At 42.2% G+C, this 144,179-nt stretch overlaps 1 protein-coding gene across 2 annotated transcripts; it reads left to right on the forward strand.

The window, feature by feature from the left end:
- The first annotated feature begins 52,325 nt into the window (after window positions 1–52,325).
- On the forward strand, window positions 52,326–112,421 carry LOC147637932 (phosphatidate phosphatase PAH1-like). Of its 2 annotated transcripts, none has more exons than XM_086799774.1 (11): window positions 52,326–52,831; window positions 52,922–54,855; window positions 54,945–55,018; window positions 82,455–82,539; window positions 89,643–89,729; window positions 89,841–89,913; window positions 111,092–111,135; window positions 111,238–111,366; window positions 111,476–111,574; window positions 111,817–111,887; window positions 111,964–112,421. In XM_086799774.1, the coding sequence occupies exons 2-11, from the start codon at window positions 53,122–53,124 to the stop codon at window positions 111,998–112,000; spliced, it is 2,433 nt and encodes an 810-aa protein (XP_086655900.1). In that variant the 5' UTR covers window positions 52,326–52,831; window positions 52,922–53,121; the 3' UTR covers window positions 112,001–112,421. The 2 variants fall into 2 exon arrangements, with proteins under 2 accessions (XP_086655900.1, XP_086655901.1); XM_086799775.1 differs by having other exon boundaries at window positions 52,456–52,831; window positions 53,038–54,855.
- The last annotated feature ends 31,758 nt before the right edge of the window (window positions 112,422–144,179 follow it).

The following is a 144,179-nucleotide window of genomic DNA, read 5'->3' on the forward strand; positions in this document are numbered from 1 at the left end:
TCGAAGATCTGTGCATATTGAATTGCCTCTGCTAAGTCTTTAGGCTGTAGGGGTTCTACGTACTCAAGGTAATCATCTTTGAGCCTCTCTTAAAGCCTCGCAATGTCTGGAATGCATCGATTCCCTTTAGCTTGAGTACTATCTCCCTGTAGTTTAAGATGTACTGAGGAATTTCTTCTCCATCGAGCACTTGTCCCATAACTCCCAGCTTCTCTCTGCCTCATTAACAGGCAAAAATTCTTTTCGAAACATTGTTTCAAATTCCGTCCAAGTGGCAGGGCGAGTTGTCAAACTCATCCACCACTTGTACGCTTTGCCGGTTAATGAGAGGCTAGCCTCTACGGGCTGTATACGGCTAGGCTGCCTGTCTCGCAACACGTGCAAATCTGACCACTTCGCTAGAAACATATTGACTGAGTCCTTGTTTCTCTCCTTTTCCTCACCACCAAAACTAGGCGGCTTTAAGTCTTTCAACAACGACGAAGCTGTCGCTATGGACGGCCCCGCAGGCGCATCGACTTGTACTCCTGCAATTACTGGCGAGGCTATGCTCACCCATGCCGCAGGAGCTCAGCTACCACGAGGAGTCGGCGGAGTACTAGCCGAGGCGGCTGTCAGTGCATCTAACCGTGTGGAGATGCTCTATAGCATCGTGACTAAATCAGCCTGGACTTTACCCATAGTGTTCAATTTGGCATTAAGATATTTAAACAGTCCACTAGAGAGCTCCGTCTCTGTCAGGACATCAACAGGGTCTAATAGGTCATAGTCGTCGTTTCGTCATAATCCAAGCGGTCCTCCTCGGTCCCCTCGGCAACGTCAGTGTTCATGTCCTCTAGCTCATCGGCCAGAAAGGGGTCATCAGCCAATGCGGCCGCTGCGGGCTCGCTGGGTCCTAAGGCGGGGTCAATAGACGAGGAGGGCGCTGGGCAGATCACGCGTGATCGACGAGCACACTCCGGACCGAACAACGGTTGGGCGTGTATGGCCTGACAATTCGGTCGGGGTCAAACCCGCGACCGAGGACAAGAGACTGGAAAAACCTAGAGAAGTAGAAGGCGGTGGGGACACACTACGCCTAGTAAACATCTTTAATTCTTGCAAAAAAAAATAATGCGAGAACTCAAAAATTACTAAAAAAAACGATAATAAAATGAGCAGTGGTGGAGAGAAAATAGTCACCCTTTACGGTCGCCTGTCGATTTGTGTTGCGTTGCGAGCCTCTACAAGGACACTTTCGGGATGCTCCGATCCACGAGAAAAATGCCTGCAACTCATAACAAAATTAAAATGATCGAGAGGTGCCTTGCCGGGATTATTTCTTGCGGGGATTATCCTTCCTCCCCAGCCGAGAGAGAGCGTTTGTTTGAATTTTTTCATTTTTAATTTTATTAAAATTGAATAATAAAAATATATAAAAAAAGAAATGGTTTTTTTTCTTTTTTTTTTCTTCTTGCTGTCGCTGGTGCCTGCAGCGCTGGTGGTTGGCCGGTCGTGGCTGGCCGTTGTGGCTGCTTTGGCCGCCGTTGGCTCTGGCTGGCCACCGTTGGCTGGCCGACGCCGCCACCTGGCTAGCCGCTCATGGCTGGCCACCGCCGCCGCCTGGCTGGCTTGGCTGGCTGGCCTAGCTGGCTACGCAGGCCAGGTCGCATAGGCAAAGGCGCATATCGCAAATGCTCTTCAACTCCAGCCATTTCTAGCTTCTTCGACAACGGCGCTCACAACGGGGTAAACTCTTCGACGGCTCACGCAATGCTCTTCGACGGCGCAAAGGTCAGCAAAATAGTCACCCCCCCTCTACACACGTGGGTTTCGGGTGGCGCCCAGGGTGTTTTCGCCTCACACAGCAGCTCTTCGCTGACAATTTCAATGCAGTGGTCTTCGCCGTCCCACCCCCACGCACAGTCACTATGAAAAGGCAATAAATATGTTTGGCTACTAAAGTAGAAGAAGTCTCTACCTCAGAACCAAAAAGAAAAATGCCACTAATGACTCCAAAGAGGGAAAGATAAGCCAACTTATCCAAGCCAAAGTTGATGGGTACTAAAAGTAATGCTAATAGAGTAAGGAGGACTAGTAAATGAAAGAATGCACAAGTCAATCCTCCCAACAAAGAAAGAGGGACAACTAAAAGACACAAGCATTGGTGTGTGGAAAAGAAAAGTACAAGTGCTACCAATACCACCAACATGCAGAAATAATCTAGGAGGGTCTTGATAAACCAAATAGCCACCAAAGATAAGTAACATCACACTGACAAGGGTAAGTGCAAAGTTAAGGAGGAACTAACTATAGTTCCCATCAAATCCAACAACTAGTTTCATCCACTTGTTAGAAAAGGAGATGTGCAACTCAAGGAGGGAACTCAAGAATCTCCAATAGAATTATCTTTCTACAACCAGACAAAGAAGAGGATACTACAAGACTAGAGGGTGAAGGAAATCAAAGCTTAGAAAACTTCAGGGGAGGAAAATGACTAAGTTAAGTTTTTCCACCCATAAGTGGAAAAATACATAGGCCAAAGCTATCACAAGGACAAGGGAATCAATACATGGAGTCATGGAGATAAGATAATACAAAGTATTTGTGGCGTGAAAAACCAATAGATACTCCTCTCTCGTAAGTATCGTGAGTTTTTCATGCCTAGAAATATTATTTCCCCCATAAGCAACGGACATGAATCCCATAAGATATTAGGATCCCAAGACACATAAAATAACTTCAAAAGATGGAAACTCAAAAGATTTTTGACATGAAAAACCTGAATATACTCATGACCATGAGTATCTTGAGTTTTCGTGCACAAAAATGTTGGTCCAAAGGTAAAAGAAATCATGCACACTATTTCAAGTTGACCTTGGAATTCAAAAGCTAAGCTCAGAGTGAAAAAAATAAATAAACAATTTTTTGATGTGAAAAACTAGTAGGTATCCACGACCGTGAGTATCTTGAGTTTTTCACAGCCAAAAACATGCATCAAAAGGATTATTTGAGGTAATAAGGTGATTTTAGAGGGTGTGGGAAAGCTTTGCACATCCGGTCAAAGGAAAAATGTAATGAAAATCTTCTGGCTTGAAAATATCACTTTTGACAATCGTGAAAAACCTAGGTTTTCATAGTTCACGATCGTGAAAAACATTTTTCATGCATGAAAAGGATTGGCCACTAACCAATTGACACATGGCACCCACCCCAATTTATGAGCTAGATGCCTATATTTGTCACTCATTGCTAGTATTTAAAACTACATGCCCTTCTTTTTTAGCCCATGTTTTTCAAATTGCTCTTTGTTTTTACCTCTTGCAACTCCTCACTTCACCATTTCTTGTGCTTCTTCTTGCTTGACATTGATTCTCCAAATCGGTCTTTGCCCACTTCAAAGGTAGGGATTTTCTTTATGTCATGTGTCAAGTTTTGAAAACTGTGGATGATGTCCTTTTTCTCTCAATTTTCTATGTCCTCTGCCATCAAAAATCTATGTTATTTGCTTTCACATAGCTATCTGTCCACAATTTCTCCTCCCATGCCATCATGCCATGCTCTTATGTATTAAAGAAGAAACCCTAATAGAGTCAAACCATCTGTACATACACTTTAACCCTGAAAAACTGAATTTTATAATTTTGAACACACCCGAGTTCTACTCTGCACACCCATACTTAACTAGGATCATATGTGTGAAAAAGGGCTACAACATGAATAACCAGTCTAGTTTTTCACGCCAAATTGGTTTTTCATGCCAAATCAACCATTTAATATGACACAAAAAATGCCCTAAATGGACCATTAGTAGCCCCTAGAGCATATTCATGATTTTATATTGAGTTCAATATCTCTAATATTCATGTCAATTGACCCATCAAAAGGACTATCAAGAAAAGCCTTCTATCACCTCTAACAAATCTTACTAACTTCATCTTTCACTAACTTTTGTTAGTCATGTATTTCATGTGTGAAAAACTAGCTTGGTTTTCACGGCCAATGAATTTCTAACATTGCATGTGTTCTTAACTTCATCCCTCCATAGACATGACCAGTAACATACACCAAATCTTATTATTCTTGGCCTTCTTTTTTGCATGAATATCTCTTCATATATATGACCATGAAAAATTAGGCTAGTTTTGCACAACAAAATTATGCATAATTAACATGATTTCTACTAATTCCTATTTTCAAAGCTAATTAAAAACAAGAATTATGCATAACTAGCATGATTTCTACTAATTCTTGTTTTCAAAGCTAATTGAAAACATGAATTATGTATAACTAACATGATTTCTACTAATTCTAATTTTCAAAGCTAATTGATTCAACTTAAAACATTCTAAAAAATGGCTAACATTAATATTTTTAGGCGCGAATATCTTTGATACCCAAAACTAGATTGATTTTTCATGTCACCAAAAGTTTTCATAAATGGGTCCCATACACTCATATACCTATGAACTATCCTGACAAGGTTTTACTAAAATGGCTAACCATTTTATAGGCATGAACATCTTTCGATACTAGATTGGTCATGCCACCTATCCAAATCCAGTCTAGAATAGCCCAGAGTTTCTAAAAAGGTACACTACCATCTACTCATAACATTAACATAATAACTTTTAAAAAAAACACAAGGCATACAAGGCCCTACCATTTAGTGTTGACATAATTGGTTTCTAATGCTATAGAATGGGTCCTCCTACAAAGGAGTACGAGGATTTTGACTACAAGATAGCTCGCCCCCTACAAAGGAGTACCAAGATTTGGATTATACATCATCAAACCCAGAAGCTTCTACAGGTACTAGTGCTACCCCTATAAAGAGGAAAGGCAAGAAGAAGGTCTCCCAAGCTCATAAGTTAACCCATCTTGGCCCTTACTTATGGATTGTGATCAAGACCATAAGCAACACACGTAGATGCCCATGCCTAAGGGAAAAGTCTCTTTCTAGTACCACTGTTCAAAATGCCTACTTTTCTTATAGACAATAGCATTAAATGAGAAGTTAAAGGCTATTAGGTTGGACCAATACGTAGGGATGTTACCAAAAATCATCAATGCCCCACTCTACCAAATTCATCAAGTCATGAAAAGAGGACAAAGATTGGGGAGGTAACTATGCCAGATGGCAACATAAGGAGGGTGATGATTCAGGAGGATGACATCTACGAGGCAATGCAGCTACCCCTAGTAGCTACCCACACCCACCTCACCTAGTAGAAACAAAGGATCTACCATTCAACACCATGATGAAGGAGAAAGTATTCAATAACAATGGAGTAGAGTATACAAATGTCAAGGAAAAAGTCGATGAGTTGAGTGGTTATGCAGTGTCCATGATTATGTAGATCAAGCTAGTGTTGGACAAGTATAATAGAATTGACCTCCACAAACTCCAAAAGATTCATATGAACTTGAAAGATGATTGGGCATATTACTTGCATAATGAGCTTTATACTTATCTACCCCATCATTCAGAACAAAGTACTAAGGTGTTAACCCACATCACATGTACACCACTCTCTTTCACCATTTGGTCCCTTCACCAATCTTGACCAGTGTTTTTCACACACTAAGCGGAACCAAGGTGTGAACAGGGATCTTCCATAGAGTAAAGCTGGAGCATCTGGCAAAGTTTGGCCTGAAAGATGGCTATGCAACATCAGCACCATGGGCTTTGGTGCTGTGTTTATATCCTAGCACTGGATAGATAGCTGGGCAAGAGCTGTGCTGATGCTTTGTGGAAAATCCAGTGCCTTATGCACCCATACCTTGGTTTATTGTAAATGTTTCTCTCAATAAAGAAGTTCTTATGGGGGGATGACTGTTCTTGCTCAATGTTGTGTTTTTATATTGTAAGACTACAATGACCAATAGTTTTATGGAGCAGTAGACAGGGACTTATGGATTCACAAATTTTATCCTCAAAATTTAGAGTTGGTTTTATGTGCCCGAGTTCAGCACTCCTTCCATATGGATTATAAATCAAGCTAACAAGCAAGCTATGTGTGGAGCTATCTCTCAAGATATCTTATGCGTACGTTGATGCGATATTTCTTTTGGCTTCATCACAAACTTGGGAAAGAAAAGATGTGTACTTTGAATTTTACCAAGTTGATGCTTTTTGATGTATTTGGAATTTTGTACATGTTGAACTCCCTTGCTGACGCAAGGTGGAGAGTGTTTCTCATGTCTATCTTGAGATGTGTTTCAAGAAAGTTATTTTTCTGCAAGGCGTTTTGCTTGGAAACTGTTTTGATTCTGGAAAAGGCTTCTCTATAGTTTTGATGAATAGTCTATGGTTTTGGTCTTGTGTATTAGAGGCTTCCAGCAGTATGGGATGCTAGAATTATCGCCTACACAAGGATCTCATATGGGGAGTATTCTAGTGGTATGGGTCACTAGAATATGTCCCATATGCGGTTATAGAACTATGAATTATTTATTAGTAACATGGACTAGTTGATTCTAGACTATGAGTATACTATGGTTGTAGTGGATTTTTGAAATTTATAGATATCTCATGGATCGAGGATTTTTCTATGGATTTCTATTATTGGCCAAAATGCCTATAAAACTATTGGCGGCCGAGATTCCTGTAAAACTATATGTAGCAGATGTGTTTATGGAGCACCATGATATTTATGTATGTGACTCATTCTTATCTTATGTTATACTACACTCATGGAAGAGTTGATGAATGGTGACTCTGTCCAGTGAGAGGAGTTGGTGACTCCATCTAGTGAGAGGGGTTAGTGACTCTAATCTCTCACTACCTGAACTCATGGTCATGGGATCATGGAAGAGTGGTTACTCTGTCCAGTGAGTATTTCTTTCATGAAATCATGGAAGGGTTCACGACCCTGGTGAGTGATTTCGGGTTGGTGACCCTGTGAACTCATGCAAGAGTTGGTGACTCTAGTGAGCTCATATCGGACTCATGGAGGAAGGGTTGGTGACCCTGGGGCAAGAGTGAAGCCTCGTGGAAGGGATTCGCGACCCTAATGAATTTCAAGTTGGTGACCCAGTGAACTCATGCAAGAGTTGTGACTCTAGTGAGCTCAAATCGGACTCATGGTGGGAAGGGTTGGGGGTGACCCTGGTGAGTGAAGCCTCGTGGAAGGGGAAACCTTGGCAAGCATGTATGGTTTCATGGAAGGGTTGTTGCCCTAGTGAACCATTTGGCTTGGGCATGCATATGGATCATGGGGGTGGTGCCCTTATGCAGTCCCATGGCATGGCAAGATGTTTTGTGGCTATGTATTTTGCTTACTTTTCTTTTGTAGTTACTTAAAGCTACTTTATGAGTTTATGGATATTTTGGGACACAATTGGCTCTTGTGCCTATGTCTAGTTATTATCCAGCTTATGGATCTATGGATATTTGAGACATAGTTGGCTCTTATGCTTGTGTTTGATTATTATCAGAGTTGTTGACTCCGGAGATGAATACAGTTTGTTTCTTAATACGGTTGGCTCTTGTGGCTGTGTCTGACTTCGGATTGTGGATCTGGATTTATGGCTAAAACATTATGGATTAGTAGTGAATCTACTATTCTTTAAGGATATCTCAATGGTATCAGGTTTATGCAGTTGCGAACAATAGCTTTATAAGACGGAGGGGATGTCATCATTTGGTCCCTTCACCAGTCTTGAGCAGTGTTTCATAAACTGACCGAAACCAAGGTGTGAACGGAGATTTTCCATAAAAAAGCTGGAGAATTTGTTGCTGGAAAATTTTGGCCTTAAAGATGGCTATGCAGCATGAGCACCATGGAAAAGTGTGACTTATAGTGTTTAAAAGTTGGTGTTTTCACACATCATTAATGAAGGGCTAGACATATTATTATTTTGGGCATCTATAAATAGGTGGACAAAAGGAGCCACTATTTGAACTTGGCCCAACAAGCCAAGAAAAAGCTTAAAGTTGATATTTTGGGCTCAAACTTGGAGTACAGGCCACCAAGAAAAAGCATAAAGTTGATACTTTTGGGCAAGTTCACCTAATAGAATTTAGAAATAAAGGGAGGATCTCCCTTTGATGAAAATGGAAAAACCAAGGTGTGTTGATATATGTGATAGCCCATTGTGCATGTTGGTTAAGTGCCATACTCTATGCAGGATGGCAAAATAAAGTACCTTTTAGATGTACTTCATTTTCCTAATATTACAAAAAAAGGTGGTTTCTATTGGATAAATCGTTAAGGAGGGTTTGCAAAACAAGTGAGGTTCAATCCTCAAGGATGCTTTGTGGAAGACTTTAAAAATTAGTGCTACTTGGTTGCAAATTGGTTGCAAAGGATAACAAAAACGGGAGGATGTTTATTTTGGATACTAACATGCCTAAGCCGAAGGCCATGTTTGCGCATTACACAGGTGCCATCACAATTATTGACATATGGCATATGCATATTGGTGATGTGAATATACATTGGTTGAAGTCTATACAAGCCTAAAATATTATTGCAGGTTTGCCAAAGCTTAAGGTTGATGGTCTGCACAAAGTATATGAAGAATGCCAGCTTGTGGTGGTAAGTAGAAAAAAATAGGCTTTTTCTCATGAAAAGCACGTCAATGCAAGGCCATTGGAAGTTATACATTTTGATGTACAGGGACAAACCAAGACTACAACAATTACAGGTTGGAGGTACTATATTACATTCATTGATGATCACACTAAGAAAGTGTGGGTTTACTGCATGAAGGAGAAAAGTGAGGTGTTGTTGACTTTCTGATATTAAAATCCTTGGTTGAGAAGGAAGAAGGTATATGCATATCATATACCTAAGATTGGATGGTAGGGGAGAATATTTCTCCAATAAGTTTTGTGATTTCTTGAGAAAGTAGGAAACCAAAAGGCAATTTACATGTTGGTACACTCTGCAACAGAATGCACATTATAGAAGTAGCTCATGCCTTAATGTTTGAAAAGAATATGCCAGATTATTTTTGGACTAAAGTAGTAGTACTTGTTATTTATGAATAGCACCCCCACTACAAACGTTCAGTGGCATTCTATCTACAACAAATGTTTGACATTACTCACTTCCCGTTTACAAATTTGATGGCATCACCAAACAATGTTGGCATTCTATCCACAAAAATTTGACTGGTGTGAGTGGAATTCTATCTACAACAAATGTTTTACATTTCTCACTTCCCTTTTACAAATTTGATGACATCACCAAACAATGTTGGCCACCATAATCCTACTTGGAGAACCTTTGCCAAGTAGTTACCTTGCTGACAAAACAAGTCAACCAAGCAAGACATAAATGTGAAATCCTCTCCAAGCCACCATGCCACTCCTCTCCAGTAGGCTCTTTAGCCCCCCTGGTGATGCCTCTGGAAAATGGTGGTAAGCCACAACTGACTCCAAAGGTCACATATGTAGAGCCTCAAATAGTGGTTAACTCTCCAAGCAAAACATAGGAGGCACCATCCCTCGTCTATGTACCACAAAGAGTATCAAGGAAGCATCTATAAATTAAACCCAAAAAATGGTAAAATTGAAGATAATGCTACAAGTTTGCATTCAACAAAGATATCCAATCAATAGTGAGAAGAGATATCCAATCAATAGTTGTAACACTACCTCTGTCGTCTGAAAGCCCCCACTCTCATTGTAACCAAAGGGAGAGTGATGCATGGCAATTAATCCATTGCCAGATCTCTAGATATGATATACGGTAGTCCTGATCCACCTAACCGATAGTTGAGAGATGAAACCATGAGGAACACCTTCAAAAGGGAGGTCCAAAAACACAAAATTTGTTGCCCAAGTCACATACCTCCCCTTCCTAGCATACTCTTAACCCTGTGCTCGAAACCTCAACATATGCTCATGAATCTTTGTGTATGTTGTATTTTTCATCCCACCTGAAAAATTGAATAGCAATGTAGTCTCCAATAATAGTAAAACAATAGAAAGACACTTAGGCTTGTCTCACCAAGACAAACATCCCCAAGTGCATAGTCTAGCTAATACACAAAATTGGTTGTTCTCTTTGTAAATACCTTCCCACTATTGCCAACACTCCCTCCATTATCATAGTAATCCACAAGAAAAATATTCCAAATAAGAAATGTAGAAAAATAGGTCAAACACGCTATGAAAGAGTCAGAGATGGTGCTTACTATATGTAGGAATGTGGTATCCTCTAACACTTTGGCGTCATCGTCATCAGATGACTCTCTCTATCTGTGCTACTCTCCACATTGGCCACCACCACCTTAGAACCACAAAGATTGAGTCCATAGACACATAAAAAGTTCATTAAATAACAAATGCACAAGAGACAAGTGAGCTTTCATACCTCTCCCTCATGTAGCCTTTGCCCTCTCAACTACCTTAGGTTGGGCTCACATAACTTACGCATAAGGCTCCTTCTCTCTCTCCAATACTTGCTGACCCTTCTCTAGATCTATCCACCATGGATAGTTTCCTAATTCCCACTTTAATAATTCTTGCATAGGTGGAGGAAACATACTAGTAGTGACCTTGTTGGAAATTACTAACCACTGCTTTTCTCTTATTGGAATAGTGTGTATTTGACCCTTTTCTCTAAAAATGAACAAAATACTTGCATATATATATATATATATATATATATATATATATATATATATATATATATATTTAAGGCACACCCATTGCACCAATTTTTAATAATGAATATAGCTAACCAAGAAGACGATAAGATTCTATGCTTCACGTTCCAAAACAAATATCCACACAAGTTGTTACCTATAGACCACTCTCTTTGAGATACCATCATCTGAGTCAAGTAAAGCTTCTTAAAGAGACTTCACATCATCCCTATTTCCTTTTCTCAACCTTAACCTCTTCATAGTAGTTATAATGAGAAATCTTTTGAGACCACAACACCACCAGGAACATCTACAAAATCTTTAAGCACATGTTGTGCTCTATGAAGTATTTTTTCTAACATTACTTCTCTTCGAAGCCAACTACAAAACCAAAACATAGTTGTATAGTGTGTAGGAGGAGACATGTACATATGTCCAAGTTCTTACGTCCCAGCACGACAATGGCTAGGTTAGTCCAGAGTTGCTTAGGGAAGCGAATCCAGTTAGGGTTGAGAGACTTGAATTCACCGGTGATCTGAACTTTCACATTCACACCCTTCCCTGAGCTTCTAATCCCAGCTGAAGGCATCAACGAGATCTTTCTATTTCTTTTACCTACATACTCTAGGTTTCTACTGAACCTCTGAATTATTTCTTGACTTGTGCCTACCCGCCGTTTTGATATATTAAGGAAGGCATAAGCAAGAGATTTATAATAGGTTACCTAATGGACAACCAAAATGCAAAAGAAGACTATATTATTGTCTATAAGTATGGTCCCCCATTAGCAAGGTTATTGAACATGGATTTTGTGGCCTTATTGGCTTCTAGTAAAGATAACCAAACCACTACATTTTTTGACTCAATGGTTTAACTTCTTCAAATTAGCATTATCAGTAGCTATTTGCTCCCCATTTGAGTGCTCATACTTTTGACTACCAATCATCACCAAATTTTGGGTCAATAATAATGCTAAGAATCTACATCAAAACAACAAGATCATATACACATATAGAGATAAATAAGTATCCATACTACTAAGTTAGTAACCTCAACACATAATATACCATGCTATGAGAACAAAAGAATTCTAATTTCTTAATCAAGAAATACTATGAATTGAGTAAAAAGGTAGAGAATACATCTCTTTTACTTTACCATGTATATACCAAGTGAGCCCCAAACATTAGTAAAGATGAGAAGCATGCAATTGCTAGTAGAATGCAATGAAGAGAAAAAACTTACATTGTAGACTAGCTTTCCAAGGTATCTCTGTGTAAGAGGGTACCATGGCTCACTCCCTTTAGTGTAATTCTTTCTTATTTGTGCTATTAACTTTCTATATTTTTCACGTAGATCCTTCAAGTAATCCTCGTGGTTGTTGGCAGCAGTAGTACTATTTGCACAATTTACAAACTAATCTTGCAATGTGGTGCCAACCAAAGCATGTGTATTCAAGCTGGAAACAAAAACTAAAATTCTTATAAAAGAGGAGTGACATTAATCTTTGTGAGTAGAAATCTAACATGTTATGCTTGAGTGTAAGGTTTCTAGAAAAAAATTGCCAAAGTCTCCTTTGTTTTTTTAAACAAAATTTGAAAATTTTCTCATCCATTCATAGACATAATTTATATGGTCATCATAATTATAAACAACATCATCACCATTAACACTAATTCTTGAGAGTAGTAATTTAACATTTTATGCTTAAGTTTAAGTTTTCTCCATTTGGATAAAATTTATATGAAAAGAGCATCAATATGGATCCTTTGACAATCAATTTGAAAACCCTATCATCAAGATCATTATCATTATGATCATTGCCAATATCATAATCATTATCATCCTAGTTCCATAGACTTTCAAGAAGCACACTTAAGTCAGTGCATCTGGAGGGATTCCCTTAGCATTGTGACCACCATGTTGGTTGTGATAGTCATATGTTGTCAAAAAAATGGGCCAAGGGAGGCTGCACCACCACAAGATGGAAGGATGAGGTGTTTGGCAGCTGTACTTCAAGTTCCTAATGTAACAAAGACTTTGGCTTTTTTTTTGGGTAGATGGTTCAGAAGGATTTGCAGGTACAATTTAACCATAAGAGCTACTATGTGGAGGACTTTAACAACAAATGTTGTGAGTTAGTTACATAGGGACCATTCATACATGACCTTCCACATAAGAACTTAGGGGAATCATAAACCACAATATATATATAAATATGTATGTGTGTGTGTGTGTGTGTGTGTGTGTGTGTGTGTGTGTGTGTGTGTGTGTGTGTGTGTGTATACATATAGAGAGAGAGAGAGAAAGATATATTAAGCGTCTACTAAAGACCCAATGGGCCTATGAGACCAAAGTGGTACAATAATGTCCATGGCATATCTCATGTGAAAAGATGCAGGTGAGAAGAGAGCTTGAGCTCTTGCAAGCACACACACACTCACAAAACCCTAAAAGAGAACACACAAGGTGAGAGGGTGAAAATCTTCTTCTTCTTCACACAACACTCAACACACCATATAGAAACATGAATCCACTGGTAGATCTTCTATCTGAGATACTACCAGCCCAATCAGCATCCGTGTACCCATGTACACATATCTCCGTGTACCCATGTACACATATCTCTGTCCCAGTCTCATAGAATAGTCCACAATGCAAAGTAGACTTCATATACCTCAGTATGCGTCTCACTGCATCCAAATGCGATTTTCGTGGAACCTGCATAAACTGACTCACCAACCCAACAACATAGCTCAAATCTGGTCTGGTGATCGTCATGTAGATCCAACTGCCTACTATGCGCTTGTACATAGTAGGATCCTCCAAGATCTCTCCTGAATCTACACTCAACTTGCCATTCTGATCCAATGGCACAGAAATAGGCTTACAGCCTGTCATACCATACTTGGACAACATGTCCAAGCCATACTGCCTCTGCAGTAATCCAATACCATGTGGTGACTTAATCACCTCAATGCCCAAGAAATACCTGAGCTCCCCCAAATCCTTCATCTCAAACTTCTGTCTAAGCAAGATCTTTACATCAAAGATCTCTACATCATGGTCCCCCGTAATGATCAAGTCATCTACATAGATGACAACAAGCACAACCCCTCTATCACCATGTCTCATACAATGAGAAATCTACATTGGCTACATGAAAGCCAATAGTGACAAGATATTCAGAAATCTTGTCAGACCATGCTCTTGGTGCTTGCTTTAAGCCATACAAGGCTTTCTTCAACCTGCAAACATGCTCGAGGTGACCCACATCCTCATAACCAGGTGGCTGCAACATATACACCTCTTCTTGCAAATCCCCATGCAAGAATGCATTCTTTACATCCATCTGATGTAAAGACCATTGCTTTGACATAGCCACTGCTATCACAACTCTCACCGGTGCCATCTTGGCAACTGGGCTGAAAGTTTCCTCATAATCAATCCCATATGTCTGCACATATCCTTTGGCTACCAATCTAGCCTTGTACCTGTTTATGCTTCCATCACTGTTATGTTTAACTTTGTACACCCACTTGCATCCAATGGCTTTCTTGCCTTTAGGCAATTGCACTAAATCCCAAGTTTCATTTCCATATAGTGCATCCATCTCCTCATCCATAGCTTTCTCCCAGCACACATTTCTAATAGCCTCATCAATGCATGTGGGCTCTACAACCTGCACAACCTTTGCCATATATGCATAGTGATGTGCCACATAACCATCATATGTAAATCTCTGCACAGGGTTCTTCACTCTCCCTGATCTTCGCAGCTTTTCATTCATGGCTTCCATAGCCTTCTTTACACCAGGTGTTCTCATAGCTGGGATCCCAAGCTCCTCATCAAGGCTCATATCTGAGCCACTAGACTCTCCATCAACATGAGAATGCCCTGGAGAAATGTCAGGCATACCAAGGGGCTCAACCACTTTCTCTTTTCCTTTACGTGATGTAGTAATCATATTTGCAGGACTGGTATTATGATGCAGCCTGCCACTCCATGGTCTATCAACAGACCCACTAGATGAGGACTCTCCTGGTCCACTCAAAGACTGTGATTGCTGACCTGCATTCTGTGCAACCACACTTCCACTCACATCAGCCCCAACAGCTGCTTTTTCAGCAGCATACCAGCTGCTCATCTCATCAAAGACAACATCCCTGCTTACCCTCAACTCACGTGTAGCAAGGTTATAACACCTGTATCCCTTTTGCTCAAGGGAGTATCCAATAAACACACATTTTTCAGCTTTTGGATCCAACTTAGTTCTCAGCTCATCTGGCACATGCACATATGCAATGCATCCAAATACTTTCAGATGAGACAAATCTGGTTTTCTACCAGTAAACCTCTCCTCTGGAGTTACATCATGTATGGCTGCAGTTGGAGTCCTGTTCATGATGTATACTACTGTAGAAACAGCCTCAGCCCAATAGCAATGCGGCATATTTTTCTCTTCCATCAATGCTCGCGCAATCTCAGCAATGTGCCTGTTTTTCCGCTCAGCAACTCCATTTTGTTACGGAGTGTATCTGCATGTAAACTGTCTCCGAATACCATTCTTCTTCAAAAATTCAGAGAACTCATTGGAGAAGTATTCTCCCCCTCCATCTGACCTAGGCACTTGACATATTTCCTTGTTTGCTTTTCAACCAAAACTCTGAAATTCCAGTCTTTAAACTCTTTCACATCTGCAGCAGTCGGATTTATGTCTGGTATCTCCGGTGCCTCTTCATGCTCACCTTCTATGTAGTCCCAATAGCCTTTTCCCATCAGGAAATTCGTCAACCTGAACCTCCAAGCATGGAAGTTATTCTTATCAAGCTTCTCAGTCACAATCTGGGTTATCTCATCATTTGACATCTTGCCAAACACACAATTTTACCAGAACCTACACTCTGGTTTTTCTGCACAAACTGCTGTATTTTCTGCACAGCGGTACTGTAGTACTCTCAAATGTCACAACCAGTGACTTCAATGTGCATACATACACCCAATGGCAACTGTAGACCTCTTTGCAGCACCCACAGTGTCTGCACAGTCAATCTGTCTTCCTGCAGTTCTTAAAATAGAGTTGTGCAGAGAATCGATGACTTACCCGCAGTGCTCGAAATCGCCTGCTTTCTGAAAAACGGATGTCCACACGCGCCCGAAACGCGTTTTCGGCCCAGAAAACCTTGTCCGATAGGACTCCGATAGGACATTATAGTTGCCCTATAGCTTTACTCCCGCGAAGAAAGCTCCTCAATCAGAGATCGTTTTGCCGGTGCCTCCAGTAGAGCTCCCGACAAGGGTGTAGTCACCAACACAAATAGGGAAGAGTAGTTGAAGCACTTACCCTCGTACCGCTTCCTGTGGTTCTCTTGCTTGTAGCTCAGCCCTTAGCACGGACCAGGCTCTGATACCATGAAAAGATGCAGGGGGGAAGAGAGCTTGAGCTCTTGAAGCACACACACACACTCACAAAACCCTAATAGAGAACACACAAGGTGAGAAGCTGAAATCTTATTCTTCTCTACTCAATACTCAACACACCATATACAAGATAAGAGTACACATAATATGAAAGGTATTCAACCAATACATACACGGGTTCTCTATAATGTGAACCCGACTAAATGAGCTGGCGCTATAACTATGCCAGTCTCTTAACCTTTTAGCCATCTCTACCTCACTTGAGTAGCATGGATTGAGACAAGTGTTGTGCCTTAGAGGGACATACGGAGCATGGTGGATTGCATCACTGCTAAGTGTGAAGACCATTGTTTGGATACATGGATTCAAGCGGCTCCATAGACCCCAATAAGAATGCCCATTTAATTGGGCAAGATGGAGGATTCCCCGATGGGTCTCATTTATAAACAAGAGGTTGGGGCTTGGGGCTCTCAGTGGAATGGGGCACCCCAAGGCATGAATGGGCTAGATAAGGCATTGAGGTAGGAAGCTTTTTGTCAATGGCATGACAAGTGATCTTTATGAGCATGTGTACACAATGTACCTTGCTTGCTGTTGTTGAGTTCTTACAAGATCTCTGGAGCTTAATGTAAAGGCTTTGGCCTACTTGATCAATTGGCCAGAAAGAATCTTAGTGTGAGGATGTTGAGGGACACCCAGTCGAGGCCTTTGGTGAGTGAGGAAGGTAAGCACACTAGCCGGTGGTACCCATTTTGGGATGACCAAGTCGTCAAATTTAAACCCATTGGAATTAAGGCTCTCGTTTGTTTATTAGGTGTCAACCTCAATCATGGTTCCCTTCCCAATGTGGAACTTCAATGCATGGACTAGAGTTGTAGGGCTCTATGCATGAGATCCTTGGTGGAGCAGGATTCAGAGTGACCTAGATACGTCAACCTCCCACCAACAATGAATTGTTTGTATTGTGGTAGGACTCAATGTAATGGGAGGGTAAGAGGGAGATTTGGGCAGCATGGAGATAGGTTGGGCAGCATGGAGATAGGTTGAGGAAGGCCGTGAGGTTGACGTTGTCAAGGAAAGGGGCTACTTTGGGTAGCATGGAGATAGGTTGAGGAAGGCCGCGAGGTTGACGTTGTCAAGGAAAGGGGCTACTTTAGGTAATTAGAATATGGTGTGGCATTCAATCGATAGGTGACCCCAAAAAGATTGCTGAGAGGGGTTTTAACATGGGCTTGGGAGTAGGAAACCTTGGATGGTGTGCGAAGCATTTCTAGGTCAAGGGAGCGAGTTGTCCTAAATGGAAAGAGACAACTCGATGAATAGATCTAGGAGATATAGAGGCTTCTTTATGGGCTCGCCGCCCGCAAACGAAGGGGTGATAATAACTTTTTTTATTAATTAATTAATCAATCAATCAATTAATTAACTAATTATAATTTTTTTATTTTTTATTTTTATATTAAATTAGTGATATATACATATATGTGTGTGTGTTGCTTGTTTAAAACGTATATAATATCCATATATGAATAGACAAAACTATTCCATGAAGCCATACCATCTTAATTTAAAGAAATTTTATACATGAAACAAGTTCAACTATGAGTCATGTACAATCTAGGGTCAATGATGACAAGTTGCATCTAGTGGAAATAAAATTAAAAGAGCAAGGGAAGCTTGTTTGAAATTAAGCATGCAAGAGAAGAGAAGGTAGGTCATGTTACCTGCATCCATACAAATAGACAAAAGAATTTTTTTAGCATAAATGCATATTACAGATGTCACCCTATCTATGCAAGTTAAAAACAAAAAAGCCTAACCAAGCTAAATTATGAAAGTCCAAGTAGCACTTAACACTGCACGTATTGATACATCAAGTTGTTATGTGTTTATCCAACAATCACCATTAAATTTATTTATGTTCATTAATATCTTACAAATCTTATGAATTTTTTATGAGCCATGTTGTGTCTTTTTCAATCTTGAAATCTTGCTTCAAACATAGAAGGAGGACCTGAACATAACCAGATAAAATAGGTGAAAGGGGAGTGTACTTCCTCTCATTAAGAGTAGACCAAGTGAGCTAAAGATAGCAAAGTATTCATTGCTATGTAACTAGCAAACCAGCATACGATTTTTAAGAAACAACACCCCTAGAGCTAAAACCTGTAGGTTTCAATAAGATGTTACTATTTGAAACAGACTCTCAAAACTCAGTAAGACTATAAAAATCTCAATAAGACTATAAAAACACTTATGAGTGAAGATCTAGAGTATATTAAGTCAGATAGCATCAGCTGAGAGTCATTTGTGTCTGACAGGGTCGAGTGAGTGTCAAAACCGTCACTTGAGGGTGTGAAAGAATAGAGTCGGTCTTTTTGGGTTGAGAGGAATCTATTTTGGGTTGAGAGGAATCTATTTTGGGTCTATTTTAATAGTCTAAAGTCAGTCTAAGTCAGTAAAACAGTTTGTGTGCTGAAGGATATCTAACAATAGAGTCAGCTAGAAGATAGTTGATGTTGGTTTAGGGGTTATAAGAGTGAATCTTTGTGAGATTCAAGGTTTTGGAAGGTTTTTAAGCCTTAGAGGATACATAAGTAGAAAGATATAAGTAATCAAATGAACCAGATATAAGTAATCAAATGAACCAAATATAGGACTCATAGCTAAAGGTCAACTAAAGTGAGGTAAGAGACTATAGTGTTTTATCTTTCTAGGATCTGAAGTGTTTGAAGCTATGTGAGTGTCAAAGAACACAAAGGTAAGAAGATCTGAATTAGCTGAGTCAACAAAATCAGTTTAGTCTGCAGACCTGAGTCAAATAAGAGTCAATATAGAGGACAACTGACATATTCAGTAGGGTCCTAGAGCTAGAGATTTGAGGATTGAAGATTGTTGGTTCTTGAGGAAAATCTGAGTGTTTGGAGGACAAGAATCTAACAGAGGTCAGCAGCAGTTGTAAAGCCTAGGCTTTACCTTGGTACTTCTTAGATACTTTTGAACATTTGTCTTTTTACCTAAGATTTCAGGAGATGTCATTTTGGGCTTTATTTTGAGATGTAATCTTTTGGATCATGCATTATGCAAAGCAAGTAACTGAAACCTTGGTGTTCACGTTGATGTTCTCTGTGTTTCTGTGTTTTTGTGTTTTTCCTACGATTTCAAAATTCTATCCCTGTAATGTTATAATGTTGGGTTCTGTGTTATGTGATGGAGATAGGTAGTCTCTTTTTGAAATGATGATGATGATGTGTGGGGAGTGTTTAAAGCCTATTCTCTGTAATTTCATATTTCTGGTGTAGTATTTGTTTGGGGCTTTGTTTAGCCTTAACACTTTTGGCGATCCTGTTGTTTCGCATGCCCAATTGCTTTATTTATGGCAAAGATGCAGGGCTGTGAAGAGTTCTTCCTTTGTTGAGGAGAAGATGGACAGATGGATTCAAGAATTTGGGAATTGGATGATGAAAGACAAGGAATTTGAGGCCTATGTAGAGAGATGTATATGTGGGGTCTTAACGCAGCCACAGTTCATATCAACCAGTTTTAGGTAGTTTTGGATAGTTGTAACTTGTTTTGAAACTTTTAGACAAATCAATCTATTTTCAAGCAGTTTTAGGCAGTTTCAGGCAAATCAACTTATTCTAGGCAGTTTCAAGAAAAATGGACAGTTTCAAGAAAAACAGGTAGTTTCTGTAAAAATGAGCAGTTTCAAGTAAGACAAGCAATTTTAAGCAAATTAGAATATGAAAAGTCAATTAGATCAAGAAAAGTAGATCAAATCAGGTTTTGATTAGAGATGATTGAAGAGGACTCAATTTAAGGTGTTGGAAATCATCTCATACCTCTATCTTTTCACTAATTAGAGATCAGATAATTGCTTACTCATCTCTAATATGCATAATCTGTTTTGTACATTTTTGTAGAATCAAAATCTCTCTAAATGACTTGTTTGGGCAACCTAGTGTCAGATTTGTTGTGGATCTTGGTATAGCACCAAGCTCTCTATCTCAAAGATGCACTTGGCCTTGCATTAGCATGGTGTGTCTTTGCAGGGGCCTATTCTTTTCATTTAGCTTGATTTCTGAAAATGGAAAAAAAGAAGAAGAAGAAGAAGTGCTCAATTTGTTTGAAACATGATCACTACACAAATGAGTGTCCCTACATGTGTGAGGAGTGTTGCATGGGGGATAAATGCAAGTACTATTGCATGGTTGATCGGTGTGAGGAGTTGCATGGTTGATCTATGTGAGGAGTTGCATAAAATTGTGAAGAGGTTGCATAGTGCATCATCTCATAGCAAGATGGAGAGAGCTAGGGAGAAGTTAGAGAAGTTTGAGGATTTTCTTGAGGAGGCATATGAGTGGCATGATGATCATGAGGGGAAGGGACATAATTCTTGTTCTAGTAAGAAGAGGATTTCCATGTTGCAAAAAGCATGTGAGAGATTGAGTGAGAAGTATGAAGATGAGTTTCAGGAGGAGAGTGACGATGATGATGAATGGAGTGTACCTAATTGGATGCCGGTGATTGAGGTTAAGGAGGTGAGAGAGGAGGAGAGCCATAAGAGCCAAAAACCATCCGCAAGTACCCCTAATCCAACATCAGAGCTACCTTTGGTCACCCATAAAAATAGGAAAAGTAATCAGAGAGATCAAGGAGTGGAAGAGGGTGAAGGCAAGAAGAGCCAAGAAGAGCCAAGAAGAAGCCCCAAAAACCCCTAGATTAAACTCAGATGTAGATTTTGCAGATCATCCATTGATCAAAATAATGGTCTTTGCAAGATATAGAAATATTTGCTTTTCCAATGATGCATTAAAGCATGAACCAAAACCTCATGATGTTCTTGATGTTGAGCATGATGATGTGGTTGTGCATAATAAGTATGTTTGTGAGGAGGAGGATGTGATTGAGGAGTTTTTGATTGCTCTTGAAGAGAAAAATGATGTTTTTGCACATGAAGTTTGCATGTTTTATGATGATAAGATGCATGAGGGTAAGGTAAATGTCCATCCCCATGTGGTGAAAGAGAAACCAAAATGTCTTCAACACTCAAAAACCATCCAAGAAGATGGAGAACCAAATTTTACAATTTTAGGAAAAATTATATCAAAGCTTCTCATACATTCAAAAGCAGGCCAACTAGATCAAGAAATAATCAAATTCAACAAAGAAGAAAACAAAGTCAATGAAGAAATAGTGAAAACTAGAAAGGAATCAGTAAACGACTGTCCCAACACCCAAATTAGCCATAAGACGTCTAAGCCACACACACTCAACTGTAGTAAAAGCTACCTTGTACTCAGCTTCATAGCTGAAAGTCGCCACTATAGGCTACGTCTTGCTGAGCCATGATATATATGAATCACCAAGGCAAAATCAAAACCCACTAGTGGACACTCGTGTGTCATAACATCCAACCCAATCTGAATCACTAAAAGCATGCAGTTGTGACTCACCCCCTTTTGGATAAAACAATCCAAAATACTGAGTGCCCTGTAGATAGCGAAAAACCCACTTAATAGCCTACCAATGCTTCATGCCTGGGCTATGCATAAATCTACTCAACTGTGAGACTACATACTGTATATCTAGCCTCATGTTGCATACATAAAGAAGGGATCCAACAGCCTGCTGATACAAACTAGCATCAAAAGAGTCTTCTGTATCTTGAAGACTAAGTCGAGTACCTGCCTCCATAGGTGTAGCCACAGGTTTACAGTCTTCAAGATTAAACCTCTTCAATAGATTCTGTATATATTTAGGCTGCAGCATAACAATGCCATCATTGTGCTGCATAAACTGAATCCCCAAATAGTAATGCAACGGCTCCAAATCTGATATCTCAAACGATGATTGTAAATTAGCGTTAAATACTAAAATCTGATCTATATCGGGTCCTATGAGTAGCATGTCATCAATGTATAGAACGATGACCAAAAATATATCCTTACTCCTCTTCACATAGAGGGTACTCTCTGTTGGACTATTGTAAAAATCATTTGCAACCAAGTATGTATGAATCTTCTCATACCATGCTCTAGGAGCCTGCTTAAGGCCATAAAGAGCCTTTTTCAACTTGCATACTTTAGACTCTCCTCCTTTCACAACAAACCCAGGAGGCTGCAATACATACACCTCCTCATGTAAATCACCATTTAAGAATGCAGTCTTAATGTCCAACTGATGTACATTCCACCCATGATGTACTACCAAAGCAATGAGACACCTAATGGTAGTCATACGAGATGTGGGTGCAAAGGTCTCATCATAATCAATGTCCTTTTGCTGGGGGCATACTCCTTTTCAACAAGTCTGGCCTTGTAGCGATCAATGCTACCATCTACTTTGCGTTTTAACTTGTAAACCCACTTAGTACCAATGGCCTTCTTGCCATGAGGTAGATCTGTCAAATACCAAGTGTCATTCTTGAGTATAGAGTTATACTCATCCTGCAAAGCATGCATCCAACGATCATCATCTTGTGCTTCCTCAAAGGAAACATGTTCCTCCTCATTACATAAAGTAGAAATGAGAACACGATCCACATGAGAATAATCTACATGATGAGAACCTGCACGAATTCTGCTAGGTAAAGGAGCTGCCATCTTACTATCCCTCAATGTCTGCACAAGCCATTTTGGCATACACCTAGATTCTTCTATGGCTGCTCTCTCCTCATCCACTACATCATCAATAATTGCCTCATCAAAAGGCTGATTTGCAGGCTAATTTTGCACCTACAAAGGCTGAATTTCAGCACTTGGTTGAGCATTCAATTGCTCTACATATGGCTGCCCTCCATTAAACACAAAGGTAGGAGCGAATTAAACATGTCCTATAAGCATACATTCTGCTGTTTTTTGCATGAAAGCATGGGATGAACTGAGTTTTCGACAAAAACAACATCTCTACTTACCAAAATCCACTTTGAAGCTAGATGGTAGAGTCTATATCCCTCTTGTTTTATAAACTGTATCCCACAAATATACATTTAACTGCCTTATCCTATCAAGCTTATTGTGTTGTTGCTCAGGCATGCAAATGAGCCACAGAAGGCTTCCTACCATGCCAAGCTTCATAAGGAGTTTTAGACTACAAGGCCTTGGTAGGGCATTTGTTAACAACACATAGTTTGCGCACGTAGTTGCCTCTAACCGAAAACCATGAGGTAAATCTTGGTCTTTCACCATACATCGTGCCATCTCCATGAGAGACCTGTTCTTCTTCTCAGCCACACCATTTTGTTGAGGTGTGTATGGCATTGTACATTGATGCCTTATGCCTTTTCCAACCATATATGCATGAAATTCCTTAGACATATACTCCCCCCCTTAATCTGAACAAAGGGTGCCAACTTTACATTCACATGCATTTTCAGCCATGGATACGAAGTGCGTAAAGCACATAAAAACCTCTAACTTCTGCTTTAATGGATACACCCAGCTATATTTGGAGTAATCATCATAAAAGTGTTAAAGCAGAGATATCCCCCAATAGATGGTGTCCTCATAGGACCACATACATCACTATGTATAAGCTGTAATTTCTTAACAGCTCTCACAGATCCATCCTTTGGAAATGATGCTCGATGCATTTTACCAAGAATACACCCCTCACATACATGTTTAGTAGGGGTCTCAATAATACACATGGATGCTTTTATTGTGGTAAGCCTGGACATGTGCATGCAGATTGTTATAAGAAGCAGGCTGACATGCAAAATGAAAAATTGCAGCAAAACAACTATGCATCCTCGAGCAGAAACAATGAGGATAATGAAAGGTTTTTTGTTATGCAGCATGTTCGTAAATGCCATGTCTGAAAATGTTGAAGCAGCATATAAAGATGATGTATGGTACATTGATTCAGGTGCTTTGAACCACATGACAAGTCATGGGGAGTGGTTCAAGGAGATGAAAAACCTTGAAAGACCAGGTTTTATGGAAACAGGGGATGACACTGCTCATCCAATTTCCCATGTTGGAGATGTGCCATTGTTTATATGTAGGATGGCAAAGTGAAGTACCTTGCAGATGTACTTCATGTTCCGAACATAACAAAGAATCTGATTTCAGTTAGCCAAATGATTGAGCAGGGTTTGCAGGTTTGGTTTAACCCTGATGGTTGTTATGTTGAAGACTTTAAAGAATGGTGTAGGTTGGTTGCAAAAGGCAACAAAGTGGGCAGAATGTTTACATTGAATGTAAACATGCCTGAAATGAGTGCTGTGATGTTTGCAAATGGTTCAAGAATTGTTGCAGACACAGACATTTGGGATAAAAGAATTGGACATGTGAATGTGCAAAGAATGAAACTATGCAGACTAAAGGAATTGTGACAGGGCTGCCAAAGTTTAAAGTTGAAGGTATGCAGAAAATATGTGAAGCATGCCAATTTGGAAAGCAAACAAAGTATGTATTTCCATGTGAAAGAAATGTGAGCACAAATGCACTAGATGTTGTGCATTCAGATGTATGGGGTCCTACGAAGACCATGTCTATGGGAGGCTGCAGGTATTATGTGACATTTATTGATGACCACACAAGGAAAGTGTGGGTATACTTCATGAAGGAGAAGAGTGAGGTGTTCACTCATTTTCAGAATTTCAGAGTTATGTTTGAAAAGAAAACAGGAAAATATGTAAAGTGCCTAAGGTCAGATGGAGGGGGAGAGTACTTCTCCAATGAGTTCTCTGATTTTTTGAAGAAGAATGGTATTCAGAGACAGTTTACATGTAGATACACTCCGCAGCAAAATGGAGTTGGTGAGCGAAAAAATAGGCACATTATTGAGATTGCACGAGCATTGATGGGAGATAAGAATATGCCGCATAGCTATAGGGTTAAGGCTATTTCTACAACAGTTTACATCATGAACAGGACTCCAACTGCAGCCATACATGATGTAACTCCAGAGAAAAGGTTTAGTGGGGCAGAAAACCTAATTTGTCTCATCTGAAAGTCTTTGGTGGATGCATTGCATATGTGCATGTGCCAGATGAGCTGAGAACTAAGCTGGGAGCTAACATGGCCAACTTACATCCATGCTGACCTTGGGTACTATATATAGACTAGTTTGGTAGCCTTAGTTTATCCTTGTTTGCGGGCTTCTAGTTCTTATCATCTTCCCAAAAATCTTTGTTTTTTGACCTGTTTGGAGGTGTCCTTTGTGCATGTTCCCTCTCTTTGGCTGCTTTGTGTACCATCTATGCCTTCCCTTTCAAGACCCTCCTCCCTCTGTACAGCATCCTCCGACTCTTGTCCTTCATTCTCCTCCTCATAAGTGGTCCCATGGTCGCTATCATCATTATAAAGCCTGACGTCAATGTCTCCCTCCACTGGTCTCTCCAGAGGTCCCATTCCATGGGTTGCAACATAGGTAGTCTTAACATAATTGGCTCCTTCTTCATCTCTTTCTAAAGTCACGTTTCCAGCCTCTTCAAAAAGACCCCTTCAAGCTAGAGCCGAGGTTGCAGGTCTCTCCTCACCTATGGTTCCACGATTTTTGACCTGCACAATAGATTTACGTTTTTTACATCTTGGAAGAAGTTGAGATTCTCCCTGCATTTCACACACACTTGAAGATTGGTAGCAGAGATTGCAGAGTGGATATCTAGAGGATTTGTTGTCAATATTGTTTCCAGATGCAAGTCTCATTTTCGACAAATAGTATACTTGCACAATGGTTTCGTGTTCAAGATAATAACATTGTGCATTCATTCATAAATGGATAAAATAAACACAACAAATATCACCTCACTAACACTCGAGGCCACCAGTCATTGCCAACTACTATTTTTTTTAGAAAAATAACATCCCTTGATGCACAAATTTAATATCAGCCACCTCCCCAAATGAATGAAGTCAGACGACCACTCCGTTGTTCAATCCTACTGAGCAACGGATCATCTACATATCTTCCATCATTTTTCAAAACAATAGATCTCATAGAGTGCAAGGGGATTTCAATCAGCTACATTGTGTGCATCTAAATGTAAGTATCGAGCTCAAAAATTGTCTTCTTTACTATGCATGCTAGAAGTTGATTTTTTAATTCCTATTTCTGGTGGGTTTTTCACCAATCTAGATCTCTTGATTTTTTGGTGGGTTTTTTCTACTAGATTTTATGGCCAACGAAAAGCCAAAATTGCCAACCCACATGCCAATCTAGATCACCTCACAGACAGTCAGCATCTTTCTTTCATGCTCAGCGTGAAAGAAAGACGTCAACCTTTTTTTCTACTCACAGGCCGTTGGCATCTTTCCTTTCACACTAAGTGTGAAAGAAAGATGCCAACCTTTATTTCTCCTCACAGGCTGGTCGACATCTTTCTTTCACGCTCAGCATGAAAGAGAGATGTTGCTGAGCGTGAAAGAAAGATGTTGCTGAGCATGAAAGAAAGATGTCGACCTCTATTTCTCCAACAAGAAGGCCAACTTTGGAGATGCCAGAGGCTGCCACCAGCAATTTGGGGACGTCAAAGGCTGCCACCAGTGATTTGGGGTAGACATCTTTCTTTCACGCTCAGCGTGAAAAAAATTTACCTCCCGAATCAACCCCTCCCAATAATTTTCAGAGGCTTGTCTACTAATATTTATGTTTTTCAGAGATGTATTCTTCCTACATAACTAGAACTTACTGTATGATTAAAAACCCAAAATTTTCACCGAATTCTCAGGAGCCAAAAATTTGTGTTAGCAAACTTTCCACAGAATTTGAGAGATGTACCTTTTGTTTGCATGGTTGCTTGTGGAATGGAGACCACTTCCCTATGGGGGACTTCATGGTTAAGCACGCGTTCAAGAATCCCTAATTCAGCAGAGGTTGCCCTAAAAAGAAAAAGTCACGTTCAAAAATCAGAAACCACGATAATACACCTAATATATCAATAAAGGAGGTAAAAAAGTAGATGTGGAAAATTCCTAAACAGGAAAAATGGAAAAAATAAGTCGGCGCTTTAAAATATAAGTTGACTCTTGATTTTCAGTGGAGAGGCAATGTGATAACCGCGATTCACACAACAAAAAACCTGATTTGTCTCATCTGAAAGTCTTTGGATGCATTGCATATGTGCATGTGTCAGATGAGCTGAGAACTAAGTTGGATCCAAAAGCTGAAAAATGTGTGTTTATTGGATATTCCCTTGAGCAAAAGGGATATAGGTGTTATAACCCTGCTACACGTGAGTTGAGGGTAAGCAGGGATGTTGTTTTTGATGAGATGAGCAGCTGGTATGCTATTGAAAAAGAAGCTGTTGGGGTTGATGTGAGTGGAAATGTGGTTGCACAGAATGTAAGTCTGCAATCACAGTCTTTGAGTGGACCAGGAGAGTCCTCATCTAGTGGTTCAATTGATACACATGGAATGGCAGGCTGCATCATAATACCAGTCCTGCAAATGTGATTAGTACATCACATAAAGGCAAAGAGAAAGTGGTTGAGCCCCTTAGTATGCGTAACAATTTTGCAGGGCATTCTCATGTTGATGGAGTGTCTAGTGGCTCAGAGATGAGCCTTGATGAGGATCTTGTGATACCAGCTATAAGAACACCTGGTGTAAAGAAGGCTATGGAAGCCATGAATGCAAAGCTGTGAAGATCTGGGAGAGTGAAGAATCCTGTATAGAGGTTTACCTATGATGGTTATGTGGAGAAAGCTATGGATGAGGAGATGGATGCACTATATGGAAATGAAACTTGGGATTTAGTGCAATTGCCTAAAGGCAAGAAAGCCATTGGATGCAAGTGGGTGTACAAAGTAAAACATAACAGTGATGGAAGCATAAGCAGGTACAAGGCAAGATTGGTAGCCAAAGGATATACGCAGACATATAGCATTGATTATGAGGAAACTTTCAGCCAAGTTGCCAAGATGGCAACAGTGAGAGTTGTGATAGCAGTGGCTGCGTCAAAGCAATGGTCTTTACATCAGATGGATGTTAAGAATGCATTCTTGCATGGGGATTTGCAAGAAGAGGTGTATATGTTGCAGCCACCTGGTTATGAGGATGTGAGTCACCCCGAGCATGTTTGCAGGTGCCACCTGGTTATGAGGATGTGGGTCACCCCGAGCATGTTTGTAGGTTGAAGAAGGCCTTGTATGGCTTAAAACAAGCATCAAGAGCATGATCTGACAAGATTTCTGAATATCTTGACACTATTGGCTTTCATGTAGCCAATGCAGATTTCTCGCTGTATGTGAGACACACTAATAAAAGGGTTGTGCTTGTTGTCATCTATGTAGATGACCTGATCATTATGGGGGACCATGATGCAGAGATATTTGATGTAAAGATCTTGCTTAGACAGAAGTTTGAGATGAAGGATCTGGGGGAGCTCAGATACTTCTTGGGCATTGAGGTGATTAGGTCACCACACATGCGGTTCGACGATTTGAGTAGATAGGCCGGTGCGTGGGGAGTATGGCTAGATGTGGCTAGAAGGCTTTGGGCTAATGTTATAGCAAGAGGGAGATCAAGCCCCTCCACCAGCTGGGGGTACAAAGGCTATTGAAAAAAGAGCTAAAAACTTCATTATTTTCTAATCCTAATTAATTAAGTGATTAGCAAGATAATGAGCTCATAAATTTGATGGATTCTAAACTAGGCTCTGATACCATGTTAAATTTTCAGCAATGTGATGAGCTATGGTTGATCAAATGCAAGAATCAACATGATTAACAAAGAGATTAGACGATGATTAAGATGCAATTACTGAGCAATTATTGAGCAATTAACTGATAGCTTAATGTAGGCATGAATAATCAAAAACCAGCAAACTCTCATTAGGCCAATGCCTCAATTTATAGAGTTTACATCCAAGCATCTACTCCCCTGATCTCTCCTTGATTCACTCCACCTCTTTTGCTTGATTCTCTCCATCTCTTCCCAGAATATCTCCACACATCCTAAATCTTCTCATGCTACCCTTTATTCTCTCCCAGTAGATACCTCTCACCTTTTCATAGCTTCTCACTCGTTTATAGTTTCTCTTTTACAACCTCTTGCTAAGGTCTTGTTCCCGCACACACCCTATTTGAAAGATCCCTGCCCCCCTCCGCGCAACCAATTTCGGTGGTGCTAGTAGCGGAAGTAGCACTTCTTGCACATGGTAGAGCCTCTCACTCGGGGCCTCGCCCACGGATGTCCGGACAAGAGACTAATCCCTCGGTTCTTTCGAAACCAAACCCTAAAAAACTTCCCCACCCAGAAAGCACAGGCGATTCCTCCAGGATATTTTTATTCTAACATAGTCAAGAGCCTTAATTAAGCAAACTCATCCGACCGAACCAGTAAGTCACATGGTCAAATCAAGGAAGAAACTTGCACTTGGATCATAGAGACCAACGCTTTTTTTCTCATCGAGAGGCACAGCCGTTGATTCTTTTCAATAGAACAAGGACTGTCCGGGATTTACTTCTTCTATCGTACCATAATGGAATTGAGTCTCATTTTAGGGATCCATCAGTCCAGCCTAACCCCATCCACAGTCCCATGGGTTAGCAACCACTGTAGTGATAGAATCCATTTAGGAATTTGGTTATGTTTTGTCCCGGGTACCAGGGAAAAGAGTTACCAGCCCCCTAGCTGGCGCTTCATGCAAACTTCAAGATAGTCACACCACTTACATACCCAATATGAAATTTCCTGTTTCACAGATTCAGTTACTTTAAAACAATCTTTTAATGAAACCATAGTATCACTAATCATAATCCTCCAAAATATCCGATTGAATTCTCATTTCTAATCATCCCTTCTTCGGTTACGTATGGCATCATTGGCAACCAAAACGCTCACCACCTGTCCACTCAGGGGCCTTTTCAATAGTTCCTAGCTCATGGTACCCGAAAATATATTCACTTATAAAAATCTAGATGGACTCTCCATTGAAGATCAGCAAGATCAACCAACAGATCCATATAAAAGAGCCATAGACTCATCCGTTGGAGGACCAGCAAGGACAATCAACCAGATTCATGCTCGAGTTCAGAAAACAACTCTTACTCCTTGTTCCAATATCTTCCTCGACACACGCGTGGGTATCTTTGGCGACCCAGAGCCCGAGCACCATATGGTCAACACCCTCTAGGATCCTTCGCAGGTCACTTAGTGCTTCACTCATAGGCCGCTTCCTTGGTCCCTCATCCACCATACCGGAAGCTCACCATTTAAATCAAACTGAGGCTGGTCAAGACTTCGGCCGACCGTGCTATGCGAGACGTCCTCCGTTGACTCTCTGTCAGCTATTGCAACTTTATCACTTAGGTCTCCAGACCTCATTCACAAGACGGTCAAAAATGCTTCCCCAGCATTCTTGACATAAAATAGTCATTTAAAAACAGGTCATAATTACAGTTTCTATAACGAACTCTCGTCTTTCCACATTGTTCCACATCAATCCACATTACTTAATCCAAGTCCAATCATATGTATTCCCATCGTCCTTCATCCAATCACATCTTTCCACATTTATACTCATCACATCTCATCCACTTGCATCTACCCATATCCACATCTCATCACATCACATTCATTCACATCTCATCCATTCATATCTACCCCAATCCACATCACATCCATTTCGCCTCACATCTCATTCATTCACATCTATCTCGATTCACATCTATCCCAATTCACATCCCATCACATCTCATCCATTCACATCACATCTCATTCATTAGCAGGCTGATGAGGGTGGGTAGGGAGGTCGTGGAAGAAGAACTGGGGGTGGGTGAAGGAAATGAGCCCTTGGAAGAAGAAGAGAGGAAGAAAGGAGATGCTGGAGAATGGAAGCTTGGTGAGGATATAACCGTATGTGTTGCAAGAGAGAGGCGCGTCCAAAAAAATGTCATGCTATAGTGGAGGTTGAGCTGGACACTCCTGTAGTGGAGGTCGAGGAGCTGGAAGGGGTTCTGTGGGGGGATGTTGAGGAGGGGAAGCTCCATTATAGTTTCCATGAGGGGATCCACCTTCCTCTCTATGGCACTAGAGGACGAGGTAGATGGTGTCGGTGGAGGGCCGAGGCTATGTTGCTCTTGCCTTTGTGGTGCATCTAATTGGGCCTCCTTCTCAAGAAGTGTCTCCTCTGAGATTTCTTGGTATCATTGGAAATCGAGTTGTGTCTTGTTGAGTGCCTCTTCCACAATAGTAGCTCGATGCTGGGAATCTCTGGCAGCTTGGGCTAAGGAGAGCTCGTTGGGGGCCCTTTGTGCGGCTTCATGTGCTTGCTGGAGCTGTGAGATGGTGGAGATGGTGTCTTGGATCAGCTGTTGTTCCTTCTCATCAACCACTGTCTAGAGATGGAGGTTGTTGAGGTTAGTGGTCTACAAATCTTTTGCGTTCTGCCTCTCTTGAGCTTTTGCAGCAACATTTCCCGTTGTGCCATGGCTTCAACCTCTTGTTGGCGATAAATACAGTCTGACATTTGGGTGATGAGCTCACGGGCCATATGAGAGAAGCCTAGGGCAAAGTTTGGGGGCTGCCCCATGTGCCATATGTACACTCTCTACATTGGCCTCACTGGATCTGAAGCTACCTATTCTTTCCCAGCAAAGGGTCTCTAGCATGTTGAAACGAGAAGAGTGAGGAGAGGAGGCGCTCGCATCTGTGTAGTAAGGAGGCAAATTTGTTGAGGTTTCTAGGGGCAGGGTTTCATAAAGATTCTGGTCTAAGAAATCCTATTTCTGCCTCTCCTCCTCACATCAATAGACCCTTGCATCTTGATTCCTCAGCCTCCTTTTCCTTTGGGGTAGGGCCTTGGTTGGGGGTGGTGGGGAGATGGGTTCTTTGCCCCCGGGTTTTGGTTGATGGCACTTTGCGGGTGGTGGTTGTGGAGATTATGGGGGTGGAGACGTAGAAATGGGGACCGCATATGACCCACTGAGTTGGATGGTCCTGAGAAGCTCCTCCCACCCGTCGGCAGCATGGTAGAGCACTTTGGTTATTAGGAGTGTGGTTGTTGTGAGCTTTCCTTGAGGGTTTGAGCAGACTACATGTAATTCCTTGTGTAGATATTTGGCCCAATTCACAGGCGTCCCTTGGTGTAGTTAAGGTAGACATGTTGCAGTGACTTAACCTGTCAGTCCATCTTGTGGTCAAAAGAAATTGAAGTTCCCTTGCTAGCATCACCAAATCCTCCTTGGTGATATTAGCCCATTCTACTCCATCTTTTGTTGTGGTTTCTCTGTAAGTGCCTTTGGTCAACTTTGGGGCGTTGGTTAGCCGCACATAAGGTTGGTCAAGTCAGGGGAGCTTGAGGGCGTCTTTGATGAGGTCTATGCTTAATTGCATTGTCTACCTCTACTCCCCCTCATTGTCAAGCACCTCTCCTGTTTGCTGGTTGGCATCATAGGTCTCTCTAAAATATGAGAAATTATAAAGGTCTGGCCTGTTAAGAAATAGGGTTGGCAACTCAGGCACCATATCATGCCTTTAAGGGCGTAACAAACTGCCATAATTCAGATGGCCAAATTATGCATGCCAAATTCTACATCACTCATAGCACAAGTCTTAGAGACTGAGCAAGCATCATGCTGTAACTTCTTAAATACATCCATCTTGTATAGGCCATGAAACAAGGTACCTAAGGCAATGATATAATAACCATCATTTCTATCTTGAACCGTACATGTGTCATCCACAAATTTCACTGTCAAGCCTGATAAGGCTAAGGCTGAAACTGACAGCAAGTTCTTCTTAATGCCTGGCACATATAAAACTTTAGAAAGAGTAAATGCGCCCCCATTTGCAACAGTGAGAGCGTAACTCTACCAAATCCTTTGACAGGATATGAGGAACCATTTTCACATGTGACGGTTCTTGCACTTGGGACAGATTCTAGAGATGAGAACAAATTTTTTTGTGAAGTAATGTGCTTACTAGCACCACTGTCAAAGTACCAAGCATCCGATTCTGCCCACTGACATGCATACATCATGAACAGAAGGATTATAACTGCAATGTATTGTCCATGCCCAATCATCTTAAGCAAAACTTACAAATTCCTTCTTCTCTGCACTTGGTGCAGATGCATCAGCCACCATAGCCATGCCCGATTCTTTCTTTTTCTCCTTCTCTAGGCTTTTCTTGCACTCATTTATGTAGTGCCCTAGTTTCCTGCAATAGTGATACTTGCCCTTCTTTTTAGGCTTATCACCTTCTTTCTCTACATCCTTACTTGAGGATTTTGATTTTGGCATATAGCCACCATTCGAAAAAGCTTTACCTTTGCCTTTCTGATTGGCAATAAAAGCTTTGTCACCAACTTGCATAACAAATTTGTTTTGCCTTGACTGCTCTTCTTGCAAGAGTACTGAAACCAGCTCATCAAATGTAAGGGCATTTGGATTTCCCTTCATCATAAGTCTAAGGGTAGAGGCAAAACTCTGATAAGAATCCGGCAATGCATTGAGAACTGTGGGCACCAATGTACTATGAGGATATATCTCATCTATACTAGTAAGCTGCTCCTTAAAATCGTTAATCTTGGTCAAGAAGCTGTCCATTAAGTCTCCCTCATTCATGTGCTCAGACTCCAACTGTTTGTGCAGATATGCAACACGTGCTTCATTGAACACCTGGTATAATGCAACAAGTGCATCCCATGCCTATTTTGAAGTCTTATATTACTGAATGTGAGGAATAATGCTTCCCTTCACAGAAAGTGCAAGAAATGCATGTGCGTGTGCATCTCTTCCATCCCATCTCGTTTGAGCAGCAGTGGGACGTACTGGTGGTGCATGTAGAGGAGCCACATCTATATCAGATTCTACTTCAAATGTACCTGCAGCACCTAGTTCCACTGGTAGTTGTGAAACAAGACGAGTTTCATTATTACCACTAAAACCACATTCCAAAGGCCTTTAGCAACTAGTATATGCCTCATCATATAGGACCACAATGGGTAGTTAGTCTCATCAAGTTTGTCCTCGGCCGACATGTTAAATACATCACTACTGCCAGCCATGACTTTCTACCAAATGCAAAATCTTTCAACACACTGCAAGTACTCCTTCACTATTCACTGAATGCAACCTTGGATGGCTGAACTGACTGAATCACCTGCAAAGTGTATGAAAAATAACACAGAGTGGAAAATAGAGTGTTACTGTGAAAGTATGATGGTCGATGTTGTTGAAGACACTATAGATGCTGCTGCACACCAAATCTTTGCCGCTACACAGCCCAAACACCCAAAACCAAGCAGAACCAATCCGAAATGACACCTCTCCAGAATGTCTGCAAAAACCTTGCGGTGCCAAAACGTGCCCGAATTGCATCGCGGACCCCAAAAATGTTGTATACTTTGTAAACAACACACTACAGTATATATCTTCTTCTCCTAAGAGGGTATCTCAATCGGAGATAGAAAAACAGGGTCGTGTGAGAGGGAGGGAGGCAGACTACTAGATCAAGTGTCAAGGAAGCTAGCTCTAATATTAATTGTTGGAATTAGGGTTAGGGTTGCAACAATGTACACACACAAGATAGAGAAGCTTTAGAGCACACAAACTCACTAGATTAGAATGAACAAATGTGTGCTAGATACAAAAGATAAGTACACAGCCCAAAATGAGTAAATAAGAGGGTGTACATACACACGGGGAAAAAACCTCCTAGTGAGGGAAAAAGTGCCTCGGCGGTCCTAAGTGTGTTCACACCATCACTATCATATAATGCTACATGGACTGTATCAGTAGAGATTCAGAGGATAGTTGTAAATCTGTTGTGTGCCCTGGACTAGGCAACTCATAACCATCTGTAGTGTATGAGCAGATGTAGTCTAAACATAGTGTATCTTTAGTATGAGCAGATGTAGTCTAAACATAGTGATGATCATGTCCAGAATGAACCCATGTTCATAACCATGTGTATTCATAGTTCAAAGCAACACTCTTTCATTTTTCTCAAATACTTACCATGTAGAACAATTAAAACAAAGCTTTGATCCAGCAATATTTTAGAGCTAAAACATAATGATGCCCATGAATATATTTCCATAGATTAGTTTAGTTACTTGCAAAATCCCACCTTATTCAGGTATGAAAAAATAATGTTTTTCTTAAGTACTTGTGTACTTAGGCAGAAGGACCCCTTGCAGAGGCAAGGGTGAGAGACATCATGTAATGCTCAATAAGAAGGTAGACAGGCTAAGTGAGTTAAAGAACCCACCTCCATCCTAATATATGAGTCATGACTGAGGCAGACCAGAGGAGTCTTCCATCTTCATCATATAGCAACACGTGTCATAAAAACGTTACTGCCCACCACCATCCCTTGTAAGATTATAATGAACAATTGTGTACAGAGGCACAGCAGAGTCGCAAAAACCCATAGGTAGCAAGTGCCACAAAAATGTAACTATCCACCACCATCCCTTGTAGCGTTATGATGAACATTTGTGTACAGAGGCGCTATAGAGTCACAAAACAACCCATAGGTCCAATGTGAAAGAGTTGCAGAAGTAAATAACCCTAGTAAAGTAGGCTATCATGCAATTTGTGCACAAATGGAGTAAGTGTGTGTGTGTTTGTGTGTGTGTATACATACATACATATACATACATACATACATACATACATATATATATATGTGTGTGTGTGTGTGTGTGTGTGTGTGTGAACAAAAAATGACATCAAATCTGCTTGTTTCTTAGTGTCAAAATGCACGAGAAAATATGTAAAATCTACGCCCACAATGTGAAATAATCAAATTCCTTTTAGGTGCATCAACAATTGGATGTATTGGAAGGTGTTTGCACATCAAATCTTGAAGGCTTTCGTCTATTGGTTGGTGGGACTCAAAGGTTATCTCAGTTTCAGCATTCTATCATCAAGTGCATTAATTCTTAGCATTAAGGGTTCAATTCTAACATTAGGGAGTTGCTATTACATGCCATATCATTGGTTTGCAAAACCCCTTTGATTTACATCCTCCAAAAAAACACACTAGTTTTCTACCTATCTTTTAAGGGGAAGATTTATGCTAATCATCATGAAGGCTTACTTTTAAGCATTAAACCTTTGTTGTGAGGGTTTAGACACTACCACTAAAGCTAATCTCACTTAGTAAAACCTATCCACATATGAAAAATGACATCTCAAGGGATCACCAACTCCCTCCAAGAAGAAGAAAAGAACCTTAATAAAAGAGGTGAAGATCAAGCTCAAGCTTTCAGCTCCAATAAAGGACCTTCAAAAGTTAAAATTTCTAAGCTGATTCTCAAAGCAAGTAATAATCTTCATGATTAAATAATAAGAAAATCACTCAAACAAGGAGTATAATCAAGACACTAATCACATGATGATTGCATTAATCAAGCTCCTAAAATGAGCCAAAGATTACAAGATTTTATAGCTCTCAAGGAGCCCTCATCCATAAGATACTTCACCCTTGTGCCATCCATATATCATTAAATTCCCGCACTCCATGTGCCTCCTTGTGCTTTCCATCATATGCTACCTTTTGACCATTGAGTTTACCTTTTATAAGTAACCATACAAATCAACCTTTGAGTTAGGACCCTTAGTCTTTCTTCCTTTTTAATGTGTATGCTCTCCCCTTGCTCTATTCATGTTGTATCCTCACACATTGCTATTTCAACACTCCCCTTAATGTGATGTGGGTCTATCACCTAAAATGCTGCACTGGACCTGCACTCCTAGTCATATGCTAGAGTGGTCCATCTCACCTTACACGGTGATTATACATTGGACCTACACTCCTAGTCATATACTAGAGAGTGGTCCATCTAAGCTTACACTGTGGGCTATAATGTTAGCTTTGACTTGACACTTTACACACGAGAGGATAGGGTTACAACCAGGGGTGAGAAGCCATGCCTCTCATGCTCTTGAATTCCTTAAGCAGCCTTTCATTTCTGGGTTTATTGGATTATTCTTTGCTTTAGACTTTTAGGCGTTGAGCTTGGTCTTCTTATTTGCACAAATGACTGAGTGGCTATGTTCCTAAACTTTCTTTAGAGCTCTTTCTTTGCTCTCACATACTCATTCCATGCATGCTCATTTGGTCGTGGAATTACAACACTTTTCGACTCATAGTTGATTCTTTGCCTACTCATATTGGCGACATTTACAAAGGTTATAATTTTTCTGTGAAATATTTGTTGATCATGTTTTTGTTATCAATCAAGTAGTGGATGCCCAAATTTTTACCAATGAGATTTGATGATGATGTGCATCCCTTCAATGGAGAAATAGCCAATCAAAATCACATAGTATTGTTTGTATGCAAGGCCCCTCAACACATCCCATATAACCTTTCCCTTATGAATACCCTTTTTCACTAAGAAGCTATTAGCCTTAACCCTAATATTTTGAAAAGAATAAAAAACAAACTCTTATCTTTGAGGTTTTTGAACGGCTACTCGTTATCTTCTTCCTTCTTGTAGTTTATTTGCACAGGGCCACCACACCTTGGATGAAAGCTTGAAAGTTAAAGGTGGTGATGCTTGCTATTGAAGAAGGCTCCATGCCTTGATCTGAGACCTAGGAGACCTATCCTATAGCTAGGATGACATGCATGCCTATGGTGTCCTTCTCGTTCCCTTTTGTTGAAATATACAAGTGAATAGGGTGTGTGCGAGAACAAGCCCTTAGCAAAAGGCTGTAAAGGAGAATTTGTAAATGAGAGAGAAGCTGTGAAAAGGTGAGAGGTATCTACTGGGAGAGAATAAAGGGTAGCATGAGAAGATTTAGGATGTGTGGAGATATTCTAGGAAGAGGTGGAGAGAATCAAGCAAAAGAGGTGGAGTGAATCAAGGAGAGATCAGTGGGATTAGATGCTTGGATGTAAACTCTATAAATTGAGGCATTGGCCTAATGAGAATTAATTGCTCACTTCGTCTAATCTCTTTGCTAATGATGTTGATTCTTGCATTTGATCCACCATAGCTCATCACATTGCCGCAAATTTAGCATGGTATCAGAGCCTAGCTTAGAATCCATCAAATTTATGAGCCCATTATCTTGCTAATCACTTAGTTAGTTAAGATTAATAGATCATCAAATTTTTAGTCATTTTTCAACAAGCCTCTTGTACCCACAGTTGCTGGAGGGGCTTGATCTCCCTCTAGGCTTAACAATAGGCTTCAAGCCTCTAGCCCCACCTAACCAAGACTCCCATGCATAAGCCCATCTATTCAACATGTCAAACCGTCGATGCATGCTGCAGATTTTTGCGATTTCTCAGGCACCTTCTTTCTAAAGCAAAATTGAGATCTTCTCTTCCATAGATACAATTGGTCTGATTCCTCTTGGCCCCCAGGGGTTTTCAAGGGTGCTCTGCAAGCTGGTGAAGATAATTTTTTATTTCATCAAGTCTACAGTGAGATCCAAGCTCTGCATCAAATCTGCAGGTGACTTTGGTAAAACAGAGATTAAGCATTTAATGTTTGGTCAAATCTTGTGTTTCTTGGCTTAATCCTCTACTAGAATAACTGCTATTGATGGCTTTGAAAGGAGTTGAGCTCATTTGAACTCTAAGGCCCCAGATCTCTGGCCTTCCTGCATGCTCTGTTTTCTGCACAAAACAGAGCATGTTCTGTTTTTTGCATAAAATAGAGGATTATTTTGTTAATCAATGATTAATTAGCACTAATCACTATATTTTGGTGCAATTGAGGGTTCAAATTAGCCATTGGGTATCTAATACGGATCCCTATAACTTTAGATTGCAATTCGGAGATGGTTTGATACTCCAACCATTCAGTACAGATTTGTTACCCTTTGCTTTATGTAATTTTTGGTGAATTTATGGTGAATTTATGCTGATAAATCTGTTGTAATCATCACCTAAACACAAGATTGAGTTGTAAAAGGGTAGACACTACCCTTGAATCTTGAAATTAGATCGAGGTAAGATCCCTTTCACATCATCATGAGCACGGCACAAGAGATAGCCAAATTTAATAGAGAGCAGTTTTATACATGGCAAACAAAAACCATGTATTTACTCATGAGGAAAAATCTGTGAGGGCTAGTTGAGGGAAGAGATGAATGCCCAGAGGTGAGTGGGGAAAATGAGTGGAAGAGCAAGAATGAGAAAGCATTAGGACTCATCGCACTCAGTTTAAATGATGAAATCATTCATCACATCACAGGGATACAATGCGCAAAAGATGCATGGGATGAACTCAATAAATTATTTGGCACTCAAGAAAAAAATTCAAAGTTAAATCTGTTAATGCAATTCTACAAACTTGATATGAAGGAAAGTGAACCTTTAATCACACACTTGAACAAATACAAAAGCATTAAGCAACAATTGGCAGCCATTAGCAAGAAGGTAGAATATGATGAGGCACTAGCAGTGCTTCTGAAGAGTGTGGACAAAGGTGAATATGAAAACATTGTAGCAACCTTAAAGAATGTACCTGAATTGAAGCTGCACGAGATAGAAGGAGCTCTACTAGAGCAAGAGACCAAGGTCAAAGAGAAGAAATGGCTGGACTCAACAGCTGGAGAAGAAAAAGCATTCTTCACCCGAGGAGGATTCTCTCGAGGATGAGGACGAGGAAGAGGCAGAGTAGGAGGAAGGTCCTTCACTTGATTGCCACAACTGTGGGAAGCCAGGACACATGGCAAGAGACTGCTTCAGCAAACCTTAAAGAATGTACCTGAATTGAAGCTGCACGAGATAGAAGGAGCTCTACTAGAGCAAGAGACCAAGGTCAAAGAGAAGAAATGGCTGGACTCAACAGCTGGAGAAGAAAAAGCATTCTTCACCCGAGGAGGATTCTCTCGAGGATGAGGATGAGGAAGAGGCAGAGTAGGAGCAAGGACCTTCACTTGATTGCCACAACTGTGGGAAGCCAGGACACATGGCAAGAGACTACTTCAACAAACCCAGTGGAGAAGGAACGACATCGGCAAATTTCATGGAGGCTCCTAAGGAAGTGGAGTCAGATCACTTTTCAGAGAGAGAGAGAGAGAGAGAGAGAGAGAGAAACCCCATTCTGGCAGCACATTGACTTTGGATCCTCCATCAATAAGTATTCCATACACTATATGACCTTTGAATATTACTGTGACCTCTGGGATTGCTTCATCATAGTTTTGAATTGGGTCTACTGATCCACATTGTATTGCATTTACCTGATTGCTCTGTTGGCTTGAGCTTCCACCAATTTTCCATAGGTACTATCCTTTTCAATAACTGTTATCGATAATTAGGCACTAAAAACATGAATTGATTCAATTTAATGTTGAGATTCATCTTCAACAACTCCTCCCATAGATTATATTTGGATGATTCTTCAGTTGTATGTCCCTTGCTTCCAAATTTTTGAGGTGAAATATCTACCCCTCTCTTGGCTGAGAAGTGCTCATGGATTCCACTATCTTTAATTGAGCTAACTTTTTGGTTTCCTCCTTCTAAACTTCAATAGTTTTCTTTTCTTCTTTCTTTTGAGCTTCAATAGTATGCTTTGTTGCAGATAGTTCCTTCTTTCTTGGCCAAGCACCACTATCTTTAACTTACCTAACTTTTTGGTTTCCTCCTTCCTTCTTTCTTCTACAGCTTTGTTGGCTCTTTGGCCTGATCCTGGTGCTTTCAGCACTTTATAGCCCTACACTGCACCTATGCTACTTGATCCTGATGCATTGGCACTTTCTGGCTCTACATTGCACCTTGGATCCTTTTTAGTTCTTTATATTTAATTCCTTCTATGATTGAATCGCCTTCATACTATCTGCTACCACCATCCTTGGCAAGGGAGGTTTCTGAGCATTCTAGACAATGCCCTATGCTTCCTGCACCATCTTGGCAACTTGGTCCCTAGACACGCCATTGCTTCACCCAATTTTGAGGTTTTTTCTTTGCCCTTAGTTCATCCTAATTCTCTAAATTTGCTACTAGGTCTTGCACTCTTGTGATTGCATGATAGCATGTGGAGGCTCAAACGCCTCTAGATATGGATGAATTTGCATGAGGTTGATTGCTAGAGGTTGGGCCAAATTGGATCCCTCTGGTTGTGTTTTTTAGAGTTCTTGTTGATGATGCTGCTAAATCGGACACTCCATCTTATGATGATCAATTTCTTTGCAGTAATAACATTAGAAAGGTATACTTGCCACACCACCACAAATCATCCCATAAGGACAAGCCAACGGTATTCTTGTAGTACCATGGGTTGACTAGTGCTATTTGTTGGACTGGGACTACAACCTAGGTTTGCTCTGCTTGATGCTACAAACCATGCACTCTGCCATTACACACCGGCAAGCCTCTGTAACATGAGTGGTGGTCTAACATAAAGCATAATAGGGAGTAACCTTACATTCTTTCTTGGTGTGACCTTGATTTAAACACTTTGTACACTAGACATCCGCCGATTGTAGTCTAGATCTAGCTCCCCCTGCACTTGCAGCACCTTGACGCGTAGCCCATATTGCCACTGGTCATTCTTTGATCATCTTTGGCTTTTGGCTTTTCTTCTTGTGATTCCTATGCTTGGATTCTGAATCCACTCCGCATCTGAGTCATTATCCAAAGTGTCATCCTCTTGCTCATCCTCTAACGAATCTACTTCCTACTTTTTCTACCCCTTGTTTGAATTTAAGCTTACCCCTAAACTGTGCTCTGAATCTTTGAGTAACATCCACCAGCCCTGTCTCACTAGCCCATCAAATCTACTGATGGTAAATGTTATAACAGGCTTCAACTTTTTCTCCAAACCCTAAACAAACCATTATCCCATAAGTGCCTGAACAAACCATTATCCCATAAGTGCCTTACTTGGCTGATCTACTAGGTCCACTGGACTCCATAGAGTGTGGAATTTCTTCTATTGGCAAGGTTTTTTGCTCCAAGGAGTATTGTTTCTCCAACACCCCGTGAGGATGTCTTATCCTTTTGGAATCGATGTAGAAATGCATCACACAATTCCTCATATGTTGGAAATGCATTAAGGCCATACAACGCATGTTAATTGGTTGCACCCATTAAAAGTATCACCAAATATATTACACTTCTAAGTAGTTGTAACTGTAAGCGGCATGCCATTAGCCAACCAAGTGAAATGCTATTGGGGCTAACTAGGTGTTCTTAAAAATTACCACATGTGTATCCAGATCCTTCTTCTTCTTACCATGGAACTTTTGATATTTGAGAGATACATATTGAGCCATGGAACTTTGGATACTTGAGAGATACCTATTTAGCCATGACAGGTGTAATGGTGGAGGTAATGATGCACTTGTTGTAAGACCGAGTGGGCCGGGAAAATTGCCTGAGTAGCTAAAGTCGGAGCCTTGGATGACGTGTTAAGGATAGATCCAGACCTGATCTAACAAGTAGTAGTCCAAAAATCAACAAGTTCTGAGCTGTGCTAGGAATATATATTGGTGTGTCAACTGGGTTGTAATCATCCATGTGTCACATTCCTCATCCACGGGTGCATCCTCCCATAAATTATCTAGTGTTGTGCGGTGTCGATGCTCCTAGGGTGGCAAGCATCATAATGCCGGTCTCAGTTTGATGAATGATCTAGCAATGGACAGCAGCCTAATACGAGTCATTGCCACACTACTTCGAGAAGAAGCAAGTTTTGCAGCCTAATAAGAGTCATTTCCACACTCTACTTCCAGAAGAAGCAAGTCTTGCACATTCGATTGAGCATGGACACGAAAAACTACCAGATAGCCACATAGAAGTGATAAAACTGGCGATAAAACTGACATGAATGCAAAAAATGAAGACGTTCTAAAAGATCTAGAGAGGAACATCCACAAATTGTAATCACTTTGACTTGATGATCAACTAGATGCCTCAAAAAGGTTAACAAAACAGAGACATGTAGAATAGGCAAAACATGTTCACATAAGGAGAACACATCAACCTGTAGGACGATATTTTTTAGGTGTTATATATCAAAGTTTTGACATGATGGATTCATTGTGCTCATTCCAATCATGTTGACTAAAAATCTATCTATATTGTGCCTTTATGAAGTCACATACTCAAGCTTTGAGTTTATAAGGTAATTTTACTTTAAAATCATACATCAACTTTCTACAATAGTGTTACATAACAGTGTTACATAACCCATATACAATACAATGTTGAATCATGTGTCTGGCCAATAAAGGGGCATATACAATACAATGTTGAATCATGTGTCTAGCCAATAAAGGGGCCTTAAGGTATCTTGAACCTTTTGATTATACATTATAAGAAGGTATTAAAACATTGGTCAACCTTTATTTTCTTTTTCTTCTAAGGTTTCCTACCTTCCTTGTACAACCTTCCCATATGTAAGGTTGTACCTTCCTTGTACACAACCTTCCCATATGTAAGGTTTCAAGGGATATCATTTAACTTAAGTAAATAATAATCGGAAAACTTTTATTTTTCTCCAAAAAACAAGGGTACATATAGACCCTAAGGTACAAAGAGACTATTAGAATCCATGGTGCTAGGAAGATACTTGTGCAAGGATAGAGATATAGGTTCAAGCCATAGATACGGTGGAGAGATAGTAAGAGGGAGGAGAGAGAGAGAGATATGATAGGCATAAGAGATATATGTTGCACAACTTGAATGATACTCTTATGATAAAAGAACCACCCAAATACATGCTTTTTTAGGAATCTAGCAAATTTATCTTCTAACCTGGACTTTAACACCTTTAGAGGGTGTTCACACCACTAACTAATTCCAAAATCTCAATACCCCCTCTTCGGGGTGATGGAGGTGATGCAACCTTTAATAGTCGCAATACACTAACACTAGCAAAGAAACAAGACATATTCCCCGCAACTAACTCAAAGGCTCATGAACATATCTCAGTAAGAAGGATTTGAAGGTCAAGTATTTCCTTAGGAGATAAAGACAACCTATATCATCATACCAAAACAACAAACCCACCCCCTCACTATAAGAAAGGTTGAAAAATTGCACCATAGAAAGAGTACAGGAAAAAACAAATGTCATGGGGCTTTGCCCAACCACACTCTCGAGAGCATAAAATAGCTCAATCGAGAAGCCAATCTTCCATAACCTAGCTCACAATTGTATGGGCAAGGTGTGTCACTCACCTTGTGAATACTTGTGCTTATTAGTATTCGTGTAGGAGATGATGTTGCCACGTAGCTGTACTCCAAAGCTCCACTCCATCATCGCACTCCAAAGGAAGCTGGACTCTCCTCACAGCTTATTCTCTCACATGCAAGCAGGCAAGCATACGTAAGAGCTCACATAAGCAAGCAGACAAGCATACGTAAGAGCTCACATAAGCAATAGCATAAGATAGGGATAGAGAAGAAGAGCACTATATTAGCATAAAAGAATAAGTCATGAGAGTTACATTTTAGGTTTTGTAGGTGACCTCTAGGGTTCACACTCTTGGGCGGCCAAAGTTAAGAGTCTCGTCCTCGAGCTCATTTGACCACTCTAGCTAGTGTAAACACCTATTCTAAAGCTAGCACTCTCCACCTGTTCTAAAGCTAGCAATCTCCACCTAAAATCCCGTGGTACGTCTTTAATATACAAGCGATGAGCACTATTCAAAGCATGGTCTTCTGTACATTCCGACACTTGTGGCCCAAAGGTGGTGAAAATAATGTGGTGGCCAGCACCGACGCTAGAGAGGTCTTCGGCGGCGGGGGTTAACATACCCCCCTTCTTGATGTAGATTCCGTCATCTGAATATGTCGATGAAGATGTGCGAGGCTGATGCTGGATGCATGTTGGCGTTGGAAATGTTGGAGGTCTTGGAAGGTCTGCGAGACGACAAGGCAGCATGGTACGAGTAAGGTGCTCTTGTGAAAAATAATTAAAATTTAAACATAATCCGAACACCTATTCAAGCAGTGAGGAAAGATGACTGGTCAAATTTTCTAGTTAAGGTTGGTCCAAATTCGATCTAAACTAAGATGGAGCAAAAAGCATGACTTGGGTTATGACCTTAGTCTCTACACACTGTTACTTTGGTGAAACCATCTTTAGCTATTATCTAGCCTCATAAATGAATCTGCTAAGTGATTATTACATGCGTTCATTTGATTCTTTTATTTTTATTTTTAATTTAATAAGAAGATAAAAATATAAAAGTAGGGCACTATGCTTCAGAGACCCAAGCAATGGCCTAAATACCTCATACAAGCGTATCTAAGAACCGTTAAGTACCTCTACAGTGATGTTTTTTTTTAAAGCCCTTTATTGATAGGTTTTTAGCCACAAGGTCCCATCCCATGGAGATCAAGGCTAGAATCCCAAGGCTTCATCACTTAGAGCCAAAATTCCTACCTAGATCGCACATGGCGATGGTTATGTTCTTATGTGTTTTTTTTTGGTATTTTTGGTTTGTTGTTTGTTTTTTTGTTTAAACTAGTTTCACTTTCACAATTAACCTAGAAGGCTCTATTTTAACTAAAGAGGCCACACTAAGGAAGGTGAAGTACTTGGCATATTCCTTTAGCATTCTTTAAGGTCGATCTCAGAAAGGATTGAACTAGGACTAAATCCTGAATTGTTATAGTAATAACTAGAAATGTGATAGACTAGTCACAGAACAATACAAACAAGCACTCAAACACTAAATGGAGAATCATAAAAAAGATTGAAACTAAAAACAATAGCAATAGTTGAGGATGGGTTTAGAATACACTTGGGCAAGTGGGAAAATCCGGTCCATAGTATAGTAGATAGAGAAGAAGAGAACTCTATTGAATTAGCATAAAAGAATGAGTCATGAGAGTTACATTTTAGGTTTTGTAGATGACCTCAAGGTTTACACTCTTGGGCGGCCAAGGTTAAAAGTTTGGTTCTCGGGCTCATTTGGCCACTCTAGCTAGTGTAAACACCTATTCTAAAACTAGCACCCTCCATCTAAAATTCTACGGTGTGCCTTTAATATACAAGCGACGAGCACACGCATAAAATACTCAAGCGACGAGCACACGCATAAAATATACAAAGCATATTTTCAAGTGAATTCTATACATTCCGACGCCTTTGGCCCAAAGGTGGTGAAAATGATGTGGTGGCTGGCATCAACGCCATAAAGGTATCTAGCAAGGTTTAACAAGGGTAAAGAGGGAAAGATGGAGCATAACACCCCACCCCCCTTCCCCACTGTCAGCAAGGTAAAGGGGAAAAGATAGAGCATTACAAAAAGAAACCCAAAATCCCATCATTATATTCTTATATGGTCAAAGAAATATAAGAGATAGAGCCCACATGTGAAGGTGGCACTTAGACAAAAACATTAGGAAGATGCCACATGTGAAGGTGGCACTTAGACAAAAACATTAGGAAGATGCCATGGATGAAGAGATGTTCACATTGGGTGCAAAGGAGACATGGGAGTTGGTGCCTCTGCCTAGGGACAAGAAGACAATTTGATGCAAGTGGGTACAAAATTTAAATGGATCTATGAGTAGGTACAAGAATGCAAGATTGGTAGCCAAAGGGATATACATTGACCTATATTGTGAATGCCTTATTAACTGGTTTACATTAAACATAAATAAATTAACATCATACATTCATATTTTTTTTGCATATAATTAATCGTAAATACATTAATATTATATAATTGTGTGTGTGTGTGTGTGTGTGTGTGTGTGTGTGTGTGAGAGAGAGAGAGAGAGAGAGAGAGAGAGAGAGAGAGATGTTGAAATATATGATGTACAAGTGGTAAAGGGTGAGAGAAAGAGGTCACGTAGGTGTGAACACACCCCAAATAAAGTGGGCATATGGGTGGAAAAGGGATCTAGAGTTGCCCCCCAACCCTAGCCCTTGTTGGTGGACCCTATATAAAGGGCAGGAGGCCGTACTTTTTGTAACACAATCAAGAAATTCACAAGGAGAAGGTCAAGAGTGGCTGAAATAGAAAGTAATACAAGAAGCTTTCTATACATCTTCTTGTTCTTACTCTCTCTCATATATGTTGCTCTGATACCATGTCAAAATTATGGGGAGTATGCACAACGGAAGTAATAGTTGATGGCAAGATAGAGCAACACATATGAGAGAGAGCAAGAACACAAGATGTATAGAAAGCTTCTATATTACCTTCTATTTCACCCACTCCAAAGTTGGCTTAACCTTCACCTTCAAGTGTTGTGTTACTTGTGTTACAAAAAGTGAGGCCTCTTACCCTTTATATAAGGCCCACCAAGGGCTAGTGTTGGGCCAACCCGAGATCCCTTTTCCACCCACATGCCCACTTCATTTGAGTGTGTTCACACCTTCATGACCTCTTTCTCTCACCCTTTATCACTTGTACATCATATGTTTCAACACCCCCTCTCAATGCCACCATGGGACAATGCCAAACATAGAGCAAGGTGAGCATTGGACATACAAGAACAAAATGGCCTCCTCTCAACCACAGGATAGATTATAAGGTAGGTAGCCTTTATAAATCAGGCTTTTATAAAAGTGATGAGTTATAGAGAAATGTGGTTCACTTCCAATTCTAACAAACATGCTTCACTCTTCAACTAGAAGAGCTGCTTATCATGTGAGGAACTTACAAAACTTCCTTCAACCTTAGTAACATGTTTGGTACCATCTATTCCATAGTGGCTTTATACACCACCCTTGTTTCTCATTTGCTTTGATGAAAGCATCTTCTTAAAAAAGACAATCTTCAAAGGGGATTTGGATGTACCATTCTTCATTACATTGGCTTCTTTGGTTGCATCTTTGTGCTTCTCCAATCCTTTCTCGTGGTAGATACGCTTGATGCGTACATGTCTTCTTCCAATCATGCTAACTTCCTTAGTCCATCTACCACACATAGACCAACACAAGGCTACTACCCATGTTTTAATAGCTTATGGATGTGCTTCTCAATATGCTGCGTGCTTCCACATTCCACTTCATCATGATGCAAAAATACATACACCAATGTGAACATTGATTTAGGAGAGGTCTTACCACTTGTTTATCAACACAAGGGCAATGTCTAACTCCATTACAATACAGTAGATGACTTCCATGCACATGAGTTCATCAAAAAAATTTAGGATCGGATTTCATGCTTGATGCGTTGATTTGCTTGGTTTCAGAAATCGTGCATACCTTGCACTTCCCAAGCGAGACCGGCACAAATAATTTCTTCCTCCACTTTCCTGGAGCTTGAAAGAAATGAGGAAAAAAACCTTTGAGTTCTTAGAGAAAACCAGAAAGGTTTAAAGAAAAATCTTGTAGAACGGTTTACAAGAGCACCATAAGAGGGTATTTTTAAATATCTTGTTTTTTAAAACTTTTGATAAAAAAAGCTAAGGTTTTTTAAACCTTAGAAAGTAGTGTTTTTTTTCTAAAAAAATGAAGATGATGTGTTGCTCCATGTTGCGTTGTTGCTTAGGCTAATGTTGGTATCGTTTTCCCTTGCCAAATTACCTCTTAAGTAGTAAAATATTGACCATGTACACTGTGCACAAGATGGGCATGCTGCTATGCTACAGTCATTGCTGGATAATAAGGTTCTTTGTAACCTTTCAAATGTGTTCCTTAAAATCTTTATTTCCAAGGTTTTCCTTAAACCTTTTGCTCTAAGGTTTTCTCGAGCACACAAAGGTTTTTTTCCCTCATTTCTCTCAAGCGAGGCAAGCGGAGGAAGAAATTATTTGTGTTGTTCTGATTGGGAAGTACAAGGCATACACAATTTCTGAAACCAAGCAAATTGACGCATCATGCATGAAATCCGATCCTAAATTTTTTGATAAACTCATGTGCATGGAAGTCATCTACCGTATTGTAATAGAGTTAGACACTGCCCTTGTGTTGATAAACAAGTGGTAAGACCTCTCCTAAATCAATGTTCACATTGGTGTATGTATTTATACATCATGATGAAATGGAAGGTGGAAGCAAGAAGCATATTAAGAAGCATATGCATAAGCTATTAAAACATGGGTGGCAGCCATGTGTTAGTCTATGTGGCAGCTGGACTAAGGAAGTTAGCATGATTGGAAGGAGACATGTACGCATGAAGTGTGTCTACCACCACAAGAAAGGATTGGACAAGCATGAAGATGCAACCAATGAAGCCAATGTAATGAAGAATGGTACATCCAAATCCCACTTGAAGATTGTCTTTTGCAAGAAGATGGTTTCATCAAAGCGAAGGAGCAACAAGGGTGGTGCACGAAGGGACTATGGAAGAGATGGTACCAAAGATGTTACTAAGGCTGAGGGGAATTTTGTAAGTTCCTCAAATAATAAGCAACTCTTCTAGTTGAAGGGTGAAGCATGTTTGCTAGAATTGGGAGTGAATCACATTTCTCTATAACTCATCACTTTTGTAAAAGCCTAATTTATAAAGGCTACCTGATCTATCCCATGGTTGAGAGGGGGTCATTTTGTTCTTGTATGTCTGATGCTCACCTTGCTCCATGTTTGGGATTGTCCCATGGTGGCATTGAGAGGGGGTGTTGAAATATATGATGTACAAGTGATAAAGGGTGAGAGAAAGAGGTCATGTAGGTGTGAACACACCCCAAATAAAGTGGGCATGTGGGTGGAAAAGGAATCTAGGGTTGGCCCAACCCTAGCCCTTGGTGGACCCTAGTGGACCCTATATAAAGGGCAAGAGGCCTCGCTTTTTGTAACACAATCAAGATATTCACAAGGAGAGGTCAAGCCAACTTTGGAGTGGCTGAAATAGAAAGTAATACAAGAGGCTTTCTATACATCTTCTGTTCTTACTCTCTCTCATATATGTTGTTCTATCTTGCCATCAACTATTGCTTCCGTTGTGCATACTCCCCATAATTTTGAAGAGAGAGAGAGAGAGAGAGAGAGAGAGAGAGAGAGAGAGAGAGTTAATAACTAATGAAATAGTCAATAAATCTTTGAGATGATGAAGTTAAAATATTATATAAAAAATTAATATCGTATATTTGTTGGGAAATAACTTCAAGCTATTTATTTCTTAAAACTAATGCATGATACTAAGGTTAAAGAGAAACTTGTGAGTAAACTAAGATGGGTGTGTGTGTGTGTGTGTGTGAGAGAGAGAGAGAGAGAGAGAGAGAGCGTAAGTATGCATATATGTATATAATATGTATACATGCATACCTATATACCATATTGTGTGTGTGTGTGTGTGTGTGAGAGAGAGAGAGAGAGAGAGAGAGAGAGAGAGAGAGAGTATAGCTATATATGCATGCATGTTGGTGTACATTTATGTATGCATGGATATATGCATGTATGTATGTATCTTGGAGAGACTTTTGAAAATGGCTCACCGTTTTTGAAAAGTGTTTGGCAAATTTTTTTCCCCATGATGTTATGAGAGGGACCTATGCCAACAACAAGAGGAATTCAAAGTTGAATGATTGGTGGAGAGTCTATTGCGCTCTTCAACTCACAAGGAATTGGAAGATCTCTCTCTCTCTCTCTCTCTCTCTCTCTCTCTCTCTCTCTCTCTAATGCTCTACAATGAAGATAAAGGATTTTTTAATGAGAAATTGGTGAAGAGAAGGAGAGTAGTAAATTTTCCCTAATCTTAATTTTTTGATTAGCACTAATCCTACCGTAGGTGCCTTTATTGAAAACCCTATATGCTAGAGACGATCAAAACAAATAATCAACCTCACAATTGGGTAATAATCAACCTCATAATTGGATAATAAAGACAATTGACAATTAATTTAAAAAGCTTAGCAAAACAAGCTCAAATCATATCAATCTATCGCATTAAATGCTTTATCTTGAAATGAGAGCTGAAGTACATTTATTTGCAGCTGAAAAGAACATTAGTTCACACACTCTCCTTTATGTCATCCATGACTTCATCGATCTCTATAGCTTGTCACATCTATTAAGCCATTTACATTCACCAAAATTCACCTAATAACCTTTGAATCAAGGCCACTAATATCATCACACATGGGCAACCAAATATAATCAATCGTACAACATCTATCACCACATATATTAGTAGGACCCACCACCATTCATGGTGTTACAATCTATATGCAATGTATGTATCACCATTCATGGTGTTACAATCTATATGCAAATCTATATCACCAAACTTGTCTTAATTATTTGTCAATATCATGGATGATATTTTAATTCAATCTTCTCATGAAATTGACTTGTTAAAAATAATGTTCCTAACCTTTGTTTGCATAAGGCAAAGAGTATGAAGAGAATGTTGTGGCATAAGTTTACAAAAGTCCCATCTCAACGGTTAGGAAGTTCTATGATAAAATAGTCATTTTATGACATCCTTATTTGTATAAAGGAGAAGAAAGTAAATATTTTCATGAAGTCATTTTCAAAGGGCAAGTTGAATCACAACTAGTTTATCCTGAGAGAAAGAGAAAGGAGGGAGGTTTGGGTGGGATTGATTATGGTGATTACTATCGCGTTTCTAATGATTATCGCTATTCCTTTTGACAACTTCAATCCCCCCCTTCCCTTTCTTTTCTCTTTCTCTCTCCACACACATTTCTAGCCTTTGCATGAATACTCACACACTTACATATTCATGGTATACCTATTCTAGCACACACTCCTATTAGAGCTTACTTCACACCAATTTCTCTTCTATTGGAGCTTGTAAAGTAAGCTCCATCAATAGGAGCTTACTTTATAACAAATTTTTATTTGGGAAGGCTAGTTATCCCTCCACCTCCTTCCGCCCGCTTGAGGCTCCTCTCGCCTACATCGATGCCTTCCTCTATGTGTTTTTTAAAGCGCAACAATCCCATGGCCGGGTCCCCCTAGAGAGGTAGTTGTAACTTGTGACATGTGAGAGAGGGAGACAGAGGTTGCCTCTAGACTCGTTCGAAAGAGAGACATACAGGTCACCCTCAAGCTTACTTCACAACAATCTCTCTTCCATCGAAGCTTGTAAAGTAAGCTCCAACAATAGGAGCTTACTTTATAACAACTCTCTCTCTCTCTCTCTCTCTCTCTCTCTCGTCTTGTATTGCCTTACTTCTGGCTCATATATACAATCTCTTTGTAGTTCATTCGGATGAACATTGAGAGAAGAAAAATATGTTCAAAAGTGAAAAACGTTTGAGATAAGGCAGCCTCTCAAGGGTTTATCATTGCTCACATAACCTGGTTTATAGTAATTTTCTCGGCTACTAAAGTTCAAAAATCCTAGTTGGAATTTGACGTTGTCTTTAATTTTAAGGGATGAAATTTATGTATTTTCATTTCAAATCTCGACATTTAGATGATTTCTAGTGATTTTCAAGTCTAAATCCCGGTTAGCTTAGGCTCTCTCAAGCCTAAGCATTGCCTTCAATTTTAAGGGGTAAAAAAACCATTGTTTTCGAGCACGGCATGATAAAGCCACGTGTATTACGAAACGTGCAAAACATTGGGGTACAAGATACGTGGCGAAAAACCATGGATAGGCGTGATGAGGTGGCCGGTCCACCCGTCGTGCTGATGTGCTGATGCAGCAGAGTGAAATTTCATTCCCCCTCACCCTCACCATCACCATAGCCTTCGCTTTACAAGTAAATCTGTCTCGCCATCTCGAAGCCCTTCACACATCCGACCCTCTCCATCGTCGCCATAGCGTTTTCACAAGGATATTCTTGCCGCCCTCACCTTACCCTAACCTCGTGAAGATCAGAGTGCATTTTCCTTTTGCGTCGCCATTGCTGTAGCTCGCACAAGCAAGCTCACATTCTTGTTCTACCCCAAAACTGTTGCATATCTTGTTCTTTCATTCTTTGATCCCGGCTTCCTACGCTACAACAAAGTATCTGCGCAAACCCTAGCTGGTTTCTCTGCTTGCACTGCTCGTACGGGTTTGTACGGAAATCTTGTGGACCCCGTAGCACGACGGCATCTACCACAGCATTCCATCAGCCTACAATCTGACAAGGTACGTTACTCCGGATTGCTTTTATCTACCTTTTCCCGAAATTTCTGACATGGGTGTTGATTCTATACATATGCTTGTTTGTGTTAAAAGACCGTGGGGCTGTGGGTTTACAAAGAAGGACACAACCATTAGCTGTATGCTTGAAGACAATACCGGAGCTTGTTGACTGTTTTCTTTTCCTGGGCATGTATCGTGGCCTACAATAGAAGCAGCTCCATGTGAAGCTGAGCAGCTACTATGGACAAGTCCAAGTGGTGAAAGCTTGCCAGAGGGCTTGATGTGGTGTCAAAATGTATACATTTGGGATGCTGGGCAGCTATTTTTCACAGGGTGTATATGCTGTGGCTGGGCCTTTTCAGGGTGCGGTTGACATCATTGTGGTGCAGCAAGAGGATGGCACCTTCAAAAGTTCCCCTTGGTATGTGAAGTGTGGTGATTTTCAGGGTGTCCTGAAAAGAAAGGAGAAGATTGTACACATCTCTGTTAATGGTGTTGGAGCCGACTTTTACATGCTTCTGAACAACAAGGGTGAAGCCTATTTCGAAAAGGAACTGGAGGATGCTATACTGGCTTTACCGAGTGCATCAACATCAGTGGACGACACAAAGGAAAATGGCAAAACAAAAGCAGATGATACAAAGGAAGATGGGGAAACAAAAAGCTCTGCTAGCTTGAAGAGTGTGACACTGGAAGAAAGATCTGAAGTGCAGTACATGGCTGGTGCTGACTCAGATGCAAGTATAGCGGCAAATGGTACCAATCAGGTGAGAGGTCTGCTAGGGGATTTGCCACGGGAAGGCCCATCAGCAATGTGGGAACCATCAAGCATAGTCTCTGGTGATAGCTGTGATTGTGGAGCAGCTGAGTTGTCAGATCCAAGGAGTAACTTAAATTCAATGGATGCTGCTGGCTCATTTTCTGTGGCAGCAGAAGAAAGATTAGACTTGTGGGAGGCACCCAGTATCCGCTTAGAAGTGAAAGCTTCTGTCATAAGCAGTGATGGTGTTAATTCGAGTTTGGCAGAGGCGGAGGATATTTTTCTGGATCAGTTGGTGAAAGAAGAAAGATCTGGATCACAGCAGGTTTTCAACATTGAGGCAGATGCGGAAGGTGCATGCCATGATGGAGGTAGCCCATGTTTATTAGTGGCAGATAATGGAGTTTTAAATACGGAGACTGCAGATGCATGCACTGATGGTGATAGCCTGAGTCTATTAGCAACAGATGATGCAGTGTTTTGTAACTTTAAGAGTGCGATAGCAGAAGATTGGTTTGGATTTGAGAAGGCACCAATTTCAGAATCAGGAGCGGAAGCAGCATGTGTACTCGATGACCTTGAAAACTCTGATGTGAAAGCTATGGATGAAATAATTTGGAATGATTACAAGGTTATAACAGCTGAAGAAGAAAAAGAGGTGAAGGATGCACTCAACATGGCCTCGGTTTTAGGCGTATGCATTGATGATGATAGCTGGAAATCAGGCGTGACAGATGAAAGAAATGCTCAACAGGTTGATTCATCTGTTTGGATGTCTGATGGTCTGGTGAATGAAGACACAAGTAAAGTTGTCATTGCCATTTCTGAGGATAATAGCCTTCTAGTAGAGGAAGGTAGTGGGCATACAAGCACTGATAATGTAATGCTGGACAAAGAAATAGTGTGCAAGGTGGAGGAAGGATCTGCTCCAGAAGGAAGCAAAGATGCAGAAATTCCAACTATTGCTGTAGTTCCTCCTCCATCTAGGTGGACCATGTGGCCTCTTTCATTCAGGAGGTCAAGAGCTGATAAGGCTCCCGTATCTGAAGCCACTGTTACAAAGCAAGCGTTATTGGCAGCCACAAACATAGCAATTGGAAGTCCTTTAACAGAGGAGATCCTAAGGAAGAATGGCTACTATGAGTGGCCGCAAAAACCAAAATTGCGCACCTATGTCCCAACATCAGCGCAGATTGAATCTCTAAAACTTAAGGAGGGTCCAAACAAAGTGACTTTTACTTTCCCTAGAGTTCTTGGAAAAGCACAGGTATAATTGCTTTTTTAAATCAGTTTTGTATAGTGCAGATCCAAAGCATGGGAAATTTGACTGAAAGTCTATCGTTGCTAAATGCGCAGGTGGATGCTCATATATATCTATGGAAATGGAACACTAGGATTGTGATCTCTGATGTTGATGGAACCATCACAAAGTAAGTACAACTTCACGATTAACACGAGTCTTATAATCGAGCCTTCAGCACAAGGATGATTTATATTTTTCAAAATAAGAGGGTGAATAAATTCGAAAAGACATGACATCACTAAAGTGTGCTTGGTTAGCATGCACCTACACATGGTAAGAGTTTGATTTTTTTTAAAAACATAACGAATTTGTAATTTTTAAATATTCTGCTTAAACTTGTTGTAATAGACTTGCTTTTGGGAAAATGTGTGAAAAAAATGTGTCTTGTTGATGGAAGGTACATCCTATTTCCTCTCGACAAATGAAGGGGTACCATACCACCTTTATCCACGTGTATTTTTTTTATAAAAACGTAACATCTAGTACCGAAAAAATATATAGATATATACTAATATTTTTTTTCAAGTTATTATTATCATAGTAAACAAAAGTTGGTGGACTTAGAGGTGCTAAAAAATCATTTGAGTCCCAATGAAAAGTCATTATTATCATAGTAAACAAAAGTTGGTGGACGTAGAGGTGAGTCCCAATGAAATTAAAAAAAAACATACATGTTAGCGTATGCAGTAAGCCTTGAGAAAGCTATAGAGACCTTCCAAATCTACATTTTCATAATAGAAAGATTGAGTAGTGTAATCATCAAAAAACTACATACATTGGAAAGAGAAACCTAAACTACCTTTCAATTCAATCACCTCCAATTCGGGCAAGATCAGAGATGTCAATGGGTACATATGACTAGAAGTTTATCCAACAAGACTTGCACAAATTTGCATCTGCCTAAAAAAATTAATCAAGAACTATACTAAGCGTAAATGTAAGTGCAGAGGTACGCAGCTGTTAGAATATGCAGTGGAGATGAAGACAAAATCTGAGAGAGAGAGAGAGAGAGAGAGAGAGAGAGAGAGAGGCGTGTAACTCTACTATATACACTAGGAATTGTGAAATACCGAATACAATGAGTGGGGGGCCAAGGGGCCATTTTATATGGCCCCTACAAGCAGTCGGCCTGTTGTAGAGACAGTCGACAGCCACCTGGAGGTACCCGACCAGCATCGCTCCTAGTCGGCTGCAGAAAATCCTGTCGGCCAGCAGTACCTGAGTCAGCTAGCTCTAACAGACATGTTGGATACCACACAGAGGTAGGTGGGCAGCTGACAGCCCTCCACACTACATAAAAAATAGGGAAAAATATGGAGAGTGGGGAAAAATGAGAAAACACCTAAATCGGGTGGGCACACCCACAACAGAGGCCCTTGAGGCTGGTGTAAATATACAGATAGGAGATGATTGCTAACACCCCCTCTTAGCTCCTGGACGTGGACCCAACCCCAGTGAGCTGGAGTGCCGTCGGAGCAAAGCCTGAGATAGAGACTTCGTGAAGCGGTCCACCACATTGTCCTATGTTGAATAGAACTCTAGTAAGATGTCATCAGCAATGATCTTTTCACGAACAAAATGCCTCTGGATGACCATGGGTTCCACCAGTGGAAACCCAATCTCGCCAAGTAACCTCTGCAACCTCACTACCTCGTAAGGAGCACCACAAGCAACCCGGTTCTCTGCCTCTGTCGACGACAAGGCAATAGATGACTGCCTCTTACTGCTCTATAAAACTGCTCTTGAGCCAAGGGAAAAATTGTAGCCTGATGTCAAGGTCCTCGTGTCTGGCTCTCCTCCCCAATCTGAGTCACTCCGACCGTGGAGTTTGACTCCATCCATCAATCCCCCTCCTGTGTAAAAGAGTCCAAGATCCTTCGCATGCTGCAGAAACCACAAGATACACAATCCTGCCTCCTAAAGAGTCCTTTGCAAACATGAGCTCAACAGCCTCATCAAGAAGCTCTCGTCCAATTTGGTATCGGGGTTCCACTCTAAGCATCCAAGGTCAGGTGTACAAGTCTTGTACATGGTCTTGGTCAGGTGTGCAGGTCCTGCACATGAAAGAGTTCCAGTCCATACTGAGAGTCACTCTCTGGAATGATGACAGGTGTTCCGGACATTAGGCTTGTAGCCAGATGCTAGGCATTTGAGGAAAGCTTGTAGTTGCATGTAGGTGCATAGAGTGTAGGGTGGTACTACTTGGGCCATATGGGCAGCCCATGGGCCATACCTTTGGCCCATAAGGCCCATAGCGCATAGTGGCTAGCCCTTATAGGGCATTGGCCTTGTTGGCCAGCCCTTAGGAGGCTTGGGCAGCATAGCAGCCAGCTAAGGGGCTGTAGCCCCTAGGCAGCCAGGCAGCCAGTCGGCCAGCCCTTGAGGCTTCACAGCCAGGCGGCTGCCATGGAAGGCTAGTCCAGCAGGCGACCAGCACCAGATCCAAGGCAGCCAACAGATTGGACAAAGGCGCCTTTTATTAGGCTGATAAACAAGTCATGGAGCATATTAAAACAGGCCGACTGCTGTTTTAGAACCCCACGACCAGCATCCATGAGAGGTATAAAAGCATGGGCTAATTAGTCATTAGTGGGGATGTCGTAGTATCTAGTCCATACTATGCATAATGGAGTTGATAGTTATATAGTCTCGTGGGTTGACTACCATGAACTACCATGAGTATATAACATGCATGTTCCTAAAAGGTGAATTTGGGCATGTTCTTGGATTCATCTCGGTATATATATTATTCATCTCAATATTCACAAAGTGCTGAAGGTATTCAAGGACCAGGACAGCCAAGGGAATTCCTGACACGAAGGTGAACTTGAAGGTCAGAACCAGGTCATTTTCAGGCTGCAGGTTTACAGCCAAGGAAGGTTATCACAAAGTCAGTCTTTTTCTCATCATTCAATAAAGCAAATACACCATCGTTGGTGGATTTGGGACCTAATCGGGTGTACCTTGTCTTTGATAGAGTGTGCGTAGAGCGGAAGCAAAGGGAGTACTAGAATGTGCTGAACTAAGAGTGCGAGAGAAAGAAAGAAAGAAAGAAAGATTTTATTAACGTCTTCCAAAAGACCGAACTCGGCCTATGAGACAAATCGGAGCACCTGTATGGGGTATCCTTTGTCATCCCAACAAAATGAAAAAGTACTGAACTAAAAAGCTGAATCTGGGTTTGCAATAAGTACAATGAGTGGTGAAGGTGATGGAGCTCTACTACTAGGAGAATGCAAAGCTATATGCATGGAGTATACAGTCATGATATGCAACCTAGCTAGCTCCATCCTGTACCATACTGGGGGTATAAAATGGTATACATCAGTGAAGGGGGTGTCCACAGCTCCCTGAAGAACATGCCTGGGTGTGCTCTGAAGCGAGCCAGTCGCTCCGCACCCTCTCTCTGAAACTGAGCTTTGATCTTTGTCATCTCTCTCTGGTATAGGCGTGGTGTCCGAAAGCCAGGTGTCCTCTGTCTCCTGCGGGCTCTAAGTGTCTCTGCTCTCTGGAGAGTAATTCCCTGCCGTGTAGGGGCTGGGAGGGGGATGGATCTCTGAAAAAATGTAGTAATGTGTCTGTCGCCCCCCCTCTGGAGCTGTCTGAGCCTGTAATAATGTTTCTCTGTGGCGTTTTATGTCTAGAATGAATCTCCCCAATATGCGCTGGTCTGCTGCCTCAAAGATCTGGCGTAGGGAATGTGGCTCTCTGAATAAAATGTGATCTCTCTCTCTCATGGCTGTATATGCTCTGCATCTGCATACATAATGCTCCTCACTCTCCACCTCCTCTCTACACAATCTGCATACCCTCTCCTCTCGGGAGATCCGTGCTGCTCTGCCAGTCTCAATCTCCAATCGGTGTGATGAAACTCATGTGTCAAATAGCCACCCCTTTGTCCAAGGCTCCTGAAAATGCGCTTGGTGGCACTGTCTCTCTAGCATAGCCAATGCTGCATATCCCCGTGTCAATCTAGCTCTGGCTGCTGAACCCATGGTGAAGCGTGTGGCTACTGCATAGAAGGTAACCCCTAGGTACATGTATGATGTCACCACCTCCACCTGGCGTCCTGCGAGAGTGAATGTCAGCTGACTCCTGCCTTGTCTCGATGTATGAAAGACCATAACCTTCGTTTTCCCAAGGTTCACAGTAAGACCCCTCTGTGTGCAGAAATCATCGAGTGCATGTAGATGCTGCTGTAGACCACCTGGAGACTCAGACACTAATACAATATCATCAGCATAGAGCATAATATGTACTGAGGTATCTGCTAAATCAACTCCATCTCCGCCTCCCCGTGTAATGAAGTCAGCCACCTTATCAATGTATAACCCAAATAGCGTGGGGGAAAGTGGGCATCCTTGCTTCACACCAATGGTGCTAGCAATAATCTCGGACATACCTCTTGGACATCTGACTCGCCCAAAAACCTGCTCATATAATGCATAGATGCCCCATGTCATATCTGCTGGTATGTGAAGAGACTGCAGGCGCTGAAATAGCCTCTCTTGTGGTACTGTGTCAAATGCCTTGCGGAAATCCACAAAGCAGCAATAGAGCTTTCTCTTCCTCACTCTGGCCTGATCAATCATACATCTCAAAGTGAATACATGGTCAGTGGTAGAGAAAGCTCTCTTGAAGCCTGCCTGCCTTGATGAGCGTAAACTTGCTCGCTCAGCATATAAGCTAAGCTCTTGCTCCAGCACTGTGCCATAGAGTTTGGCCAGCACGTGGCCAACCATAACCGTCCTGTAGTTGCTCGAATCGAGCATATCCCCTGATTTGTGAATCGGCACAATGGTGTGCATCGTCCACTCCGCAGGCAAACCCTCCGCTAGTGCCCTGTTAAACAGGTGTGCAAGAAAAGGAGCTAAAGAATCTACTGCATATATGAGATGCTCACCCTGCAGGCCCATATGGTCGGCGGCCCGTCCATGCTGTAGGCGGTGGATAGCTTCTTGTACCATCGAGTGGGTAAAGAAGCTAGTTGTGGTAGGTCGAGGCTCATGTGGCTGAGGTATAGGTGGTTGCTGTGGGGCGTGGTATAGGCCCTCTGCATATGTGTGCCATGTCTGTGGGTCTGCAATAGGTGTCGGTGTCCGAGGCTCTCTGAAGTGCCACCATGAGACAGGGCTATCTCTACTCATGAAGAAATGAAAGATCTCTAGCTCCTGTATCTCTGCGAAGGCCCGCCTTTTGCGGCGAGTAAGTCTCCTCATCTCTCTCCTCGACTCCTGCTCTGTGATGTCTCCCAAGGCTCTCTGTATGCGGAGCCGTGAGTATAGGGCTCTGCACTCGTCATCATACCATTTGTTCTGGGGCATAGTCCCAGGTCTCGCAGGCTCTCCTGAGTGTACACGATGTGGGAAGCTCTGTAATGCAGCCGTGTGTAGGAGTGATGCCAGCTGGGCTGTAATGGTATCCATAGGTGCCTGGGGATCCATGAGTAAGAGCCCATCCTCTACTCTGCCAGTGTATATGTCTGCCATGTCATGTGTGAAGTAGATGGTAGTGTGTGGCGTCGGTATGTGGGGGGCTGGTGATACTGGTGATCCGGCTAGTGAAAATGCCAAGTATATATGATGTGCCCCAATAGGACGGGTGGAATGGAGAATGAGGTGACAAGCTGTGGATGCCTCCAAAGACCCCATAATGTAGTCTACAAACGTGCCTCCGGTCCGTGTATGACCCCCATGTGGGAAGCTGTCAGCCCTCCTGATCTCGGCCACTATAGCATCCCGTTATAAATAACGAGACGATGCCTGGCTCCCAACTCTAGTAAGTGGTCCCCATAATGTCCTCTGTCTGGTCTAGTGTCCCTCTGATGCCCGACTAGCCCCTATCTCCTCTAGATCCCATAGGGTGGAGGATCTCCATGTCATCATAGTCATACACCTCACACTGTTTGCTCTGTGTGTGGGCATTGAAGTCGCCCGTAAGAAATACTTCCCCTAGTGTAGAATAATGCATAATCTCCTCTAACAGACAAGTGTATGGCGAGGCTCCTGTCTCCTCCTCCTGTGGCATGTCCTCTGTAATGACATAGGAGGATCTTGATGGAGAAAAGTAACATAAAGCTTGTATATAACCCTGTCCTGGGAGAGCTGTAAGCTGATCCACATGTATCTGGCCTCTGGATCCTGTGCTACCACTCTCAGTCCCCCTGTAGCTCCCGTCTGAATAGAACTGCTACTCCCCCCGACCCTCTCGAGGTACCCTGGCGTGTGGTCCTCCTGTATGCTGACTCCCACTGGAATCCCTCTACTCGAGGTAGCCCTCTCTGGGCTCCGATGTGTCTCTGTCAGAAGTATGATGTCTCTCCCCACCATAACATGCTCCAGTCGTCCAGGCTGCACCCATAGGGAACCATCACAGTTCCATACTGCCATGTGTATCTCTGTCAATGGCCTGGTTTGTGTCCCATAGGCCCCAAACCGCTAATCCATGGGCCGGCCATCAATGATGACCTGACCATCTCGATAGAAGGCCTTCTTGCCTTCTCTCCTTGCGTGTAAGACTCGTGGCATGCAAGTTCTCCTATGCTCAAGCTGCATCCTCGTGAGATCATCCACCAAGAAAACAGGAGCTCCCTCTAACCCCCTTAGTATGACCCTCTTCCTCATGAAGGTGACCCTCTCCGTCTCTCCTGCAAACTGTAGGATGAGGGCTCGCTTGCGTGTTGAGTCTTTCCCGGCTCTCCATGCTTTGGTGAAGGGGAGAGGGTGCTCTTCCTTGTAGCCAAGCTTCATGCATAGAAGCTGTCCATCCTTCTCGGGAGTGGAGTTGGGTGTCTCGGCTATACCTGTGACTCGAATGTTGAGGTGGCGGGCATGCCTCATCTTCTCCTCCTCAATGGTGGTGTGAATGATTTGGTGTTCTTCCCTTTGAGTCTCCTCCCTCACTTCTTTACGGATGTTCTTCTTCACCACCTCAACCCATCCTGACTGCTTGGCTTCGAGCTTTCCCTCCATGTCCTTTGTGATCTCCTTGGAGATCTCTTCTTTGATGGCCGTGAGAGTGTTGTCATTGATTTCCCCTTCTTCCTTCTCAGTATTCTTGATGGCTACCATTACCACTTTCAATGCACTCACCTCCTCCTTGAGTGCCGTGTTCTCTTGTTCGAGGTTCGTGACCCGTGCTTCGAGAGCCATGATGTGCCGGTGTAGTTTGTGCCGGTGTAGTTTGTTTTCCACCTCATTGAGGTTGGAATCGGATGTCTTCTTGTTCTCCTTGATTAGAGCCTTCATTGCCATCTCGAGGGCCTCGAGTTTCTCTTGGAGACTCGGGGCCATTCCTCCAGATCACTCTGCAGTCCTTCCCACAGGCAGGGAGGAGAGAGAGAGTTATGTTGTTGCCTTGGGGGCCTGAGCAAGGGTGGCTGGGGAAAGCGGGCCGGCCGGTTCTGAAGCGGTGGGCAAAATGGGCAGAAGGCGGGAAAGCGAGAGCTGTGGCGATTGAGAGCTGTGGCGCCTGAGTGGCTGCGTAGCCCACATGAGCGAAGAAGCTAGCCGCAAGACGGCCGGTTCTGAAGCGACGGGCGAAATGGCAGAAGGCGGGAAAGCGAGAGCTGTGGCGATTGAGAGCTGTGGCGCTTGAGTGGCTGCGCAGTCCACATGAGCGAAGAAGCTAGCCGCAAGAGCCTTGCACCAATCACGCAGGCGGCTTGGAATACGCACGCAGATGGGCAAGCATGCGCACACAGGCGGCACTCCAATTGGTGCAAGCAGGCGGGTGGTACGCGCACGCAGGCAGTCAGGCGGCGCTAAGGTTGCTGCAAGAAAGCGAGAGAGAGCGAGAGAGAGAGCAGGTGTGTATATGTGTGTGCATGTGAGAGAGAGAGAGAGAGAGAGAGAGAGAGAGAGAGAGAGAGAGAGAGAGAGAGAGAGAGAGAGAGAGAGAGAGAGAGAGTTATATTAACGTCCACGGGAGGCCGAATCCGACCTATGGGACAGATCAGGTACATCCATTTACATTCCACTCTGGGTATCGATGCCAAAGAGGCATAAAACTGAAAAAAAAAAAACTCAAAATGAACTCTTAAGACTCTTAAGAGTTTAAGTTACAATGGGTTCTATTGCATCTAGTTCGAAATTGAGGTTCAAAATAAAAATAGCTATATTTCATCCATGGATGGATTTGCTCTTGAGGGGGGTGGGGTACGGAATTCTTTAATGATTGCTTGTCCTCCTCTGGATATTGCCCATTTGCCATTCTTTCTTGCTTCTTTAACTTTATTCAGCTCTGTCGATTTGTTCTTGAGTTGTAGCGGGGTGAGTTCATCAGCTATCCATACCTTTGTTCCTTGGAGAGACCTTGTTTGCTTCATCACTGCTATTTTCTCATTGTTGTCCATATAGGAGACTTTTGCCTGTGTACCCTTTACTATAATAGAGATAGGGTCTCCTAAGTCCACGAAGGGGACTACTTTGCTCAGTTGTGCTGTAAGTACATCTGTATCTAATATGTAGTCTTCTCGAAGCTCTTGAGCTATGTCTGCCCTATCCCAACCTTGAGGAAGACCACCGACTCTGATTACCTTTTTGTTACTTTCCATTCGTTCCTTTTCTTTGACCGCTGATACGACTTCTTTAACAAAATCTTGTGAGTTAACTGAATTTACCTTTGAAACATGGTTTGTCGTTTCTGTTTGTAGTGTTGTAGGTATGGGTCCTTCTCGTGCTTCCTCTTGCTTCGTCTTCATGGCTTGCACTTGCACTTTCAGTTCGTTGATTTGTTCATCTTTCTTGATAGTCTCGTGTTTCAGTGCTGCTAATTCTCCCTGGAGTTTCTTCAGTTCTTGCATGAGGTAGGCTTCCCATGGTGTCGGCTTGCTCACGGGTGGAGGAATGGGCGGTAATCGTGAAGCGGTGACTGAGGCAAAAGACTTCTTACTTTCCATGTGTTGCTGCTGATAAAGGAGAGGGCTGTTGGTGGAACGAGTCCCCCCCTCAAGGGTACCCTCTCCCCTTTGGGGGAGACTCAGAGAATGCGACCTACAAGATGCTCAGCTACAGATGTAGGGGAGAGTTATGTTGCTGCCTTGGGGGCCTGAGCAAAGGTGGGTGGGGAAAGGGACGAAATGCAGGCAGAGAGAGAGAAGCGAAGAGAAAGGGTGGGGAAAGGGGGCGAAGAGAGAGAAGGCGGTGGGGAGGAGAGAATCGAAGAGAAAGGGGCGAAATGCAGGCAGAGAGAGAGAAGCGAAGAGAAAGGGTGGGAAAGGGGGCGAAGAGAGAGAAGGCGGTGGGGAGGAGAGAATCGAAGAGAAAGGGGCGAAATGCAGGCAGAGAGAGAGAAGCGAAGAGAAAGGGTGGGGAAAGGGGGCGAAGAGAGAGAAGGCGGTGGGGAGGAGAGAATCGAAGAGAAAGGGGCGAAATGCAGGTAGAGAGAGAGAAGCGAAGAGAAAGGGTGGGGAAAGGGGGCGAAGAGAGAGAAGGCGGTGGGGAGGAGAGAATCGAAGAGAAAGGGGCGAAATGCAGTGAAGCGAAGAGAAAGGGGCGAAATGCAGGCAGAGAGAGAGAAGCGAAGAGAAAGGGTGGGGAAAGGGGGCGAAGGGGGCGAAATGCAGTGAAGCGAAGAGAAGGGTGGGAATGCAGGCAGAGAGAGAGAGAGAGAGAGAGAGAGAGGAGAGAGAGAGAGAGAGAGAGAGAGAGAGAGAGAGAGAGAGGAGAGAGAGAGAGAGAGAGAGAGAGAGAGATTTTATTAACGTCTTTCAAAAGACCGAACTCGGCCTATGAGACAAATCAGTGTACGTGTGTGGGGTATCCTCTGTCATCCCAACAAAATGAAAAAGTACTGAACTAAAAAGCTGAATCTGGGTGTGCAATAAGTACAATGAGTGGGGGAGGGGATGGAGCTCTACTACTAGGAGAATGCAAAGCTATATGCATGGAGTATGTATACAATCATGATATGCAACCTAGCTAGCTCCATCCTGTACCATACTGGGGGTATAAAATGGTATACGTCCATGAAGGGGGTGTCCACAGCTCCTTGAAGAACATGCCTGGGTCTGCTCTGAAGCGAGCCAGTCGCCCCGCACCCTCTCTGTGAAACTGAGCTCTGATCTCTGTCATCTCTCTCTGGTATAGGCGTGGTGTCCGAAAGCCAGGTGTCCTCTGTCTCCTGCGGGCTCTGAGTGTCTCTGCTCTCTGGAGAGTAATTCCCTGCACTGTGGAGAGAGAGAGAGAGAGAGAGAGAGAGAGAGAGAGAGAGAGAGAGAGAGAGAGAGAGAGAGAGAGAGAGAGAGAGAGAGAGAGAGAGAGAGAGATTTTATTAACGTCTTCCAAAAGACCGAACTCGGCCTATGAGACAAATCGGAGTACCTGTATGGGGTATCCTCTGTCATCCTGACAAAATGAAAAAGTACTGAATAAAAAAGCTGAATCTGGGTGTGCAGGGGATGGAGCTCTACTACTAGGAGAATGCAAAGCTATATGCATGGAGTATACAATCATGATATGCAACCTAGCTAGCTCCATCCTGTACCATACTGGGGATATAAAATGGTATACATCAGTGAAGGGGGTGTCCACAGCTCCCTGAAGAACATGCCTGGGTGTGCTCTGAAGCGAGCCAGCCGCTCCGCACCCTCTCTGTGAAACTGAGCTCTGATCTTTGTCATCTCTCTCTGGTATAGGCGTGGTGTCCGAAAGCCAGGTGTCCTCTGTCTCCTGCGGGCTCTAAGTGTCTCTGCTCTCTGGAGAGTAATTCCCTGCCGTGTAGGGGCTGGGAGGGGTGTGGATCTCTGAAAAAATGTAGTAATCTGTGTCGCCCCCCCTCTGGAGCTGTCTGAGCCTGTAATAATGTCTCTCTGTGGCGCTGTATGTCTAGAATGTATCTCCCCAGTATGCGTTGGTCTGCTGCCTCAAAGAAATGACCTATGAGACCAAAAAAGGTTACAACAGAGAAATGAAATGACCTATGAGACCAAAAAGGTTACAACAATTGGTGGATCTGATACAATGTCTGTGTAAGAAAAGCTAAAAACAACTAAACAACTAACTGAAACTGAAGAGAGAGAGAGAGATGAAGCCAAAAGGCTGAATATACTGCATTGAATACAATCCCGAGCAAGAGACCTAGTTGTCTCATAAGTGAAGGATACAAAAGGGAGCAAGTGTGTCAACACATGAACCACACAAACTCAACTAATGAACATATGGAATGGGAGAGGCCAGCCTGCTGCCCACCTATATATAGGTAAGGGGCTGGGGTTTGGCTGACTGGAGCTGAAGACCCGACTTGGGAAAAATGCCAGAAAATAAGGGAAAAATGGGGAAAAAATAAGGTGGCCATCCCATAATCAAGGGCCATAGAAAGGGAACAAAGATGGGCTAAAATATGGGCAGCATACAGGGATGAAATGCTAACACCCCCTCTCAACATTGGATGCTGAACCAGCTCCAAGAAGCTGAAGATGAGGAGCCAAGGAAGCCTGAGACACTGACTTGGTGAACAAATCTGCTGCATTCTTTGCTGAAGGACAGTATTACAAATGCAAACCTCTAGCAAGAACCCGTTCACAAACAAAGTGATACTGGATCTCAATGTGTTTCGTGCGAGCATGAAACATAGTGTTCTTGGTGATGGGAATGCAACTTTGATTGTCACACCAAAGAAGAGTAGATCCGGTAGGGGGAACGCCAAGTTCTCCCACTAATCTCGCCAACCAATTCGCCTCACATGCAGCATAGCAAGCTGCTTGATACTCCGCCTCTTTAGAGGAAAGCGTCACAGTAGGTTGCTAAAGCATGAAGGCTTCCGCCCTGTCACATTTGTATCAGAGCATCAGGTGCAGCTACATCACCAAGCACTGCAGGTCCCACAGCTTCACACCAGAATATTTAAAGTTCCTATACCTGGGCTAGTAGTCCTGCAAGGACTAGTAAGCCACACTCACCCTACCTTCATCGCGCAAGGACCAACCTCCACCCCAAGAGCATCACACTTGCACTATAAGGTTGTTGTCATAGTTCTCAAGGGCATTGTCGTAAGGGGTGTACAAATCCACGCAAGGTAAATGCAAGCAGTTAGAAGCATCAGGAAGGCCAGGCATGCATTAGGTGAATCCTCAGTAGTTAGCCTGGAAGATAGGTCCTCAAAGGAGTACCTCAGTGGCTCCCCGGGAGCAGGAGCGGCAGCCTCAATTAGGTGCCTTGATCAACCTCAATCATCAACCATAAGTTAGTGCACTCAGGGACAAGGGTATGCATGCAAGGGGACAACATTGGAACAGATGCAGAGTCATGGAGTGGAATTGAGGCTAAAGAGGAGATTTAGTTAAGAAGAAGTATGACAAATTTGGAATCCCAGAGTAGTCAAGGGATGATGAGTCATCCAAAGTCAAAGACAGAAATAGTTGGATTCTCATCATTAAGCTTAGCAGGAGGGGATGTCATCGACAAGGCAGTGCCATGGGTAATCCCAGATCTGCATTCAGCCCTGATCCAGGCAACAATATTAGGTGCATACATGCATCATCATCAAGTTAGCATTGTGTTGGCTGCAGATTTAGATTTCAGCATATATCTTTCAATCGGCAGCAGTAGATGTGAGTCGACAACTAGCAAGGGTCGGCAATATTTATTTATTTTCCCCGAGAAAAGGATTCTTCTATTAGCTAACCAAAAAAACCAACCTCGAAGGGCTAAAAACAACCACGAAGGGCTCGATAGAAACTCACTTCCATGTACGGGGCGGGGATCAAAGAATCAAAAGATGGAGAAAGATGCACATTGAAACCGGCCTGAAGGGCGGTGAAACAAACACTCGCACATAAAACACTTCAATGCCATTGAGGACCTAGAAAAGGAAAACAAACAGGGGGAGCTAGAGTGCTCCTGCAAACAGTACACGGACACCGATTGGCCCCAAAACGCAGTGGTGCCCCTTGCGGTATTTCTTTAATTGATTATAAGAGCTTTGATTACAATAAGGCTGGAAACTCAGCCGTCACAGTAGAACCCCTGAAGCCTGCAAAGAACCTGCATCATGGTTCTTGTCCACTCGGCATCCACAAATAAGTCCAGCCATTGTTCACATCAAAACACTTCCACACATTTGAGTCTTGCATACAGAAGTCTTCTCCCACGATCAGGGCTGCCACAACCATCCATAGCCTCTCACCCTATGAACAGCATCACACCCTGACACATCCAGTGCTTCTGCATCACAACACAGACTCCCAAACTGTCTCTCAAAAGAGAACTCGTATCACAGCACAGCATACCATACAGTCGACACACCTGTACCAACCCTCTCTACCTTCCAAGGGTACTATCCATCTCTGTCATGGATTCTCTGTCCGCTGCCCAATCAGTAGCAAGGCTGTACCAAACATGTGTCCATTCCTGTACCTTCTGCCTGCATGTGACCTATCTCCTGGAGAAACCCAAAAACATGTTTCCTCGAGAAACCTACGACCTGTTTCCACATGAAACCCTTAGGCCTGTTTCCCTTTGAAACTTCTGTCCTGTTTCCATACAGAACCATTCATGGCACCATTCAACAACAGTGCCAACAACGGCATTCATCTAGTTACTTGTTCCCTCACGAAACATCTGGAAACATAGAGATGCCCATAGCTATAGGTCCCTCTGTTCCTTTCTAGCAGGAAGAAAACAATCTGCTCCATGAGCACGCAGCCATGCGAGCTTGCTTCACTCCCATGCCAAGAAACACTACCAGGTGACCTTGTACTTGCAGCCAATAATCCATGCACATAGCTGAATTTGCTACCAAACAAAAACAGCCCATAAACAGTCCTCAAACTGATCTCAAAACAGTCCCGAGCATTGCTCATGTTCATAGCCACATGAACTGCCACGAAACAGTCCATAAACCCATTCCAAAACAGTCCCGACCCAAAGCAAAGAGAAGCTGAAAGTTCCATCAGTTGAACGCCATCGACATGATGTCTATGTTCATGAAAAACCAGCCCCTCCTTTCTGCAAAAACACGGCGTCCTCCAAAAAGCACACACCTGGCTGCCTGTGTGTCTAGAGAAACCAACCTGTAAGCTGCAGCCTGACTCTTGTACAAAAGAGCATGAGTTTCAGCCCTCTGCGCCTGCAGTCCAGCCCACCTTCTGTTCTGCAACCCAACAGTCGCCAGACAGAGAGAGCACGTGTTGCTGCCAATCCAGCCCACCTCCTGTCCTGCAGCCCAACAGTCGCCAGAGAGAGAGAGAGAGCACGTGTGCTACCTGCAGCCGTACTTGCTCGCCTGTTTTTCCACCAGAGAGAGAAGCATGTATCTGCTGCCCGACTAGCCTGTCAGCCTTTCCACACATCCAGTTGCAGCCGACTCTCACAGGAGAACAATCCCCACACGTTGTACAGCCCCTGCCTGACTGCCTGCTCACACAAAAGCAAGAGAAAGAAAAGAGGCGTGTAAGGGCAGTCCTGTATGCAGCCAAACACGAGAATTTCAGCGCTGGCCGCCTGTGTACCAAATGAGCAGCCCTCCTGACTGGAAAAGCACACCCTCCTCAAAAGATAGGCGCCTCCCCCTTTTCTGCCCGCCAGCCCCTTTTTTTTCCAAAAAAGACACACGTGGCCCCAATAATAGCATAAGGGCCACGTTTTCTTTCATGAAGGGCATTAAAATATTTTTTAAAGGTTTTTAAAACCTTTTGAGTTAAAGTCTCTTTGCCCCCTTCACACTTGGGGTTGTCCACACATGGGCTTCCTTTTAACTCAAATTTGATGCCATTCACACTGTCCACCATGTCCCCGTGCACACCTGCATACTGTCCAGAGAAAAACACAGGGTCGTGACATACCCCCCTCTTGAAAAATAGCAAGCGTCCTCGATTGCACTCAATGGCACAGGAAGGCATCTTATGAGCAAAGACGCCCCATATGGCAAAAACAATGGCCCTCCAATGCATCTGGGTAATAAGACAATCATCCTGCACAATAGGCCACATTGTCACATCAAAGTGACAAACAACTCTTGCTCGTTCCTTCAGAACCTACAGCAAAAGTCTAAAACCAAGTCCCAACTGAGTTAGTGTAGTGGTCAAAGCTTGTGACTTGTAACCTCTAGGTTATGAGTTCAAGTCCCAGTAGGCTCTCTCATGTTATAAAGGGACACCTATGCTCGCTTGATGTGTTTGGTTGCTCGGGCTCTTGCCCCTTGAACACTCGAGTGACTCCTCCTCCTCGGGTGGTGGATCACCCAAGATAGGAGGATCCATACGAGACCCCTCCGCTGTTCCAACGCTTGACTCATCGCGGTGGTCATGGGGGATGCCTAATTCGTGGCTCTTGCCCGATGGTGCGTGGCCCTTGCCCGACCATGATAATTGGCTAATTGTTGGAAGGGGAAATCGGCTCCACCCACTTGAGTGGGCCCCGGGTGTGTACGAAAAAAAAAAGAGAGTCTAAACCAAATGGAAACACGTTAACTGTGTCAGCCAAAAACAAAACCATGCATCATTCTACATATGCATGACACACATGCATTCGCAAACAATATGCTCCTCAAGTTGCTCTACCTACTCTAAAGTAACAGTCTAAGGGTTGCTCGCAAGCCTTACGCCCATGGGCATCCCGCAGGACCCACGACTGATGGTCAAACCAACTCTAGGATTGCTCGCAAGACTTATGCCCTCCATAGAGTTATCCATAGTTGCAGTTATAGTTCAAGGTGCGGCCGACTGTGAACCATACCCAACTTTACCATCTCATGTGTCTAGAACACAAGATCATAGAAGTCCCATAAGAAGATGTACTGTCAGTCTCAGTACCTTCGGGTGAATACAAAGATGTCACCAAGCGACTCCTAGATGACAACTGAGCCTGTTTGTAACGAGGGAGCGGCGGTGCTACCCCCCTCTTGAGCATCAGGCAATGCTCTAGACCTATGCTTTACTGAACCTGAATGAGCCGTAACAAGAGTCGGCCCCAACTCAAAGGCATCAAGATAAAGCTGCAATACCTGAGGTGAATCTGCTAAGTCATCCTCCTCCATCCACTTCGCATCCATCAGTGATTGAACAGCTCTTGAACTTCACAGGATAGCGACGGGAAACTTTACCCTGTACCTTTCTTTCCTTATGTGCCAGTATCTGCTCGGGAATAAGAACCTCGTCAAGTTCCTCCGCTTCCGTCTGAGCCTCATCTGATACATCCTCAGGCACCCAAAACCTGCTTGCACTCCACCCAAGTGGTAAGCACAAGTCCTCGATGAAGCATAGTAGATCACCATTGCTAAACATAGAAAGAAACTGTCTTCCGAACCCATGAAGCCTCTATGAAGATACGACCGGTGACAAACTGTCGAAAGCCATAGCCTTCAACCCATGTTTTGCACCATAACACTTCAACTGCTTCTTGTTCCTGGCCGACTACTTCTTGTTCTTGGTGTCTTTTCTCCTGAGCTTCATCTTCAGCTCTTGCTCTTCACCTCATATAGGCAAAGACACACAACCCTGCACTGTCTCCTGCACTTCCTTTTCACTTTCCTCATGTTGAAGCTTTTGATGTGACAACCACGCGCTCGCCTCCTTGAGAAAGTCGACGATGTCTCGGGCAACGGAACCTTGAAACCGGCCTGAAGGGCGGTGAAACAAACACTCGCACACAAAACACTTCAACGCCATTGAGGACCTAGAAAAGGAAAACAAACAGGGGGAGCTAGAGTGCTCCTGCAAATAGTACACGGACACCGATTGGCCCCAAAACGCAGTGGCGTCCCTTGCGGTATTTCTTTAATTGATTATAAGAGCTTTGATTACAATAAGGCTGGAAACTCAGCCGTCACAGTAGAATCCCTGAAGCCTGCAAAGAACCTGCATCATGGCTTCTTGTCCACTCGGCATCCACAAATAAGTCCAGCCATTGTTCACATCAAAACACTTCCACACATTGAGTCCTACATACAGAAGTCTTCTCCCATGATCAGGGCTGCCACAACCATCCATAGCCTCTCACCCTATGAACAGCATCACACCCTGACACATCCAGTGCTTCTGCATCACAACACAGACTCCCAAACTGTCTCTCAAAAGAGAACTCGTATCACAGCACAGCATACCATACAGTCGACACACCTGTACCAACCCTCTCTACCTTCCAAGGGTACTATCCATCTCTGTCATGGATTCTCTGTCCGCTGCCCAATCAGTAGCAAGGCTGTACCAAACATGTGTCCATTCCTGTACCTTCTGCCTGCATGTGACCTATCTCCTGGAGAAACCCAAAAACATGTTTCCTCGAGAAACCTACGACCTGTTTCCACATGAAACCCTTAGGCCTGTTTCCCTTTGAAACTTCTGTCCTGTTTCCATACAGAACCATTCATGGCACCATTCAACAACAGTGCCAACAACGGCATTCATCTAGTTACCTGTTCCCTCATGAAACATCTGGAAACATAGAGATGCCCATAGCTGTAGGTCCCTCTGTTCCTTTCTAGCAGGAAGAAAACAATCTGCTCCATAAGCACGCAGCCATGCGAGCTTGCTTCACTCCCATGCCAAGAAACACTACTAGGTGACCTGCAGCCAATAATCCATGCACATAGCTGAATTTGCTACCAAACAAAAACAGCCCATAAACAGTCCTCAAACTGATCTCAAAACAGTCCCGAGCATTGCTCATGTTCATAGCCACATGAACTGCCACGAAACAGTCCATAAACCCTTTCCAAAACAGTCCCGACCCAAAGCAAAGAGAAGCTGAAAGTTCCATTAGTTGAACGCCATCGACATGATGTCTATGTTCATGAAAACCCAGCCCCTCCTTTCTGCAAAAACACGGCGTCCTCCAAAAAGCACACACCTGGCTGCCTGTGTGTCTAGAGAAACCAACCTGTAAGCTGCAGCCTGACTCTTGTACAAAAGAGCATGAGTTTCAGCCCTCTGCGCCTGCAGTCCAGCCCACCTTCTGTTCTGCAACCCAACAGTCGCCAGACAGAGAGAGCACGTGTTGCTGCCAATCCAGCCCACCTCCTGTCCTGCAGCCCAACAGTTGCCAGAGAGAGAGAGAGAGAGCACGTGTGCTACCTGCAGCCGTACTTGCTCGCCTGTTTTTCCACCAGAGAGAGAAGCATGTATCTGCTGCCCGACTAGCCTGTCAGCCTTTCCACACATCCAGTTGCAGCCGACTCTCACAGGAGAACAATCCCCACACGTTGTACAGCCCCTGCCTGACTGCCTGCTCACACAAAAGCAAGAGAAAGAAAAGAGGCGTGTAAGGGCAGTCCTGTATGCAGCCAAACACGAGAACTTCAGCGTTGGCCGCCTGTGTACCAAATGAGCAGCCCTCCTGACTGGAAAAGCACACCCTCCTCAAAAGATAGGCGCCTCCCCCTTTTCTGCCCGCCAGCCCCTTTTTTTTCCAAAAAAGACACATGTGGCCCCAATAATAGCATAAGGGCCACGTTTTCTTTCATGAAGGGCATTAAAATATTTTTTAAAGGTTTTTAAAACCTTTTGAGTTAAAGTCTCTTTGCCCCCTTCACACTTGGGGTTGTCCACACATGGGCTTCCTTTTAACTCAAATTTGATGCCATTCACACCACAGTTGCATAGAAACAGGTTCGAAACGTACGAAACGTTTCGAAACGTTTCGTCCTGGATGAAACACGTTTCATACATCATGCATATTTTTAAAACCTTAAAAAACGATTCCTTTCGTGAATCGAACGGCGCACTTTATTCACGCTTCCCAGTGGCGGCCGCTTGTGAGTTTGCCGATTTGTGTGCCATCCTACGATTCCTTCCATCGCTTGTGTCGGCCCGCTTGCTCCTTGGTGTCCTTGGGCCTTGTGGAGGTCTTCCAAAGGGGTAATGCCATGTTTTGCTTTAAGTTGGTTTTCTCTGCACAACTCACAAAGCAGCACACTTTTTTCTCTTCCATCAATATTTATGGCATATCTTCCATGGTCCACCCTTGCTCTATTGAGATTAGTTTATGTTCTGTGTGGCACTTGTTGCAGGGCCAACAATCTGCATTTATCCCCGCCTTGTAGGATGCCTTGAACAGGTGATTCTCTTTGGAACAATGTCACCTTCGAGTCTAGATATGGTGGCTCGGGATCCGGAAAGTGGAAATGCAACTTTTGTGCTGATAAGCACCATGGCAGTGTCACCAGGCTGAAGGCACATTTGTCACAAACAAAGGGTTTCGGCATTGGGCCATGTAAGCATGTGCCACAAGAAATCTATGATAGCCTCAAGGCTTGGAAGGCCATGCAACTAGGTATCTCCCTTGAGGGTATCCCCAATCTGGGAGAGCCTGAAGCACGTCAAAGTGTCTCCAAGAGGACTCGCAGTATTAGAGAGGAAGATACCAGTGGTGAGGTTGTAGGTGGTGTTGCAGGTGGTTCTAGCTCGGCACCTCGAGCCAAAAGAACTAGTCTTCCAGTGTTCAAGAAAGGACATGTACAGGCAGGGATGCAAAAGGCTGCCATGAAAGAGGCAACGAGGGAGTTGATGAAGTTGTTTATTCAATGTGGATTATCCTTCCACATTGTCAGGACTCCTCGATGGAAGAAGGCAATGAGAGCTATCTCCCGCATTGGGTGTGAGTGGGATGGCTCCTCCTACGAGACATTGTGTCACCATTTTGCCACCCGAATGGTTCACTCTTGCTTTCACACTATGTACATATTGGATTGGTGTCCATGGCTTATGGAATGTGCCTATGCATGTGATTGACACGTGTCATGCTGTATAGTTGGATATGATATTCCGCTGGGACTTGATGTTATCATGCCCGGAATATCTGGAAGACTTGGCTTTCCGCTGGAACTTGTGTCTTTGTGTACATGTCCGGAAACGCCTGGAGGACTTGGCTTTCCGTTGGGACTTGTGCCTTTGTGTACATGCTTGGAAACGCCTGGAGGATTGGCTTTCCACTGGGTCTGGTATCGCATATACTTGCCTGGAAACGCCTGGTCTTATATGGTTTCATGAACGGAAATTGCTCATGCCAATGTTGCATTGCATAGCATCTTTATGTGCTTGCCTGCAAATGAAATTGCATGCTGTTTTCATGCTTGCATGACCTATGTGTAGTTCCGGGCTAGGGGACGCCCGCCCGTGAACCGTGCGTGTGAAACTGTCTGCTGACATGGTTGTGTGGCATGTGAACAGGTGGTAAGTATTACCCAATCTAGGCTCAAATAGCCTTTAGGACTTAGCCAATATTTATAAGTGAGTGCGTTCCCACTTCATTAAAGTTTGGGTGTCCAAAAGTCACTTATAAATTATGACCGCTTCCAAGTTCACACTCACTGAAGTCCCTAGGCGGACAAGACTCAATGTCCAGGACCTGATCCTTCCTTTTTACTCATAAATGGGCATCTCCCCATGTCCCTTCACCTGATTGGACCCCAATTCACTTACTTATTAAGAGAAAATTCGTGTTTTCTTTTCATGAGGATTTTTGGAGGCTGAAAACTCTGTTTTTCCACCATCTCTCTCTATTTCCAAGCTCTCCATAGCCATACCCAACTTGCTAGGGTGTTTTCCAAGCTTCCAAGAGCGTTTTCAAGTGCTAATCACTCTCCTACTCACTCCCAATGACTGAAATTCAGCAAAACAGCTCTCATTTTTGCTGTAATTTCTGGTCTTTTTGTTGAAAACCCTAATTTCAGCCTTCCTTTCTCAAGTTGAACCATAGGGGAAGCTTTCCCAGGGTTCCCTTCATCCTCTCGAAGACTTTTGTCGCGAAGGATTGCGGCAAATCGAAGATATCAACACTTCTAAAGCTTCCAACTCGAAGGCTTCCGCTTGCAACAACTTCTATGAAGACTGGTAAGCTAATTGGACAATGTGTTGTCATTACTTATTCAGTAGAAGGGCATGACTCCTTGTTTAGCCGCCCTGTGTAGTATTTCTCTTGTCCTATGTGCTCTTGAAGATGTTGCTACCTTGCTTGGTAGAACATAGAGCCAATGGTAGAGAATATAGGCACTGAAGTCAGGCCGGGCATCAAGGCAGCTCCTTGGTGATCTACATCGACATACCATTGTTTTCTAAATGCTGAATTTCATATGCATTGGCATGGAGGATTTGGCAATGGATGCCCGTGAAGCTATGTATTGAATTTCTCCAATAGTAATACAATTTACTCAAGGGAGGGGTCGGCCGTTCTGGCTCATTGTGTGTCTCTTGTCAATTCAGCAATTTACTTCTTGTATGTGAGCAAGTGTCCTTCAAATCTTAGTGTATTTAAGTGTATTGATTAGCATTGTGTTCAACCAAGTTACACATTGTGCACTACTGAGCTTCGCAAGGAGCAACTGGCTGTGGAGATGGAGATGGAGCCTCTCAAGGCCACTTGGGCAAAGTATGGTTGTACTTTGCTTTGTGATGGATGGACAGATGTGCGGAAGAGAAATGTGTACAACATTCTTGTGTCCTCCTGCAAAGGCACAATGTTCATTCGTGCCATAGATGCATCGGTGCCAGGGATAGTGGTTACAGGGGAGTTCATTATGTCCTACATGCGCCAGGCAATCAATGAAATTGGGCCTGATAACATTGTGCAGGTGATCACGGACAATGGGTCCAATTGTGTATCCATGGGCAGGATGTTAGAGGAGGAGTTTCCCAAGATTGTGTGGACACCTTGTGCAGCACACAGCCTTGACTTGATGATTGAGGATGTGGGGAAGCTTGATTGGGTGAGCCATGTATTTTCAGTTGCATCTACCATGGTGAACTTTGTCACAAAGAGGCCAAAGGTTTTGAGCATGTACAGGGCCAATAGTGATCTTGAGCTTCTAAAGTCCTCCAAAACTCGGTTTGCATATATGTTTATTGTGGTGGAGAGACTAGTGAGAGTGCGACATGGCTTATTACGCACTATTGTGTGTCGTGAATGGACAGCATGGGAGGACAAGGATGAGCCCAAGTCTATAGCATTCTCTCGTATGGTCATGAGAGATACTTGGTGGCAGGATGCAGAGGGACTTGTGAAGGCACTTCAGCCCATGTATAGTGTCCTTCGGCTCACAGACATGGAGGGGGTACCATTGGGCTGCTTTATGAGTTCATGGACAGAATTGGTGAAGCTCTCAATGATTTCACTACCTTGTCGCGTGACAGGTGCTCACCCTTGGGCTTTAACTTTAGTCTTTGAGTCTTTCTCTTGAGTCTTCCTATAAGTTATTTTATAAATCTTGATCTCTTATGTATGTCACATGTTACATGTAGAGTTCAAGATATTAAGGAGATCTGGAATCGGTGTTGGGATTGGTTTCATAGGCCAATCCATGGTGTTTCTCACATTTTGCATCCCCTTTGGAGGAATGAGGAGCAATACCTCAATGAGGAGCTAGAGTCAGGATGGATCGAGTACATTACCAAGTTGGTGGGAGTGGGAGGTGATATACAGCTTATGAGAAAGCTCGAGGATGAGCTTCTCATTTACCGCAACGGTAGCCATATGTTTGGGCGAGCCACTGCATTGCTCAGGGAGACACAGTTGGAGCCAGTGTCTTGGTGGGAGAAATACGGTATTGGGATACCCAACTTGGTAAGGTTTCTTGATTCTTGAATCTTGTATCTTTGTCTCCTAAGTCCTACTCTTTCAAAATCTACATTCAAATGCTTCTCTCTTTTTTACTCTAACTTAAGATTCTTTTTTGTACAATGTAGAGACGGATTGCATTGAGAGTTCTCTCCCAGGATTGCAGTTCAGGGCCTTGTGAGAGAAACTGGAGTACATGTGCTCTTTTTCACACGAAAAAGAGAAATAGACTCTCCTCAGCACAATTGGAGAGGCTTGTCTTTTGTCATTGCAATCTCCGATTACTAGAACAAAAGGGTCATCCCATTGAGCCTCGCCAAGTGAATCCAGATAAGATTGATATCATGAAGTGCAAGGAGATTCCCGACATTCCTCAGGAGGAGACATCTATTCTATGCTCTATGAGGAGATCATGGCTCCGGCTCGCACTACACGATCTTTTCGAGAGGCTAGTACTAGTGGTGCACCTGCACCTCTAGAGGATGAGGCATTTGAGGACTCGGCTACCGGCAGTGACCTTGAGAGTGAGGCTGCAAAGGCAGAAGATGCAGATGAGGATGAGCATGAGGATGTAGATAGTAGCTAGCAGATGCCAGTATCATTTTATTTGGACATGTTATTTAGTTTGAACTTTGGACATGTTATTTATTTTGATCTTGGATTTTGAGTCATGACTCATCACCCACGTGGTGATCCTTTTGATTTCTGTTTAGTCATCAGTGATCACCCACGTGATTTGTGATATCATCATATCTTACATGTATTTTGTTTTTATTGAAATGAATTCAATGTGGTCTCTTATAAGTTATGTCAACAGTTTTTTCTTTTGTATATTTCAAGTAAAAAATATACATGTTTTTTCTACTTTGTATGAAACCTTTTTGTACCCGTTTCTTACCTTTTATGAAACGTTTCAAAACGTATGAAACCCGTTTCATACCTGCCGTTTCTGAAACGCCTGGCAACACTGATTCACACTGTCCACCATGTCCCCATGCACACCTGCATACTGTCCAGAGAAAAACACAACTTCTCCTCCAGCTGGCCGCTTTATGAGGAGAAGGCTATCTCATTCAGGGGGAGGGGGAGGGAATAACCACACAGGGGGTCTCTAATGCTACCACCTCTATCTGTGAGAAAAGGGCCAGGCGGCCAGAGCGTCAAGAAAGCTTCCCATCACTTCCGCATGTGGTCAGAGCCACCCATAGCTTCCCCCATTGATCGCGGAGGGTATGGATGATGTCGAGCCAAATGCTCATGATGGACTCCGTAGGCGGAGTGTGGGTGCCCTCGATGGCTTCGCTGCATCGAGCTCTCCATATGTGGCAGGCCACAATGCTGCTACAAATCTCTCATCTCTAGCACGAGGCCTGAGTCTAGTGATCGGAAGATGGGACTGGGACTGGTACTGTCGAAATGTGAAGGTGAGACTTGGCAACCACGTGCCAACCGCCAAGCGTCTATGTGCTAGCAGCCAAGCTCCTATGTGCCAGCAGCCAAATAAAGAGGGTGATCTTTTGAGGCTGAAAACTATCGCAGAGCCTCTTCCAAAAATCTGAGAGAAACCGCTGTGAGAGGCCCTGTGACTGTGAGTGTACTGTTGTTGCCAGGGCGCCCTCAACCTCGGGCATGTGAATCTTGCAGCCTAGCCGCGTGGTGTATGCGAAGAACGGGTTATCTAGAGTCTCCTCCCGGTCAGCAGGATCATGCCAAGTCCATTCCCACAGGTCCCACTGGAGGTGTGTGAGGGGCCAACTCTCCCAAATCCATAATGGCAAAGTCTCTCCTTGGCCACCTTGGCCGGTGGGGAGTCAATGTGCCACTCATGTGCCCGAAATCCGATCACCCTCACCCTTTGTAAGGTGTAGCCAGTGAAATCATCCGGAGGGGGCTCTGATCTCTCTAATCTGCCATGGAGTCCAATAGAAGCACAACTCTCATCCATGCCGTGGACTGCCATGAGAATATCATGCTTACTAAACACGCCTAGCCACTGCGGGGGGTCGGGTCTGGGATAGGGGTGAGCTACTCCTGGGGAATAGGAGAGTCGATGTCAAGGCTTGAGTCTTGCTCTACCTCGGATTCTCGTGAGCTTCGGAGGGAAGCTGTCTGAATGCAGGCCAATCTCCAAGGGACGTGGTAGGTTCTATGCTCAACGCTCCCCATGATACATGAGGTCGGGCCCCCAACATATGGCCACTGGGTAAATGGATTAGGGGGTTTGAGATCAAGGGTTGCCAAAGATGCTTCTCTGAGGCTACTGGAGCTAACTGCTGAAGGGCTGGCCTGAGGTGATCTCAAGCTCGGAGTAGGCTGGCTGCAAATGTGTCGTCAAAAGGTGGGCTAAATCCGTTGGCCCACATCTCTGTGAATATCCATCTGGTGCTCTGTGGCCAGGGGCCCCCAAGGCTCAGAGTATGGGCTGAAATCTGGGCCAAGAGGAAGCCCTTCGAAGGCTCATCACCTGGAAGAAGTCCCACCTTGGCCTGGGTAGGCCTCCCATCACTGCCGGCCCACAAGAAGTTCCGGATCAACCGCTGTACCTGATCAATGCATGCTCGGGAGAAGGCCCAACAAGAAGTAATTTACCACATGGTGGCAAGAGGGACTTGGTTTGCCACCACCACTCAGCCGGCTAAGGAGAGCCTCGCAGAACTCCAGTACAAAAGTACTGCCTAGAAGAAGAGGGCGAGCTGCTACTCCGGGGAGATATCGATACCCACTTGGCATCCCAGATAGTGGATTGGAGTGCCCTCTTAGGATCCACTGGAAAGCCTCAACTGGACACGAAGTCGGGTGGGTGTAGAGCCTACCCAAAAACTATTGGATTATATCATCTCCAGATGGTCTACATCATTATTTTCATGCTTGTATTGGCCATTTATGAGACCGTGCATTGGCATATCTTAGCAAATATTATTCAGCATTTTTCTACCATTTTAAAGGTACTTTTCAGCATTTATATAGCATTTTATGCCACTGTGCTGCTGTCGGCCTGCCACAGCTGGCCGACCAGCATATGGGGGAGTATATAAGGGCTGACCCCCCTTTCCCCTAGTTTATCTCATTCTTTTGCATCTAGTTGAGGTCATTAGCAGCTGCTTTTTCTTCTTACCATTGTACAGCACCTACGGGCTTCCCTTGTGCTGCTTAGTTTTCAGCAATAAACATCAGTTTCCAGCATTTACTGGGCTTGTACCTGCCACCTGGGCCTACATCTGTGTTTTCTATTTGCTTCACTTTCTTTCATGGTATCAAAGAAAAACGCTGACTTGTGAGCAACAAAGAGCTGTGTTTTCTGTTTTGGAGCAGAGGTTTCGACAGTTTGCTACATTTTCTGCAGACTTCAGCGTAGAAGGGGCTGCGTTTTCTACAGACTTCAGCGTAGAAGGGGCTGCGTTTTCTTCCGGGAGCAGAGGCTTCCTCAAGATTGCTGCGTTTTCTTCATCTGACAATTGGGACTTTCGTATTTCTGAATTTTCAGTCAACCTTAGCATAGGGCTTGCGTTAGAAGCATTATTAGCATGAAGGCATACATGGGCATAAGTACAAGTGCGTACTTGCAGCCCTACATTATGCCATGGGCAGCCCATGCCTCATGGGCACTCTTGGGCAGCCCATCCAGGCTGTAGAGCATAGTCGGCAGTCCCTAGGGGGTATGAAGGACAGGCCGACAGCAGCTAAAGAGCATCTGTAGCAGGTTGTGGACAGAAGTGCTGTCGGCCAGTATAGAAGGGACAGCATGATAAATTGCACAGCATTTAATGTTGTCAAATAGCATTATTTTGTCACATAGAGCAGGCCGACAGCTTTTGAAGTGGCCGACCAGCAGCATTATACCATATATAAGCAAATGCTTGGTATTCAGCATAAATCATCAAGTATAAAAATCAGAATTCAGCCCATCAAATCAGAATTCAGTTCATTGAAGCCCCTCTTCAGCATTCAAATTTCAGCCAGCATATGTGCAGTCCTACAGCCATCCTGGACTTGATAAGTGGCCCAGGAGAGTCTTCTATAGCGCCCTTGGATTGGTGGATTCTTAGCCGACGTAAGGTGTTCCTCGTCCTTGTGTTGGGCAATCATAGCTCTTGTTCTCAAGCATTGTACAGAAGTTCTCCAAAGAAGTAATATAAGAAAATACTCCTGCTTGGAGGGGGGGCCCTTCGGTGGGTATTTGGGACCCAATACTGTGGTGTCTACATTCTCTTCTCTCTCTCTACTCAATGAATGGATGCTAAAGATATCACCAAAGCAAAGGTTTAAAGAAAGCTTGTTGCGTGTTACCACGGTCAACCTTAGTGCATGTAACAGTCCCAAGAGTCACCTAGGGCTTAGGCTAGCCCTTAAGGCACTTGGGACAGGCTTGTTGGACCCCAGAAGGCTTGTCGGCCAGCACTGTAGCTCACATGTGGGAAAAGGGGCACCTTTTATGCTGATCATTCAGGTCGTGGGCTGATAGAAACAGGCCGACAGCCTTTGATGCTAACTGACCGGCAGGTTTAGGGCCTAGATAAGCATGGGGCAGCAAGAGGCATAAAGTTTAAACCATCTCATACTCTGCAAGTGCTGATGGTCCAGGGCTGTAGACAAGCCAAGTGAAGGGCGAAAGCAAGGTGGAAAGGTGTAGTCTGTAGATCAAGGGACTCTGCTGAAAGGACTCAGCCAAGGGAAGCTGTCCAAAGTCAGTCCAGGCTATTCACAGCCAGAAAAAGTCTGTTATTCTACTCATTCAATAAAGGAAATACACCATACGTGGTGGGGGCCCTTTAGAGGGTATGTGTGTGTGTGAGTGCGCGCCCGCGCGCACTCTTATCTTCTCTACATTGTGCTATTCATAGCCAAGAACCAAGGGCTGAAAGTATTTATCAAAGTATAATCCTCGTTTGTAAGCTTCCGCAAGTTACAAGATTCACGAGACATTGAACCACAAATATATGCCTGTGTATTGTAGCTATAGTCCTTACTTTTGATGAGTGGCACATGTTATAAATGGCTCCAGTTTTTTTAAAGAAAGTGGCACATGTTATAAATGGCTCCAGTTTTTTTAAAGAAAGTGGTGTTGATGATGTGCAGGTCTGATGTTCTGGGCCAAGTTATGCCTCTTGTTGGGAGAGATTGGAGCCAGTCTGGAGTTACACGCCTTTTTTCTGCCATCAAGGTAAGATTGATGGCCTCTCATTCATGTTTCCATATTAAAAAGAAAAGGTCACATTGTAATTGGAAACACAACGTTGGAAGTAGTTGAACTTAGTTTTAAAAGAGGTGTTGGTACTGTAGGTGTGTATTTCCGATGGTTTACAGAGTGTACACATTGGTGAAAAGGCTGTATTTGTAACAGATCTGGATTTGTCACTTAAAAAAGTGACAGAACCCTTATATAATAAATGGTGTAAATGGATTACTAATTAATGACACATATGTTGCACCTTACTCAACAAAGTTATAAGCTAACAGACGTGAGATCTTTTCAGTGCAGTCCTGCCATTATGTCCTTTTCTGAACATCACGTGCCCTTAAAGCTTGTCTTGGATCAAGGGGACCATTTCATTTTTCCACCTTGTGAAATTTAGAGTAATCCTCACTGAGTTCTGGACCTTACACAGGATCTTCAAAGCTTCTTGTGGCTCACAGTGTGCTACAGCAATGCTAGGATGCTTTTTTGGACACCAGTGGAACAATCATGCTCTTAAGAGCCTTATATTTTGGGGAGTCTTTACTGTGATTTGTGTTGCTAGTGCTGGTGTTGATGATTGTATTTGGCTGCATCAGAGGAGAGGGGTGAAGAAGCTTGGGCATCTGCTCTGCTGCAACTTTGGAGGCCTGAACCCTCCCGGATCTCGAGCTGATGAGTGAAGGGTTTGGGTCGCCGGGAGCGGGGGTGTCTGGCTCCCTATAGGGACTGTGCTCTCTCTTGAAGAACTCCCTGGGTGCGTGATGCCAGCCTGCAGTGGGTCTGGAGGGTGCTCAATCAATGGGGATGTGTAGCGCTGCACGCTGAGTGCCAGCTGGGGCTCTTTGCTGGGGGCCAAAGAACTTAGTGATAGATGTCTGTGGTATCCCGCATCTTGGGTTGCCTCAATAGTCTGTCTTTGTGGGGCCTCAACTCCAAGAGGTATACTCCCAAGCATCTCTGATCTCTGTAATGCATCACCCGTGACAAGGGCCCGAACCCCTCCTAAAGAGACAGTGGTAGCTTCGGCGTATCTCATGGTAAACTGGGCATCTAAGTATGTAATGCTCCCAGTACTACATAGCATGCATACCCGTCTGGCTCGTGTTTCTGCAAACTCTTGGTTGAATCTGAATCAAGACAATGTTGATGGCATGTAGCAATATGGGCACCAGTGTCTGGGCCAATGGCTAGCCTCTGTTGAAAGATATGATCTACATTAGTTGTAGGCACACCACCTTAGGATGGTGGATTTAGTACTTGGAGACCTTAGACTATGATTTTATTAATCATAGTTCACTTGGGTAACATTAGGGACTCAAGTAGTGTGTGGACTAGGTCCACTAGGCATTGCAAGTAGTGTGTGGACTAGGTCCACTAGGCATTGCAAGTGGATGCAAGTGGCATGACAACTTGCTCTAGGCGCCTTCTTCTCTCCAAGTGTATAAATACCCCCTTGCCTTTGTGGGTAGACACTTCTTATTGTATCCTATGTGGTGGATTCCTTTGTGGAGAGCAATGGTAGTGAACCTTTGTGGTACCAACACTCTTGTCATATGTCTATTCTTTGTGCAAGTTTTTCTTTCCATGATACTTAGGACATGGACTTGTTGTATACAGATTTGTCTCATAGGCCAATATGGCCTTCCATAGACATTAATATATCTTTTCTTTCTTTCTTTTCTCATGTAGCATCTTGTGCTAGAGACAAGCCATCTATTCTTGGTCTCATAAGCTATTGCTTAAGAGTGGTCAATTGTTGGTATATTTTTTTGTCTATTTGGATTTATGATTCATTGCTAAACTAATTAGATTTAAGATTGGGTTAAGCTCTTGCTTAGTGGGAAAAGCTTCCTAATCTTTTCACATCTTATCAGAGCCCCCCTTCTTGGGAGTGTTGCTTGTCATAATGGGAGAGGGAGCATTTGTGAATTTAAGTGTTATGGGCAACTACTTTGTGTTGGAGGTCTCTTTTTTTCATTGCTCTAACTAAGTGGGATATTTAGAGTGATTAAGCCTTCCTAATCTTTGTGTGAGAGGGATTAAGAATCTTTATGATTATCTAGTGGGTAATGTACAACTACTCGTTCTATTGTGTATGGCAAACATAGCGTGAGAGAGGGAAACATAGTTATATAGTCTTGTTGGTTGACTACCATGAGTATATAACATGCACGTTCCTAAAAGGTGAATTTGGGCATGTTCTTGGATTCATCTAGGTATATAATTCAGCCGTATTAGTAGACATGTAGATTTCACATTGTGAAGTTTTCGTCCGAGTTGTGGCCAGTTGATTTTGTGCTAATTCTTTCTATCTTTAGCAGTGCATTTGTCCTATCAACTACTTATTTGCTGTCTTTCTATTTGCTACTTCCCTTAGTGCTAGGCTTCATTATGGCTGAGTCTGCCCTGCATCTCCGGAGGTTTGACAGAAACTCAGTACGAAGGTCTTTGTGTGAATATATGCCCTTGTGTGTGTGTGTCTTAGGAGTGCGTGTGTGAGAGCATATCTTGATATAGAGCTCTATACCCACTATTGGGCATTGATGACGTTAGTGGGGATGTCGTAGTATATAGTCCATACTATGCATAATGGAGTTGATAGTTATATAGTCTTGTGGGTTTACTACCATGAGTATATAACATGCACGTTCCTAAAAGGTGAATTTGGGCATGTTCTTGGATTCATCTAGGTATATAATTCAGTCGAATTAGTGGACATGCAGATTTCACATTGTAAAGTTTTCGTTCGAGTTGTGGCCAGTTGATATTGTGCTGATTCTTTCTATCTTTAGCGGTGCATTTGTCTGATCAGCTATTTATTTGCTGTCTTTCTATTTGCTACTTCCCTTAGTGCTAGGCTTCATTATGGCTGAGTCTGCCTTGCATCTTCGGAGGTTTGACAGAAACTCAGTACGAAGGCGTGTAAATATATGCTCTTATGTGTGTGTGTGTGTGTATGTGTGTGTGTTTGTGGAGTGCGTGTGTGAGAGCATATCTTGATACAGAGTTCTACACCCACTGTTGGACACTGATGACGTTAGTGGGGATGTCGTAGTATCTAGTCCATACTATGCGTAATGGAGTTGATAGTTACATAGTCTCGTGGGTTGATTACCATGAGTATATAATATGCACGTTCCTAAAAGGTGAATTTGGGCATGTTCCTGGATTCATCTAGGTATATATTTAAAAAGAAGATCAACGATGTATGTTATCGGTTGGACCTTCCAGATCATTGGAGGATACATAATGACTTCCATGTGAGTTTATTGAAACCATATACAGGACCACTCCTAGAGGAGCCCGTGTTGGAGGATCCACCAGAGGTGGAAGAGTAAGAAGAAATTTTGCATTCAAAACAGATTGTGTTTCACTTTGTGAGAAAAAGAGGAAAGATAGTGGACAGAAAATTCCTCTTGAAATTCAAGAATTATTCGCCATTGGATGCGAAATGGATGGCAGAGGAGTACTTCAAGAACTATCCAGAGATACTTCAAGCTTATGAGGAAGCGGTTGGTCCATATGTATTTGAAGTAGAGACATAGACGTCTTCAGAACAAGACAAATTCAAGAGGGAGAGATTGTATTGCTAGCCCTCTTCATTGTATATACATACTGGAATGTAATTGATCATTATTTTTCTTATGTAATGGTTGATTGGACATTCTCTAGTTTGGGTCGGTTGCATACCAAATGACCCAAGGAGAGAGATTTGTTTTTCGGTGGCAGTGATGCCAGGTGACCCATTGGGCAGCCTTTGTGCCATATGCCTTGGATTTCACAGTCGGGCAGTCATAGTGACAAGATAGCCGAGATGATTGTGTTGGATTTAATAGTCAGGTGGTCAGTGCGACTAGATGGCCCAGATGATTGTATTGATGAACACTCGGGCGGTCATAGTGACCAAATGGCCCAGATGATTGGTTATGATTGACTGAGTGGTTTTCTTGGGGAGCCAGATAGCTTAGGAGCGGTTTCGGACGAGACAAGATACTTGACCATGACAGGACAATTTATAAACAGAAGGATCTTTACATATGCATTGCATACTTATGTATGTTTGAATTTCTTTGACTTGTGTGCGTTGTTTTTGATGTGTGGACAATGCTTGGATTTATGGCATGTGATAGTCCACTGGGCTCCATACTACTTGGCCAATACCTGGAATACGCGAATGATGCATATCTGTTTGTTGACTACATTGTATCTAATTTTTGCAGGAGGTGAATATGGATTTCTTTTATGTAACACACGTGACAGGTCATGAAGAAAAACCATCAAAGATAAGCTATTGGTCAAAGATAAGGCATTGAGATGTTGCCAGATGAGCAGATGATATCACAGATATGGGGGATGTCCACATGCATAAGCTCACCAGATGGGGCTAGTACTTGGAACATATGGATATGCTTGGTACACTTGTGCTCCGCAGTTGAGGACAACTGCAATATAAGAGGGAGGGAATGTAACTATTTGGCCTTCCTAGTACTTTATCTCATGATGGAACCCTTGCCAAGACACTGGACTGGCGGAAGAAGGTACGGGGATAGGGACCATAAGGCTTGCACATGGAAAAGCACCAGTTTTGATCAAAAAGCATAGAAAAGCAAAAAGTCAAACTGAGTTGACTGCAAGCCAAGAGCATCACTGGCAAGAGGGGATTGAGTAGGACCAAAAGGCAAAAGTTGCTTTTTCAAAAAGCAACTCTAGGGCCAAAAAGCAAGGCCCTAAAGTCGGAAAAGCAAAGCACAAAAGCACTTGGGAAAAGCTGGCCTTATCAAAATAATATTTTATTGTATAAAGTGAAAAAGAGGAAAACGAAGCAAAAAGTAAAACAAAAGCAAAGCAAAAAGAAAAACGAAAACATGGCTAGCTTTTTGGGCAAAAAGCAAGACCCCTCTCAGGTATTAAACAGGCATGAACCTCTCTTGATCATCATCATCCAAGTGAGGAGTTTATTTCATCGTTGCCTGTTGCTGCTGTTCAGATTCCAGAACATCGCTAACGTATCTAGTGTCATGCCATTAGCTATCTGTACGTTGTATGGATCCGTATAGTTGTACGGAACTGTGTTCTGCCTACTGATTTGCGCCGAACTGTGTCCCACCGCCTACTGATCTGCGACTGAACTGTGATCCCGCTTGCTGATTTGCACCGACTAGGCTGTTGTTGCTTGTTGATCAGCACCGAGTGGGTAGCTATCGCCTATTGATCTGCACCGTGCATCTGTTGCCGCCTGTTGATGTAGCTATTGCCGTACAGCTGCTGTCGCTTGCTGTTTTACACCATCTAGCGGTTGCCGTATTCTCACGTGGACCTAATTTGGTCTGTACGCCTTTGTACGGCCTTTTGGGCCGTTTCTACTCCAGATTGGGTGTCAAATTTGCTGTTGAACATCATAACTTCATTATCTACTTTTATCACTTACAAGCTTGGGATATGTTGGATTTGGTACTAGCACGGTGAGGGATCTTGTGGGTCATTCCCATGGTGTGGTCAATAAAAAGGATCTCGTGCCTCGACATCGACTACGACATTGGTTTCTACATCAGTATATTTGTTTGCTTTTGTATTCATTGATGTATTGATTTTGGCTTGCGAGCTTGTGGATTGTTCTTGAATAAATTCTTGAAAGGGGGCGGGGCTTGTTCCCTGCTCAATGTGTGTGTGTCATGTGCAAAGTTCTCTAAACCCTACTCTCTCCCTTGCTCTATCTTCTCTCTCTATTTTCTATCTCTTGGATACGTGGTGGAATCTGTCATAAAATACCCCGTTGGGTTTACAAGACATCCGACAGTGGCCACATCTAGCTATGAGGCTGAGTACAAGGCAACATTTACAGCTACCATCGAGTGTGTATGGCTCAAATGCCTTTTGGCGTTGGACAATAGTCCTCCACTCCTATCTACACTGACTCTCAGAGCGTATTGGCAGTTGCGAGGAACCTAGTGTTTCATGCTCGCACAAAGCACATTGAGGTGCATTACTATTATGTCAAGGAGAGGCTCCATGCAAGAGAGATCAGCTTGGTGTATGTCTCTACACATGATAATATGACATATTTGTTTACGAAGGTTTTTCCTTGTGAAAAGCTTGAAGCCTTTTGGGGATTGATTAGCCATACCCTTGTACATGTTCACATCATCACTCTAGGAGGGTTTGTAGACATCTATGTCATGGGCAGGGGTTTGTACTATGTAGACATCTATGTCATGGGCAGTGGTGTGTGAACCCTCTTATTTCACTTATGGGGTGTTTTGTACCTGGTGTACTCATTCCAAGCAATATCTAATAGACATGTGTGCTCTCTCTTCCTTATGGTTGCTTCATTGTGTATGTGTGTACTGCTACTGCTTACCCTAATACAAGTTCTACATAAAAAGCCACCTCATGTGAATCCTCTTGGAGTTGTTTCCGCAAAGCTGAAATCTATTGTACGCCAAGAAAGAGACAAGTTGTCAGCTACTTCTCACCATGCCTCTTCCACATATGGTATACCATCTCATAGGTATGCTTCTTCACTTCTAGGTGCAAATTACAGGAGTGTATATGAGGATGGAACTGTAGCGCTATGTTCCACGTCCAAATAAAGGAAAGAGAAGGGTTGAAATAGATGAAGAGGATGTGAATAATTAGAAAAAGGCTAAAGAGTTTACAACAAGAGACAAATCCGTGAAGTTTGAGTGAACTCCTTGCCTGAAAACTAGCTGAATTTTGTGACCTCTGTAAGAAATCCACTAAGGCTGATTCTAAGGGGAGGGGTGATGTGTCCAAGGCACCCAAGAAGAAGAGAAAATGCCAGACTTGTCTTCAGCAGTGGGGTTTGTTTATGACATGGCTTTGGATCATTATGATAATTTTTACCAGCATGATTGTTTAAATCATGGGCTCCCTATAACAACCTGGAAAGTGAATCACAAGTTTTTCATGGATGTGTTTGGAAAGGATTGCCAAATAATTGGGCTGTAGCAAGAGTAGTCTCTCGTCAAATCTGTTTTTGCTTCATGGAAAGTTTTGGATGCAGGAAGCTTATGCTGCTGTGATGCTCTCATACTGTGACATTTCATGTTATTGATTTGGCCTTTCAGGAAAATGGATATGAGGTGTTGTTCTTGAGTGCCCGTGCTATTTCACAGGCATATATTACTCGACAATTCCTTGTTAATTTAAAACAGGCATGTACGAAATTATTGCTTCCTTTTGAGCCTAGGTGTGGTTCAAATGCCATTTCACTGATGCATGGTTCACTTTTTTTTTTTTTTTTTTTTTTTTGGGGGGTTCTGAAGGATGGGGAAACGCTTCCAGAGGGGCCAGTTTTTATTTCTCCTGATGGTTTGATACCAGCACTGTACCGAGAAGGTGATATTACTGCGTCCTTTCGGCACTTCATCTTGCTTTATCTTATTAGACCTTTAGCTTGGTTTGATGATTTTTTGAAGGACTACTTTTAATTATAAAGTGCATGTAAAGCGGAGTTATTATTTATGGCAGTATAAAATAGAGACGTGCATTTTATCTGTATTTTTTGAGGAATAGCAAGTTGGGTTCTAAGGAGGTTTGAGCTATAAATTGTAGTGTTTTACGTCATATGCCTGCATCTGTGCCTTCACGTTGAGTACCAGCGAATCAGCCAAGTGGCTTATCATCCACGATGTGACACGCTAACTGTGGGGAAGTGTGCTTACTCTGTGATTAACAGTAAGCATGGTAGATGAAGGCTAAATGGAACTACTTGCAAAACTACAATAGCATATTCCAAAACATGAATACGTACGGGCTACAGCGATGATCTTGGATCTTGACCGAAACCAATAGAACTACTTGCAAAAATACGATAGACAAGAGATGTAAACGCTAATCTAGTGTATGTTCCAAAACATGAATATGTACAGCGATGATCCTGCTACACCGCAGATTGCCTTCTTGATGATCCACAATGTGCCTTTACTGCTTTGCTTCTGGTCTTGCAGACTGGCAAATGCACGCTTATAGGGATTTGATAGTATTTCATATGCTTGGTCGGCCATGTCTTTTTCGACCGAGAATATCATGCAAAAGGGCATTAAACATGTTCATGTTGTACCCAATGTGTGCCATTCGTTGGTGCATGACCTGGACACCTTTGGGTGCCTATTGGATTGTCCAAACATCCCAAATTGAACCATATCCCTTTGAACGACTTGTGCATGAGATGCATTGTGTAGCTTCCTCTATTGTCATGACTCAACACAAAATGAAAGAAAGAATTCTTTGTATCCTTTGTAATAATTATACTTTCTTCTGTGTTTTTCATGTTTTCCTTTGAAGTTGGATATTTTTGAATAAGCAAGAAAATTTATTCATTTGGATAGATTCATTCATAGGAGCTGGCTACTATTGGCCATAGGTCATGGTGGGTCCACGCAGTGGGCCAAAACATGGATAGTGCACACTTCCACCTATATGACTTGATTGAATGCCTATGGCTGGAACTCAAGCATAACAGGATCAAGCTCGCACATAGAAAGGATTGATGCCTTGGAGTGTGGGCTAGATCCGCTAGAATAGACAGTTACAATCGATAAGATGGCATGACAAATTAAAGTCTATGTTAGAGTGATTGCTTGATTTTCATTTTACATGAGTTAGATGCGTCAGATTGAAAAACCATTACTGTTTTGTGAATGTGGATGGAAAGAGCTTTCATTTGACTCCCATATTGGGGGGTCCCTAAAATCTAGGGCTTGGTCCTAAAAAATAGGGACCTCGGTTTGCCCTAAAAAGGCTAACCCTAAAAAATAGGGATTTCCTAAATTTAGGAATCACTTTCTATATTTAGTAATTTTTACATCCTAACTGTGCTTGCTAAATTTGAAGGTTTCTATTTTTGCCAGTTGACACCTCACCACAGAAAGTTCTAGAAGAATGGACAAGTGTCCCAACGCTAGTCACGTGAGTTTCCAAGTGTCCCTCCACTTGTCCCACTTTTGAACATGTGGCTGCACACTGTCTTTTTCAGCTTTACTTTCCCTCTTAAGCTTTGAAGGTCTCTTTTCCTATAAATACAGCCCTTTCCCTCTCATTTTACACACTACTCCCTTGCTGAAAATCAGTCCCTACTCACCCCAAAGCAACCCACACCACTTGGACACAACCCTTACCTCTCCATCAACGCTTCCACATGATGTAACTACTCCATCTTCCACCCTTTCCCATGCTGTCCATAATTACAGCAAGTCCGTAAATGAGTTTTCAGCTCTCTTAGAAGTCCAATTTCAGTTTTATTATCTCTCTATTTCCTTTATCTTTGGATCAAGTACAAAGTTACAGCCATTGTATAAATCTACATCAACAAGAAGGCTGATTACTCCCTTCCGTTCGGGCTTCTCATATCACCTATGTATTGTAAGAAAATGCATTTGCAAACTTGCTAGTTTTTGTGTGTTCATTAGCATAGACTTTTGCATGGTGTGAGAGTGTGAAGATTACTTCTTGAGGTTGATTGTTGGTTTGAGCAGAAATATATTCCCATTTGGGGGAGGGGGGGTGCCCATCTTCAACCCTCAATTTGGCTCTATCATATTTCTCTCAACTTTACTCCCAATATGTGTTGTTATCTCATGCGCATGTGCTGTAATTAATTTCAGCATTGAGTTTATTTGAAGTTAGCTCTTTATTCATCTATTTCACGTGTAAAATAACCATAAAAAATAAACGGAAATATTAGTTGTTAAGCATACCACGTTGTTCAGGGCGCTTACAATGGTATCAGAGCTTCGGCTTGATCCTATACCCCTACACTGGTAGCGCTTGCAATTAGTATTTTCTTTATTTACGTGTGTGGTGTGACTTTACACTTTGCATTTACTTGTTTTCATATTCATACCCATCCACATGGAGACTCAAGCTACCCACGAAAACCATGTGGGACAGGAGAGCACTCTTTTGAAAGCAATACAAAGCCTTCGAGAGGAAAATCAATTGATTCATCAACAACTCTCAAATATGGAGACTACTAGGAAGAATATTACGAAGAAGGAAAGAGGCTGATCAGCCTTAAAACAATCAAAAAGGCGTCGTCAAAGTTCCTCTTCATCAAGAACGTTTTCTTCTTCTTCTTCTTTTTCATCAGATGGGAGTTCACACCATAAATCCTTATCCTAGCTTGAAAAGAAGATCAAATTCAGTACGTATGATGGTTCTTGTAACACCGATCTTCTTAAGTTTATTCGCCAATTTTAAATTTTATATGGTCGTGATAACTATAAAGAAAAAGAAAAGATCAAGTTTGCAGCTCTTCATTTGACCGACTTAGCCCACACTTGGTGGACGGGGTTGGAATGCGACCATGCTGTCCCAAAATCCTGGAGGTCTTTTATTCGAATGCTCAAGGCCCAGTTTCTTCCCATCCATTTCAAAAGAGATGTGAAGATGGAGTGGGATCGGTTTTGGCAAAGAAAGATTGAGTCTCTTGATGATTATACAAAGAGATTTTGGGAGCTACTCTTGAAGGTTCAACACTTCAAGAAAATCAGCAACTCTGAAAAGATGAGGAAGTTCCAAGGTGGCCTACACTTCAGACTTCGTACTACTCTCAGTCATTATCACTGCTCCAATTTGAGAGAACTCATAGACCATGCACGGACATGGGAAATGGAGCATGGCAACAACAAGGTGCTTCAAAAGAATGAAAAGAAGAGGTCCTTTGACAAGGCAACCACTAAAGAAGGGGGAAAACAGCAGCAAAGGCAACCACCAACTCAAAAGAAGATGAGGCCTTATGGACCTTCCAATGCCCCTCAATTCCGCTCTAATATGTATCCCCAAACAAAGCAGATCTCTGAAGAAGAAAAGCAACACTGCATGAAAGAAGGGAAGTACTTCAAGTGTGGACAGCTAGGTCACATCTCCAAACATTGTCCCAACAAAGGACAAAACAAACCCTCCAACAATTCCATACCACAAGTCACAATCAATGTCATAGGAGATGTGGTGGGGAACACAACTCACACCCCAGAGATGCGCCAACTATTGAAGGCCAAATGCAAGGAAAGCAAGCTCTTTTCTTGATATACCTTGCAGCCAATGAGAACTTCATCTCTTGGTAATTAGCAAAAGATCTTGGCTAAGGAATGAAGATATGGATACTCCATCGGAACTGCACCAAGCTGTTCATCCTGATGATGGAGATGCAGAGAAGACAGTTGTACCATACATCGGCAAGCTGAAATTCCAACTACAAGGCTACAATGATCAAGATACCTTTTGCATCGCTGATCTTGATGGTTGTGATGTGATTCTTGGCATGCCTCGGAATCACAGGGTAGATTCAGCTCTCTACTCCTAGAAAAAGAAGGTGGAATTCAAGCATAGAGACAAGAAGTACGAAATTCAAGCTAGAGTAAGCGGAGACACCATACCAATGGTAAGCCATATGCAAGTCTCTCGAGCCATTAAAGATTGTGTGCAATGTTGTTTGATTTATGTGAATGATTTCCATAATAGAAAAGAAAATATGAGTGTTCAAAACCAAGAGCAAATAAAGCTTTCGGAAAAGTACAAAGATTGTTTTTCAAAATATCTTCCTTATCAACTTCCGCCAGAAAGCCCAGAAGACCATCAAATAGATATCATTCCTAGTAGCTCTCCTTCCAATCTTGCACCTTACTGTGTAAGTCGACCTCAACAAGAAGAGACAAGAAAACAAGTGGAGGACCTACTTAGTCGTGGTCTGATTAGGCCAAGTAGTTCTCCTTATTGCTCCCCAGTTCTCCTTGTTCAAAAGAAAGATGGCACATTTAGAATGTGCATTGATTATCGAGCTCTCAACAAGATCACTGTGAAGATCTGTTTCTCAATCCCAAGAATCGATGACATTCTAGATCGATTAGGAGGCTTTAGTCGGATCGACCTAAAGAGTGGCTATCATCAAATGAGGGTGGTACCACAAGATGTCCATAAGATTGCTTTCCGCACTTCATTTGGCCTTTATGAATTCTTGGTTGGTCCTTTTGGATTGACCAATGCACCGGCTACCTTCAACTGAATGATGGAAAGCATCTTCTGAGATCATCGCCAATATGTCGGTACATTCTTTGATGACATTCTTGTGTTTAGCAAGAACGAAGAAGAGCATCACCAACACTTGGAAGAGGTTTTGCAACTTCTTCAAGAACACCAGCTTCTAATCAATGGTAAAAAGAGTGAGTTCTTTATGGATAAGATAAATTATCATGGACATGTCATCGCTTCTGAAGGCATTCAAATGGATCTTGAGAAGATTACGAGCAGTTCTCAATCAAGAAGGCCATGCTGTGGCTTTTGAAAGTCGTCGGCTAAATGATGTACAGAAAAGGTATGACATTTATGAGAAGGGATTATTAGCTGTGGTACATGCCTCAAAGATTTGGAAGCATTATTTGTTAGGCAACGAGTTTCTAGTTAGAATTGATCATCAAAGCTTGAAGTATTTCAAAACTCAAAGGCATCTACAAGAAAAACATGCAAGATGGGAAAATTTCCTATCCATGTTTCATTTTCAGATTATACATACTCTTGGAAATCATAATGTAGTGGCAGATGCACTTTCTAGAGTCCCTCGAATTTCAGCCATGATAGTGGCCCATCATGAAGAGTTTCAGGAGATGCAGAACACATGAGAAAGATGCTGATTTTGCAGCTGTTTGGACAAATTTACAGCAAGGAGGGTCTCATAAAGATTACTTTATCAGAGACGGTTCTCTCTTGATGAATAATCGCCTTTGTATCACTCTTCCTCTTCGATAAAAAGAGTTGAGAGAAGGCCATTAGCCTCTATATGCAGGTCATCGAGGAAGGGCAACTACTTTGAGTGTACTAGAGTGTTTCTTCTACTGGTCCACACTTCAAAGAGACACCCATGACTTCAGAGAGTCATGCTTAGTTTGTCAAAAATCCAAGTATGATAGACAAATGACTCCTGGTTTACTGCAATCCTTACGAGTTCCAGATGCTCCTTGGGAATCCATCACTATGGATTTTATCTCAGGTATTCCAAGAACTCCACAAGGTCATGACATGATTTGGGTTATTATTGATAGATTCAGCAAGCAATCACATTTTATTCCTTGTCATAAAACACTAAAGTCTGCAGAAGCTGCACAGCTCTTTATCTAGCACATTTTTAGATTACATGGGATGTCTTCTGAAATAATATCTGATAGAGATTCTAAGTTCACAAGCAATTTTTGGCGGGCTTTATTTGAAAACTTGGGGACTACCTTGAAGTTTTCTTCTCCCTTCCATCGTCAAACTGATGGGCAAACAGAGGTCCTGAATCTCACACTCCTTGATATGCTCAAAGCTGATGTTAGTGAACATAAGACTCAATGGGAGAAATATCTTCCTTTGTTGGAGTTCACCTACAACAATACAATGCATTCATCTACATGAAAAGCTCCAAATGAGGCTATACAAAGTAAAGTGATTCCACCACCAATTGTTCGCACCAAAGATAAGATTTTTGCTGCTGCTGCTGATGAGTTTGCTTTAGATTTGAAAACAACATTGAATCAAGTGCGCTCCACAATCAAGTCGGCTCAGGAGCGACAAAAGAAGACAAGCGTCGAAAGCATTTGGTCTTCGAGAAGGGCAACTATATTTTACTGAAATTTGATAAAAGCCGTCTAAAGCAGGGAACCGACCAAACTTCATCTTTTCCAAAGTTGTCCAATAGATATTATAGGCCATTCAAAGTTATTGATAAGATCAATGAAGTATCTTGCAGGCTTGATCTTCCACCTCATTGGAAGATACATAATGCTTTTCATATAAGTTTGCTAAAGCATTATGTTGGACCAAAACTAGAAGAACCCATCATTGAAGATCCACCTTTGGTGGAAGAAACTGAACAAGTGCTAGAACCAGAACATATATTGTTTCACAAGGATCCGACCACCAGAAGTGGCTTTGTGACTTGGAAGTTTTTGCTTAAATTCAAAGATCTATCCTCAACAGATGCAAAATGGGTAGATGAAAAGTTAATGCAATCTTATCCAAGGATTCTTCAACCATATGAAGAAGCTTTTCAGCTGAGGATAACTGAATGAAAGCCAGAGGACTGTCACGACTCAACACAAAATGAAAGAAAGAATTCTTTGTATCCTTTGTAATAATTATACTTTCTATGTTTTTCATGTTTTCTTTGAGTTTAGATATTTTTGAATAAGCAAGAAAGTCCATTCATTTGAATAGATTCGTGCATAGGAGCTGGCTATTGGTGAGTGGCCATAGGTCATGGTGGATCCATGCAGTGGGCTAGAACATGGATAGTGCACACCTCCACCTATATGACCTGATTGGGCGCCTATGGCCGGAACTCAAGCAGAACAGGGTCAAGCTCGTACACAGAGAAAGGATTGATGCCTTGGAGTGGGGGCTAGATCCGCCAAAACAAGCAGCTACAATCGATAAGATGGCATGACTAGTTAAAGTCTATGTTAGAGTGATTTCTTGATTTCCATTTTACACGAGTTAGATGCATCAGATTGAAAAACCATTACTATTTTGTGAATGTGGACGGAAAGAGCTTTCATTTGACTCTCATATTGGGGGGTCCCTAAAATGAAGGGTCGGGCCCAAAAAAATAGGGACATTGGTTTGCCCTAAAAAGTAGGGATTTCCTAAAATTTACGAATTGCTTTCTATATTTAGTAATTTTTGCGTCCTAAGTGTGCTTGGTAAATTTGGAGGTTTCTATTTTTGCCAATTGACACCTCACCATAGAAAGTTCTAGAAGAATGGACAAGTGTCCCAACGCTTGTCACTTGAGCTCCAAGTGTTCTAGAAGAATGGACAAGTGTCCCAACACTTGTCACTTGAGTTTCAATTGTCCCTCCACTTGTCCCACTTTTTAACATGTGGTTGGACACTTGTCTTTTTCAGCTTTGCTTTCCCTCTTAAGCTTTGAAGGTCTCTTTTCCTATGAATACAATCCTTTCCCTCTCATTTTGCGCATAGCTCCCTTGCTGAAAATCAGTCCCTACTGTCCATAATTACAGCAAGTCTGTAAACGAGTTTTCAGCTCTCGTACAAGTCCAATTTCAGCTTTATTATCTCTCTTTTTCTTTTATCTTTGGATCAAGTACAAAGTTACAGCCATTGTACAACTCTACATCAACAAGAAGGCTGATAACTCCCTTCCGTTTGGGCTTCTCATATCACCTATGTATTGTAGGAAAATGCATGTGCACACTTGCTAGTTTTTGTGTGTTCATTAGTATAGACTTTTGCATGGTGTGTGAGTGTGAAGATTACTTCTTCTTCACTCTCAGGTTGATTGTAACTGAGCTCAGTCCTAAGGTACTTGGGCTGAGTAGAAATATATTCCTATTTGGGGGTGGGGGACATCTTCAACCAGCTCTTTATTCATCTATTTTACGTGTACAATAATCATCGAAAATAAACGGAAATATTAGTTGTTAAGCATACCACATTGTTCGGGGCGCTTGCATCTATAGGAGGAGTGAATGCATCTTCTTGGTCGAATTGCATTGTCATCACTTCAAATGAGTTGTTACATGCAAGGATCATCTCTATGTCCTCCATAGATCCACCTCAGAAAAAAGCATGGAAGTTAGTTGAAGAGTAATGAGAAATTTTGAGAATATACATGTTGTTAATATGATTTGTGAAGAATGCATTCTGCTCATTGAAATGGAAATGAGAAATTCCTCAAAACTAAATGATGAAGGTCCATGTCTAGATGCGAGGCCATTAACGCATGCATGTGAAAGCTCTACTACCCATATGTCTGGATTGTCCACCTAGGCATGTATGGCCATGCTCACTTCTGTCTTAAAATAGATAGACAATCCATGATCAAATTTAGTGATCATCTTTTGGTGAGTTGGAAGATGCCCAACCATGCAAACTAACATCCCTTCATGTATTGTGTTGAAATATACAAGTGAATAGGCTGTGTGTGCGGAAACAAGCCCTTGGCCAGAGGCTGGAAACGAGAATCTGTAAATGTGAGAGAACGTGTGAAAAGGTGAGAAGAATCTACTAGGAGAGAATAAAGGGTAGCATGAAGAGATTTAGGAGGTGTGGAGATATTCTGGGAGAGGTGGAGAGAATCAAGCAAAAGAGGTGGAGTGAATCAAGGAGAAATCAGTGGGATTGGATGCTTGGATGTAAATTCTATAAAATGAGGCATTGGCCTAATGAGAATTCGCTGGTTTTTGATTATCCATGTCTACATTAAGCTATTAGTTAATTGCTCACTAATCGCGTCTTAATTATCGTCTAATCTCTTTGTTAATGATATTGATTCTAGCATTTGATCCATCATAGCTCATCACATTGTTGTAATTTTAACATGGTATCAGAGCCTAGCCTAGAATCCATCAAGTTTATGAGCCCATTATCTAACTAATTAGGATTAGTAGATGATTAGAAAAGAATCACTTTTTTTTTTAATAGCTATTTTCAACTAGCCTTTTGTACCCCCAGTCAGTGGCGGGGCTTGATCTCCTTCCAGGAGCAACATTAGCTCAAGCCCTTGTAGCCATACATAGCTATCTCAGTAGTGCTCCAACCCATCCAAACAGAATCGCAAACCGTCTACTGGAGCTGCCGATTTTCGCTGATTTGCAGGCGTTGTTTTTCTGAGGAGAAATTGAAATCTCTACTGCTTCAGATCAAATGGGTCTAATTCCTCTTGGTCCTAGGGGGTTTCAAGGGTGCTCTACAAGCTGGTGAAGTCAGAATTTGATTTGATCAAGTTTACAGTGAGATCCAAGCTCTTCATCAAATCTGCAGGTGACTTTGGTAAAACAGAGATTAAGCATTCAATGTTTGGATAAATCTTGTGTTTCTTGGCTTAATCCTCTACTAGACTAATTGCTATTGATGGCCTTGAAAGGATTTGAGCTCATTTGAACTCTAAGGCCTCAGATCTGGGCTCCCCGCATACTCTTTTTTTTGCACACAAAACAGAGGATTAATTTGCTAATCAATGATTAATACATGCTAATCACTATTTTTTGGTGCAATTGAGGGTTTAAATTAACCATTAGGTATCTGATACAGATCCCTATAACTTCAGATTGCAATTCGGAGATGGTTTGATACTCCAACCATTCCGTACAAATTGGTTACCCTTGATTTAATGTAGTTTTTGGTAATTTTATACTGATAAATCTGTTGTAATCATCTATTAAACACCAGATTGAGTTGTAAAAGGGTAGACACTGTCCTTGAATCTTGAAATTGGATCAAGAGGTAAGATCCCCTTCACATCATCATGAGTAGCACAAGAGATAGCCAAATTTAATGGGGAGCAGTTTTACACATGGCAGACAAAAACCATGTATCTGCTCATAAAGAAAAATCTGTGGGGGCTAGTTGAGGGAAGAGATGAATGTCTAGAGGTGAGAGGGAAAAATGAGTGGAAGAGCAAGAATGAAAAAGCATTGGGACTTATCGCACTCAGTCTAAATGATGAAATCATTCATCACATCACAGGGATACAATGGGCAAAAGATGCATGGAATGAAAATAAATTATTTGGCACACAAGCTAAAAATTCAAAGATAAATCTGTTAATGCAATTCTACAAATTGGATATGAAGGAAAGTGAACCTTTAATCACACACTTGAACAGATATAAAAGCATTAAGCAACAACTGGCAGCTATTGGCAAAAAGGTAGAAGATGATGAGGCACTAGCAGTGCTTCTGAAGAGTGTGGACAAAGGTGAATATGAAAATATTGTAGCAACACTAAAGAATGTACCTGAATTGAAGCTACACGAGATAGAAGGAGCTCTACTAGAGCAAGAGAGCAGAGGCAAAGAGAAGAAATGGCTCGACTCAACAGCAGGAGAAGAAAAAGCATTCTTCACCCGAGGAGGATTCTCTCGAGGACGAGGAGACGAGGAAGAGGCATAGTAGGAGGAAGGACCTTCACTTGCCACAACTGTGGAAAGCCAGGACACATAGTAAGAGACTACTACAGTAAACCCAGTGGAGAAGAAACGACATCGGCGAACTTCATGGAGGCTTCTAAGGAAGTGGAGTCGGATCATCTTTTCTGAGTGAGAGAGAGAGAGAGAGAGAGAGAGAGAGAGAGAGAGAGAAATCCCACAATCCAATGTAACCTGTCCCAACAACGTAAAACCACCTCTGAGCCACCGATGATGTAGGCCATGTGGTAGATGTATGTGTGAGTACTTTAGTCAAGGTCACGGGCACTTGTAGTAGCCTTGGACACATAGAGAGAGAGAGTGTTAAGGACTATTGAGTTTAGGGACTTGAGGCACTGGTCGCGGACTATCAAGTAAGAGGGAAACTTGGTATAGGGTCTAGGTGTGCTAGGAGTATTCACTTGAGGGGAGGTGTTGAAATATACAAGTGAATAGGGTGTGTGCGGGAACAAGCCCTGGGCTAGAGGCTGTAAAAGAGAATCTGTAAATGTGAGAGAACCTGTGAAAAGGTGAGAAGAATCTACTGGCAGAGAATAAAGGGTAGCATGAGGAGATTTAGGAGGTGTAGAGATAAACTGGGAGAGGTGGAGAGAATCAAGCAAAAGAGGTGGAGTGAATCAAGGAGAAATCAGTGGGATTGGATGCTTGGATGTAAACTCTATAAATTGAGGCATTGGCCTAATGAGAATTTGCTGGTTTTTGATTATCCATGCTTACATTAAGCTATTAGTTAATTGCTCACTAATCACGTCTTAATTATCGTCTAATCTCTTTGTTAATGATGTTGATTCTAGCATTTGATCCACCATAGCTCATCACATTACTGTAATTTTAACATATTGGAGGCATTTTCCATGTCTGGTTTGACTCTTTCACATGTGACCATGTCATGTATATTGGTTATCCAAGTCATGATATTATTCATGTATGCAAAGTTGTCCCAACCAAATGCAACTTACTGGATGACCTAAGTGATGACCATCCATGTAGATACACATCAATCAATATCACAAAGGTTATTTTCCACGACCTGCTGTACCATGCCAACTATGTCCCCCATATGTATCCATGTTTTTCCATCATGCAATTCATGTTGAAGTGTGTATGTCGTTATTATGCTGAAAATTGCTAAAACTTCCTAAAGTAAAGTGTTTAAGCCGTAGATGGATCAAATGATCCACCCACGCTACCTAGATGCTAGGCTGATGTAGGAGCCGGACCCAGAGGAGTGACACTAGACAGAGCCATGGGGCTATGTAGAGGTCGATGACCTCGACCTAGAGGCCCATGCCCGCGCCACCATAGAAGGATCAAGGCCATCATCTTATACCATCACAAGACTTACTCATGTCCAAGGTTGCATTTAAAACCCGTTTTTAATTATTTAGGACGTTTTGGACTTGCAAACGTTTCAAACCTGTTTTTTCGTTTATTTTTTTGGACTTGCACTTGTTACTCTCTTTAGAAGAGGTTTTTTCCCCCGTGTCCTTTTTGGCTTGCCCATTGGGAGGTCTAAGCGTGGTTCTTCAAAATTAGCTTATTTTCATGTCATGTTATGGAACATGTTATGACAACAGATGGATGATGACTTCTACGATTTTAACATTAAAAAGTACGTAACATTTTTTACGTACATGTTGCGGCGCCCCATGTGGGATATCTTAGGATGATATGTGAGCCTTATGCCCTTTGTACATGGATCAGCCCTAGGATCTCAGCTTTAGCATTTTAGCTTTGTCATTTTCTTTCATTTTAGTACACATGATGATATATTCCATGGACATGATGTAATCCTTTTAGTCTCATAGGTCATTTTGGCCTTTTGTAGACGTTAATATTACTCTCTCTCCCATGAAGGTTTTCCATCCACCACAGTCTGCACCCTAAACCTAGCCATGTGCTCACAATTGGTATCAGAGCAAGGTTGCGTTTTTTTAAAGAGTTTTGTTTCTTTTGAAGTTGCCACCTGTCGACTGAAGCCGCCTCTGGTATGTCAGACTGTGATTTAGTCGCCCTTTGCTGTTTGACCACCGCTTGCTCCTCCTCGCCTGACTGGTTGCCGCCTCCAAAAGCTCCTCTCCATGGCTGCCGCTTGCTGTTTGACTGCTGCCTGCTCCACTGGTTGCCGCCTCCAGAAGCTCGCTTGTTGCCACCACCTGGCTGGCCGTCTGCTAGTTGTTTGCCATTTGCTGGTTGCTCACTGCCACTACCTGCTTTGGCTGGTGCTGCTCCATGTTGAGACACCAGCTCTTCTCTTCCACTCATCTCCAGCTACTGCCTCCTTTAATACTGATGCGGATGATACAACTGCTGATGCTGCTACTGTTGCCGTTGATGCTCTAAGTTGAGCTCCTACTTTGCGGCCTCCTCTTTGCCTACTTCCTCTGCAACCGAACTTCGGTCCCCATTACTTACTCTCCTTCTTAGCCTCTACCATGGATTTTAACAGAAGCAGTGTTGTTTTTGAAAAGCTATCCGGACCCAATTGTCCTATTGACGAGCATTGAAGATTTGACAAAAATGTTGACATCCTAACTTATCTTAGGGTGAGGTGAATTGACAGACTTCCTTTGTTGACATGATTGTAGCTATCGTCGTCTCAAAGAACAGCAAGACAGAGCAGTTGACCTTGACAAAGCCATGTTCATAAAAGGGAAAGGCAAGCCGCAAAAGGGTTGGCAAATGTAACTTCCAAGTTCTCCAAGAAGCTTGGACGTACAGAAAACCGATGCTTCAAGAAGATGGCTAAGGAACAAGAAAAGGTGTATGCAAACTTAGTAGCAGCAGAAGAAGAAGAAGAAGAAGAAGAAGAAGAAGCCGAGGCATTCACAACAGTGGAACATGCAGCTACCGTGATGGATAAGTGAACCTTTGAGCCAGTTGCGGGGAACATGTCGTGTTTTTGCTAGTATTGGAGAACAGAGACTTTTGAAAGCCATCCTAGCATCTCCACCTTTGCCCCGAAGGAGATATTCGGCTTCAATGTGTGAACACTCCCTATGAGTGTATGTGTGTGTGCACCTCTTAAAGGTGAAAGTGTGTGTGAACAAGGGCTTATAGCCACTTAAGTGTTTGAGTGTGTAAGCAGTGATGTCACCAAGCATAGACAAGTGTCACTGCCCAGTGAATAGTGTTGAGAAAGAGTAAGGCATTTTGCCTAAAAAATTATTATACCTTGTGAACTTCATTACATATCAATACAATCATCACATCGTACTATGAAATCTTCTGTTTTTAGCTTGTTACATCTTTCTCTCTCTCTCTCTCTCTCTCTCTCTCTCTCTCTCTCTCTCTCGTGAATCAGGGGAGTACACCAGATCATATGTGTACCTAGGAGTCACATTCAACGGACCACAGTTCTCTATGAGGCAGGCAGCTGAGGCTAGATTGGCACGTGGATATGCAGCCCTAGGGGCACTAGAGAGGCAATGTGCCTACATTCAATTTTAGGAGCCGCGCACCAAACTCTAGTTGTTTGACACATTGGTCACACCTACACTCTTATATGGCTCACCCATATGGGGACCCAGCATCTACCACACGAGGAGGGAGCCGCATGTCGGCCAGGTCAGACCAGAGAGATTTCTATAATGGATGGCAAGTACTAGAGAAACCACTGGTGACTATGATCGTACGCATCGGAGCAAACTGCGACCGCTCCCTACAGGAGGCCTACAGATCGGAGACAAAATACACATATTTAGAACACTTAATTTAACTGTTATTAAACAATGGAAACAACATCAGCAACACAAATACTCGAAATACTGAAAATACAAATGACACCAGCACTAGGGCCGGAAAGGGCCGCCTCCCTCCTCAATACTTTTTGTATTTCTTGGAGTATTTATATTCGTACAAGTGTCACGGGCCTGACAAGCCAGATTTCTTCACAAGGGAGTGAAAACAACCGAATAAAACTGGTTCAAGTCGACGAAGAGGTGTGGGTCGGAGTAGCCCCAAATCACAGGCTCATTCCCACCTTCACTGGGTGTACACCTGCCTTTCATTGGTCTTCCGGGACCGTGCACCAACAAGCACGCCCGTACTAACGCAGGCCAAAGGGTACACCGCGGAGGAAACGTGGCCTGGTTCTCCCCAATGAGCTTTGCTCCCAAATTCCATGGTGAGTCTAACCTTCACTGGCTCTCTCAGAAGCTCTGAGAGTGCGGTTAACAACACCACACAAGGAAATATACTAGCCACACCAGGAAGAATTTCCTGAACATGGTTAGCAATTACATGCCATGCTCCTGCACTACACAACTTAAAGTATTCTCTGAATTTAAATTAGCAAATTTCAGATTTATACAAATGAGAAAAATATGAGAGCACTTGGTATGGTGAGTACAATCCAGATACAACCGGTACAATTTGTAGCAAGTACAATCAAGCACGACAAGAACTTCACATGCGTGCAGGTATTGCTAGCCAATTAATGTTCGGGTTCTGTACTTTGCAGTAGATACACCAAGTACATTAAATGCTTCACACGTGCAGGTACAGTAGGTATTGATTGTACAGCTGGTACAGTGAGTTCAGCAGGCAGGTATAGTCAAGTACAACAGGTACATATGGGCAGCCAGCAGGTACACGTGGGCAGCCAACAGTTGCAAGTACAGCAAGTACTGGTCAGGTACACATGGGTAGCCAACAGTTGCAGGTATAGCAGCAGGTTCTGGTCAGGTACACGTGGGCAGCCAGCAGGTACACATGGGCAGCCAACAGTTGCAGGTACAGCTGGTTCTGGTCAGGTGGTACGGCAGGTACAGACTGAATTCAGCACGTGGAAAAACCAGCAGCAGCAGGTATAGTTCAAGTACAACATGCGGGCAGCAGCTGGGAGGCAGGTACAGCACCGAATTTTGCTGTTGGAGAGAGAGGCGATGCAAGAAGAAGGGCAGCCAACAGACAATGATGAGAAAGAAAACCCACCGACCCGTCACCCACCACACGTGGGAAATTTGCAAAAAAACAAAGCCTTTTTTTAAAAGGTTATAATATCTTAAATCAATTTAATACTTTGGGCACCCTCAAAAGCAGATGTCCAGCCCCTTTTTAAAATGGGTGTGAACACATTACCTTATAAATATTAAGGTTTACCATAGTTTATGGATTTTACCTTTTAAAAGGGTCAAAATGTAAATACTTACCACCTGTTCACACGCCACACCACCAAGTCAGCAAACAGCATTCCACGGTACATTGGGACACGGGTGGCACTGATCTGGCTCCCGTCCATGGGGCCAGGCCAGTGTCATGTTCACATGGGACACTGGCCTGGCCCCATGTGAACATGGCACAAATCTGGCCGCTCTATGGAGTGACACATGGACGGGAGCCAGATCAGTGCCACCCGTGTGCGACCAGTGCTGCGTCACATGGACCGGAACCAACTTCGTGTCACCCGTGTATGATTTGCTTCGTGCTGTATGGACGGGAGCTTGTTGGTGCCACTTGTGTATGGCCAGGATGGTGTCTTACCTATGGGACTGTCACTCTATAGGAAGACCATGACATATTTATTTATATTTGTCGCGCCAGTTTTGTGCCCGACAGGAACCTCTTGTACAAGTTTCATGAAAGGAAGATTTCGTCCATTATTTGTGCACATACATTTATGCCTGCATGCATAAATTTGTTTTTGCATGACTTGTTTGCGTGTGTCTGCTTGTTATGTCGTGCCAGTACACTGGACGGGGAAGCCCCCAGTGTACTGTGGAATGCTGTTTGCTGACTTGGTGGTGTGGCGTGTGAACAAGTGGTAAGTATTTTCATTTTGACCCTTTTAAAAGGTAAAATCCATAAACTATGGTAAACCTTAATATTTATAAGGTAATGTGTTCACACCCATTTTAAAAAGGGACTGGACATTTGCGCCCAAAGTATTAAATTGATTTAAGATTTTATAACCTTTAAAAAAAAAAGGCTTTGCATGGAACCTTTCTGGAAATTTCCCACCTGTGGTGGGTTGGTGGGTTTTCTTTCTCATCGCCGCCTGCTGGCTGCCCTTCTTCCTGCATTGCCTCTCTCTCCAAAGGCAAAATTCGGTGCTGTACCTACCTCCTAGCTGCTGCTCGCCTGTTGTACTTAAACTGTACCTGCTGCTGCTGGTTTTCCCACGTGCTGAATTCAGTCTGTACTTGCTGTACCACTTGACCAGAACCTGCTGAATTCAGTCTGTACTTGCTGTGCCACTTGACCACTGCCCATGTGTACTTGCCCATGCTGTACCTGCTGGCTGCCCATGCGTACCCGACCAGAACCTGCTGTACTTACAACTGTTGGCTGCCCACGTGTACCTGACCAGAACCTGTTGTACCTGCAATTGTTGGCTGCCCATATGTACTTGCTGGCTGCCCACGTGTACCTGACCAATACCTGCTGTACGTGCAACTGTTGACTGCCTTGCCCACGTGAACCTGCTGGCTGCCCATATGTACCTATTGTACCTGACTATACCTGCTTGCTGAACTCACTATACCAGCTGTACAAACAGTACCTGTTGTACCTGCACGTGTGAAGCATTTAATGTACTTGCTGTATTTGTTGCAAAGTACAAAACCCGAACATTAATTGGCTAGCTGTACCTACACACATGTGAAGTTCTTGCCGTGCTTGATTGTACCTGCTACAAATTGTATCGGTTGTATCTGGATTGTACTCACCGTACCAGGTGCTCTCATATTTTTCTCATTTGTATAAATATGAAATTTGCTAATTTAAATTCAGAGAATGCTTTAAGTTGTGTAGTGCAGGAGCATGGCTTCAAGAAATTCTTCCTAGTGTGGCTAGTATATTTCCCTGTGTGGTGTTGTTAACCGCGCTCTCAGAGCTTCTGAGAGCCAGTGAAGGTTAGACTCACCAGGGAATTTGGGAGCAAAGCTCATTTTGGAGAACCAGGCCACGTTCCCTCTGCGGTGTACCCCTTGGCCTGCGTTAGTACGGGCGTGCCTGTTGGTGCACGGTCCCGGAAGACCAGTGAAAGGCAGGTGTCCACCCAGTGAAGGTGGGAATGAGCCTGTGATTTGGGGCTACTCCGACCAACACCTCTTCATCGACTTGAACGAGTTTTATTTGGTTGTTTTCACTTCCTTGTGGAGAAATTTGGCTTGTTAGGCCCGTGACACTTGTACAAATATAAATACTCCAAGAAATACAAAAAGTATTGAGAGGGGGGGGGCCGGCCCTTTTTGGCCCGAGTGCTGGTGTCATTTGTATTTTCAGTATTTCCAATATTTGTGTTGCTGATGTTGTTTCCATTGTTTAATAACAGTTAAATTAAGTGTTCTAAATATGTGTATATTGTCTCCGATCTGGAGGCCTCCTGTAGGGAGCGGTCGCAGTTTGCTCTGAAGCATGCGTGCGATCATAGTCACCAGTGGTTTCTCTAGTACTTGCCATCCATCATAGAAATCTCTCTCTGGTCCGGCCGACCTGGCCGACATGCGGCTCCCTCCTCGTGTGGTAGAGGCTGGGTCCCCATATGGGTGAGCCATATGAGAGTGTAGGTGTGACCAATGTGTCAAATAACCAGAGTTTGGTGCGCGGCTCCTGAAATTGAATGTAGGCACATTGCCTCTCTAGTGCCCCTAGGGCTGCATATCCACGTGCCAATCCACGGTCGCAAACCATTGGTACCTCATGAGATTGTCAGAGCAGAGATAGGAGCCGCACCAGTGGTTACCGAAGCCCTGTTCTAGTCAATGACATTTTTGCAAAGGATATGGGAGCTCCCCAGTCAGAGATACCTACACCTAGCACTTATAGTTAGCAGCAGACGGCAAAACATGATGTTGGTACGCCCAGATGTGTACCTGGCTGAGATTACATGGCATGACGATTGATGCACTCCCTCCATTTGATTACAGCTTGGACTGCGCCTCCTTGGACCTTAGTCACTCTGAGGAGAATAGGGTGATCAGGATGGACATCATGAGGCTAGATGCAGAAATGACATGGTCCAGCCCCCCCTACCACTAGGCACGAAGATGGCCCGCTATCGGGACCATTTTCTACATCTCTCCCCAAATGGCTTTGTGACACGGTCTACATACATGGACACCCATCTCTCACATGGCATTCATAGTGCCATTGGATAGATCCACACTTCATCACATCAGTTGAGGGTAGAGGCTGGTAGATACGAGGGGATGAAGCCAGAAGACGGCATTTGTTAGCTATGTCATCAAGAAGTGGAGTCAGAGGAGCACTACAGATACTGATGTACTGTGTACTATGAGATACGAGGGAGATACTGGTCTCTCTTCTGAGAGGGTTTTGGACCATTACGACATGTGATGGAGTTTGAGGATCAGAGGTGTTTGGGGCTTTTCTTATTGGAGCTCAGACGCCATCGAGAGGCTCTTCTACGAGTCAAGGCAGCACACCAGGATCCACCCCGCCAGCGAGCCATGGCAGATTTTTTCAGGGCTAGGACCACCCCGGCAGATACGACAAGGACCTCCACTACCCCCTCGGAGAGCCAGACGTCCCATAGACGTCCTTCAAGAGGAGTCACCCTTGACAGAGCCATAGCACTTTGTCGAGCAAGACGCCCACGCTTACTAGGACCTCGTCCACGGCCGCTTCATCACCGGTGGATTATAGCCATCATCACCCGCCATAGGAGACGACTGTCCCGCCACTTTAGTCTCTCTATCTTACAGCACCCCATGAGAGAGATACTGAGATGAGCAGATTACACCAATCTTATGCTAGTTGTAGATATTATACACTTTTGTTGTACCTCAGTAGGAGCATTTTCCTTTCATAGAGGTTTAGGACTTTTTTAGTCCTTTTGTCTTACTTTTGATGAGACACCATCAGCTGTGTACTATGTTTTGGTCTCATCGGCCACTTTGGCTTTCGAATTGTTAATACATCTTTCTTTCTTTCTTTCTCTCTTTCTCTCTAGGCCCATTGGGTCTTTAGTAGACGCTTAATATATGTTTCTCTCTACCATGAAGGTTTTCCATCCACCATAGTCTGCACCCTAAACATAACCCTAGCATAGGCCTGAGCTCACATTTATATATCTTGGGTTGAGATGGATGAGGCAAGATCAATGCATGGCTTCGAGACATGGACATTTACCAAATAGCATAGAAGATAAAAGGCGGAGATGGTGCGCTTTCATTAAGAGGGCATGATAGCGGCATGTCTACGTAGTATAGTTGTTATAGTTTGTCAAAATTAGGGAGTTGAAGCATGCTAAGCGTTTTGGATGCAGTAAAGAAGGCCAAGCGTGTCTAAATCGTGTCTACTTTTGTATTGGTCTCAAGGCTTAGGGTTATATAGGTCTAGGGGGGATGAAAGTGCTCCATGGAGGATGTGTGTAGAGAGAGAGTGAAACAAGGCTCTAGAGAGAGAAGGTAGTGCACGTACAACAATGATTAGATTGATATATAGATTGATGAGTGCAATGCCTTTTTATAGGTATAAAATCTTATCTTATGACTCAACACACACACACACACACACACACACACACACACACACACACGTATGTGTTGCCACATGGCACACTGATCTCTTCATAAGAGGTGGTTCACGCGCACACACACACAATAACACATATAAGGGGTGTATCACAAGGATGAAGCTCTGAATATCCCAACAAACGCTCGTTTAGAGCAAAGATAGTGGGACCCAACACGAAAGAAAGACACTACCTTCTAGCCCCATCACATGTTCGGACGAATTGCTGGCGGGCAGGTGACTAGGCTGCTGTTGGTGATGCGCGAGGAGGTGCTGCAGCTCTGAGGGCTGTCAATGGAGCATAGCCCAGAGAGAAGGGTCACTGGCGAGGAAGACTAGGCAGTAGTTAGCCAGGCAAGGCAGCGGCTCAGCTGGGGAGAAGGATGGTGGTCTCCAAGCTAGTGTGGCTTGAGCGGATGGTGGCAGAGTCGCGAAGGATGGCAGAGGTCTCCACGCTAGTGTCGCCTGAGCGGATGGTTGCAGAGCCACGAAGAGGTGGCGGTGGTAGAACTGTGTACAGGTGGCGCCGCTTGATGTTGGTGGAGCTGATGACGATGGGTGGCGGTGATGGAGAAAGGTTGCGAGCGGCTGGCAGGGGAAACGGCGGTCTGGGCGCACACAAGCAAGGCGTGTTCATGGACGTGGGGCAGGCAGAGGGGCAGCAGTAGAGGAGGGTACGACAGTAGGCCATGGCATTGGCATGAATGTGGCGGGGAAAAAAAAAGGGCACAGATGACGGTGATGGAAGAGGAGAAGCTTGCAAACCCTGAAAAATAGAGAACGGGGGAGGGCGATGAGCCTACCCAAAATCCACACGACTTATTAAGGAGAGTCCATGCCACGATCTAGAAGAAATACCTGGTCTTATTAGCGATCTTTATAACAAAGCTTGATGTTAGTATATGCATTGCATATAATAAATTTCTCTGCCAGTGTATGTTTTTGCATGTATATCTCTGCACACGTATGCATAGTAGAGTGAGCAGCTTGGTAAGTACTTGACCGAATTCTTCCTTCCAAGTGTCATCAAAGTGTGAGTGTAGTTGGGTTTTTCTATTGAGAGCTGTTTCAGTTAGAATTGTTTGCAGGCTAACAGTTTCATATTTTTTACAGTTGTAAGGAGAGCTCCCCATGAGTTCAAGATAGCCTGTTTAGAGGTATTTTGATTGATGGGTTTTTTTACCTGTGCAGAATGTGTCTTAAAAACTAGTATGATCACGTTTATAAAAAAAAAATGTTTTATATGCGCACGGTTTCAGGGGATCAGAACACTTTTCCCAAGTGATGTCAATCCGTTTTATGCTGGATTTGGAAATCGTGATACAGATGAAATAAGCTATCGTAAAGTGGGGATTCCTAAGGGCAAGATTTTCATAATCAATCCAAAGGTACTATGCAGTCAAATAGGCTGATGCTAAGTTGATCACATGATTTTGTTGCTGCCTTACCTTGCAGATTTTTGTGGGACTTTTAAGATTATCTGCACTGGTTATACAGGGAGAGGTTATGGTCAATCATCATGTTGATGTCAAGTCATACACAAGCATTCACGCATTGGTGGATGACATGTTTCCGCCGGTGTCCTCGTCTGAACAGGTAGTTCAGAATTACCAACCAAGGGTAGTAGTGAGTTGTAGTGACTAAGGGTGGTTTAGATGGTAATGAGCACCCTGTTTGGGCCTGTCAGTTCATCCACAGCGGCCTGTAGAGGGTGCATGATGTCATACAGATGTCATCTCTGTTGGATTTGTGAGATTGAGCTGGCCGGGTGGGTATTGTGAAGCCACTGTAAGGTAGCTTGATATCCTATTTAACAAACAAATTTTGTTTAACTACAGGAGGATTTTAATTCCTGGAATTATTGGAAGCTTCCCCTTCCTGATATAGTAGATGAGCTCAGTGCAAAGAGGTAATAGAGCTTTTGAGCACAAGTTTTCATGTTGGTTTTTGACACATGGCTTCTCTGAATATTGTTGTGTGTGCAGTTCAAAAACAAAAAAGGGTGGGAGCTCAAAGAAGTAATTCCTTTCATTAGTTGGGTTTCTTTCTACAGATTTAATTGGCAACCCTCTCTTTGGGAGGGGAGGGGGGGGAAGAGTGTCCTGATTGCTTCATTCCCAATTAAATTATTCAAATGGATAATTCTGCTGCCCTGTAAGGGGCCCAGCTCGGGAGATAGTTGTACAAAATGTGAATATTTGAGAGCTTCCAGGAAGGTTCTTGTAATATCTGAAGTTCTTTCGAAAGAACGAACCTATGGGAGCTTCCTGTAACATCACATTTATAGCACGATGAATCGTGAGGCCAATGTAAAAGTTCTTGTGAAGTATTCAGCTCTGTATAAAATGCGAAATCGCTCTACTAATTAAGCGGAAAGATTGGCAGACATTGAAAGGATGCATGTGTATTGATCTCTTTTTTGCGAGCAGGTTATGTGATAAAAGTTGCTTGGCATCTGTCATCGTGCTGCCCAGCCCCGTGTAGCCTGCAAACTATTTTACTAACTGTATCTCCCTAATACCTAATCCCGAAAGGTTACTGTGTGCACTTGTACATCTACAAGTATGGCCATGCGGCACCCTAGCACAGCGGGTCAATTTGACAATTTGGTCGTGTAAAGCCAAATGCTTTGTACTTCTAAGATGAATCAACCTGGGGTATTCGGGCTGCAGGGGCGTCAAGGAGCAATCTTAAGCCGTGCTGACACATAAATCTTTAGAATGTGCTTATCAACCTTCAGCATTAAGCAAGGCCTTGATAGAGTTCATTGCAAACCTTCCTCGGCGGTCGGCAGAGGACAAAGCGATATGTTTTAGTTCTTTTTAGACCACCATCTTCCTCAATCTTCTCTCATTATGGAGCAGAACATCGAAGCTATCATGGTGAAGTATGTCCTTCAACGTCATCATCCAGTACTGAATCGGTGCCGATCTTTTAAGCACTGCTTCCAGACATTTATGGTTGAGAGAAGCGTTTCCATTACATATTTGTATGCTTTGAGCAGTGCTGGTCGTAGTACATGCTGTAGCCCACAGAATCAGTGCAGCACAGGTTGATGGCATGTAGGAGCAGGAGGCACAGCTCATACATTTGTAAGGTTGTACAATGTACAGACAACAGTACAATGGCTGTGCAGAGGGGTTCAGGTCGCCCCAATTTGCACGGCATTTTTCGGTCGAAGTACCCAAGTGTTCGATGCTTTTCTGGGCCAAGTGCACGGCTTTCTGATCCACTTATTTTGCCTTACGGGACATTTTATTTGTATAGAATTATTTCATTTGTATGGTTGAGATTAAGGTTTATATGTGGTGATTATTATATTGATATTGGATTTTAGGATATGAAAAGTTGTTAGATACTGGGCAAGGCTTTTGACATTCCACGTGAGGGCTATTCAGACCTTTGACATTCCACTCAAGGGCTATTCAAGCAAGCCCAAGCTCTTGTTATTATCAAATTGGGAGTGCACATTTGAGTTTTGTTCTTTCGAGGTGAACTTTCCTCTTGAGCTCCTTGGTGTGGTACACTGGTAGAGTTGAGGAAGATGACAGAATTCATTCTCAATTATAATTAAGTAATCCAGGAGTTCGGAGGTGGGAGCCAAAAAAAGATGAGAGAATCTTGCAAGAACAAGCTTGTAGTAATCAACATGTGCATTGTTACGTATTCTTGTCTATTCTTAAATATATATCTTGCTATACACTTTGCTCTAGTGAAAAGAGATGACAAGATGGGTCAAAGGTTGGATGCTTCAATGTTGCCTAAAAATATGAAGTTTGATGGTAAAAAAATATCAAATATAGAAGTTAAAAAATTTGAAATTTGGTGGTTTTGAGAGATCTATAGGAGGTCCAAAGAAAAGAACAATGATATCCATGTGCTTGATGATGAGGAGTCTACATCCAAAGAGAAATCAATGTTATCTCCCAGTTGTAAATGTGAATACGGTGAGCATTACGCTCTACCTCCTAGTTGTGAAAGTTTGCACAGAGGTCTAATGGTTTGTAAGATTAGAGAAGTTTCATGCATTTTACAGTCGAGAAGAGTTGAGCTCTATGGAGATGAGCCCCTAGGGTTGAAGGGCGAGAATGAAGGAGTATACAATGTGGGATCAAACTTCCAAATAGGAAGAGGAGGTCAAGCAGTTGAAGAGGTAGTTTTGAGTGACCCTTGCAAAGCCAAGTTGAGGACTCTTCTTTTGGTAATCAAGGACAACAAGGGTACAATCAAATTTATAGCTCTAGAGGAAGAGAGAATGTTAGACCATCCAATACCATGCATTTCAAAGCAAAGGTCCTTGTTATTATTGTGGAAAAGAAGTTGCATCAAACAACAAGCACAAAATGTGAATGGAGTAAGGGGAATATGAAGGCGAAAGCAATCCTCAAACAAAGAGTACATTGATGAATTGTTGCTCATGACAACAAACAATTCAACTCAAGATGGTGAGTGGCTCCTTGATTTTGGTGCATCATATCTCAACTTTCCATAAGGATCGATCTTAAGTTTTGTGGAAGCAAATTTTATTGTTGGAGAAAACGATGCTAAAGGCATTGAGGGGTGTGGCGATATCCCAATTGAACTTCCTATCGGTAAGAAAGAACATGCCAAAGTTACTTTATTAATTCTAAAATTTGAGAAAGTTTCATTTAGTTGATTGTATTAATGATCAACATATGAAAGTGAACATTAGGCAAAATATGGACTCTCATTTTTGTCCTGTAAGGATTTCCACACCTCCTCTCTCTAGAAAAATGGGCTCATGGTGAAGTGAGCGGAGTTTGAAAATTTGGAATTTACTCTTCGATAGCTTTTCAATGATATATAGCATGATGGGTAATTTTGCATATTAAAGAAGTTCCCAAATTGGTGATGATGTGGCATGTTACATGCTATGTCATCACCAATTTGGGGACTTCTTGAATGTGCAAAATTGCCCATCATGTTATATATCATTGGAAAGCTATTGAAGAGTAAATTCTAAATTTTCAAACTCCGCTCACTTCTGAGTTAATGAGAGGAGGTGTGAAAATCCTTACAGGGCAAAAATGAGAGTCCATATTTTGCCTAATGGTTTTACAAAGATGGGGGTTTTATCATGGACATGAAAGTAGAGTTTTTGAGGATCAAACAACTATGCATTTTTATTTGATACATAACTTATACAAGAGTCTAGTAACCCTAGATATAAGCAAGCTTCACCAAGATTTACACAAGGATATATGGATTCTAGATCACCCATATTTCTCAACACTCTCTTTTGAGTAGCATCCATGCTGTGTAGAGTGTGCTTGACCAAGAATACACACACACACACAAAAAATGCCATCTAGCTAGAAAGGAACATCAAGCATAACACTAAGACAATTGCAAGGGATCTCAAAAGAGATGATCACTGAAGTTGGCCTCATCTCTTTTGGTGGCCTTGTTCTTGTCTTCCTTTTTATTAGTGTTGTCGTCATCTTAATTCTTGAAGCAATGTTTGTTGGTGGCATTGTCCTTGTCCTCTTTTTTATTGGTGTTGACGTCCTCGTCCTTCTTCTTGAAGCAATCCTTGTTGATGACATGCCTATTCTTCTTGCAATGAAACCTCCATGATCTGTTACTCTTTTTCTCTATGGCCACAAAAGCTTACTTCCAAGTAGTAGGTGGTAGATGGTGAAGCCTTGGCCAATTTCTTGTCTCGTCAAGGATGAGAGAAGATGCCACTAAGACGAGAGTGAGGCTACGTTGATTGGAAATCACAGAGACATATTGTTCATAAGATCGAGGCATACTAGAAAGTAATACAAACACGGCTTCCTCCTCATCTATGGCAACCCCAACACCACTTATTTGATCAATGAGACACCTTATATCATTTTCATGAGATACTACTACAATTATTTTATCATTCTTTTCCACCCTATAAGAAAAGACGAAGCAGCATTGGCTAGGACAAATATGGACTTGAGGCTTCGCCATGCCTCTTGTTAGCTTTTGGATGAGGTCACTTGGGGATTTGGTTATCATCTAGACCACAAATGATAAAGGAAAGCATTTTGTTGTCTAGATTTGTTCACTTAGCAATTGCATCATGATCATGGTTAGGTTTCTTCTCAAGTCCATTGACTATCCCCCACGTGTCTCTATTAACTAACGCCATTGATACACCACCAAGTGTGATAGTCCCATCAAATTTCTCACTCTTGTCATACGATGGACTAACCTTTGTAAGTTATTAGGAGAGTACTTTTCAATATAATGTGCTAGCTCATGTAGTAGTTAGGTTCACACTATGGAATGACCTTTGTAAGTTATTAGGAGAGTACTTTTCCATATAGTATCAACTCTTATCTCTTTAGTTTATGGTTCTAGAGAAGAGAAGATGATAGAAGAAAATTCAACCAGCCACTCTCTTGAGTACTTGTTTCTCATGGTATTAGAGCTTTGGTTTGCATGAAGAGCTCAAGAGGGAATCAAGGAAGTGGATAGTTTCATCTTTTTCCCTACTTGATTTTCGAGCAACAACTTTGGATAGCTGTGAGAGCTATAGGCAGATAGGGAAGTCATTGTCTCAGATTGAGGTGTCCTACTTGATTTTGGAGCTCTTCTATTGGATTACCAATAGATGAAGATATCGGTGACCTTGAATGGTCTTGACAAGAAATACACTAAATTTCAAACCTTCATTGCAGTTTGAGAGTTTTTTCGGATGACCACCACCTCAAGGCCTCCATTTTTCATTTTGTCAGCTTATCTTTTCTCCTCTTTTTTCTTGCCGATTTGGAAGGGTGTGTCCTAGGTGAGAAGTCCACAGAAGTCTACAATAATGTTTTAGGTTGGTACCATTGGCGTATCCTCCTTCCATCTCAATCCCATCTAGGGTCTCTATTTTTACTATGCGTTGAGGAGCAATCTCAGTAACTCAGTAGAGACCTTGACCTTTGTCCTTAAGTTTTTCTTTGGTGTTCTTGACACACTGTATATCAGCACCATGCCTCCTACCTATAAGCAACCATCTAGTGATGTGCCTCATGGTGCAAGGCTTATTCACCAATTACAGTAGTGGTTGATGATCGACAAAGAAATTGCGCCTACTTCTTCACAACATATACCATGGTAACTCCTCTATCTCAATGGTTGTGTAGTTGCATTCAATGTCATTGAGTTGATGAAAAGCATCACAAAGCAAAGCCCATATTGTTCTCTCCTAGCTATGCTAACATGCATCCAATATTAAATGCTAAAGTGTTGATATGCACATGAAGAATTAGATCCCACTTGGTGGATATTAGGATGGATTCACTTGCTAACGCTTCATTTTTTTCTATATGCCAATTCATCTATCCATTCGAAGGCAATCATCAGCTTATACAAAGATCTAGCGCATAAATGGCATACAAGAAGAATCTTTGGTAATACCCTATGTACCCCATGATGAATCTTTGCATCCCCTTATAGTTGACATTGATAGGTGGTAGTAACTCTAAGATAACACAGATCTTGTTTCATTTGTGGACATGCCATTCTCGAAAACGATGTGTCCAAGGATGACACCATCAACTCCACACACTACACTCCAAGTTAGCTCGTAAACTTACAGAGCTTCTTTGTACCCAATGCCTTTGTGAAGATGTCAACAACCACTTGATCTTATGTGCTGACATATAGCAAATCCACATCACCTGCTAGAAGCTTCTCCCTTACAAAGTGATAATACACCTCAATGTGCTTCATTATAGCATGATAAACTGGGTTACATGCAAGTTGTCTGCTAATCATGTTGTTACAATAAATCATAATGGACCTATCCACTACAACCTCACCCATATCACCAAGTAGCTTTTAAAAGCAGGCTACCTCACAAGCTCCCATAGCAACACCCATGTGCCTGCCTTTGTACCCAATATGACAATTATTGGTTGTTTTTTATTGCTATAACTCATAGTAGCTTTCCCAAAAGAAAACATCAAGCCTTGGTAGATGTCATATCTAAGACAGTACCAGCGCAATCAACATTTGTATAGCCATGTAATTGTATCTCTCTTCTAGCCTTATAGAAAAGTCCATAATCAACAATGGACTTTATGTATATGAGAATCTATCTAGCCACATCCAAGTGTGGCTCTTCCTAGGGGCCTCTATAAAGTGACTCACAAGTCCAACAACATAGCTCAAACGAACTTTATGTATCAGAGAATCTATTTAGCCACATCTAAGTGTGGCTTCCTTGGGGCCTACAAAAAGTGACTCACAAGTCCAACAATATAGCTCGAATGTGGCCTAGTAATGGTCATCTAAATCAAACTACCCCCACTATGCGCTTGTATATAGTGGGGTCCTCTAAAATCTCACCTGTATCTGTGGAAAGTTGTGTTATGCTCCAATGGCACTGAAATAGGCTTACAGCTTGTCATACCATACTTGGACAACCATAATTCCTCTGTAACACAAAAATGCCATGAGATCACTACCTCTATACCAAGAAAGTACCATAGCTCACCTAAATCTTTCATCTGCTTCAAAAGCATCCTGACATCATGTATGTTATAATTACTATCACTAGTGATAAAATAAAGTCATCCACATAAATGACTAACATCATGATTCCTCTATTTGTCTTTTTCATAGAAGAAAGTGAAAAATCTACATTAGATATCTGAAATCCAGTGATAGTAAAGTTATTATCACCAGTGATAATAAAGTCATCCACATAAATGACTAACATCATGATCTCTCTATCTGTCTTTTTTATAAAAATAAAAAAATCTATACTGGATATCTAAAATCCAATGGTAACAAGATACTCCTTGATCTTTTTTAGCCATGCTCTAGGTACCTTACTTTAAGACATACAAGGCTTTGCATGACTTGCACACAAAATTTGGATATGCATTGCTCTCATAACCTAGTGGCTGCATCGTGTAAACTTCTTATAATCACCAATAAAAGAAACATTTTTTTACATACATCTAATATAAAGACCAATCCTTCGTTGTTGCATCCATAGCAATAACTCTCATAGTTGCCATTCATAGTCACGGTAGAGGACTCTTCATGTCTACTAAGCATCTTTGATTGTTGCTTTACACAATGAGAAGACATTATCATTACGCTTTACATAGTGAGACAACATCATTACTTCTTACATCTTGATCTTTAGTTACCTTCAACTGGTGCTACCAGCTACTCATCTTATCAAAGATGACATCTCTACTTACTCGCATATTATGAGTGGTAGAATTATAGCATTTATAACCTTTCTATAACTAATGAAGTCGCATCTACATGCCTTTGAGAAGATCCTTCTTCTTCATCATGCAACAAGGAAATCACCAAAGTATGAGCCTCGAGGAGGTTATTTACACATTGGGCCTATTTGGCGTATTTGGGAGTGTTCACACATGCCCTACCCTGCACCAGACAAACCATGTGAGGTAATGGCCACAACTAGGCATATAATGACCATTCCGTGTGTCAAATGGTTTGCAACAAATGGGACATGGTGACACTTGGCTGTTGCTAGTCTCTTGTTCTTGAATATATTCAAGGTGTTGTAAAAAGCTTATTAGATGATGGTGTTGGCCGATGGATGTAGCTTTTGTGTTAAACTGTGCACATCACTACGGATGCAAGCTTCCATCCTAGCTCCTTGTTGAGGTGGTGTTTGAGTGACTTCAATTCCTTTACATGTCTCTAGCTCCTTGTCATGTAGTAGTCTCTTTTTATAACTATTCCTTCACAGTTGAGAGCTCTAGATTTTCTCCCTCCAAGGCCATATTCAAGAATTCTCTTGTGAATGTTGTAGTTTCCTCACTTATATCATGTGTGGCCTTGTTAAAAGGGGAAATCCAAGTTGTCAAGGGGATGACCAAAGACCTCCAAGTAAATCCTTTTAGTATTTTGCTTGATGTCTTCGTTTATGCATTTGTGTATCTTGCACCTACCCTTTTTTATTTTTGATTTTTGCCTCATGGCAAGGTCATATGTCCACCATTTGGGTGGTGACATTTATGTTTATCTCTTTCCATTGCAGGTATGTTGGGTTCGCCCACCTTTAGAACCTTAGAGATTGTTATGGACTACCGCACCTTCCAAGAGAGAACTCTAACCATTCACAACCGGAAGTAGCAATAGACAGACAACAACCATCATTAGGGTACTTATTACCAATGCTTCAAGCTCATGTCCCTTGAGGCTCCCCAAGATCACTTCTGAAGCTCCACTCCTCTAATCTCCACCTCCCCGTAGAGTCACTCTCACCACAATGCAAGGAAATCTACCTCTCACTCTTCCACATACACATGCATAGAAGAGGAGCATGCACTAGAGTACACTCTCCTTCTCTCTCTCACACACACAAGACAAAGCAAGATCTCTCATAGCACAAAGGGGGATTGTATCCTTTCATTTATGAGAATTTGTCTTTTATACAACTTGCCCTTATTCACACTTGGGCGCCCAAAAGAGCATCTTTGTTAATCCAAAATGGGATTAACATCTCCTCTACCTGATGTAAGTTCTATCCTCATAACCTTTACCTAGGTCAAAAGACCCGGTCGTGAAAATTGTGTCTATAGAAGTTTTGGTGGGATTAAAGATTTTTAAGGGCTCTTCGGAATGATGAGTGGGAAATCTAGAACCCAGTGTAGACCATGTCTTCGAACGTGACGACATGAATGTAACCTGGAAGACACCTTAGGTGATGATAGTAAAGCATCATGCCTCTTTCAGCTGGGCCTCTATTCATGTAAAAGCAAAGCTGCTCCGCCTCCAAGCCATCATGATTTTCCTTTGGTTGATCGATAAGAATTACGATCAACTTCATGAATCTCATAATAGCTACTATATCTGGATCTAGGATTCTACACCATGCTCACATCCATGTGAGCAGTTGCTGTCATTGACTTGTTATATTTTGGAATGTGGATGGCGAGAAGTGTGAGAAGTTGTCGACATGAGAATCTAGTTTCTTTGCCTCTTGGAATTGTAGTGTATCCAAGCACCTTTGAGTGGCATGAATAAGGTATCCACTCGTTGTGTTGGATGGGAGCACTAGTACTGATAACTATATATTGGGAGATACTCCTTGTGCCATTCTGGCTATTGTATGCCAAAATCTGCCAAGTGAGGGTTGGTATCATCTGTTTGGATTGCCATATAACATCCCCAAGTGAGGGTTGGTAACAATAGCGGATCATGAATGTGACAATCCTTATTGCCCAGCAGATCAGCTAAGTGTGGATTGGCCAGCTTGGTGTGACGAGCCACATTCTCCCACAATGTCCCTTCTCCTCCCATCAATAAAAGCTCTTCTAATTCTGGCATTGGAGCTCGGAGAGGGCATGGAACATAAGGCTGCCTCCTTGACTCCATGTTCGAATATGCATCCGACATGATTTTTCTCGTAGGCTCTAATGGTGTGATTTGCATTAACACCTTGAACATGAGTTTTAGTTTCAAGAGTGGGAGCCTACACAGATGAAGCCCTCGTATTTTGCAACTATCAAAGACTCAAGAATATTTGCATCAGTAAAAGCTTGGATCTCATCTTGAGGGTGATGGTCATGTACCTCATCGATCGGCCTTGGTGGAGATAGAGTTGGTATCGACATATCCTCAAGGGTGAGAGTGTTAGTGCAAAATCAATGGGGATAGAATAGAAGCGAGAGAAGATGCAATCGGCCTTAGTTTTGTTAGCTGGAGATATATTAGGAAAGAGGTTTAATAACTTACTCGAAATGGAAGAGAACACTAGATAAGTAAAATATGAGGAGGTTCCTTCTGTTTCTTCTTGACCCTCTCTGGAACTTGGGGGCAGGAGACTGGACTTGCTAGTTTTCATAAATTCTTGGAGGTCACTTATATCATCGGTGGTTATATTAGAATATTCTATATGCTATTTATCAAAATTAAAAATCACATTAGTGAAAAGCATAGCCTCCAAATTCTTATGGATATTTCGATAAAGTTTTATAATACCAAAAGGATGATATAATGTAGATTCGGAGAGGTTTAGATGTTGATGGGTATTATATAATTTAGTCCAACCATGGCTAATAACCCCTTTGGTAACTTCATGCAACCACCTCATAGTTGGCCGGTGTCATTAAGATATCATCTAGTAGAAACAGGTTGAGTTTATCGACACTGTCATCAAGGATGTCTAACTATTGGAGCACCCAACACCAACTACGAAGGTTTAACACTATGGGATGTAAGGGGGAAAAGAAAATATCAGTTGGATCAGTTAGAACTATATCCCCCCATATGATTCCAATTATTATGGTGAAGTCTACATCCCTTTCTGTATTTTGATGAATTAAGGTTAGGTCTCCTAAACTGAGGTCTTCAGTTAAGTTAATTTCACATTGAAGAAGAGAGAGGGGTAGTGTAGATAAAAACAATGTTAGAGTTTGAGAACAAACCTATCTCTGAGGTGCGTTCGATGAGTTGGTGTAATTCATCTGGTTGTTTAGTTCATTGAGATCTTTGTTAGAGAGTGAGCTGGCATTCTAGATCCTGTATTTTGGAGTCTTTGGTGGTGAGGAGTGTGGAGATGGTTGCTTCCCGCACATCTCGCGTAGCGGCCAGCCCTACATATATTCTTACAACTTCCTTTGTTGCAATCCTGGTATTATGGCTTGAACATTAGCCTCATCAATTTGCCTTTTTCGTTCCTCTACCAAAAGCTTTGTCTTGTAGTCAATTGTGCTGGTGTACATGCTCAAGCACCCATTGTTGATGGCTAACCAGCATTTGATTTATCTCTAGGGACTTTGTAATGATCACTTGATTGAGGGACTTTGCAATGATCACTTGATTGAGGGCCTTCAGTTTCTCAGCATGTACTTTGTTCATTTTCTCTCTTTTTGTTTGAAGGCTTACCACTCTATGTTCTACTTGAGAAATGGCCTTAGTAAGTGTGTTGATCTGCCATGTATATCCATTTTCCTTTGCTTGGAATGTGGCATGTGCTTCCTCTAGTTGTTGTGTATATTGCGATTCTTTCTCCTTGGTATATGCCACTTCCTTTTGTAGTTGCGCTTGTTCTAATCTTGCCTTGAGCTCCTCATTCTCTTTGGTGGTACTGATTATGGTCTTGTAGATGAATCTATTATTGCCTTCCAAGGTCTGCAGCCTTGCCTCCTATTCCTCGGTTACCTTTAAGCTCTTTAGGATCACTTCTCTGTGTGTGGCATTTGCCACTACTATTTGTGCTTTCACTTGTTCAATGGACTCCTAGACCTGTTTCCATAGTGCAACATTCCAGTCATGCATCATGTGAGTGGTAAGTAAGTGACTTCTCCATACCCTTTTCTCTTGGGTCCAAATATCTGCACTTGTGGAGGACGAGCTTGGTGCACCAGTAGCATGTCAAGGACTTCCATGGTCTCTTCGAGGAATCGATTAGCATTGAGATTTTGCAAGAAGGATCCTTCTTCAATTGTGCCCTAAGCTTCCAAGCACCTTCGCTTACTAGGACTTGTGGTCTTGTAAGTTCTCTTCCTCTTCTCAGCTTCTTGAGCTTTGTGAGATTCTGGATGTGTTGAGGTGGCCTCTTCATTCCCTTTGCCCTCATCCGTTTGTGGCACTTGTGGTGCTGCTGGAGCCTGTGTTGTTGCACCAATCTCCCATGGAGGTGGGCTGATGAGGTGGTGTTTGCTGTGTTGACTTTGGAATTTCTCTTTGTTGCTATCAAGCTGATATTCTCTTTATCTTTTGCTTCTTTTTGCACTATAACCTATTGAAAATATGTGATGTCTTGTGCCACTTCTTCTTCCATATGCTGCATTTTGTGGATTCTAAATGTTGTAGGCTGGCTCGCATCTTTTTACCTTTCTTTGATTTCTTATCACCCTTTAGCTCTTGAATTATCTTCTTTGTTTCCTTTAGGACTATGTGTCCCTGCTGCAGCTCTTTGGAAATTAGTGTAGAGGGTTCCATGGATCCTTTAGTATGGGGTACCCTTGCCTCCTGGGTGCCTTGGGGAATGGGAAGATTTGCTACATGACTAAGTACTTTGGTGAGGAGATATGGATTACACACCTTGGATTGGTGTGGCTTGAGGTAATTCTCCATCTCGCCAAGCCCAGTCCTCCTATTTTTTGTCATGGAAATTTTCTATTTGGTTGAGAGGGACCTTGTTAATAACTGTCACTAGTTTTACTTGCATGAGCATTGACATTGCTCTGGAAGCTTTCTCATCTACTTCATCCATGATATTCTCGTATTCCACTCCATTTGAGTTGAAGGAAATTCTCTTCAACATGTCCTTCATGGGCAGCTGATCGATGGCATGGACATGCGTTGGTATGGGTGGGGGTAACTACAATGATTCTTATATCGTTTCCTCCATGATGAGGACCTACCTAGTGGACCCATCCACATTTGTTACTATACCCCTCTTGGTGTTTCTGTCATAAATCTTCAGAAATTCCACACATAGTGTTGGGTTGATGGTGCAGGGGAGGACCTCTGCCATTCTTCCAAGACCTACCTTCTCCAACTTGTTCTTGATGTCTGTATCTTCTAAAATCTTCAAACACTCTAGGCTATGATATGGGAACATAATTTTCCCATGAGCTATCTGAATGTATTTATGGATGACTGTACCTTGGACTATCTATGCATACGGCCCAAGGTAGGTTAGCTTGGTGCTGTGTGGTGCTCTCTTCTTCTTTTCAGCTGGTGACCCTGTGGTACTAGCTTGAGTTATGGTCAGGTTCCCCTCAACCTCTAGTTCGGAAGTAGCGAAGGAGGCCATCTGTAACATGTGAAAAGAACATTAATCATTGTGCTGGTAGGAGCTCACGGTCCTCCTTTTTCTTTTTTCTTTTTTTGGTGTGTGGGTTAGTGATTTGCATGGGTGTATGATGGGAAGAGTGTTAGTGTCATGAGTAATGAATCAAGAAGGGATGTGTGTGAATTAGTGTTTGTTGAGAATTAGTCCTAATCCGTGAAGAGGCTGTGAAATGGCCGAGCGTGGAGTTGTGCGTGAAAGGTTAATTCCCGAGGTGTTAACTTGTGAAGGGTTAGCATGTGAAAGCTTAGTTTGTGAAGTGATAGCACGTGAAAGCTTAGTTCGTGAAGTGATAGCACGTGAAGTGTAAAGACATGAAGGCTTAAGTTGTGAAAGGCTTAATGCATGAAGGGCTTAAGCCATGAAAGGCTTAACCTGTGAAATAGCAGGCGTTAATTTGTGAAAAAGCAAGTGTTAAGTCGTGAAAAAGAAGATCATGTTGTGTTGATTATCAGTGTTGATGGGAAGCCTATGTTGTAGGCAATTTAATTATAGCGATTTACTATATTTTCTTCAAACCCGAGATTTTCAGTTGATTCCATGAAATAGCAAAGTGCTATTCATCACGGGTCATTTCCATAAACATTTATGATGAGATTTGGTGTGTGACGAGATGAAATCATGAATGATAAGATGGACGAAAACAAGAATGGCATAGATGCATGAAACGCGTGCGTAAGAACTTAGATGATTTAATGAAAATGAATGAATCCATGGTTCACCAATGATTTAATGAAAACGAATGAAACCATGGTTCACCAATGATTTAATGAAAATGAATGAAACCATTAAAAGTGTGTGAAGAGCTCCTACCTAAGAATCGATGGTTGCAACCAAAAATGACAAAAATGGAAAAAAAGCTGTATTTATGATCTAGCTGTTGGACCCTGACGGCCATTTGAATTGGGTATGCCACATGTTTGCCTGCGATTCTTCGTGGAGGTTTTTTAATCATTTCACGACATGAGATGGCATGAGTAGGTTCATGATGTGAACCATTTTGAAGTGTTTCATGGTGTGAAATAGTCCTGAGCATTTCAGGACGTGAACTGGCTTGAACCGGTTCACGACGTGAAATACCTTGTATCCTTATGCATGCAAATATTGATACCCTATTGTTTTCTATATGCTCAAGCCCTCCAAGGCTATATGTTACGTATTTTGAGGAGTAGAAGTGTGTAAAATGAATGAACATGTTTTACGGCATGAAAAGCATACCCTTTTACCTTGTACCCAATTTTTGGATCTGGGTACCCCTCATCATCATCCTTTCTTTTAGTGCAACGGGAACCAATGTTGTACTTTGGAGAGTGTGGGTATGTGTCATTGCAACTACTCAAGTTCTAAGTGAGAACTTTTGATTTTTCCCTCCATCTAGTGGAGGAGTTTATCCACCAAATCCTAGTGAGCTTGTTTTGCTTCTTGTGCATATGAGTGCACGTCTCTCCTACCCTGGTCTATGGCTTGATTTAGTTTTTCATCCTTGGTGGATGACATTGGCAATGTCTCTTTCCCTTGATTACTTGGTTGAACGTGCTTCTTTTTTTAGATCAAATTTGGTGCTTCCTTAGCACTTGATTTAGATCAACTTTGGTGCTTCCTTAGCACTTGATTTAGATGGGACTTGGTCCTGTCTTTGCTTATGGCACTCTTATGTTCTTTTGGAAGTACATGCAAAATTGGGTTTTGGATTTGTTTTTGGTACCCATACTGTTTTTCTTCCTTGATAATAGCACTGTGTCGCTAGTAATCCTTTTTAGACCCATCCCCTATTGAATGCTGAGTTGTGTGTGGGCTTGCTTTGAATACACCTTTCTATCCTTGTTTGCCTTTCTTTGTCTCTTGCTTGTAGCATGTCTTTTTTGCTTTGTTACCCATGAGGCTTTGTATATCTCATAGTGTCCTTGTGCACTTGAAGCTGGGCCTTGGGAACTCACTATTGTTTTCCTGGATACTTTTGTTGCCTTTGGTTTCGTTCTCTTGAAGAGGGAAGACCATTCAATGTGGATGCTTGTTCTATTAAGCCTTCTGTTTTTCGTGGCATTGGATATTCCACGTTGCATGCCACTACATGTTTCCCCTTATTCCATGGACTCCATAATGGCACGGTGATGGTGTTTTTGGCATCATTGAGTTGTACTTCCTGTTTTTCCCATTGGATGTGGCAATTTGCGGTGCAAATCCAGAATCGTCCAAGAAGCATTTCCTCTTCCATGGTTCCTACTGCAGGCATAACAAACACCTTCCCGACCAAGGGATTATTTTTGACAGAGATGTTTATATTCAAAAGCCCTATTGTATGTGTAACAAATGGATGCACACTTCGAACCTCTACATTAGTTGTCTCTAGGGGGGGGGGGTTGTATAAGGCTACCCATGTCCCATGAAAAATTTACACAGAACATCACAACAGATTTGATTGATTGATTCGTGTATACAATTACATCCATATATAGGAATAGTATCTTGTGATCCGAACAGACATATCTTCCTATGACATCCCTTGGAATCCCTAACTGACTATTGCACATTACAATTTACCCAATGTGGTTACAAGAATGCGGGTATGCCGGACCTTTGCCTGGTGCAACCAAGGAAGACCAAGCAACAAATTGTACTCCTCAACAGAATCCTCCATGCTACAAAGGACACGACAAAGGATATGCTAGCCACCTCAATCACCACACCCTTCAAGACGCCCAAGGGTCGGACTCTCCTCTGATCAGCCATGCGTACCAGAAATGGTGCGGGATCCCATGCTTGCCAACCCATGCACTTACAAGGGACTTCGTTGCAATATTGACACCAGCTCCACCATCGATCAATCGTAAGGCCTCGCGGGACTGGTTACCTTCATACACAGTATACTTATCTTACAAATTGATAAAGATTAAGATAACAACATGACAGATTTAAGATGCATGATATAAGATGTGAATGAATATGATAACACATGAAATCGAGATGTGAATGAATGATAAGGAATGTGATGTGATGTGAATCGGGATGTGAATGAACGATAAGGAACGTGAATGAATGTGTTAGCATGTGAATCGAGATGTGAATGAATGAAATGTGATGTGAAGTGGATGTGATAAGATGCAATGTAAACTGAATATATGTTAATGTATGATGAGAAGTGATGAGATGTATGGGTAGATGCAAGTGGATGAGATCTGATGAGGATAAATGAAGAAATAAGTGATGAAATAGAAAAATATGTGATTAGATAAAAATGGAGAATGCTTATGAAATGAATGTGGATTGATGTAGATGAATGTATGAATAATGTGGATTGATATGTGGATTAATGTAGATGAAGGTATAAATAATGTGGTTTGATGTGGATGAATGTATGGATGATGTGGTTTGATGTGGATGGATGTATGGATGATGTGGATTGATGTGAATGAATGTACGGATGATGTGGATGATGTGGACTGATGTGTGGATGATGTGGATTGACATGTGGATGATGTGATTGGATGTGAATTGATGTGGGAATGATGTGATGTGATAGGGATCGATGAAGTAAAATTGTGGGGTAAGATGAGAAAAGATGGGGACTAATGTAAGGATAAGGAGCAATTGAGAAAAGATGGAAATACTGTTGGGACTGTAATTGTATGTGAAATTTGTTTTTTAAATGACTGTTTTATGTCAAGAACGCTGGGGTAGCATTTTGACCGTCTTGTGAATGAGGTCGTGGAAATATGTCTGTTAAAGTTGCAACTGTTGAGACGGAGAGTCAATGGAGGATGTCTTTGCATAGCAAGGTTAGCTAAGGTCTTGACCAGCCTCGGTTTGATTAAAACGGTGAGCTTCCGGTACAGTGGATGAGGGATCAAGGAAGCGGCCTATGAGTGAAGCGCTAGGTGATATACGAAGGATCCTAAAGGGTGCTGACCATACGGTGCTCAGGCTCTGGGTCGTTGAAGATACCCACAAGTACGTCGGGGAAGATATTGGAACAAGGAGTAAGAGTTGTTTTCTGAATTCGGGTGTGGATCTGGTTGATTGACCTTGCTGGTCCTCAACGAATGAGTCCATGAATCTTTTATATGGATCTGTTGGTTGATCTTGCTGATCTTCCACGGAGATTCTATTTTGTTATGTGAATATATTGCCGGTTACTATGAGCTAGGAACTATCAAAAAGGCCCGTGAGTGAACAGGTGGTAAGCGTTCTTGTTGCCAATGATGCCATAAGTACACCGATGAAGGAATGATTGGAAATAAGGATTCAACTAGAGACTTTGAGGATTGTGATCAGTGACACAATGGTTTCATTAAAGGATTGTTTTAAAGATAGCTGATGCTGAGAAAAAAGGCAATTTCATATTGGGTGTGTAAGTGGTGTGACTAGTTTTATGTTTGCATGAACATCCGGCTAGGGGACCTGGGACCTGGGACAAAACCTAACCAAATTCCTAATTGGATCCCATCACTACAGTGGTTGGGCGGTTGGCTAACCCATGGGAGGCAAGATTGATGGATCCGTAAATCGAGACTCAATTTCTGTTTAGTTTGATTGATGAAGTAAATTCCGGACAAAAATTGTTCTATGGAAAAGAATCAACGGTTGTGCCTCTCAATGAGGAAAAAAGTGTTGGTCTCTATGATCCAAGTACAGTCTTTTTCCTTGATCTGACTATGGGACTTATGGGTTCGGTCAGATGAGTTCAGTTAGTTAAGGCTTTTGACTACGTTAGGAAAAAGTGATCCTAGTGGAATCGCCCGTGCTTTCTGGGCAAAGGAAGTTTTTTCGGGTTTGGTTTTGGAAAAACCAATGGATTAGTCTCTTGTTCGGATATCCGTGGGTGAGGCCCCAAGTGTGGGACCCTACCCCACGCAAGAAGTGCTACTTCTGCTACTAGCACCCCTTAAATTTTTGCACGTCGGGGACAGGGATCTTACATGCATTAAGCTTTCTGTAATCCACATAGATGCGTAATTTTTTGTTCTTCTTCTAGACAATGACTATAGGAGAAATCCAGTCCGGGTTTTCAATAGGTGCGATGAATCCCACCCTTAGCAAGCGGTGCTCTTCCTTAACCTGCTTGGCTACATGCAGGTTTATGCGATAACGCTGCTGCCTGGAGGGTATCGCATCTGGCTTCAAGTAAATGCGGTGTTGGTAAAACTTTGGGTCCAGATCTTTCATGTCAGCATAATCCCAGGCAAACACATCTCGGAATTCCCACAGAAGTTCCACCAGATCAGTTCCAGAAAGATACTAATGTTCACCGGCTTAGTCTCCTTGACGTCTCCTAAGAAAATGGTCTTCAAGACATCTTCTTTGACACGGATAATGTGGCTCATTTGCACCTCAAAAGGGTGATCCTTTTCCAAAATGTCTTTCATGTTATCTTCGGGTGCATACTCATCAGTACCCAACAAATTTTCCCCAAAGAGTTCCCCCTTGTCCATGGTGACTGAACACACCGCAGGCGCAAGCCCGAGGTATTCCGCAGCAATACATGCCACATCCACTGAGCAGAATGGAATCAAGTCCTCATTTTCTTGTAAGAATTTTTCCTCTTCATCTTCATCCAAGCCATGTGCCATATTCACTGTTTCCGCAATGACACGCTAAACTGAACTGCTCAGTTGACGGCATTCCCTCAAAGCGAATTTAACCTTCCTGTGACCCCTGTATCATCAAATTATGCTCCCAATTGCCTGGGGGGTTTTTTACTGACTCCTCCCAAAAGGGAGAGCCATGTGTCATAGGAAATCAAGTTTTGATTAGCTCCTATATTGACAAGAGCCAATTTTTGGTGAAACTTGTCAGGGTGATCATTCCTAACCACAACCGAGTAGGTTTCACTTCCCAATCTTCTTCTTCGAGGTCTACTACTTGGGGGCCATGTTGACCATGATGTTTTTGCCCTGAAGTTTTTGCCCTAACCACAACCGAGTAGGTTTCACTTCCCAGTCTTCTTCTTCGAGGTCTACTACTTGGGGGCCATGACGTTTTTGCCCTGAAGTTTTGCTTGCTGCTTTTTGGCTTCTCATTGGTCTATTTCTTTCATCTCTTCATACTTTTTTTTTTGGGCATGAATGGCCCTTAGTCAGTGAGTGGGACATAGTAGTGTTTCAGTTTGCTACCATTGAAGTATCCCACCATCTCAATGTCATTGAGCGTTTCTATATCTACTACGCTTTGCAGGGTTATCTCAGTGACTAGGAAGGTCCCAAGCCTCTGAATTTGAGTTTCTTTTTGTGGTTTTTTGTGCTATAGAGGAGGACCAAGTCGCCATCGTTTATTTGTTTTTCTTTGAGTTCGTCATCAAACCAATATTTATGCCTTAGTTTTTGGGCATACTGTATATAGTGAGGAGGCGTGTTTCATTGTTGGGGTTCAACAACACAGAAGAAAGTATAAACAGACACAATTGCTCAATAAAAGACATGTTGATTAGGCCAAGGCAGTAAACTCAGACATAGCAGAAACACGATACACAGACAGAGGGTTGATGGAGTAAGGTTACACAAGAGATAAGAAAAGAACTCAAAATTTTGCTTGATTCACTCTCTCATTACATTACTTCCCCTTCTTTTCTACTTTGCTCAAAACGTTACTCTTTCCAAAACGTTCTTCTTGAACAACTGTTACCTATCTTAACTTCCAAGATTCCCAAGTCATCAGATATACCTACCACTTGAGCATATGTCCGACTTACTAAATATCCGACTGCTTACATATCCGACTTACTACATTCCGACTTACTACAAAATATCCGACTGAGCAACATTCTGACTTAAGGGAACTATGCCTTCAACACATGGCACGTCCCGGCGGTGGTAGATTTCAAAGAAATCTGATGCGGATCCACACATCCCTTGATTAGTTCAAAATTGCAGACAAAAGTAAAAGGATGCTGCTACATCAAAGAGTTGTAGCAACATCAAAAGTCTGGTCCACCTCCTTCATAACATCAGGTTCAGCAACCTACACATCCTTGTCTGTTTGCTGCTACATCCATACTTTGTAATAAAATTGGTTCCTTGAACTACCAACAAACCTGCAACTTGTGTCTTGAAACTCTGGCGCTTCTCCAAGTCCTGCACTTTCTGTACTGAAGGTGCTCTCCATAAAGTAATCATCACTCTTAGTGGGCATGCAGTCCCCAACTTAAAAAACTCTGAGCCAGTAAAGTCTGATTAAGCAACTTCCAACACAGCACAATTCAGTCAAACAAACCTTGACAAAAGCTTCAGCAAATTTCAAGCTCTGTAAGACAACTGATCAAAACACCTATGTTTTGCCTGAAGAACATCCATCTCTATGCTGTGTTAATTTTTGGTGAGTCGGATCTGACTTCCTCAACATGCACCAAAGCTGAAACTGGCCAATCAAGATGTGGTGGTTTCCCTTGAAACTTCTTCAGCCTAAAACCATTGATTGGCTTCTCTACCCTTGTTCCAAAGACATCTGCAACAATAAAGGTACCTTGGCCCAAATCTTCCACAATCTGATAAGGTCCTTTACATCTAAGTGTCAACTTCCCTGGATGAGGTCCCAATCTAGAGTTATACACCATCACCCAGTCACCAACCTGAAACACTTTAAATTTGACATTCATACTCACCCATGCATGTCATCTCTTCTGGATCACCTCAGTAATATATGAACTGACCAACCTGTCTTCTTCCAACTGCATCAGATATTTACTCCTGTGCTAAACTGACAGTTTAGAAGACATCTTCTCAGCTGTCATTCTAAGACTTGGCACCACAAACTCCATAGGCACACCACAGCCTCTAATCCATACACCAATCTAAATGGTGTCATCCCTGTTGTTACCTTAAAGGCTGTCCTAAAAGACCATAATGCTGAGTCCAATTTGTCATCCCAATCCTTATGATTGTCTGCCCCACTATCTTCTTCAAAATGCCAACCAATGTTTTGTTAGTACTTTTAGCCTGCCCATTAGCCTAAGGATGGTAAGCTGTAGACTTTTTGTGCATAATCATATGGGTTTTGGTTAATTCAGCTATCACCTCATTTAAGAAATGAGATCCCCTATCACTCACAAGCTCCACAGGACACCCAAATCTGGTCATTATGTTGTGATACAAGAGCCTTGCAACACTTGAAGCTTTATTATCCTTCAAAGCTATAGCTTCTACCCATTTAGTACAATAGTCTCTTGCAACCAAAATATACCTGCACCCTTTCCTTGTTGTAGGCTTAACAGGTCCCACAAAATCCATCCCCCACTTCTCGAAAGGCTCTAGTGGCAGAATAGGATGATCTGACATTCTATCCTTATTATCTGGCTGACCAGAATTTTGACATATGACACACCTCTTAGCATACTCATGTGCATCCTTCAAAACTATGGGCCACCACAATCTAGCCTGGAGAATTTTCTTTCCTGTTATATCTCCTGAGAAATGGCCACCTGCTGCACCAGAATGTGCTTCTTGAATAACAACATTCTGTTCGGCTAAACCAGCTCATGGCTTTACCTTCTAATGTGGCTGCAAACTGCTGAAGTTTAATTGGATCATTGTATAAAGCAAGCCTGATAATCGCTTGCTTGCCATCATCGAGTTTCAAACTGGGCTACCAGGCAAAGACCTAGGAGACCACCACCGCCGAACCTCATGGCTCAACCACCTCTCAATTTAGCGGCTTTGACCGTGGGGTTGAGAGGTGGTTGACCCATGAGGTTCGGCGGTGGTGGTCTCCTAGGTCTTTGCTTGGTAGCCCCCTGTAGTGGGTCAAACTAGAGACTTCTTCTTACTCTTGCAGATCTTCCTGCCACCAAGAGTAAAGCCCCTAATAGTTACCTTACTTGCCTTCCTCCTCCTGCTCCAGAATTCTACCCCTTGTTGGTCTACTGCGCGATTTTCAGAGAGTGGACTCTCCTGACCCTCCTGGGCAGCTTAATCGTACTGAAATGGATTAATATTGCCTGCTTGGGCTTGTGCCCTTGTATAATAAACTCTGGCTATTCTTCTCTCCCTCTTTGACATGCATCCCTACTGGCATTCATCGCCTTTGGCCAAATAGGACAAACATAGCAGGATTGCCAATTGTGTTGGGGTTCAACAACACAGAAGAAAGTATAAACAGACACAATTGCTTAATAAAAGACATGTTGATTAGGCCAAGGCAGTAAACTCAGACATAGTAGAAACGCGATGCACAGACAGAGGGTTGATGGAGTAAGGTTACACAAGAGATAAGAAAAGAACTCAAAATTCTGCTTGATTCACTCTCTCATTACATTACTTCCCCTTCTTTTCTACTTGAATACAAGAAAATATTATTTTTCCTTATTTGGCCTAGTGAGATAAAAATTTCTAGAGAGTGGTAAATCAATATTGGGATATTTTTGGATAAATAAATTCTACAAATATCAAAAAAATGTTTCCCTGAAATAGAAAATCAAAATATATTTTCCAAGGTGTAATTGGAATTAATTAAAAATGATTTAGAAGACCTTATCCTAAGGGTCAAGTTTTTTCTGAAAATTTTGGATTAAGGTTCCTATGGACCAATAAGATTAATCCAAGTATTGGGATAAGATAAATCCAAAGAATAAAAGAAAATACCCAAAAATGAGTAAATGCCCACATAAGATGAAGAGTTGACTAAGTACTAGATTTATTAGTTAAAAAGTATGAAGTATTAATAAAAAAATGAGATATTTTGGAGTAATCATTCATTTTTGACACATTGGTAAGGAGAAGGGGGCCCTTCAAGGAGGTGCCTATTTCACATGTGTGGATGAGTTTTAAACTAAAAAATAATAGGATATTTTTATCTCTCCTCTCTCCTAGATTAAAAAATAATAGGATTTTTTTATCTCTCCTCTCTCCTAGATCAAAAAATAATAGGATATTTTTATCTCTCCTCTCTCCTAGATCAAACCAAATAAAAAAGAGAGCCAAACTGGTCCAAAACTTGTCCAAATTCAGCCAAACTGAAGCTGGAAAATTCTAGAACTCAGTTGGACTCAGTTAGTGGCCTCCCTCACCTATAAATAGACCTCATTCTTTTGTATTCTCATCTGTGAACTTAAATATGCCGGTATTACTCTAAGATAAGCTTATTTTCTATTATCCTCTAAAAATCCTCTACAAATTGAAGAGATTGGAGCTTCTCTCTCTCTTCAATCTTCCTTGGAGACTTCATCAACATACTAAATCAATTGATTGGTTGGGGGCCTCTTCTTTGATCAAAGAATCAAGCAATCTAGGAGGTAAAATGTGGTTTATGATCTTTTTTCTTTAATCTCCAAATGTTTCTCTCTTCTCAACCCCTCTCAAGCTTGAGAAGCATTCAAATGAATGGATTTTGAATACAATTGAAGTCCTTTAATGAATTGTAGTGATAAAACACATAAATTCTCATTCATGCGCTTAAATTATAATATTTTTTAAGCATTTTTCTCTCTCCCCCAAAGAATGGTTATTCCTATGACTTATTCTATATTCAAATGAAGCTTCTCATGAAGTAATTCTCTAATCTAAAAGTAATTTCTATGCTTGTCAAATTGAGGCCAAATAAGTGGCTTTTTAATGCTTTTATGCTATTTAATTTATGGAAAAATTAAGAATCAAGTCCATAATTGGATAATGATCCAATTAATGGTTATTCTAATCATACGGATATTACTAAACTTTATGCTTTCAAATTATTGAGATTTATCAGTAATAGCAGCGGAACTATGGTAAAATTTTTGAAAAATTAACACATAAATCATTTTCATTCATAATATGAAAAGAGGACTTCCTACCATATTCTAGGATTAATCATCCCAGATTAATTGAATGATTCTCATTATAATCATGGAAAAATTAATTTTTATGTTTATGCATAAATAGTTAATTAGAAAAACGAGAAATTTCTAGTAATCCATTTTTATGTTAAAAGAGTAATCCCCATGACAATGGAAATCCATGTATTCCAATGAAGTAAGAGAAAAATTATTATGCTAAAATAATGTATATTTTATTTAAAAATTAAAGAAGGATTCTAGTTAAATTTATCTTTTGTATAGATAAGTTTAAATGATGAAAGAGGAATTCCCACCATATTAGAATTCAAATATTTAAATGAGAAAAGTGTAATTCCTAGTGTAAAAGAATTAATAGAAATTTTTTAAAATTTAAGGGAAAATTTAGTTAAATTTATATTTTTGCATAGATAAGTTTAAATGATGAAAGAGGAATTCCCACCATATTGGAATTCAAATATTTAAATGAGGAAAGTGTAATTCCTAGTGTAAAGGAATTAATATAGATTTTTATTTAAATTTTAAGAGAAAATTTAGTTAAATTTATCTTTTTTCATAGATAAGTTTAAATGATGAAAGAGGAATTCCCACCATATTGGAATTCAAATATTTAAATGAGGAAAGTGTAATTCCTAGTGTAAAGGAATTAATAGAGATTTTTATTTAAATTTTAAGAGAAAATTTAGTTAAATTTATCTTTTTGCATAAATAAGTTTAAATGATGAAAGAGGAATTTCCACCATATTGGAATTCAAATATTTAAATGAGAAAAGTGGAATTTCTAGCTTAATTGCATTAATGGATATTTTTATGTAATTTTTAAGAAGAATTTTAGATAGATTTAATTTATGGTAAAAGAGAAATTCCCATGATAATTGGATTGCACTCATTAAATGAGAAAAAGAGGAATTTTAAGTTTATTCAAAAAAATAGGTATTGGTATTTAGTTAAAAGAAGAATTTTTATGATATTTAAGAAAAGAGTGATTTGAATTAAATCTTAGTGTCAAAAGATGAATTTCCACCATAATTCTACCTAATGAATTAAGGTCAAGAAATTATGTGGCATAAAGAATATCTTTGGATATTTTAATTGGTAAAATCACTAAATGGATATTTACCCAAAAACTAGATGTTTATCTGAAGGGAATCCTTGTAGAACTAAACTGAATGAATTTGGTTAGACTACGAGAGGGACGGACAGTAAACCTACTTATCCATCTCTCGATCTGAATCCAGTAAAAACTTTGTGAGACCAATTCCAGTTTCTAATCAAAGAATAGACTACCAGAACTAAACTAGTTTTTCCTACCGAACTCACAAAGAATCTAGTTGGACAATCGGACTGAATGATGGGTAGATTACCCTGATGAGAGATCAAAGATCCTCATTATGAAACTGGGAATTATGGAAAAAGGGTTTTTGGAACCAATCTCAAATTGGAATTTTACTTGCATTAGAACCTCTGTTTTTTTATTCAAAGGACTGTTTTATGCCAGAATGCTGGAGGAAGCATTTGGCTTATGTTTTTCTAAGAGGAGGTTCGTTGGAACAGTTGGCGTGGGGAGTCGTCAAGGGACGTCGCTCGTGGCAAAGCCAGCCAAGGTCTTGACCAGCCTTGGTACGTTTAAAATGGTGTGCTTTCGGTACGATGGGCGAGGACCGACGTACACATTAGAACTCGCTAGGATCCTCCTTAAGTGTCCTAGCACTTCACTTAGGGACCGCAAAGATTTTTGGGAACCAAATTTTGATACTGGATCTCGTTGGTTGACCAGCTGGTCTTCAACGGAGAGTTTAGAGGATATTATTGTAATACAATGGACTCAAAATTTTGGAAAATGATGATCAGAAATATTATAATTTCTATTGAAGGATTGTTTTAAAGCCAGTCGAATCTGTTATAAATGGTAATTTCATATTGGGTGTATGTGGTATGCCTACCTTAATTTTTGCATGAATCACCGGCTAGGGGGCCTGGGAACTCTTTTCCTCGGTACTCGGGTAAAAACAGAATCAAATCTTTATAAAGGAATCCCACCAATACAGTGGTCGGGTGGTTGGCTAACCCATGGGCCGGATGGGGTTAGGCTGGATTGGAGGATTCCTGAGAAACAATTAGGTACGATTAGTTACGTTAATTAGTTTAAATCGTGAGAAGACCTTGTTCTATGGGAGGGGATCAGCGGGCTGTGCCTCGTAAACGAGGAAAAAAGCGGTGATTCCATGGACCAATTGCAAGTCTCTTCTTGATTTGATTATGTGACTTCAGGTTCAAGCGGTGATTCCATGGACCAATTGCAAGTCTCTTCTTGATCTGATTATGTGACTTCAGGTTTGATGTGATTATGTGACTTCAGGTTTGGTCAGATCAGTTTAACTAGTTAAGACCTTGACTCGTTAGAGTAATTCCCCCGTTAGAAGATTTTTCCCATGGCAAAATCGCCCGTGCCTTCCGGGCGAGGGGAGTCTTCCGGTCCCGGTCTCAGAGGGACCACCCGAGCTAGCCTCTCATCCCGGACATCCGGGAGCAAGGCCCCGAGTGTGGATCCCCGCCCTGGGCGGGAGGCCGACACCGCTTCCGCCACCGGCATGGGGACCGCGGAGGGGGCAAGGACCCCACACAATCTTTGTTGAGGAGTGGGTCAACAGGTAGGCCGTTGGCAAGGAAGTATGAAACCTCCATCCCAAGGCTTTCTTCAGGGTGTTATATGCTTGTTGGCATTCCTTCATCCACTCAAAGATGGTTATAAGTTCATAAAGGGGGTGAGCAATGTCGGCATACATGATGATGAAACATCAATAGTACCCAACATGTCCCATGAAGAGTTGGACTCCTTTGAAGTTGGTCGATGGTGGCAACTCACAAGGATGCATCCCACCTTGCTATCATCTGTGGAGATTCCTTGTTTTTGAGACAATGTGTCCCAAAATGACTCCATGCCAAACCAATAATTGGCATTTGAGAGGGTTTAGGGAGATTTGGTAGAGCCGACATCTCTCTAGCACTTTCTGTAAACACTCTAGGTGTGTTTTCCAAGTGGAATTGACACAAAGGTCATCCATGAAGACTTCTGTAATACTCCTTGTAGGATGTGCACATTAGATAGTAGAAGGTGCCTAGTTCATTGGTTAGCCCAAAGGGTGTAACACAATACGCATACGTGCCCCACAAAGGCTATCTTGTGTCGATCCTTTGTATCAATCAACACTTTGTTATATCTAGAGAATCCATCAAGGAAGTTATAAGCTTCCATCCCTACAACTCTCTCAAGCACATGCTCCGTGGTGAAGGGCAAAGGATAGTGATCCCATATTGTGGTAGCATTAACCTTTTTGAGGTCTATGCACACTCACACTTTTCCATTATTCTTGGTCACTATCACTAGGGGTGAGACCCATTCTATGTGCTCTATCTTGTAGATGAATCTAGTGTCTATGAGTCTGTCAATTTCCTCCTAGACCATCTTGGAGCATTTAGGATTCATAGGATATGCTCTCTGCTTTACTGGTCTACCTCCATCTACCATAGGGATGGTATGTTTTACCACTTTGGGAGGTACACCCTTTGTATCTATGTACTTCCACGACAAAGCAATCCTAGAATTCTATGAGGAGAGCGATGAGATTTTTTTCTTCTTTGGCCAAGAGGTTATCCCCTATGTAGATAGGCTTTAGATCTTTACCCAGACTCTGCCAGGTTAACTTCTTTAACCTTGGTTAAACCATCATAAGAGGTCCTTGGCTCTGTGTTGTGGGTTCTTTAGGCCGAATCATACTGCACAAAACAATTGGCCATCTTGAAGGTTTTGAAGTGCTTGGGGACTTGTTTAGTCTCCTCTACTTGAGTGCTTTCTTGTTCTACCAATTTCTTGGCCTCTTTTTTTGCAAGAGCTAACTTTTTGTTTTGTGCCTTATGCATAGAGCGGCAAAGATTTTGGGGTTCAAGTTGGGGATCAACAAGTCCTTTCGTTGGGAGGGGATCATATGGGCTAGGAAGGAGGCATTGGCGAGCTCCTTTTACCAAACTTGGAAATACTCATGTGCGTCAACCCCTACATATTTTAGCTAATGCGTGTCTGAGTCAGTAAGAAATATGTATGCCTCCTCCTTGGGAAACACATTGGTTTTATGAGTTCTATGTGGGGATGGTTTCCCTATAATGTTTCATCTCATTGTTTTCATTTGCAAGTTCATAATTGGTGACTTTGGCAGACATGCGGTTGGCAGACATGCGATGTTTAGCATGTAGAGGGATGTGATTTCTTGCTCGTTGATTGTCTCACAAATCGGGTTCCTATGCTAGTAAGGATATGCATCCAATTTTTAGAGTCTTCTGGCTCAAGAAGAGGTGTAGATTCTAAGCTATCCCTTTCCTCTTCAATCATTTTATAGCATGTTTGGCATAAGTGGTCTGCAGTGGACCGGGTTGTTGTTACCAAATCTTCTGCAAAGGGTCGGCCACTCATGGGATGGACCTTCCAAGTGCACAGGTTGATCTTGAATGTTTGATCTTTTTTTTGGATATAGATGTGATATGTGTCCCAATCGTGGATCATTTTCATTTCTCTCATAAAGGGACATCCTAGGATGCAATCATATGAAACAGGTTGTTGGCCAAAATTCATCACCACAAAGGTGTGGCAGAAGCTGGTTACAAGGATTGTGATCTTCAAGTCCCTTAGGAGGCCTATGAACCTTGTAGTGGCTCTATCAGCAAGTTTCACCAATAAGGTTGTGTCGTCCATGGTAGGTGCTCCCCATTTTTCCCAACATTATTTAGTGACAATGCTTACTCCGGCCCCTCCATCCAAGATGGCGATGAAGGCTATCGAAGGTTATGGTGGGTAGTGTTGCGTTGAGTTAATCTCCTTCAAAATACTTCCCAATTTTGTTAACTCAAATAATGGAGGTGCTAGAGATCCCACGGGACTTTATAAATTCATCTTCATCAGTCTCATTAGAGCTGTCAAGCTCTGCAAGCTCTTGCATTCTTGGCCCTTGGCATCCTTCCATCCAATTTTTTAAATCCTTCCATAAGCTCGGGCTACCTTAGAGTAAGGTGCCAATGGGGATTTGGATTTGAGAAGAGAGGAAAGAGGAGAGATGTGCAATGTCCCTAGGAATGGATGCAGTTTCCTAGGTTGGATCATCTTTGTCTATTTTGAGGCATAGGGTATTGGGATCTAGACTTCTATATCTGTCCTTTTTGGGCGGTCATCCCCTAGGTTTTTGAGATACTCTGCCATTGGTTTTCCCTTGTGGTGGGGGGATCTACAGAGGTTGGTGTTATCACTCGAGGGGGTCTCTTAGGGGGTACTCAATATCTTAGAATCCTCTACTATGTTCCTGAGCTTCGTCAGTTGGTCTGATGTCAGAAATCAAAGGGCATGGTTTGAGGTATGTTGTCAAAGGCTCATCCTCTAGTTGAGCTTGACAATCCTCCCTCACCAGCTGTTGAGCTACCTTTAACCTACCTTTAGCCTTTTCTTTTCTTCTATGGGGTTAGGGTATTTGGCTAACTTCCTAGGCAGCTAGTTAGGATCAATTGGTTCTCTAGCTAGGGGGGCTAAAGGTAGTAGTTTCTCCTCTTCAGATGAAGAGGTTGATGCATTGGTGATCATTCCGTCTTCAAACCTGCTTTTTATGACTACACGGCTATCCCCTTTTCCTATCTTTGTGGCCTTATTTTTTGAGCACCTTGTTGCGCGTTCTTGTTCTAGGATATTCTTGTGGGATAGAAATTTTGCGTGTCCCGAGTGTCCTGACTTTACAAGGATTCCCAAACCCCGAGCGATATTTTTTGAGAAAACCCAAAATTCCAAGCGAAACATTCCTAACGATGAAGTTGTAACCTTATCACAATTATTTTTATCCAGGAATGTCGCATATGCCAAAACAAAAAATAGTTCATCACAATATTACATTGTTGTAAAGAAAGTAGATGCAAATAACATAGATAGTATAGCAAAAGATATGTCATCGCAAAAGCCATATTCCACCCAGAAGTTGCTAACTAAAGAAGTTGTAACTATACCACCATGCCAATAGAGCAAAACTACTACATATATCATAGACGCCACAACAAAAATAAGTTCATCACAATATTACTTTATCACTAAGGTAGATGAGTTTCCTAAGTGGTATGATGGCTACATTGCTAACAAGCTTCCACCATGTGGTGGGAAGGACCGAATGTCTTATATGGAGCAAAAAAATGATGGACATGGACAGTGTATGGTACTTGCAGTAGTGATTGTTTTGTTGGTGTTGTGCACTTTAGTAGATGCTCTACTCATTTGCATTGTGTTAATATTGACTGCCCTTACTACTCTGTTCAATAATGAGACACAATGGAAAGGCCGTTTGCGCCAAAGTTTCCCAGTAGGATTGATAACTGCCAAATTTGGGAACATTGCATGTGCACATTCTGGTCAGATGTCGGATGTGCACATTGTGGTCAGATGTCGGAGCGTGTTTCCACTTATGCTGTAGTGATGTATTACTGCATTTCGGGGGATCATAAATGTAGTAGATGTGTAATACACCTCAAATTTCATAAACATCCTTATGAGGAAGGTCAATGTTGATCCAACGAGTGCAAGATCGGGGACATACTACATAGCTGTGCTTGTCAAAACCCTTTCACCACCATTGCAAAGAAATTGGAAACATGTGTGGTTTTGGAGGTGATTATGGACAAGTTAATGGGAGAGAACAATATGCATACCTCATAGATAGGGGATGATGAATTTTTTGAAATTCTTGACACTGTTACCCCACTCTCAAATAAGTGGAGGATTGAAAGAATCTTGAAATATGCTAAGAGATCAAAGAGAATAACAACAAAAGGTCTGGAGGATGTTCTTGACATCAAGAGCAAATGCGCAGGTACTTGTACATCCACAGTGTTTTATTCCCTAGGGTCAATTGGGTGAAAAGCACCAACCCCATGTGTTGAAAATGTCAACAAAGGGTCCAGGGAGTGGATTGGATTTGGTTAACCGTATGCAGCTTGGTGGGAATCTCCAAGATATGTGGATTCACTTTGATCATGTTCATAGGGTCTCGGGATGGCCGACAATGTCTGCACCATGTTTATGACCCATATGTTTGTGAACTTCTAACAACAGACACCTACGAGTTCAGAGTGGAGGATAGCATGCCCAAATAGAATTTTGGAAGATGTTGAATGACATTGTAATGAAACAAGGCTATGATAAACCAGAATTTAGAGGCTTCATGGAGGATGAGGCAAATGCAAACTGGATTGTTGTGCACACTGTTTACTTTGGGTGGGCAAACAAAAAGAAAAAGGAGAGATATAATGCATACCTTAAAGGGCTATGACCATCACCTGGGCTAGGCATTCATGATTTGGTGGAGAGATTTTTCAATAAAAATGTGGGAAGTTCATCTTGCACGTGATTAGTGGACATGACACATTCATCAATGCAAGAGATGGGCATCAATAGTCTAGAGATGAGTCGTGCAAATATCAATCAGCGTAGTGTTCACAAGAAAAGGCCAATCTTTGCTGATCCTCTTGTGATCTTGGAAGATGATAGTAGTAGACGAGATTACATGATAGTAACAGTGTCCAAGGAGCGAGGAAACAAGAATGTGCGAGGGATGGGCAAGAGACCTTTTGGACCAAGACAAAGTTGGTGAAAACAATGTGGGCAATTCGAAGAACTGAGATAAGGAAAAAAATGACTTGTTTTGGCAAATTGGTAGGGCAACGTGAGAGATGTGGGAGATACATTAATGAGGGTGCAGTTGGTGAGGGTGCAGTTGGTGGTGGTGGTCAAGGAGTGGCTGCACTATGCTTTTGGGGCCATAGAAAGTACCATGCATCAGGATCACACCCTCTCAGGGTGGTGGAAGGTTACATCTAGTTCTGTAACACTTCAAAAATGGATGCTTCGGATGTTCATGATCTTGTGGCTAGACCACCGACCGGGCCCAGCACCAGGGGTGCAGCCAATTGAAGAGGGGACATGTTTGCTACCTCATGAAGAAGTACAATTGTTGCAAGGTAATAGTTTTGTGCTATAGGGGGTGGGACCCCTACAATTTCCCAGGTAGCGGGATGTGGAAGTAGAGTTACGAGTGGTTTTTGCCCAAAGTAAATAGATAGATAAATTGTCAAGTGATGATCAAAGTTGACAAAGGAATTTCATGATATAATTGAGAGTGGAAGAACCATGCATGCACAAGTTATTTGTGAGGCCATTGTACTAGGCAATGAGTCCCATATCTTCTATGTTAGTATAGAGGGATCCATTTCTAATGGTGTGAACTATTATGTGAAAATATTAGTTTTCCACCACGATGTACCTATACGAGCGAAGACTTTCAGAGGAGGGAGAGCAAATGCTTGACATATGTGCCTTGTAAACATCTCTACTATGTGTTCTTACAAGTTTTGGGGTTGGATTCTCTTGCTCATGAATTTATGCACCAGGAAGCCCTCACCAAGGTTGAATTATACCAAGTCCTAAGTGGGAAAAGATGCAATGTGACGGCATGATGGAGTTGATATGCAATTTGGCTATTGCTATCAAGTAGAATTTATTGTGGTGGCCTAATCATATGCAATAGTTTTTCTCGGAAGGCATGGTGGTATGGTTACAACTTCTTTAGTTAGAAACTCCGGGG

Source organism: Cibotium barometz, chromosome 6 (genome assembly GCF_041138505.1).
Source record: "Cibotium barometz isolate CiBa-2024 chromosome 6, ASM4113850v1, whole genome shotgun sequence".
NCBI lineage: Eukaryota > Viridiplantae > Streptophyta > Polypodiopsida > Cyatheales > Cibotiaceae > Cibotium > Cibotium barometz.

Bases quoted from the DNA above. Each gene is read 5' to 3' on its own strand.
- LOC147637932 (XM_086799774.1), top strand. From the start codon at position 53,122: ATGTATACATTTGGGATGCTGGGCAGCTATTTTTCACAGGGTGTATAT. The intron at 55,019-82,454 runs GTAAGTACAACT...GATGATGTGCAG, and splicing joins GTTGATGGAACCATCACAAA to GTCTGATGTTCTGGGCCAAG. The intron at 82,540-89,642 runs GTAAGATTGATG...TTGGCCTTTCAG, and splicing joins GCCTTTTTTCTGCCATCAAG to GAAAATGGATATGAGGTGTT.